Source organism: Falco punctatus (genome assembly GCF_963210335.1).
Source record: "Falco punctatus genome assembly, chromosome: 1".
NCBI lineage: Eukaryota > Metazoa > Chordata > Aves > Falconiformes > Falconidae > Falco > Falco punctatus.
Window position 1 is genome coordinate 34415134 of NC_137580.1, and position 121896 is coordinate 34537029.

The following is a 121896-nucleotide window of genomic DNA, read 5'->3' on the forward strand; positions in this document are numbered from 1 at the left end:
CCTGCCTTATGTATGTCATAAATTACTCTAATTCCAGATATGTTATTATAGCCGTCCTCATTCGTTCGTGTGCATCATCTTTGACTTTTTGCTAATATGACTTTTTTTCCTTTTTTAACTACAGATCATTTTGTGACCTGAGCACTTTTTGTAATAATGGAAAAAAACTGGGATCAGGGCATACATTTTGCAAAAACTGATGCTTGAATTATTAATACAAATCTATTCCCACGTGCAGTGAAATGTAAGTAGAAAATGGAAACTGTCTATAATTTAATTATAGTACGTACAATAATAATCCATTGTCATTAGGACCCTGGTTTTCACTGTGATGTGCAAATAAGGAAATGCCCAGTTCACAACAGTGAGATATAGTGCAGTTTACAGAGCAGAACTGAGCCCTTTTTTGTGTAAAACTGGATTTTAGATTTATTTCTTCTATTTATTTCTGGTGATAGTATGTCACTCTCAACTTTTAATTGCACACAGTGAAAGAAGACACTAACAGGTATCATAACTTAAAGAATCCCTAGCTTACAAAAAAATTCTTTTTAATGCAACTCACAATAGATGGGCATATTCTAGAAAATTAATCAGACACAGTATTCTTATTTCTAAGTCATTCCTGTTTAAATTGTGAGCTCATGCTGCTATTTTGAAATTAAATGCCATAGTCTCAGCTCTCTAATGATAGAAATTTGTTGATTATTACGGATCTTTAAACAGCACTCAGGCACATAGCAAAACAGATTGATAATGCCAACTGGAAGTGTTAAATTCTGCTGCCAGTTTCAGATGCTTTAAAACACTTCAAGAGTAGAGTTCTGGTGACTCCAGATTGAGGACTGTGCTGGGCACTATAGACATATATAACGAAAGCCAGCTTACATCCCAAGTGTAAAAAGATTCCCGTTGACCAGATGAATGTTCAGGTGCCACTGGGCAAAGGTCACTAACACAATGATATGAAGATAGGAAAAATTCAGTCATAGCTGTGCAACTGAAGCAGACACTGGCAGGAAAGATGTCCATAGTCTGTTGAAGGACAAGTGAAAGTCTACTTGTGGCACTTTGTGGAGACAGACATGCAGCCTGGAAAATGCTAGAAATAGCTTTCAAACATATATAGCTTGTACTGAACATGTGGTGCTACTAATGACTAGTTTTTCTGTGCATGTTTTGCATATTAATAAATGAATTAACCAATTAAAAAGGCACATGTTTAAAATCATAATCTACAGGATTTTTTCTAAGGAACTGATTAGACATTTATAAAGGCAAGGCATAAATTTGATTCAAGTTGCTGGACAATTGACACTATGGTGCTGGTGACAATTAAGCAGCAAAACACTCAATGCTTTCCAGCTGCCATACCAACTGAATAAATAAACCCAAGAGATGAACCAGGTCAGTTTTGGGGCTGGGCAAAGCTGAGCAAATCTGGTCCCTATGAGAGTTAGGATTTGAGGTAGACCCTGGGGCAGTGGGTAGTAGCCTCTGGAAGAGCCCATGAGCCCTGTAGCACTTGGCAGGTCAGGGTAACCAGCTGTAGTGGCTTTTTTAATGTCAGCTGTGGACGTATTCAGCTCTTCTTTTCCACCCACCACCAAACACAAGGAATTTCTATAAGAAACATCTTAATGTTCTATATTGCATGGGTTTGGGTTTTGGGGGTTTTACAGTTTTCACACTTTAAATAGAGTGCCCAAACCTACACATTGAAAATGGCTACTAGCTCCCACTGAAATTAAGATACATTACTTTTCAGACCAGCTGAGTTTTCCCATGCAGTTAAGAACCCTATTCAAGACTACCTTAAAAACACACAAAAAACAAACGCCAGATTCAAGACTGCACCCCACTGCTCATATACAATGGAAATCACAATACACTGCTTGCACAGGAGCTTGACTGCTAACAATTTCACAGCCACTGTTGGCACAAGTCACAAATTTTCAGTACAAAAGGGTATTTTAAGGCCTTAACACTCAAAGTGATGCCATGAAATGAGACTTGCAGCTTTCATGTAATTGAAATAATGATTTCAGGCTGTCATAGCTGCAAGCATATTCTTGAATGCATGACTCCGGTGCACCTTGTGGGCTTAGAAACCAAAATATGGACCTGTTACTTACAGATCAGCTCTGCAACTGCAGAATGCTTGGAACTGCCTACCCCAGTGCCAATGGCATATACCTGAATGCCTTTTTTTCTCCCTTACTAGATAAACTGCAGTCTGAATTCTTAATAGTGCCTTGATCCAGCAGTAAAATAAGGAATTGCATACTGGTCAGACTAAATCCACCAAGCCCAGTGTATAGCAGGCACCAGCGCACTCCAATCAAGTCTGCTATGATGAAGGCTTTTGCCCCAAGTAAAGCACAGAAAGGATTCCATGTCTACTCCATCTTTTTTATGTCATCGATTTTCCAAAGTATTTGCCTACAGAATTATACATGTAAGCCATGCTACCACACATTTAAAAAAAAAAAGTTATAATTTTTTCCATTTTCTTTCTTTCTTCCATTACAATTATAAGAGCCATCTTATGCTTCTGCTAATGTGGAAGTTTTGAACTACCTTTAGTAAGAACACAGTTAAACCCTGTAGGCAAAAACTGAGCTCTGTATCATGACAGAATGTCCCTGCTTCTAAGGAAGAAAATATGCACTAGGCAAAAGACAAATTAGCAAGCATTTCACTTCTGGAAAAATACACACTTCAGGATATGGTATCAACAAAAAGCCCATTCTCTTTCATCTAAACATTTGTTTTTACACCTGTCATACAGGACTAAATATAGCCTGCCTCTGTGCTTCACCACCATATGTTGCCAGTTTCTGGGTGCAGCAAAAGTGGTTTTAGATTTAAAAGGTTCTATGAAAATTCCACCTGCTAATGGCACTCATTTTTATGTTCAAAAGGGGTTTACTGCTTTATGTAGATGTTTAATTTCTACTTGTAATTACTTAAGGTATATTCAAAAATCAGATGGCACTTGTCCAAATTTTATATGGTATATTCATCCTGCACACCTGTGAAAGGATCTTGAGAAGAATAAGGTACAGCCAGCTACTCAAAGAAAATGTTAGTTCATGTTAATCAGCACATTATGAAAATACATAAGTGATTGCTTAAACTCATAGCCTCCATATACTCATTCCTTCCAGATTACATCTTCTCAAATAGAGTTAGAATTATGGTCTTGTTATTACACACTTCCACAAGCAAAATGGGGTGTTCTGGAAGCAGGTTAAGGGAAGCATGACTCCCCCATGTCTTGGACAAGACTGTTGCTCATAAGCTGTACATGCATGTAAAGTAGTGACTTTTTCCAGCATAACTGGAAACCGAACTTATTGTAATAAGTTAAGCAGAGCAACCCTCTAATGAGTCCCACGGAGTGGCAGCAACAGAAGAAAGCATCTGTGGAGAATTAAATATGCCAAACCCCAATAACAGAGCACTAACACAATGTTTAAGGGCACCTCATCTCACTCTTCCCTGCAGGAAAAGAATCAGCCCTTTCATGCCCTTTCATACCCTTACCTACCTTACATACCCTACCTACCCATATCATTACTACTCCAGAAATGTTACAAACTCCTGAAAAGGTTGAATTCCTAGTTCAGTCATCCGAATCACTTATATTCATCCTGATTCAGCTCAGCTGTTCCCTGGGTGAAGCATTTTCACTGAAGGTCTCACCTCATCCTGATGTTGCCTAATCACAGCTTTTCAGATCTAGCCTGTATCACTTCTCAGACCAACCTCAGCATCAATTCTATCCTTTTTTCCTAAAACTTTAAGCCAGGTGGGAAAACCTGGGTTTTGGTTTGTTCATAGAAAGAGGATAGAAGAAAAGTTGTCACTACTAAATCCCATAATAAATACTTCATTTTTTGGCTTTCAGTTGTATCTATTAAATCTTTACAATACCCCTAATATTGATGACCTCTTGGAGAATTATCTTTTTGCTACTCTGTAGACCCTGAACCAGGAAAACTTATATGCAGTCCAAGTTCATGCTTATTTTAAAGAACATCCTCACACCCTTCTGGAGCACAGGGTTTTCTCCAAAACTGTGTTCAGAGCAGGGAAGAAGATTTGGAAAACCAGTATAACCATCCGATAGCTTATAATCTATATACTCTATAAACTGACGAGCAACACCTGAAACATATGGGAATTCAAAGTCAAAATGTTGTCCAATATTTCAAAATACTGATTAATCATTTTCTTTAGCAATGTGGAATTCACTAGTGCAGAACAACATCTTGTGGAACCCTAAAAGGTAATAGGTAGAGCAAACAGGAGAAATGCAAAAAGCTTAGAAAACTGAAAGAAAACTCAGGGTGGGGGCAGGACATCAAGTTCAAAAGCTGGTTGAGTGTACTTTATCTTCAGGTGCCCAACTTGAAATATATCAAGTGCATTTGATTTTCAGAAAGCCCAAAACTCACTTTCTCAAGACCAGCTCCTGCAGGACAAGGCAAATTGGGAATTCCTTGTCCATTCAAATTCCTTCAAAAAATACAGGCCGAAGTTGGTTTGAATTTTCTTGGCTCTTTGACTAAGCTGACAAGTTGTCAGTTGCTGTTCTGAAAAGACACATTATAGGATGATTTGAGATTGACTCTTCTTGAAACTCAAATGAGGCTCCAGCAATGAACTGTATAAAATTGTCAGTCCAGAGCTTGTATAACTAGTGTGTAACTATTAACTTGTGTAACTTGTGTAACAGTTACATCATCCTATTTTGCATCCGCTTTTTTTTCTATTCTATGCAGTTAAAGACAGTGACATGAAAAGACCATCAAACGGGTACAGGACACATAATGATAAAAGGTTTTATAGCCACAATTCTGGGAAGAGTATGTTCCTCACAAAGAAGTTACACAACTCATTCTTAGAAGTGCCAATAAAATCTTTATTCCTCTTCTTTTCCACCCTTTCCCATCCACACACATACTAGCATGTATTTTTATGCTATATTTTGAAAAAACTGTATTTTATTACATTTTTAGAGTTTGAACCTGTTTGTTGTTCACCTAGTTTGTTCCCTATTCTGTATCTGGGTGGGCTTTTAACAGCTTTCATATACATACCATACATATATATGTAAATTCCTTCTTTATTCTACTCCTTCATTAAGTATCAGAAAAAACATTTTAAAGTATTTTAAATCAGTTCTGGAAATACTTAGTGCTAGGTCATGCTGTTCTGAACATACTGTCTTGTAAAACAGCATAACTGGAAACTTGTAGATTATTGCGTTGGACTATTGGGACTCCAGTCTCTCCCAAAACTTTTAAAGCATTTGCAATAAACCTCCTAGTAAGAGAGTCATCAGTCATATAATCAGAATATGCATTTTTAGAGATAATGCTTTTAATCCATTTCAGATTTTTGCATTTCACAACAGAGAACACAAGCTGATCTAGTAAGGCAGAACATATAGTCAAAACTACTGCAGATTTTGCCTGGGATTTCTTGGGTCAGAGCAGGCAAGCAGATTTCTAGCTGTCACACAATGTGTCTTCCTCTAAAATAATGTATCATTGTTTCTCTCTTTCACAGAGCACTTCAGATTTACAGGCTAAGTGCTTTTTATTTTCTCCATCCCCCACCATGCCTCACACTCAAAGGGGAAATAAAAGTCACAAAATAAAAGATGGTTTCTTGATCAGAAAAACAACAAAACCAAAACCGTCAGAATAAGTTAAGACATTTCCATGGAGCTTATTACACCAGCAGTACAACAATGAAATCTGAGAAAGGATTAGATGTTTGGGGGTAGAGTTTCTAATATATATATTAATTAAAGATACTCTAAAATATTTAACTGAAAGACCTAAGAAAGAAACTAAAATCATGGTTTAAACAAATGACTGTGTATTAGAAGTTAGGATGGCATTTAATGTATGTGAAAATTTTTTACTGTAGCTGCTTATTGGAGTTTTTGGTGCTGTCTTCTTCAATCTACACTACTGGTCACTAGCTATTGGAACATTTGGGTCTGATCTACTCTGTCAATCCCAGTGCTCTGCTGTTTATTACATTGATAAAGCACTATAGCTTCACAGACTGTAAAGACAAAAAAACAAATCCACAAATCTGAAAAAAAGCTTAAACAGTATTTCTTAGTTACACTATTAGATTAGGTGCAGTACTGGTGAATTCCTCTGAGGTGGCTCATAAATTTGAGACAAAGACTTTGCCTCCTATAAAGTCTGAAAGTTGTAGGTGCCGCCTTCTGTAAATATTAATAATGGCACCAGAGTGAGCGCCACAAGCAAAGGGCACTTACCCACTCAGAGCCTTCCCAGCAAAACCCTCACTACCTCATAGACTCTGCATTGCTTGTTCTCAAAGCAACCTATAAGATTGAAAATATAAAGGATTTTTTTCTATATATTCCACAACAACACATAGATTAAAGACCTCAGTTACTCTTTCATTGTTGCTTGCATTCTGGACATAGCATTGAGATATTTTTCACAGCAGTCAGGAAAGCTTTGGTGTGCTTTTGAGCACTTGCAGTGACTGACCCACCCTAAACTACATCCGTCCCCCAGCCAGTCTTCTCTAACTGCACTCCAAAATGTACTCTTCAACCATAAACTACCTGAAAGCAGGCACATTTAATCTCTTTTACAGATTTTAAAAAAAAAAAAAAAAAGGAACTTTTTGATCATTATAAAAGACACCACCCTAAATTCTGCTAACAACCTGACAGCCCGAGTGGGTGTCCAGCAGAGATGCCTTGTGCCTCGGTTCCCTGGGTAATGGGGACACAGGCTCAGGAATGGAGCACAAACCTGCCAGGAACAACACAGGAGCCATTCCACTTTTTTGCTGCTCTGTCATTTTAAAATACCTCACGAGTGTTCACTGTCTCAAAAGGCAGGCTGGAAAGGGTAGAAATTGCCTTGTGTGCATTCTCCTTTTGAATCCAGGGCAGATCAATGATTGTTTATCTTGAGTGAAGCAAGTGATGGTTTTTCTCCAGATTGTAGCAGACAACACTCCCATCACTGAACCTGGCATGACATAAGTGACACAGAGCTGGGAAGGGGCACGGGACTGGAGCAGGTTAGAATCTGGCTCCCTTGGTCACACAGAGCACAATTACTTAATGACAGCAATTTACCAGGTTTACAGTTTGCAGCCCCAAGGAAATATTGCTTGTGACAGTGGAAACAAATCAAGCCTGAAGTGGTTATTCAGCACAGAAAATCAGAGCTAGTTCTTCAAACACTGAAAATCATGGAATTTAATCCAGTGCTTAATTAATGCTTTGTATACCTATTTCTAAGTAGATTTGCTGGAAAGTTTGGGACACTGGTCCTTTTAAATAAGCCGAAGTTAGGTATTAAATTGTCTTTGCTTCTTCCAGTTATGAACTTGACACTAGATTTTTTTCTAATGATTGTTCACTGTATGCTGTTAGTCTTCCAACTGTGAGAGTTATTTATTTGTGCTGTTTTCCTAAGCAACCCAGCTAATTCCCTACTGAAACATCATGCATAAGAATAGGGCTACTGAAGCTGGCTGAAGTCTTCCAGTTCACAAGGAGAGGACATAAAGGAAGAAAAGGGCTGTTGAAACCTCTCAAGGCTTGATTAATGTTTTCACCTTTCAGTGCTTTTCACATTTCTGTTATTATTATCAGTTGTACCAGGAGTTCATAGACAGAAAAATTATGACGTTTTTATATTTAAAATCACTTGAAGAGAAAAGACAGAAAGGGACTTGGTTTAACAGGTAACGAACTCACAACAGTCTCTTAGGAATAACATCATCAGTGCACAGGAGGCAAAATCCCAGCTAGTTACATATTTTTCCCTGTTGTTTACATACAGCTGCAGTGATGATTTCTTAGAGTTACAGGAAATGAATGAAAGACAAAATATGAAGGAATCAGTAATTAAATTAGGGAGTTGATTTTTGACTAAAAAATTAATTAGCCTAAAAACTAATACACAAAGGTTTTTACAGTCGAATAGCTTTCAGACCAAAAAACACTAGAAATCTATCACTGCTTTCTGACCTACTTTCCATGGTCATGGCTAATTCGATCTTCTTGCTTTTCATATCTCTCTGTCTCTGCCAACAGACAGATGAGCAGTGGAAGAACAGAAGAGGCAGGTTGGGTTAAGAGGCCAGATCAAGGCAAATCCATGGCAAAAAAGAGATTGGAAAATTTTAGAGACCTACTCCCTAAATAAGCAGACAATTTCTCTTATTATGATGAAGTCAAAGGACATTTTATCACAAATATAGTATGCCTCATAAATCACCAAAAAAATGTCCAAGTAAATGATCTCCGCATGGATAATATAATGTCTGAAACAATTATTATACCACTTACAGTATCACATCTAAATTCTACAGAAAGTTAATCAAGGCAATTGAATAAATAGTAGATCTGTTGAGAAATTAAACATCAGAAACCAGGGGAAATGAGTACATCAGATATTTTCTACAAAAAATATTACTTTTGTTTAAGAACTGTGTATTTACTTGGAAAAAGAGCAATTTATAAGTGAAATAACCCAGAAAACATATATTTATCTAAATTCAGCTATTTTACCTGACCTGAGCAACATAAAAGAATGTTTTACAAGCTAATACGATTTTGCTTTTTTTCCCATAAGAAACTTTCCATATGTCCCAGTTTCTATCCTGAGCCCTCCCACATCAATTTTATTCTGATTTCCAAAGTAAATGAGGTTTATGTAACAGCACTGTCAATTGTTATCTGTACTCCATGTCTTCCAATAGTTTTTCATCCCACTGACCACTTCAAAATAGCTTATATGAAGATGCAAATCTCTACAAATGTGTCTGATAATTGACAGCCGTTTGGAGAAAGTAGACCAAAATTCATATCCCTGACATGTAAAGCTAGACAGTGTAACTACAGCACTTTCTTGTTATCCAGACCACATCTATATGAACTAAGCCAACCTCTGCATGAGCTGCTAGATGTCCAGCCAAACATGGAAGTGGTTTAGGAGCTAGGAAGAAAAAAGGGGGAGAGGACAGGAGCATTAGCACATCAGGATGTTCTGTGAGATGAGATAGAGATTTAAGATGCTGATCAGCTGACAGCTAGTCTCTTCTAGTTTTACTGCTCACATGGGTTTTTTTTCCACCTCAAAGTTTTCCATGTAGCCCCTAAAATGAAGCAGTAATTATTTGCATACACCTTAATTAAATATTAAATAAACTAAATATTAATAAACTCTCGGGTACAAGCTACATGAAAGAGATCCAGAATATAAACTTCAGGTGATTAGGAGGGTCCAAAGCGAGGTACCTGACTTTTAATTACACTGCATTGATTCTGAGGATCTGCATCCCCTGACCTTGGCCCAAGTGTAAAACAAAGCACCAACTGCATGGATCCCCATCTACAGTTCCTAAAGGCAGCTATCATGTCTTTACATATTTGCTTCTAATAAACACAAAACACATTGCTTATAGGGTTTAGTTGCCTTTTTGAGATGAACAGTTTATTTCTTATTGAAAATTATATTCGGACTGAAACAGATGTAAAACTGGTAGGAGTGTCAAGTCTGTCAAAGAACACGTAGATGTCTTCCCAGTCCCATGTTGTAATCTGTAATCCTATTTTAAGGAATGTATTGATGTTTTCAGCCTTAAAAGAGCTAACTGGATTTTGTGTATTTCATTTATGACCGCAGGGACCTACAGGACATGTTTCAGCAAACTGCCCCAAGCTCTATCCTCTTACACTAAGATTTCTAGTGGAATTGTGTGCTCCCCATGAAATAATAGCATCTGTTATAATAACTACCATGAAATAGCAGCTTCTGTACTATTGCACTTTATAGTTTTGCAGAAATTAATTTTTACTTGTTTATTCTTGACTGCAGATTTCCCTTTCAGAAAGCTGTCAATACTGGAAATACAAATAATCCCAAAATGTTGTTCTCTCATTTGCTCTGTTCCTTTTACAATCCCTTAGCAAAATAAAAACAAACAAACAAACAGAATCACTCCAAAAACCTACAAAGTTCTTATTTTTCAATAAAGCTGTAGAACAAAAACGACTAATTGCAATGAAAGATTTTGTTTTAACTGGAGAATACCGTGATGATGAATTTTCAGCTGACTCCAGATGACAAAAGAGAAAGTAGACATACAGAGGTTGTTCATCTCCATGGTTAAGGTTGTATGGACTGTTAGGCCTTGACCTAGATTAAACACACTTGGTTTCACAATTTAATAATCATAAATTTGAAAAAAATAGTTTTTCAGAAGATGACAGCACTAGATATACAATTTTTAATTTAATCTATATTTTGAAAATATGGATGCTTTATTCTGCAGTGTTCTGGTCACACAGAGAACAGGAAAAGGGGAAGTTAATTTCACTGCAACTTTCAGTTTCTTTCAATTCAAGAACTGGAGCCATTTTTTGTACTTTATAACACTGCTATATATTTTCTTTTTAATAGATATTTTGGTAGAAAATAAAGTAAAATTAGCTAGAAATAATTTTAGGAATTTATATTAAAAATAATTAACAGGAAGTGAAGATGTTCCTATAAAACCTTTTAGGACTGTTTTAATTATTTTTAAATATTATTTCTTTATACCATAGAAGATTAATAAAGCTAAAAAGATAGTAAAGTACCAATCATTTAGGTATTGAAACATCCTAAGGCATCTAGTAAATGTAATTTAATGTCTGTGGGGTTATGGTTGGGTTTTTTTAGTTGGTGGTTGTTTTTTTTTTTATATTATAGCTACCTGAACTGAGAGGTAAAAGTGTGGGGGATATTGATAAAATATTATTATATCCTAATGGCTATAATTTTATCTATATTGAATAACCCAGCTGGTACCAAAAGGGGTTTAGTTACTGTAAGTACAGTCGTTTATACACATTTGCAGACTACCAGTTCGCAGCTTCAAATATGTTTTTAGAAAAGCAGGTTCAACTACGGAAAAATATGAAACAAATATGAAGGAAAGAAAGTTCACCTTTGAAAAATCAGTCTTTCACAGTGCTTCTTAAACTATGGAGGTTATAATTTCTTAGTTATTCAGAAACAATAATTATATTTTTCTGCTTCCATCCTTTTTTTTTTTAACATTTGAAACCATACTTTTTTAAGAAAAGAAAGAAAAATCTTCCCTCAGGACAACAGGAAGATATTTCTGTTGTGTAGCAAAATCACAAAGTTCAAGCTGAGAAATATATGATAGCTATTTATTTATTTATAATATTTTACCTTCTACCATATACAGACTAAAATTACCCTCAGAGTTCTTTCACCTTTTTAAACAATAAAAGTTGTTCACATATGATATTGCTTCAATGTTCTCCTAAAAATTGTTTAGAACTTCTGTTATAAAAATTATGTGTCGTTTTTAACTGTAAGAATGTAATAAAACATTTAGTAAAAAACTCCATAGTTCTCCACTGAAAGAAATTATGAATCTTCAAAGGTCAGCTATAAATACCTTTTCTAATGCCTTTGTGACTGAAAAGGCTTCATAATAATGAGTATAATCTTTGTCTGTCCAGATTTTCTTTTTCAAGCAAATCACAATTTGGTAATTTCTACCTGTTAAATTGATTTCTTTAACTCTTTTCTTTAGAGGTGCTCTGCAAGATTCATCCTTTCATAGCAAAGAAGGAAAAAATAAACCTGTTTAAAAGATGTAGATGACATCATTGCAAAGTAGACTGAAAGTCTATCTTCAGGGGGGAAAGAAAACACGTCAGAAAGACAGACTTCAGAAGGAGAAAAATCAGTTCTGCTTCAGTATGTGAAGAAAAGTGAAAAGTTTCTGTATTGATACAGAGAAAAGCAGGAAAACCAGATTAACAGGTAGGATTGCTGTTTTCATTGTTTCCTTAGATAGGCCTCACCCATAGTTGTTCCCAACACCAGAACAGATGTAAAATAAGTCCTGAAAGGCAAAAGAAGCTACTGATGCACCTTTCAAAATTACAGTCTTCAGCAGTTTTTACATTAAATTTGTAATAATACAAACAGGTAGTGAAGTTGAAGACATTGTAGAGTTCTCATGCAAGGGCATCTTTACCATTTTAAGAGATCTCATGAAGTATGTCTTTCTCTGCTTATTTAGTGCTGTCCTTAATGCAAGGAGACAAAACAAAACACTGAAATATGGAGCAGAGTAAACCAGTAAGGTCCATGCTAAACACAAGAATTCATTACAGTCAGTGTTTGGAGTTTTTTAATTATCATCTCTTTCTTAATATGGAGTGTAAAAATGTTTTTTATCTCATGGCAATTAGAAGTGAGAGGAATATATCGACCTTTGTGGAACAACAAGACATACTGGGATGGAGCTAGCCAGTAGTCTTACTTGCTATCCCACTCTACCTTGGCTTTCTTCAAAGCAAAAATTCTTTGAGATACACACATATAAATATCTCTAAGCATTATCTATATATCTCAGATAAATATATATATATATATATATGTATCATGTCCTTACTTAACTGTCACCAGAAGACAAACTACTCCTAGACCTTTCTCAATGACTCAAAAAGAATGCTCCTGAAAGTGTTTATAACAAAAAAATAAAGGACCTATACAGGTAAAAGTGACAGAATTAGCAGCCTCAGTTTTATTTGAGCTGACACACTGAAAACAGTTTGTTTAGTCTGTATGAGAAGACATGGAAGAACGCAATTTTTTATGCCTCAGCTACTTGGCCTTTAAACCCCCAGGGTACTGGGGTCTCTTTCAGGGCACTGGGTCGGACTTCAATGAGAGCAGGAATCACCCTTTAGGTAGGTGTGATATATACACTTACCTAACAGCAACCAAATGAAGAAAGACAAGATTTTGATCTCTTCCTTTCACTCTGACTCAAAATGAGACAGAAGAGTAAGGTGGATTTGGGTTTTGGTTTTTTTGTTGTTGTTTTTTTTTTTTTTTCCCAGTAGTAGCAGCATAGGTAATTGGGCCAAAAATCTTGCCTTTGAAGGCTACTAGCAACAAGTGGTGCTTGAAGGCTGTGTGGCGATCCAGATATCAGTTCTCAACAACCTGCCCAAGGAATGAAGTGAATGTAAAGCCAGAAACAGAATAACACCCCTCAAAATAACACACAATGCAAGCATTTTAAGGGCTGAGTGATCACAGACCACCACATGATGCCAGATACAAAAAAGAAACTTAGCTACAAATGGATCATCTCCAACCAGAGCTGAAACTCTGGATATGTAAAAAACAACCAAGCAAGTGCAAAATACTGCTTAAGTTGTTAAGCACAGGCAATGGGGACTATAAAAAGCAGATTAACTGTTACTCTTAAGATGCCTTTGAGGCATTCAGTGCATGCAGCTGTTAGAGAAATCTGAGGATGATTTCATGTCAAGGAACTGTAGAAAGGTAGTAATTTTAAAAGAGTGCTAAATACCGATGTTTCCAGTGCTCAGATCAATGCAGCAATAATTCATTCTGTCTGAATTGTTGCAATCGGGAATGCAACATGATGCTTTATGTCATGATTCCCCAGTGTGTTTAATTCAGTATGAATCCACACTACTGCTGAAGGGGTTGCACCTGCCTCTTTTCCCCTTCCCAATTCCTGTCTCCCTCTTGTGCTAGCACTCAGGAAGACATGTGATGCACCAGAGATCTCATCTCCCTGAAAATTACATGGGGGGGTGGGGGGTTAGTTTCTAACTAGATCAGTGCCAGACCCAGTTCACCTTGCGGCTGCATGAACTTCTGAAGGGAAGGGGCAAGAATAAACAACTAAGGCTGTGCCCTTCAGTAGCAACAATGCTTTATGCCAGTTAAACTTCTTGGATCCCAAGGTAATGGTTGCTACATAAAACCCTGAAATGGAGCAAACAGACTGTTGCATACTGTAGTTTTGCATAGGATCAGTGACAGTGATTCCTCAGACACCTCTCACAGTTTCTTTTTCTGCCTGGAACTTCATATATTTTTCTGTTATTTAAACTATTCAGCTGCAGTAATAATAGTTATTCCAGCCTCATTAACTAATAAGAATAATTGCCTACTGTCATCTTTATTAAATCCTTTCTTTTTCTTTTTCTTTTCTTTTAAATAGTCATGCTTCTTACAGTACTTCTTTCCCTTAAGTTGAATAGGATGAGTTGATTTCCACAGAGTCTGCTAGAAAAAGATGTTGGTTTAATAATTATGGATTAAATCCCTGTACAAATTAAATCAAAAGCATCTCTCTCTTATTGCATTGCCATTTTGATTAACCCATTGTCATTCAAATGCAAGAATTCTGCTAGAAGAACTCCAAGGCTCTACTGCTTTCTGTCTGGGAATCAGCATCCTTACTTGCACTGTAACTTACCCAAGTCAATGCAGATTTTGCAGTGTCTCCGACATACTGTGAAGGGAGTTGTATTTTCCACCCTACAAGCACACAGATCTTCCCTAGCTGCCTTTAGACTAATTTAAGGACACGTGAAGAATTTGGCAGAGACTATTACAATGCAGTGAATGGAACCACTGTAGTTAATAAGGGCTTCACGACCAAGCCTATATTACAGTATCATAATACAAATATATAACTAATTAACTAAACAATGAAGGGGAAACATAAAAACAGTTTCTTATGCCTGGGGAATTATAGAGCCTCAGGCTCCAATGGTAGCTTTAAATAAGTATTTCTTTGCTTTTGTTAAGACAGGTTGCTTTAATTTAATATATATTTTATATTAAAATTAATTATTATGTATATTGGATTCTGTGGTTATAATTTGTATTTTCTGCTTTATATGTCACTCACTCATTAGTTTCCTAAATAACAGAGAACACACTTAGTCAGTTGGCATTTTCCAGTGTTTTAATTGCCTGCTGTGATATAATTATTGTGACATTTTGGGATGTTTTTAACATCCTGAATTAAATATTCTGACATCCCACAGAGCACTTCATGAAAACAGTCAAACTGTATTCAAGTCATTAGGAGTCTACAGTTGTCCTTTAATATCAAAATATTTTTTGACACAAAAAATGTAGATAAAATTAAAGTATTTAACAACTTATATCTTATGTCAGTTTTCATCTTTAAAATTGTAAAATGTTATTACAATATAATGAGTAATGATGCAGATCAAAATACTGCATTAATTTGTACTTTCTTTTTTTTTTTTTTTTTTTTTTTTTTAAGTAGCTACCAAAGAATGCTACCTATAAAATCCTATCTACAAAGCTTAATTTTTGGTGAATTCTCTTGCTAAAATATGCTATGCTTTTTTTAAAAAAAAAAATATATTTTTTTTCTGATTCTTCTTTCATAATGGTTGTGAAATACTGTACATCTTTAAAAATTATTTCACTTGCCACAGAAATAGTTTGTGACACAAAGTAAAATGCTTTGACACCCAGATTAGACTTGATTTCTGCAAACATTAATTGATTAATATATCTAAAAAGAAATAAATGTGAATTAGCTCCTAACAAGGTGCAAGAATACCTAAGACTAAGATAAAATTTCCTGTCTTGGTCTTTTCAGCTCTGTTTTGCAAATGGATTGGAAGTTTCTTGGTATGTGCTGGGAGAGTGTAGAAGAGGTTTTGGGAACCACAGTGCCAATAGTCAGCTCCGTTCAGCCCTCCAGTCCAGCCCCTTCTGCCTCTACCACCACTGCTGCAGAAATGGGTGGATCTTGTAGGGTTAGAAAGAGAAGTCAGGAGGCTGATAGAGGGTGATATTTCACACTGACAATCTCCAGTTAACACCTGGTCCCTAAAAACTCGTATGCTGGCTTGTACACAGCACTACATTAAATTGCACTACAGTCAAACTAGAAAATCAGACACACATAACCTGCCACTTAACTTCCCCATGTCAGAGTCTGGCTTGAAGACACAAATTGTGCCTATTTATTAAATATACTTTTAAAGAGCGAGTGAATGTCTTCATATACATTTAGTGTTTCATTTATACTTAGCACTAATACCCCAAAAGTTCAAACAAAATATTCAATTTGTATTCTCAGTTTTAAGGCCTAAATGATGATATTTTTTTATTCTATCTGCAAATTTAGTTACTCTATAACATTCATTAATTAAATTTCAAAAGATCGCCTGAATTTTCCTGTGATAAAATTTAGAAATAAATGCAAACCTGTAACACTGAAGTAATATTCCACAAATCTTAAACATAGTTATGTATGTTTATACAAAAATATATTGGGCCACTGAGTGACCAAGACACAGTCCATGTAAGATTACTGACAAGATTTTAGTTTGCGTGGAAAGACAGTAGTTGCTAGTTATCAGAATTGAAACTAGAAGCGAGGAAGCAACAGTAAAGAGCCCTATAGTATGTTGGCATCAATCTGACAACAAGAATATAGAAAGTGAAATTCTTTCTATTTCTTAGGCACAATACAGCAAAAATCTTCTAAATCAAATCAATAATTGGATACAAGTGAAGAAGATGACAGTACTAGTGAGTGCAGTGTGTGTAAAATTAATGTCCATCATAACTTCACTGAGAACCTGGAGAGAGAGATAATGGAGTTACAACTAGGGGACAAATTTGCAGCAAGGATGTTACTTTTATGTATACAATTACCTGTCTTTTCTATGAAGTATAGCTTTGCTTATATGAGTACTTATTTACTTTATATCTTTCTGATAGTACACTGATGATTCATATTGACTTGAGCATGCCCTAGCCTACTTACTACAATAAAATGCACTGAAACAATCCCAATTATATGATCAAAATCTTCAATAACCCAGCTGACATTTAATGTTGACACTCCATAGTCATGTCAAACTTCTATGCAAACTTCAATCTTTTTTTTTTGTTGAAAACATGTCTCCACTTGTTAGATTTCTTTAAAATATGGTAAATGAGTTAATTACAATTCCAAACAGCAGATGTGGGTTTTAACAGCCATAGGGTTTGCACTAACAAGATATCTGAGCAAATATCATGTTAACTGAAGTGAAACTCTCTTGCAGAGCAGCAAGAATGCAGAACGAAGAAATAAGAGATTACAAATAACAGTTAAAATTAAGCTCAAATAAACTCTGTCTGCATTAATAGCCAGGAGCAAATCAGCATTAGTCTTATTTTACCCCAGTTCTGAATAATTTTTTAATATGTAAGATAATAATAAATAGTAAAAAAAGAATATTTAATAATAAGATCAGTGCAAGCATCCTCAACCCTACTGACTCTGTTGAAGTCCTACTACTTCATTTTAGCTGCTGTTTGGCCAGGCACCTAAACTAACCATGACAGATGAATCTCCATTCAACAGAGTATTTAAGTACATGCTTCATGCAGCTGAACACAGTGTAGACTTAAGCACCCACTTATAATGAGTATGGTAATACATGGTCCTGAATTTGCTTTCCCTTCTACTTGTAAATATTGCCAAGCATGAAGATGGTGACAGATCACTGAAATTGGGAAAAGATTACCCAGAACAGCTACTTCAACTGGTCATTTTCAGGCACAAAATCTGAGGGGACAGAGTTTTTTAATTTGAAGTATAATTAGCTGACATTGTACTCCATTGTGGTATAGCATTAAAACCCAAAGGGTAAACCAAAGAACTGTTAAGTGCCACAAACGAGCCTTTAAAAAGACTTTTCAAAAGTTTTATGAGGTATTTTTTTGCAGGAATATCTACTAAAAAAAAAATATTTTTGTGTTTCTGTGTTGAAAGATACTAAAAGACCATCTCTTTACTTTGTTAGAAAATAAGCACCCATCCAACAAAAAAACCTGATGCTCTAGTCATTTAATGTATGACTTGCTCTGAGATAGTATGGAACTACTGTCATATACTTACATAGTTCTTTCAAATATATCAAAGTGATACCTGAGGTCAGGAGTAAAATCATGTTCATGTTTCAATGTTGTCAGACAGGGTATTTCACTATTAATAAATTTTAATTGGATCGTTATCTTTGATGAAGGAAAATTATATTGGGACCATCTACATTAGCATTCTAGTTCAATCAAAAGTTAGTGATTTCAAGCATGTCTCCCACTCATCACCACATACTATGCTCCACATTACAGAATTGGTTTAGAGTGCAAAAGCTGTATTATTTTCAGATGAAACAAAGCTAAAAAGTATGTTCTAGAAGCACACTAATAGGGTCCACTCTTGGCTAGACAAGTCGTTCATGGGGTCAGACTACAGCAAGTCCAAAGTAAACCTGCAAAAATATAAATAAATGGGACATAAGACCTGATCACCAGTGCATAACTCTACAGGTTCAACTGGTGAAACCACATGCTGATGTGAACAGCATTTATGCTGTCCAGAAAAGTGCCATGGAAGGTTTGATGTTTAAATGTACAAATTAGTCAAAACCAAGAATTTTAAGAGAAATCATAAGCACTACGGTGACTGAAAACTGTGGCAGGAAGTTTTTCTTTTCTTATTTGGTGGAACATCATGCCCTCCCTTACCAGTGGTTCACCTTCTAACTCATATCAGTTTCCCCAGAATATCCAGTGATAAGTCATCCTTGAGATTTAAGCTTCCAGGTTATTGCTGGCAAATCCTTCTTGTCAATGCATCTTCACCTCTTAAATAGGAAACCCAGCAAGGTGATCCAGACTCGGTTCTTGGCTTCATCTGTAGGAATTTAACCTCTGCCTCTCAAGAAGTATCTATAACCACAAACCTGTGGGTAATTTGGGAAGAAGGCACTCTCTATCCGTTCTATTGACACTGTGACATCATGCAGAAACGAATTTGTGATAAATTGCACAGGAAAGAGCAAGCTCAACTCTAACTTAATGATTAGGACTTTTCTGTTAAAGACAGGAATAGCTGGTGACAGTCTGCAGGTAGTCATAGCTGCCATTACAGAAAGTGAACCCTGGTATTAGTTTTGAAAAAACATTACAATTGCATTTTGTCAGGGGTCTAATCCTGCAGTAAGCATTAGGTATGCTCTGAGAATGTCCCCCGGGTCAAGCTACTTAGAGGATTTGGTAGAGAAACAGTTCTCAGATCACTGCCAGGCTGAGGTAGAACATGGGCAAGCTCCAAACAGCCTCTGATATGCTCAAAAGCTAATGTCTAGGCACATTTACACCTTTAAAGGCAAAGAAACAAAGAAAGTCAAGTGCATCTAGAATGAAACTGCTACTTAGCAAGGTCTTTTTGGATTGTATTTTCGGCTTCATGTTCATAAGTCCTTTATTTTGATTCCTCTGATTTTGAGGTCTATAAACACTTGCGTACAAAAAAAATAGCAGGACCATGGGAAAATAAAAAGAGGCAACTGCTCTGCAGAAACCAGAGCAGACTAACAGAAGGAAGTGTATACTGCAAGCTGCATAATTTAACCAGCTTTACCAAGGCAGCTTGAGCACTGGAAGCAAGTCAGTGAAATCACCCCCAACACTAGGCAGCTGTGGTTAGACTCTTTCCAGCCCCTGAGCAAGCTGCTTTCAAACTAGCTCAAATGTCTGCAGCAGAGCACAGAGCTAACAGGCGTAGCATAAATCCAATCCAGGAAAGAACTTTTGGTATGCGTTTAAGTTCATAATTAGGGAAGTGGGTAAGTGGATGCTTGAAGTTAATCACTTATTTAAGTGCTTTCCTGAATTACAGCCATACAGTGGTATAACTGATAACTATATCGTTATGTAGAATCTATTTTACATTTCTATTTAGAAGCAGAGAAGGAAAGTATTTAGATTAAAGGAAGAGGAATGAACCTGAATAAGTGCTATTAATGCTAGTTTTGCTGGTTTTCTTAATGCTGTCATACTAGTTTGACCTTTATTTAGAAATCTGTTTGATTTTTGTCATTTGAGATTGATATGTTTCTAAGCAAGGGACTATTTCTGGAAGGAAAAACATTTCTTTCTTTCTCCTTTGCTTTTTGTTTTCCCTCATATTATGACAAATTGTACCATTTTTTGCTTCTATTGCTAAATAGATACAGTTGTTAGGTTTGCAGTAATTCCTACCATAACTGTTCAGTGTATATGGCAGACAGCTGTTTCCTGTCCCTCACCCTGGTGAAGCAGCTTTCTGAGTAAATATTTACAAAGAAATAATTAAAATACAGTTTAATTAAAATGTTTTTTTAAAGAATGAGAAATACATAAAGTTGTTATCATTAAATCAAATGAAAAAAACCAAAGCAAATAAAACATGAGCTAGTCAGTATAGTCCTATTGATCATTGTAAACAAGAGAAGATTTATTCATTAAAATTATCATTCAGAACAGTTCACTGAATTCATACAAAAAACATTCCATACCTTTGTGTTTACTAAACATTCTGTAACATACTTCATGAAAAGTAGAAACAATGTTGTTAGCTATTCTGAAAAACTCCCAGGTTTCAATAAACACAGCTTTTTCTTCTCAGACCAGAATCAAACCAGGTGCAGTTATAACATCAGCAAGGGCACCTATTAGTCCAAAGTTTGATGTTCACTCTCTGCAAACATTCATATTGCTAAATACTCACTGCATTTTACTTCAGGGATAGGAAAACCATCCCCGTGCAGTTTATATTTCAGATTTTGTGTTATTCTTTTCCTCCAGAACAAAAAGATACCATATATAGCCTGTCTTGCACATTTTAAACCAAGTTTTACTAAAAAGTCACCTGTGAAAAAGTGACCAAAAAATAGCTACAGGATGACAAAAGAAATAATAATTTTGCCTATATATATTTAAGTGAGGAAACAAGAACACAAATATCTTTAATTTTTTAGCTATATGTTTATCCATGTATTTGCAGTCAGGTAAGCTAGGATGGAATTTTTGGAAAATTGCTACAAGAGCAAGCAATTGTCTACATAAATTGTCCTGTAGGATCAAGGCCTAAACTTATTAAAAAAAGAATCCAAATTCAGCCAGAAGCTTGATGTTAGTTCAGTTTCACCTTTTTTAAAGATAAAATCTTCCAAAGATGCTACAGATTTATAATGCCCAAAAGAAGTTTCCATTGGACAAAGAATAATGAAGTAGAACAAAGTACTCCTGTACCTAGAACAAAGTCAGAAATATTGAGACGTACGTTTAGGAACAAATCCGCCCCTACCTGCTGAGCCCTTAGAGGCTATGACTTTCCTTGCAGTTCATTTTTCTTACCCCAAAGTTTCCCAAACTGAATACACTCTGCATAATCTCCCCAAAAATGCCACCTTCTTTCTACTCCAAGACTTAAATCTTTGAGTGTTCGTGCTACTGTAACTTAACCCTGTTTCACAAATTTTTTTCAGTTGCAAATTCACTGTGCTTTCTTCCTCAGACTCTTTCTCACCCTCCTAAAGATACATGATTTTGTCTCATGATGTAGTACAGAAATCAGTTGTAATAATCCTATTTTTTCACACCTAAACCTCCCAGGTGAACTACCTCCTTCCCTGTGAACTGCACCTGGCTGGAGTGCAACAGCCAAAGCAGTACAGACAGGCAGCTATCCTCTCTGTGACCAGTCATGGGTTTATTAACAAAAAAAACCCATAAAGTACACTGTGTACAAAAAGTTCAATTGACTACCACAATAGGACTGGTTATAACTCTAAGTTCGGGTGATCAGGTTTAGATAGAAATAACCTTTGTATCCTATTTTCTAATCTGAAATACATCTCCTTTAGAAGGGGAAAAAAAAAAAAAAAAAGAGAGATGCTGACTAATAGCCCTTATTTGGGCAGTGGTTAGCATGTGTTTTTCATTATTCAGTGTTTGTACTGGGTGAGCGAATATTTTTTTTCCTTTCCCCTAATTTTTTGGAAGATGGCACATTAAAGGTTTTTGATTCTGTTTTGATGTTGTGTTTTGGGTTGGTTTGTTTGTTTGGGTCTTTTTAAAAGAAAACAAAATTTGCTGAAACTGCCTACAAAGCCCACTGTAGGTGCTGGAGATAGGAGCATTAGTTATGTTAAAGGCAAGTTTGCAGATCTTCAAACAACCTTTCCATAGACTCCAGGATTGTTATTCCTCCTCAGGGAGAGAAACAAGGTGACTACCAGATCACTTAATACTTTGAGGAAAGGTGATTTGTAGGTCAACATTTCTCAAGCAAGCTATATCAAAATGAAATGAGTTCTCACTAAAATGAAACCTCAAGAAGCTTGTGTACCTTGGAGGTTTGTTGCATGTACCAGGACAATTTCCTTACAACCTCTTCCTCTAGCTTCTCTTGCCTGTCACTTATTAAAAGAAGTAGAAATTGTTCTTAATATACAGTAGAAAAAAAACTTGTTATAAATACCCTTTCTTTACATAATTTTGCTGAATTGGTAAGACCAAACTCACCTGTCTCTCCAAGTCTATCGTATTTATAAGAAGCAACGTGAAGGAGGAAAAAAATGTTTAATATGTTTCAATATTCCTTTCTTTTTCCTTTAATTTTCATACTGAGCTTTGCTTATATGACAAGGGATCGCTACTGGGTTTTGTGTGTGTGTATATATATATGGCTTTCTTCCTGAGAGAGAAAAATTTGTTGCAGGTCATCTGGATTCTGCATAGAGTTGAACCGTTTCTTCACCTTTAAGGTTGGTTTGTTTGTTTTTAATATTACAAACTTGCATCTTAAGGAAGCATGTTGTCTCCCAAAGACTTGTTTTAAATGTATTTCCCTGCTCTAAGGCATGTTATTGCTTGACTGAATACTTCTGTAACTAAGAGAAAATGTCTTCCCAGATGACCAAAATGATGAGCATTTTCCCATGTCTAGAACCACCACCATCACTTAAATTTATATCTTTAGACAGACCTACTACATAATCTTTTCTGCTCCAAGTGAGAGCACAGCTGTGCTTCCAAGACTACTTTCTAGCTGTAGGTGGTACAGCCAGTTCCCATGTTGGCTAGAACAGTTGCATCAAACACTGTATGAAGGGTCACTGTGAAGTGTATGACAGAAAATCAAAACAAAATTAGATGTGATGCCTTAAATATCTCAGGTATATCAAAATGTTTTGACAAGTAAGTGATTAAATAAAGAGGGGAAGAAACTACATACCTTTAGAGGAGAAGGTCTTAACAGATATTGAATTAATTTACCTTATAGTATTATTAAGTCCAGAAGCCCAGACTTTCAATGGTGAGTGAAATTTCATGTTTTACACTAAAGCATTTTCAGCCTGTCTTTTGCATTTTGGAGGTTACTTAATGCTCTACTTAATTACCATTCTCCTTTCATTAAGCAACATATAAAATTATTGACTGCTGAAATAATGAGGGAACAATTAATAAATTGTGACATTCTATACATTTATATTTGACTTTGTTTTATTAGAAATATAGCAGAATATTTTTAATTCTCATTTGAAGCTGTGAAGCACCTGACAATGTGGTGGTTAATAGGGAATCCTTGCTGAATAAATTTGTTTAGTGGCCTCAGTAAAGGTTGACAGAAGGCTCCAACACTATTTGGTACTTTAAAAAATGGATTGTTATTTCAAACTTTTCTTTAATGATCTGAAAGTGAACAGAAAATCCCAAAGATGAAAATTTGCATCCGATGCAAAAATTGTTGCATTTATCAAGGATGGTGAGAATGAGTTTACTGCATTGCCCCCAGCTTATTAAATAAAGCGTGGGTCTCAGAATAACCAAGTGGAAGACTAAACACTTATAGGAAAAAAGAAATATAGGCATTTCCTACAAAATAGAGAACCATATTGTAGGCAGTGATGGTCAAAAAAAAAAATATCCAAAGACAATAGCACAGACCAAATCCGTTCCTCTAGAAAGGCTAATGTGATTCAAGCAGTTATATTCTAGCAGGGAAGTAATGAGAAGCCTTTAACTGAAGTAAAATTACTTCCAGTATCTCACTTTTGAGATTTTTTTGTAAAATTCTACTGCCTGTTCTTATTCTTCCTTTTCAAGTACATTGAGAGTCTAGAAAACAGGTCAGCAAGGATCATTTAAAAAATAAAATAAAATTGAACTTTAGAATATAGCTCACTTTGTGACTGCAGTGTAAAAGTACCTCTTTGCTTCCTCCCTCATTTATCAGAGGCTTAATGTTATTATTGAAATATTTCTGAGGTATCATATCAAACCTGATTTTTTCCTCTCATCCACTTTATAAACATGACGTCAAAATATAAATCAATATATTTCATGGTGAATCGTATTTCTTAAAAGAAAATTGTCATTGTTTACTTGTTTACTAACAAATACTGATCATATCCATTGAGTATTTTTGGCCTGAGAGTGATGATGTTCTTATGTCCATGCCTTCATGAACTTTTAACAAAGGCTGGGTTATGAGGGTAGGAGGGGAAAGAGCAGCTCTGCCATTTGGTCACATTTTCCTTCTAAAATAATCTATGAATTTCACTCAGATCATAGGAGACATAAAACACATTATCCTCTGCCCTAGGAAGTTAGAATAGACATCTCTGAGTACTGAGAAGAGCCTGGTAGCTATCATACCACCAAGGGCTTAGAGCAAGGCTTGATTGTGTGCCCATTCTTTTTACAGCTGTCCACTTTGTATGGATTAGCTAAATAGTGACATTGCCTATTTGGTAACTAGCTGTATATGCATGTAGGGTCCTATCATGAGGGCTGATCTTAGTTCAAGCTTCTGCGTCATTTGTTTCTCCACCTTTGTTTTGTTTCATACCTTCCCCTTGGCTTTTTGTCCTCCACTGTGTATATGTGTGTCATCTTATCCTAGACACGGTTCTTGTATTATCTATTAAATCACTTAACAGCAGCATTATTTTATTAGCAGACTCCAAGATTTCACTACTGTGAAACAAATAAAATGCATCCCAAAAAATACACACTGTTCAAATTGGTGATAGAAGTGCTATAAAAATATTTACCACTTAATGTTGAACTCTCGTCATATCAAGACGTCCTTGGGCAACACTGATTTGTCACATCTTGTATAAGACTTTGTTTATGACAATTTTGATCAGAAGTACTCAAATTTAACAAACAATCAGGCCACAGATGGTAGTTAATCTAGTCTTTGACTAAATTAATTGCTTTCATAATTGGGTACACATGGAGCTGTTTAAACATTAAGCACAGTGCTCTTAGGTATCTTTAACAGGAGAAAGTAGGACTGTTTTAACTAAATGGTTCAAGCAGCTGAGTAAAGTGTGTGTCATAGGAAAAAAAAAGAATGCTGTGACTGCATTTAGCTCTGCAGAGACAAGAAACAGCAAGATTAGAATTGGCATGATTGACTAAATTTGAGAAATGTTTTGTAATTGTACAGAGGCAGGAAAGTTGTTACTGTTATCCCCTCACTGTGCACAGAATTAGCTTAAATGTCTGGGAGATAACATGTGCTATCAGTTTCCCCTGCACTTAACCAACTGATTGCCCACATGTGAAAATAAGGGGAGAGGAGTTTTAGTTACTACATGCACAAGCTTTCCCAGTGCTGGAGTGTGCAGACCTTGTTGAAGCTCTGACCTTCTAGTCAGGGACACTTGAGAAGAATGGTGATGACTGGGGTGAAAACATGACAGCTGTGGTAAGGGAAATCTGATAAGCACTAGAATACCAGGGAGTGGGGATTTTGCACTGGTGAATTTGTACATTTACGTAGCACTCTACAGGTGAAGTTGCTTGTACATCATAGCAAGTTGTGCTGACCTTGACTGGTTTCTGCCTTACAGGCCAAGTTCTGTCTTAGTTCATCAGGTAGTTTTGGAGAGATCATTTTTCACATATGTACAAGCTCCTGTCTAGCAACCTACAGATCTATATAGAGCTACACAGGAATTTCCCAGCAGCAAATCAAGCTTGCGTCTTGCAAGCAACACATGGTAAGGCTATACCAAACAGAAAAGCATCTCCACTAAAAGTCCTAATATCCCTGAAAACACAGTGAGAGTTCTGTCACATAGACTCTATTTTTATTCCAGATAGTACGCTTTTCCTAGCCTTTCATTTTCTACATTGGACATGTAAGATGTTTTCAAATATACTTTCACTGATAAGAAATATTGATTCTAGAAATGAAAAGATGCTAGTTCCAATAATCTGTTGCCAATAACCATGCAAAATAGTTGTATAAGGTCAATGTGAAAATGGAGCTGAGATTTATTTTAGAAGCAGTACTCCATGTATAAAAGGAGCACTCACAAGGGACAAAGCCACTGGTGAGGAGCTTAATGAGTTCTTTGCATCTGTGTTGGAGGTGGGAGAAGCTAGGGAGATCCTTATGCTGAACCCTTTATTTCCAGAAAGAGGGAACTTGGCAGAGGAGTTGTCTGAAATCAAAGTGGCTATGCAAGAGCTATGGAACAAGTCGCTAAAATAAACACTAAAAATAAGTCATCAAGACATGAGTATCCACTTGAGTTCTGAAAGAATTCCAGATTGAAACAGCTATTACTAGTGCAAGTATATGACCTTTTATAGCTTTTTTGACTCTGAGGATTGGAGATAACATCACTAGAGATTTGTTACCTTCAAAATGAATAAAATTTTTAAAAAGCTCAACTACAAAATTGATTTGGATTCTTAAAAGCTTATGTGCTTTCTACCATGAGTTTGTAGCTAAATCTATTCTGTTTTCATACTACTGTTGATATAATGATAGAAGATTAGAGCCCACTTTAATCATCAGCAACTGGTGCTGTTGGTTTAAGACATTCCTAGCACCTCCCCTGACTTTACAGTCTGAATGACTAGTTGAATGACACTCGAATTCATTTTATGGCAGTAACAACTGGTTGATAAATACAAGAAAAGCTGATTGTGAGAATGCCTAAAAGCCTAAGAATATGAGAAATAATCCCGATAGGGCAGGCTTGCTACAAGGGTATAAAAAGTACTCAATATGAAACCTTGTCAACCAAATCTGATGAAGTGGTGGTACAACCTTGGCTTGTAAAAATACTTGTGTAAAACTTAAGTCTATGGTGAATTATTTTTTTAATAGTAAAACACTACACTTAAGATAGAGTCCCTACCTTAAAGAACAAAACATTGCCAGCTTTTACACTCGCATTACAAATTCTGTTATTTCTTTAAGCCCATGAACGTAGAATCATTGAAGACAGGAGCCTCTTGGCTTCTCTTCGAAAGAAATTACATACATAACAGTGCAGAAAAGGTTGAAAAGCTATCTTGATTCAACCGTAAGCAGAAAGGCAAGAAAAATTGCACAATGGAAAGTAATACAATAGAGAGACTGGATGGAGAAGGAATATATCTGAATCACTGTGCACAACCATGAAGGAGCAGGATGCCAGCATTGCTCTGACGTAGCTATAGCACTTTTAGATCCACACCAGTTTCTTAGCCATCTTGCTCTGCGCTGTGGGGAGGCATTGCCAGGGAATATAGATATCTTGCTGTGAAAACATCCTCCAAGGCAAATGGTAGGAACTTAAACACTTAAATTTTTAAACAAGAGGAAGAAAGGGAAGAAACAAATGTTTGGGGTTTTAGAGGAAGTGGACTTGCTTAAGGTAGAGAAGGAAATGATTAATTCTGTTTGCGTGTGAACCCATGAATACTTGGAATGAAAAAGGCCTTTCCAGGGATGATCAAATTATGGGAAAGGACAACAGCAATGTTACATTTTTTCTTATGATGATCTGCAGTAGATCTGCTACTAGAAAAAGCCAGCTGCTTTTCTCAGCAGGAATCCAATGAGGAACCATTCAGTCTGTCATATTCAGCCTACTGTGAATTCTTTTTTTTTATTATCTGAGGGGATTACTTCATATAGTCCCAAAAAGAAATACTTAATGTGAATCTGTAATTGTTCTGTTACTTTGTTTGAATTAACCTAATACAAAAGTAGTCTTTAAAAATTATTGTGCAAATGGTCAGGCAATGTAAGAAAATCAGAAAATCAAGTTGAAAAAAACTTGAGAAGTAACGAACAAAAAAATCATGCCATGTGTTTGATTTTAAAATCTAAGTATGAAAAAAGGGACAATATTAAAATACCTTGGTTACATTCAATTAACTGCCTTTTCCAAACAGAAATGTTATTTTGTAGCACTACTGTGATTGATTAAAACCACATGAAAGATAGCCTATTGAGAATGAGCAGAAAACCCCCTGAACATTTCAAGAATGCAGTTATGTGAAGCAATATAAGGCCATAGCAAACTAAACCCCACAACACTGATCTAGCTAGTGAAATAGCTACATTTCAAATATAACTAGGTCCTTATTTTCAAACTCTTTGGGGTCTGAGAAACCATGTCGTGCTGTTTGTTTTGCAAAAAAGGTGGTGAATTTCATCCAGTTTCCTCCTTTCTTTTCTACTTTTTTTTTTCAATTTGAGGTGTTTAGCTTGAAAGTAGAAGAGAGAATTGGTGGGAAAGGAAGGAGAAGGGAATTGACTAGGGGATTCAGAAGAGAGCATAAGCTAAAGCTCAGATGGTTCAGCTAAAAGAAAGGTTATACATAAAATTGATAAGATAAAGCTTATAGATGTAATAATATAAATAGCTGTTTTAAACCAAAGCATGGAGAGCTCTACTTCAAGAGGCAGTAACTCTGCAAGTGATGTTAGAGGAAATAAACTGCTTTACTTAAGTGACCAATGATCCATTCAGTCTCATTTCCTGCCACCTCCTATGATGGATGCTGGTTAGGTTGTTTATAAAATTGCAGCCTATGCTGGCAAACCATAGCTGGAAACAGGTGCGAAGGACTTCCAAACATGAACTTTTGCAGTAAAATCAAAACCCAAAAAACCTGTTGCAGGTATACACCTTCCTTCTCCCAGAATTATGCACACATCCACTGCTGGGGAGATGCTAGAGACTAGGAGGTGGTACCCTACACTCTGCTTCCTGAGCAATGACTGTTGGAGCAGCCAGCTTGTGAATTGGCTGTTGCTTATGTGGTAGTCTCCCTTTCTATTTAGATTGTAATCCTTCTGGGAGAAGGAACCACTTCCTCTGTTTAATGCTCCACATATGCTGTATCTTGACACATACTCTTGTTGGCGCTACTCTCATACAGGGAAACCCACCCAGTGTGACATTCCACACAAAGAAGGGTAGATTTGGGGGAAATAATTCCTTCTTAGCTTGAGCAATAATTAATCTGCTGTCTGCAGAAGAACTCGCAGCCCTTGCATTACTTAGCTTTAGCAAGTTCTTAGCTAGTGTAATTGTAAAAGTCATTCATGAAGACAGTAAACAGTTCTTTGTCTTCTCAATAATAGCATGAATTTAGACTACCAGCGCCTGCTCTGATGGCTGGCTCAGTATTTCATGTCTATCTCTAATATTAAACTGCAATTAGTGATCTATTCTCTCTGGGTTTAATAGCAGTATATTTTCAGCTACAGAGTTGCTCTGGTGATGGCATACTTAAGTTACTTGGCCACTTGGGAAACTTTAGAGAGAGTGAATGACATTACTCAGCTGTGTGGAACATAGGATAACAGTTTAAGTGAAAGGAAAAAAACAGCCATATTTGACAGATAGCACTATGGAGACATCAGTTAGGAGTATATATCAGATTTTACCTTCCCTTTAAATTTAATTTTAATAGTCAAATAATGACATGTTAAAACAGCAGTCTAATCTATAGAAGACTAATTTGTTATTTTTTTGGCATTTCAAGCTGGCTCCTTTCATTTACACACCTTTTTCTGCCAGGCTAGTACTGAAACATAGGATATATCATCCTCATAAGAAAACTTTAAGAATAATAAATGCTTTAAATTAGTACTGAACAAAAGTTGTTATATTTCTAGCTGCAAAGTATTCAAATAGTTTTTTTCTAATGCCATAAAGTCTTTCAAGCAGTTTGCATATAAGCATTTGATTTGATCTTGCAAGCCTGTATTTTTTAAAGCCCTATTTTTAATACCTTACTGTGCACTGAGATATAGGTTTGCATTGAGGAGCAATTCTGTAAACTAACATTTTGGATTCTACTCTGATCAAATGTACTTAGCTCACCATACAAGTTGTGTGGGATTGTGGTTTGGTTTTTTTCCTAGCTCAAGGGGTTTGTCTAAATGTAACACATCCTTCACGCATGTGTGTTCTTACATAGCAGAACATGTGTGTGATGAGACCATGTCCCTTTGGCCACAGTATCACTAGACTCTTAGCCTCTACAGACCAGTGATAAACAAAAATCTGAAATTAACCAATGAAAATTCCACTGTGGATTCTAAAATGGTATAAACTGAGAGCTGTATTCATGTTTTGGTTACCCATGTAAAACAAAGTGCATTTATTTTATAAACATTTACCAAAAGTTTTATTATAATGCTTGCTTGCTACAAACAAAGCTAGTTTGATACATGGAACTGACATCTCTGTTTAACTATACCAGCTGATTTAAGTAGACAGGACATGAAGAATATTGATGTTCTTGAAAGCCTGGGTGCTTTTCGCTAAGTTAATTAGATGGTCTGATAAGAAAACTTCCACTCGGATGCAAACTTTGATTTTACCTATTTAGATCCTCAGAGCTTTAAGGGCACTACTGCTAGAACATAGGATAAGAAGCATTTTCCCATTTTCTACCTTCCGATAGAAGAGAAAAAGATGTTTGTGAAAAATGGTCATCTGCCTGCAGTAATCACGTTTCATTTACTTAGAATTGGGTCAATAACAGGAGCACAAACACAGCGCTGACTTGATTGGCTTAGGACTGCCTTTCTGCTTGAGGAAAGCTTCACTCCATGAATTTCCTCGTACTTTTCTCTAGCTAGAGATTCAAGGAGCCGGTTTTGGCTAAAAAATGTTATTGTAGACTCAGAAATTCACATTGGTTAGCTTTCTATTAACCTGTGCATAGATACAGTTGCACATATATTTTTGAAAGATAGTGGTATTGGCTAACGCTGGTGAGATTCACAAAAGCAGGCCCTGTAGTTAGGGGGCAGCAGTATTTTTCATTGTATATATTGCTGAGATGCACAGCCACTGAACACCAAATATTATACCCGAGATTTTGGATGTAAACAAGTGCCATTTCTTTCTTAATCTGTAAGATATTTGGTATCAAATTATAGCCTCTCCACGCATCACCATTTGTAAACTACTTTGAATTTTATAGGTGCACAGGGAGATAAAAGGCCTAAACCTGAGAGGCCTAGAACTCCTGCAGATCATACCTCCCCTAGAGGACCCAAAAGCCAAGGAGTAGACCCGAAGTTGCCTCACTTTTCTGCCCTGTCAAAAAGATCATTCTTCCACCTGTGTGTGAATTTGAAACTTCTCCAATTGTTCTCATGTGAGTTTGAGCTTTCATTTTCCCTACTAGAACTGGTGACCATGCAAGGCAATGTTTCTGGTCTGAGTTTCGAGGCTCACAGGCCCCCTAACCCAGATGTCAGCAACTAACTGTGAAGGATTTTAGCCTTTTTAAAAAAATAATTCTGGATTTCAAAGATATTTTTTTGTAACTTCACACCGACTGAGGTTGTTATGCAAATCCGAAGTCTAAACTATTTGATTAGGCAAAATCTTTTCACCTGGGCTGTGCTGCTTGCCCCGACAGGCAGGGAAGCAGTAGGTGATGGGGATGGCCTCTCTCTCACAGTGCTCTTGCTGTACTGCACTACAGCGGCTGGTCCAGCTCCTTCTGCTGCAGCTTACCTTCCTCCTCCCCTGGAGGAAAAAGAATAGGTTGTATTATCAAACTTGGAATAGTGGAGGTATCTGCTGGCAGTAGGTGAAATGGTAGGTGGGACAGTAATGCCTCAAACCATACAAATCTAGCTGTAGTGGAAAAAAATATTATCATTCCCTAGCTGTCTGTGCTTACATCTCTTTTGGAGGTTGCCAGCCTACTCAGCCACAGTGCTTTACAGTGTATCAGTTTAAATCTCTGAAATGCATGGTATCCTAGCTGATGAGACTGTGCTGTTTTGCATCTTGCCAGACTCTCTGTGCTGGCTGTCCACTCATCACAGCCCGAATCTAAGGATGGGATTGCACCTGGAAAATCCTGTTCCTTTTGAATAGGTGTACTTTTCCAGCTCCTGAATTCAAACTACACTTTATGCAGGCAACTCAAAAGCAACTTAAATACTTTGTATGAATATGCCTTTAGGACTGACCACAGGGATTCTGCTTTCAAAGCATGAATAAAAGCATCAGTGAACAGAACTGGAGGGTTTGCTTCTCAGAGCTTCTTCTACGGAAGCTATGTGCTAAAGCCCCTAGCACTATTTAAGATTGTCCTCAATGATCAGGGAGGAAAAAATAATATTTTTTTTTCAAAAGGGAAAATGGCCTATATAATTGATCACTTAAAATGACATTTTCCTACACCTGACACTGCAAAAGAAAGTGGTATGTCTTTCTTTTTTTCTGCTGTGGTATATCTTTCAAATATAAATGATTATCTACAAGACTTGTTCATAAAACTATCACACAATTTACCATTTAACTCCTTCTGCTTTAGCAAGACACTGGCAATTTCTGGGTTTACAAATTGCATTCATGTTGAGAGAGGGAGCTCACCACTTCAGGATGTATTCACATCAAGATAGTATCTGCAAAAGTCTTACTACAGGGTTTTGACTGTTCAAGTTAGACTGTTTTAATTACACTTCATCCTTACCCCCAGTTTCCGCAGATCAGTACTTATGTGACAAAGAGCCATGCAAAGCTGTCTATACTGGAGTGAATTTCACCTTTGGGGATTAATTATAAAGAGGTTTTGGTGATGAACAATTTTTCTGTGTTTCAATAAGATAGTTAAATCTCCCCAATGTGTGTTCAAAAAAATTAATTCAAAATGTCAGATTTTGATGGGGTTGTGGTATCAAACTGTAAGCATCTGTGACAATTCTAGTTTCTCTTTACCCTCAAATTAATGTGAAATGAAACATACAGAAAGAAAAGCAGTAATAATTCCTGTAGCTTCAAACAAAATTGCACTGGACTTTGCCTCCATAGCCATTTCTAAGTAACTGACTCTCAGATCCCATAAAAATAAGCTAGGATAGGTAGCTAAAATTAACTAAATCAAAATTATCCCTCACTGCTCCAGCTTCTGCCCCTCCATCAGCCTTGGAGTTTTGATTCAACCCTTGCTCAGAAAAGTGGAGCTGCTTCTATAAAATCAAGTACAAATCCACATAAGAAGTGACCTCTTGGCTGGAAAGTCATTTTCGTAGAGAAGAAAAAACAGTGCAGCTAATGTAAAAATAATAACGTTGACGGTTTGACAAAGCAGGATCCTTGAGTTACCTGGTTCAGTTTTAAGTTTGGAAGAACAGAACAACTCAAAGGGAGGGACTGTTTCAAAACCTAGTCTCTACAGCATGTCTGATATCTAGGCAGTATTTTCAGAAGGCCTAGGAGTTCAAAATCTAGGCAACTATAAAAGCTCAGTTTGAAATTCCTTCTTTCCCTTTCCTCATCCTGCTCCCTGAAATCTACCCACCAACTTTGTTAGCCAGGTTTACTTCTTTTTTCTTTCATGCATGGAGAAGTCTCTCAAACAGGAGGAACTTTCGAACTACAAGAAGTGTGATGGATTAAAAAAGGGCGGGGGCGTGCAGTTTCTTCTCTGCTCTTTATTTAATCATAGACATCTCAAAAGAAAACTTTTCAGGTGTGGGCAACGGTGTCCCTACAAAACTGGTTCATGTCAGATAACCTCAGGGATCCAGTTAAATGAATAGTGTTTAAAACCCCTGTGTGTTGAAATCATTAAGCTCAATTAGCTGTTTACAGAAATGACAAAGTTTATTTTTTTTATGAAATTTCTTTACAAAAAAAGACATGACCTGCCATCTGTTACCAAAGTTTTGTTCATTCCACTGGAAGCAGAACTGACCTTCAGGGCCGTGCTCTGCAAGCAATCCCTGAATATGTCTTTAACTGCAGAAAAAAAGAACACCTTTCAGAAGTTCAGAAGGAAATATCCACCATGGAAGGTTTGCAGGAGAAGCAAATGGGTAACAGATTTTTTTTTAAAGTCCTTTTTATGGCAAAAAAATTGGTTTTTACTGGAGGATATTATTAGTTTGAAAGTGATGCAGTCTATCTGAATAAGGTTGCATTTTCATTTCTGTGGGGTTTGACAGTGCCTTCCCAGAGTTGCCTTGGGTTTTGCCATTTCTCTGATGCAAGACTGATGATTTTTGTTGCTCTTTGGAAGTCCAGTGCAAATAAGAGAGCCAAGGTATTCACAACAGATTTGAGGTGAAGGAGACTGGCAAGCAGCTGCTTGTTATTTTTTGCTGGCTGCCACAATGAAAAGCTAGGGGAAGAAATAGGCTGCCTTTTCATCTGTACTTCCAGTCTCGCCATTCTCCTGAAATGCTCCACTGAATGGTAGTAAGGGCTCCATTCCCAAATAGCCCTGCTTCTGGTTGCACTGACACTCTACACAGATTATGTAGAGGGATGAGTAAGTGGGGAATGGCTTCCCGTTCTTTGTTGACAGTTGAAGCTCCTCTGCAGCTTTGACACAGTCCTGCTGTCGTTAACTCTGCTCATCCTCTAGCACAAGAAAACAAATAAGTGTATAGATAGGGGTGACATGATTCTTTCCAGCATTGCTCCTTCAACCCTTATGGAGGAGGGAGGGGAGAAGCAAGGGTGTCTTTCTTTTCTACGGCCTTATTAAATTCTGTTTCCTATCATGGCCTGCAAATGCGCACAGAAAACGCCATTTCTTGCTGAAGTAAAGCTGCATACAAAGACTGTTCTGAGAAGTGGAGCATGGGGGGGGAGGAGGCACTCAAAGACACACCAGGATCTGAGAAAACAGCAAGATCTTGATTTTTCTGTCTGGGGAATTCAAGACTGCTAATTGCTCTCTTGCAAGGCATGGGTAGCAATTGTCACATTAGGCTGGTGCTGAGGGATGTCTGTCTTCTGCTGGAGTCTAGCGGTACAGCACGAGGGTGACTGCACAGAGCAGTAAAACTGACTGTCCAAGTGGTTGTCAAATGCTCCAAGTAATACAATCTGGCGTTTGTGTGTTAACTTTGTTGCAGTTCTCTTAATCCGACTTCAGTTCTGAAGTCATTCATGGGTTGATAGTAAGCTTTCCCGGACATGCTCCCAGACACTTAACCAAACCGACTTGCTTCCAGTTTCCTCACTAGTCTTTTCCAAAGGGGGGGAGATAACTCTGCGTTCTGTGTGACACCGGTCCCCAGTTTACCTCCCTGTCTGACTCTACGGGATCAACACCCTCACAAAAAGCAGGCTGAAGGCAAAGCCGTTAAAAACATTCTGGTGAACTGAGCAGCGGTTTAGGGAACTTTCAAACTCTCCCTAGGGAGTGAGTGTGGCGAGCTCGTTAGGAAGGCACAGCACTGCACCTTCCCTCGTCTGGCAGCCGCGCCCGTGCAGGTGGTGCGATAAGGGGAGGCGGGGAACGGGCTGCCATCCTGGGCAGCAGCCCGGGGGGTCAGGTGTGGCTGAGCGGGTGTTAGAGCCTGCGGGGAGCCCGCGGGCAAGCCCTGCCACGGCCAGCACCCGGGGCGGACCGTGGGATGGGGGCAAGCCCAGCGCCGGTTCTTTGAAATCCTCTTAACCCCGAGCTGCCTCCGGCCGAGCTGCGGTGCTGGCAGGCGCGGGGCGAGGGCCGCTCTGAGGTGCCAGGGCTCAGAGCCGTCGGAAGGACCGTGCGGGGCGTCTCCCCGGCGGGGAAAGCGCCGGGGGTGGGCACCGTTCCTCCTCCCCCCGCGAACTACAGCTCCCGGCGTGCATTGCTGCCGCCTGCCCTGGCTGGGCCGGAGCGGGTGGCGCGCTGCCCTGCGGGAGTTGTAGGCCGGGGGGGGACACGGATGGGAAACGGGGCGGCGGTGGGGGTGGAGGGGGCGCCCGCTTTCGGCCCGGTTACCGATCCGGCCCGCTCTCCGCCGGGACAGAATGGGGCCCGGGAGGCCCCGCGGCGGGCCGGGGGACGCCGCGGGGAGCGGGGACACGTGTCAATCACCCCGCCAGGCGGCGCGCGCTCCCCGCCCCGGATGCTGAGCTGGGGGGGGGGGGGGAAGATGGGCGCGGGCACGCGCTCGACGAGGCAAGGGGGGGGGGGGGGGGGGGAGGGAGAGGAGCCGGGGGAGCGCGCGCTCGTATGTAAATGAGCGGGCGTGAGGTCAGAGGCAGATGGAAAAGGGAACAGACAGAATGGCCGCCGCGGCTCCTGCTCCTCCTGCCGCCGCCTCCCAGTGCCGGAGCCCCCGCTGCACGGCGGAGCGCAGGGGAGTCCGCCGAGAACTCGACTCCTGGCGGCACCGGCTCATGCACTGTGTGGGTAAGAGAGCGGGGGGTGGGGGGGCGGCGGGGTATCCCGGCCGTCGCGGGGCGACGGCGGGCAGGCAGGCAGCGGGGCTCCTGAGGAGAAGGGGGGGGGCGAGGCGGGGAGCGGGGTCTCCCCGCGGGGGAGCGGGCTCGGCGCCCTGAGCCCGGGTCGCTGGGGTGGGCGGAGGGGCGTAGCGGGAATGGAGGAGCGGCTCCAGCGGCTTTCTCGGACGGCGGAAGCGGAGACGGGGTCTGTGGGAGAGAGCGAAGGTCCTAAGCCGCCTCAAGGCAGCGGCGGGTGGGTGTTACGGCTTCGGCCGGGGCTGCTCGGTCCCTCCCTTCGCCATCGACCGAGACCCCTTCTCGGCTCGGGTCCTTTTGTCTCGGTTTCCCGTCGGCGCGGTGAGTGCCGGTGGCTGCCCCCCTCCTCTCCTCCTCCATCGCCAGTGCCTAGGGGGTGGAGGGGGGGAGGGAGCCCGCCTGTGTGTGCGTGTGTGTGTGCGCCTTTAAGAGGGAGCCGCTCCTGCACTGACGGTTGGGATTTGAAGTTTTCCCACCCCCCTGGAAGTTGTCATGGCGACGGCAGTTCTCCCCTCGCACTCCTTCCCCCCCGCCCCCGGGGCTGCCCCGGTGGCTCTCGTGCCGTGAGGTTCCCCCGGGTCACGTGACTTCCCCGCGTGTCTGGGCGGGGGGCGGGGGAGCGCGATCCCTGGCGGCCGCCCCGGCGGCGTTCCCGCGCGGGGAGAGCCCCGGCGGCGGGGGCCGGGGGAGGCCGGGGCCGCTCCGCTCCGACCGGGAGGGCGCACGCTCCGCCGCGGCCCGCCGGGGTAACGGCTCGCGCCTCTGCCCCGGCTTCCGCTGCCCCTTCCCCGCGGGCAGCCTGCCCGCTGCCAGCGCTGGCGCTCGTTACGTGTGCCGCCGCCGCGGGGCGGGGGTGTGGGGGTTGGGGTGCGGTTTGTGTGCTTTTCTCTTTTTTGTTGGTTCTTTTTCCTTTTTTCTTTTTTCTTTTCTTTTTTTTTTTTTTTTTTTTTTAATGTTTGGCGGGGGAGCGAACGCTTTGATGCCAGGAACTGCTCGTTTGTATCGTTTCAACAGCCGTTTCCCTTCTTAGGGAAATAGGTAAACCCCTTGATCTTCAAGCAGCACGCTAGTGTCAGTGCTGATCCTCCCTGATGGCTGAGCGGTGGAAACACAGGTGTAGCGGGGAGGGTAAGCAGCAGTTCATTCAGTGTTTCTGCCTGTGCTTCAGGCGAGATCAAAGAAAGAAGTAAATATCTAACGAGTAGGTACACATAATTGCAGGCAATTAGTTTTGTCCGAGTTTGTGAGGGTTTTTTACGTATTTTCAGTAACTTGGTAGCTGTTTCATGCGCATGTACTTCTTGTTCTTGCAGTGTTGCCCCAGTAACACTTTTAAACACCTGTAATAACACCTGTCTATATATTATGATACCTGTGTACACTTGCACTGTCTTTGAGTTTTTATACTACTGTTTAGGAAAACAATGTTTATGTCTTTCTGTACACTAATATATTAGACAATGCTTCTTGTGGAAAGAATGCAGTTTAATTAGTATATATAGGGAAAGGTAGGTCATTGACACAGATGCTGTGATAAACTTAAATCTGATGGGCTAATATCTCACAGTATATAAGTGGCTGTTCCTCTGTTTACCTGTTATTTAATGTCATTTCAGTTTTAGATTTAAATTAAAATCCTAAAAGTCTGCTTGACAGTTGGTGACTGAAGGGACTTTCAGCTGGTAATGGTATGCTGCTGGATGTGTTCAGGGAATGCTGTTGCACAGCATGACCAACACTGACAAGGACTGCAAAGAAATGTAATGAATGCTCCATAAAAAAAAAAAAATCGCCATACATTGGGTCTTCTGATGGGCAGACCTATTGTGGTTAGGGAGCTTCTTCAAAGTTGTTTTTTGGGGTTTTTTTGGTTGCTCTTTCACTGAGAATTGCAAAGTGTAAAATGGTAACATAATTTTTGTTCCAAGAAGGAGAAAAGTGAGTGTGAAGCAACACAACGGTGCAATCAGTGTGAAATATAATTATTTAGGATATGATAGATTTTTATGTTCATAATGCAAAATTCAATTAATAGAAAGGAGCCCTGAAATGATTGACAACTGCTAAGGAGGAAGGACATCGGTTATGGTTTAATAGTCAAGAGCTACCTTTGTTAAGAACTGTTACTTGGCATGCCTGTTGAGCAGCCCTTATCTGAGAGAAAATGTAAACAAAGTGGCAAGAAAGTGAGTAGTCAGGATAATGGACGTAGAGTACCCTTAACACCTTTGGTTTGTTTCGTTGGTTTTTTTTTTTCTTTACTCCTTTGAAATTCTGTAGGTGTAAAATGGCCTCCTAGGTTAGCTCAAATCAGCTTCCAAAGTAAAAATGGTTAATTGTGTTTTCTCGGCAAAATGTTTCTAAGGATCTGAAGAGTGTAGCAAACTTAGTGTTAAGTGGAAGGTCTGGAAAGTTGTTTGGTTGATGGCTGAAATGGCAACGTGGTGTGAGAGGAGTGGTGAATTTGATGGATTTGGCATAACTTTTTTTCTTTTTTCGTTCTTCTCAAGAATCACACATTTGTTGCAAAGTGAGGAAAATTATGCGGTAAAGTAGTAGCCTCCCCCAATTCTTGAACTAGCTTACTGCCCTAAAAAAAAAAAGCACCAACAAAAGTCTCAGATCATTCTACCCTTTGCTTTTATTTTTTTTAATTAAAAAAAATGTTGAAAGGTGATATCATTCGTTAAGCATTTTGTTCAGGGAACAAAGCAAGAAAGTACAGACTCCTTGAAAATGTCATATTGTTTTTGCTAAACCCTTTGGATAAGTAACTTTATTTCGATGTCTGGTATCACTTACCATGTTGATACTAAATTTGATGTTTACATTTCTGTAGTATAATCACTTGAGCATTTTGAAATCCTTTATCTGTAAAGCATTCCCCATCCACTTAATTTATGGATATGGTAAACTGAGCCAGAGATAATACCTCCAAGACAGTGATCGTCCAGCCTGGGGCTTGTAGTTGACAGATTGTTCATATCCGCAACATTGAGACAGAAATAATATTCAGTTGCTCACACTATACTGTGTGCTTGAAGTTCATTGATGGTTAGGGACTTATGCTTGAAGGGCTCAATTGCTGAATTGTTTCTCAAAACCTAGTTGCAAACTTGAATACTGCATGGACTTCAGAATTAAAAGCTTGGGTTTTGCCAGCCTGTTACATTAATTTGTGACCTGCAGAATATGATATAAAGTCTTGGGTAAAAATGTTTAAGCATTTTAAAAATTGGAAAAGAAAAACAGCAATAAAATTTCACTGACATTACTGAGAATTCTCTTATTTGGTATCTAAACATATCTGAAGGTACAAAAGACTTCAGATTTGTAAGTGAATGAATATATTCATAGAAATACTAAAGAGGTGTTCAGTACAAAATAGCTGTTCAGGTGGTAGGTAATCTTTGTGTACGTTTTGTTGAGTGCTGACATTCCTAAGATGCCTAGACTTGTGCTTATAGATGTGCCTAACTCCTTGCATGACTTGATCAAGAGTTCAAAACTAAATGCTCTTAGAAGGCACCTGAAGATCTTGATTCTGTTGGTGTTCTTACAGCATAATATGTGCTAACAAGTACTGTTTATAGCACCACTCACTGGTATGTTTTGTCCAAGGTACAGTCTTTGTGCATAACTAACAAACAAAATACCCTAATTCTAAATTCTATGTTTATGGAAAAGTGCCAGAAAGCTCAGACTTGAAGTACTGAACTTAGCCAGCAACTGAGCTCTGTGGTGGTTTAAATTGCAAGAGATGAGTATCAGAAGGGTTAAAAAAGCTTTGTAATGTGAATTGGTTAAATGCATGCCATTGGATTGGGAGGCTTTGCTAGTATGGAGCTCTTATAAAAGTCTAGCTTCATACTGTGGTCAGCCTTAAGAAACAGGATTTATGCCATTTTTCCAAGCAGTCATTGATCCCACTGACCAATTTTGTTTGAACTTTGCAAGTAGAGTGTTAGCACGTATATTGAGTCCCCATAACTTTCATGAAGTAGGCACAAGAGGAGTGACCTAGTAATTGCTGGGTGCAAGAAAAAGCTTCATCAGGTGGTGCTTTTTATAGTGTTGTCACAGTAGCCTACAGTGGAGTTTGGAGCAGTAACTTGCGGCTTTTTAATGGAAAGTGCCAGGTAACTCCAGTCATGGATATTGAATCTTCTTGCTATGGCATTGCATTTTATTGTGAAAATATAAAAACCTCTGAATAACCTTTCATTGTGAAAATGAAAGTTTAAAATATTATTTCAACTATTTAAAATATATTGCTGTTTGGGGGAGGGGAAGGGTAGAAGTTTTACTGTTCCTCTGCTGCAGCTCAACGGCACACATTTGACAGGAAATAGCCTCGGTATTGGTTTCTTATAAAAACTGAAATGTGATCAAAGTGAAAATCCATTTTTGTATGCTTGTGAAATCTAGCATACAAATACTCCTTTACTCATATTTTTTCAGACTTTTGTCCTTCTAAACTGGGATACATTGGTGCATCTAACTGTGTTTTGATGCATCTAGACTTTCAATATTTTTTAAAAAATACTTGAACTTCTGCTCCAGCTTACTATTTTTGAACATGAGGGGTCTCAAGTGCACTTTCCAGGTAGAGGAGCATTCCCCACCTCACTCCCAACCAAAAAATTTGTAGCTACTGCATTTGGTGTGATCCCCAGGCTTGCATTAAGTACTTAGTATCTTTATTCCCACAATAAGCAGAAGCGTTCTCACTTTCATTGTGGCTCTAAGTACTTCGCAGCAGCTTAGTGTCACTTTTTTTGTAATACTACTGGCAGTTTTGGGTGACTTTCTGCAGTTGCTGCAATAGTAGTGGCAGAACTAGTTATTTTGCTATACATCTATAATGTATGTGTGTATCTGCTAGTGATTGTTTTGATGGCTCAATGCTCTATTACCTGTCAAGCCATTAACAGACTGTATGCAAGAATGATTTCAAAATTATACCTGCTTTCAATTCTTTTGCTTCCTTGGCTCTCTGGCTTCTTGAAATGGCAAACAAGCTTGCTGTGACCACAGTGCCATCATCCAGTATGATGGGTAGTAATACTGGTGTAAAGTGTTCCTGTGGATCTGTCGTGCGTTGAGCTATGATGTGAAACTCTTGGAGTGATTCCAGTTGTAAAAGAGAGCAGGGAAGTAATCTCAGCGTTACTGCAAGTGTTGGAAGAACAGAAATTGAATCTAGATCAGAATCATAGCACAGGTTCACAGACCGTTTTTGATGCAGTGGGTGAAGATGGTATCATGTAAAGGAATAGCTCAAACTGGTATCAGAGGCAGGTGTGCAAGTCAACATTAGCACTGAACACTTATTATGGCACTGCAATCTTAAGAATACGTTAAAGTGCCATCTTGCATCATCATGTCTCACAGAACTATTACCAGAGTGGAGAAATCACAATCTTGACTGCATGTTCCTGTTGCTTGTGTACTTGCATCAGCACTCATTGGACCACTGTCTGATCTGCTTTAACTCAGTAGCCAGTCAGCAGTCTGTTGAGAAGAGTTAGGGGTTTGCAAAAAACAACCAACCAACCAACCTACCTCCCCAAAAAAGATGGATGCTGATGCTAGCACAAGGACAGGGGTGGGACAGTGAAACAGAAGCAGGATGGGTAATAGCAGAAATAAGCCATTGGATTGGTTTAGCTGCCTATGGTGCTGTCAGCTGCCAAGAATGGAACATAGCCCTAAACATACCAGCCTGGTTTCCCCTAAATTAAGCAGGTTGACAAAAGAGGAAAAATTGCCAGTATGTGTATAATGTCATTGGAAGTTGCTGTAGTGTATGCATCACATTAACTGTCCTCGGACTGAATTAAGAGAAAACACATGGGGTTTGTTTGGCTTGTGTTGAATTAACTTTGTTTCAAATATATAGTGTTAAATCAGCTTCTTTTCCATATCCTTTCACAATCCATTTCAACTCATTCTCTCAGGAAGAAGTAATTGCTTACTGCTGTCATCATGTGTGTTTGAAGGGACATGTTATGTTTGAGTCTTGAGACAAATTTTTACTTGGGAAAACTGTACAAGAAAAGTTACCTTAATGATACCCAGAGGCTTAGTTTAAAAGGCAAGGGAGGAAGTTCTGCGCATCTAGCAGTAGATGCTGTACAAGTTCACTGATCTCTTGTGAACCTGCAATTGTAAGGATGAATGGAGCAAAATTTTATGAAAGACAAAACTGCCTGCTACACAGACTAATCCATGGACTGCAGGGTGCAAGCAATGCTTTGAGTTCTTTGCTCTCAGAATTGAAATGTGTGGCAGGGCATGCAAATGGATACACACATCTTGATTAATGTTGATAACACCTCTGATTATGGTTTTGGTGCTCCTTATTTCTAGATACCAGTATATGGAAGCAGTTCAATTTTTAAGTGTTCCAGGAACTACTGTAATCCTTGTCAATGTTTTTAGGCATAGCTTGAACTTTCTTACTGTATATTCTTATATGGTAGCTGTTTACTTTTTTATGTGGCTGGTGTTGAGCTGACAAATTTAAACTCTGATAGCCTTCCTATGTTGTAGGCACTAAGATTTTCCTAAGCTGGAGTTTGTGTAAACTAAAACAATGAAGTACAGATAGTGTCACTGCAACTCTGTTTCAATCCTTTCTTTGAATGGGCTTTCAATAACTGTGTGCTAATGCTTGAGGTTGGTAACTTTCGGGTTTTTGTTTTTTTGGTTTTGTTGTTTTTTGGTTTTTTGGTGTGGTTTTTTTTTTGATGCATAACGCAATTTTATTGTTTTTCTTTCCGGACTCACTGTGCCTACCTTCATGATTTACGTCAGCTGGTATGAGCATTCATTTACTAAACAGTTCAACAAACTAGACTGTGTAACTACTCTAGCTTAATGCTAACCTAGAAAACAGGAGGGAAAACATGGTAGGAGGAAGAATAGGAAAGAAAAGGTCAGATCTGGTTTAACTTGGATCAGTTTCCTAATCGGGTTTACTATGTACCTGCTTTTTCTTGTGAGTCAAGTATAAGTAGCTTTGCTGGAGAGAACAAGGCTTCTGATTTTTAGTAGTTGCCTATTTTAGCAACAGTTTTTTGGGGGTTTGAAGTAAGGTGAAAACTAAGTTGGATAAACGTCATCCTGATCAAGATTGTGAGTGGTACTGTGCTCTTGCTCTTCTTAATAACATCTTTCCATTTGTTCTCCCTTTGTAGTGGAACTTGTCTCATGTAACAATGAATGGCCCTTCTGGTTTAAGTTAGTCGGGGTGGGGGGGGGGCTACTGTGATTTTGTTGTTGTTGCTCTGGGTTGGTTTCCTGTTAGTTGAGTCTAGTGAACTGTCTTGCTATAGTAATAAGTACTAGTAGTTGTGTAATAGGAATGTGTCATGCTGATGAATTTATCAGATCAGTGTATGCTGTTGAGGAGCTGTATTCCTCAGCTACTGGCAAGTAGCCAAGGCTTGTACTACCTATAGCTAAAGTGAGAAAAATTAGTATCTCTTCCCCTTATCCGCCCTCACCTTTTTTACTTTTCAGCTGTATTATATGGGTGTTTTGAATAGATAGTTACAATGGATCCCTTATTCCTGAATGTGACACAAGTATTAGGGCTTCAAACAAGGCTGTTTATTCTAACCTTTAATGTTCGGTGTCTTTATGTAAAATGTAGAGGTCAGCCAGAGCTTTATAGACTTCGCTAACCTAAAATTCTTCATCCCAGTTAGGACCGCTGTCTTTTATGTTATTCTTGAACCTTGCTTTCTTCCGTGTGCTTGGAGGGAACTTTCATAAGATAGGTTGGAACAGAACTGAATTTGTGTGATTCACATGTCTAGTATTAAACTTCTGAAAAAAGGATGGCATTATAAATTTAGCTACCATACATAAAACAACTTTACACCCTCAAACAAGGTGGGTTTGGTTTTTTTAATGTGGTTAGTTGGTTTGGTTTTTTCTACTGCTAATCTACCACTTCATCCTTCCATCCAGTAAAGGCATAAAGAAGCCAGGAAGAGGTGAGGAGAGAGCAGGGAAGGGAAGATGGATGGTAATGGCTCATCTGTTTGAGTTTATAAGGTTGTAGAAGGCATATTACAAAGAGCAGGCAACTCTGAATCTGCAGAAATGCGTTGGGGGGTAGAGGCTGAATTTCTTTCTATGGGCTGTGGTCAGCAGCACATGACTGCAGATCAAAGACCCACGTGTAAGGTTGTCATCTTTTTCTTTCCATTTCTGGCACAGACCAGCTTCCTGTGCAGTCTTGAGCAGCTGGATTAACCCCTTCTTACATAAAGTTTTCTTCTTTGCAAAATTCTTCTGGGGTCTCTGCTTTTTTTTAAATAAAGTTACTGCTTTTAATTGTTTGGTTCTCAACATCCATCCAGGCTTGCATCTCTGTAGCAGCATGTGTTGTATAGTAGCAGTGAGAGCTGAGTAAGTATCACTAGATGTGAATTTTTCTTTTATAGTCTGTTGGTAAACAAAAGCTTACTGAATTTGTGACTGCTTTAACTATGATCCTCAGCTTTCAGTTTCTGTATAACTTGCTAGGGTCCTGCTTTCCAATTACGAGACATCCTAGCTTTTGTGGCACCTGGGGATTGATTACTCGCATTTGAAGAGCTGTTCATTGGAAAAAAAATGTTGTTTTGCAACATGTTTTATTCTAAAATGCTACCAACTGCTTTCAAAAATGCTTAATTTTCACATTATAAATATTTATTTTCCTCATTCCACAGTTCCCAGCTTCTTCAAATCATCTTAATTAAAGGCTAGTTAAAAATATTACATATGAATAGTAGTTTTCACAGTCAAAATTCCACTGCTTTATAAACTAACTTTAGTGCATTTCTAGTCTGCTGAGCCACTAATAGGTCAGGGGGCAGTGTAATTAATCAGGGTTGAATATGTGGCTGCTTTTTATAACTACTGTCAAAAAGCTTTGCACATGTTATTTACAAGTTTTATTTTCTGTTCTAAAAGCACTACACTGTTTCATAATGCCAGGTTAAACTACTACTTGTGCAAAACTGCTGGACATATTTTGATTAACAGTTAACTAATATTGCTGCCGTATATGATGTAGATTATAGAAGACTGCTTTAAAAGACTCCAGCTTGTGATTGCAGCTGTCGGCTTGGCTCACAGAACAGAGAGCATGCCACAGCAAGGCCCAGTTAAATGTGAAGATTTGACTTTACCTAAGTGGAGCTATTAAGCACCCTAATCTTAATATGGGGGAGGATTGTCTAATGGCTCCTGCTTTGTGACCTGTAGTTCAGATGTAGGTCATTCTGGTGTTAGCCATCTGATGAGAGGGAAGAAAAATAGGATCTATTGCTGCCTTAGACTGCTCTGTATAAGGGCTGTAGTGCTAACTGTGCCAACTCTTGTCTCCAAAAGTTTGCTGTGCTACCAGCTAAATAATGCGGTGACTGTGGACTTATGTGTGGTTCTGGTTCATACTCCTTAAATTTTCTTATTCTTCCTGGACCACCCTATCTCTCCATCCTTCAACTTTCATAAGCAGTTGTTTCCTGTCTTTGATTTCTCCTTGAAACCACCTGTTTGCCTTTGCTTCCAAACATTTTATCATCAGTGACATTAAAGCAATCTTGACAACTTTGTGTCTCCACAAATAGTTTTCTCTCAGCTTTTGACTTTTGTATGTTTCTATATGGAGCATCTTCACCACAAACATGCTCACTAAGGCAAATTATACTTTCCATCTTTTGGTCAGAAAATTGTCATGATGTCTTTCTCCAAGTGTAATTTCATCTGTTTCTTTCTATATGAACTGCTGCTAGGTATCCTATCTCATGGTGCTTGAGGAAGAGGGGTGTACGCTTCTTCCTACCACCTTATTCAGGAAATGTCAGTCTCTGGCAGTCTTGCCAGGTCCAGAAGTCTGCTACCTTGTTATCGGTTTTTCACATGCTAATCGGTAGCTGTTTCAAAGGATTTAATTGTTTGGTTTTGGAAATGGATCCCAAACTGATTCTGACTAGAAGTTAGGACACTTCCAGCCTTAATTTATCCCCAGTTTTTATGCATTGTAGCAATGCTGTCATTTAGGGGTTTTCCCTTCTATTTTTCTCATTTCCCCTTCCATATATTCAGATGATACTGCTTATTTAGCATAGTAAAACCTGAGTGTTAATGGATAATGAGCAATAATCACTCAAAAGTTGCTGTAGTGGATTTGAATTTTAAACTACTAGTTCACAGACAAGTGAAAAAAATGTAGCTACAAATGTACAAGCTAGTGCAGACTGCTAATAGCATATATTGTCCAAAGTTTACTGTCTGCACTGTGGTACAGTCCCAATTGCGGAATAGAGGCTATAATAAGCACTTTGTTCTTGTGATTTGTTTGAGTATTTCCCTTTCCTCCTGTTTCAGTTTGAATGGGTTCTAGAGTAAACAGTATTTCAGACAAAGTATGGTCTAGACCATGTTAAATGGGGGTCATAATAATCTGTCTTTGCATCATAAGATAAGAACAGCTCTACTAGATCACAGCAAGTCTGATTAGTCTAGGATCTACTGTCTGCAGCCAGTGGGGGGCTGCTAGGGAAAAATTATAATGATATTTATGAAATCTTCTAGCCTTCATTGACACTTGTCTTGATCCTTGGGAGAAATAACATTTTCTTGTTTTTTTATAACTAATCTACTAGATTATTCTGCCATAAGTTATTGTTGATTCTGCATAGATGTGTTAATTCAAAGCAACATAAAACTTCAGTGTATCTCAGGTGTCCCCTGGTTATATTATGTGACTTCTGTTTGTCCCAAAACAAGAAGCACCATATGAAGCCATTACTTTAAAAAAGCAGTGGATGGCAGAGATGTTTCCTATTTATGTGGGTTTGAGATTTTTTCCAATTTTTTTTATGAAGACCTGATTTATCTTCCCTTGGCCATCTCTTCCATCTCCCAAACTGAAGAGTTCTTACATGTTCCTTGTAGAGAAGCTGTTTATTAAATTTGATCATTCTTCCCTCCTTTCTTCTTTCATCTTAGTTCTGCTCTCTTCTTGAGGTGGCAAAACTAGAACTGCATGTATTCACACTGATGTGATCTTGAATTTGTGGTGACAAACCAGGAAGCAATGCAGGAGATCTTCCTTTAAGACGTCAAAGCATTTGACATGCCCTTTACAGAGCTCAGCCTTCCACAGAACTGTGTATTTGAACCCCAAGCTAAAACTTGAGTGATGTCAGTTCAAAGCCCGTTACTGTCTATGTAATATGAAGATCTGCTTTCTCCACTATTTAGCTTAATATGTACTTGGTAATATTCCTCAATTTTGCCACCTTGATACCTCAATATTTTGAAGTTCCACTGATGCTCTTAATTTTCTTTGCTGCTAATACTAGACTGTACTGGGCAGTGGATTGTCACTTCATTAGATCATCTCTTTGGGTGGAAGAACAAAGGCAACCCAGGGACACTCTTGATTGTGACCTGCTGTGAAAACTAACAGTTTACTTACATGTTTTACCCATTACTTATCTACGCAAGGACTTCACCTCTGTTATTTGGGAAGTTTTTAAAGCTTTTGGAGATGGATGTCAGATTATGCTATTTCAAAATCTTGATTTACTCTTAGTGTCATGTCTGTATACCTACTGACATCATCAAATAACTCAGTAGTGTTTGAAGTACAACTTCCCTTTATAGAAGTTTTGTTGGCTCTTTAGTAATACATTATAATTCTTTAGGCATCTGGTAATTCTGTTCTTTGCATTTTATTTGCCCAGTTATGAGCTTTCTGACTTGCTGGTTTATGAGATGGACTCAAGTTGTGCCAGGGGAGGTTTAGACTGGATATTAGGAAAAACTCCACTAGAAGGGTTATCAAGCACTGGAACAAGCTGCCGGGGAAGTGGTTGAGTCACTATCCCTGGAGGTATTTGAAAGACATGTAGATGTGGCATTTAGAGACACCATTTAGTTGGTAGACTTGGCAGTGCTGGGTTTACAGTTGGAAAAGACCCTTAGAGATCATTTGAGTCCAACCTAAATTATTCTATCATGCTATGTATGCCTTTAGCATATAACCTAAGCAAGCATACGCCATTGCCGATTGGGTGTTTTGATGATTGGCATTAAGTTTTGCCCCTTTCCTGTGCTCCGGTCTTGAGGTAATTAGGTCAATGACTTCTTCATAATCAGTTGTATGAATCTCAAGTTCCTCTCAGTTTTTCTTGTTACCTTGATTTTTTTTTTTTTTTTTGTCCCTGTCAACAAGAGACTGTTATTACAAGATGTTTTATTTTCTCCTTACACTGATCATATTATGACTGGGTGTCCTGTAGGCCTTCTGAGGAGTAGGAGAGGCTGCTCCTTCCCTGGCATCAACTGAACTAGCTTGGCAGAGAGAAGGTCCTAGAGAATGTATAGAATATAGCGGACCATCATGGCAACAAGCTGGGAGCTTGTAGCTTAAGCTGGAAGGTGAGTTAAACGGGAGAGGAAAAAAGGAATGGAGAGAAAGAAGGGTTAGCTGCTCAGCCTGAGGAGTTGAAAATGAAGACCTCTGTAGATCGGACTGTACAGAACTCACAGGTAGTATTTAACTGACTAAAAACAAGCTTGGAAGTGCTATAGTACAATGACTGTTGGAGAAATTTGGTTTATAAACTCACTTCTACCATCTTAGCTATTTATTTTGCAATTCTGCCACTGTTGTGTGTTCTACTCTGTTGTGGTACCTGGCTTTTAAGCTCAGAATCCTGATGATGATATTTAGAGTTTTGCCATAAAGAGGTTCAGGAGGCTTTGTTTCAAAGCTGTCCTAATTGAGGTCTTGCCACACCTTTTTTTGTTGATGCCTAAATCTGAGGAATTGTTCAATTAATGGCTTATAGTTGTCCTGTGATTTTACTTCATATAATCAGATGTGAAATGAGGTGTCGTGTGTATCTTTGGGGCTTATATTGTAGTCTGTGCTGAAGCAATCAGTCAGAACTTCAGGTATACTTGTGTGCTGCTTTGGATTGTTGGTAAAATGTATTTAGCAAGGTAAAACTTAGCCCTAAGGAAATAGTCTTAACAACTGTTCTGCAGGCTGGACCATCTTCTTCAGCATCACTTGTCTTCCTCCTTTTTTGTCAGTTCTATGCTTGTTTTATGTGCATTGTGCAAATTCCCCTCAGACTTGACAGAGTTTTGTCTTGAGATGCCAATTCATATGTGTCTTGACTCTAACAGACGTATATTCCATAGGCACTTGATACCAGTCTGCTATAGCCGTGTCCAAAACCATGCACTCCTCATCCATGCTATCCGGTCCTCTCAGCTGTCTGATATGGAGCTGAGAAATTATTTTGGGCCTTTCCATTTTTTTCCTTAGGTGCCTTTCCCATCTGCACCCTTGTCTAAGTCTCCTGACTCCTGAACAAGTGTGTTGTGCCCCAAGGAAATGGGATTTAATAAGAAATGCTCCATTTATAACTTGTGGTGTTGGGAGTTCTTCTCTTGAAATGCTGGAAGTGTCCAGAGAGCTCTTGAGTTCAGTGCTGATGTGAAATACTGCACTTCAGCAGTGACCCTAGATCAACTTTTGTGTGCAGTCCTCAGAAACAATGGCAGATTGAGTTCTGAATACTTCTGCATTTAGTACCTCACTGCTTGCATAGAGCAGGGTGTTTTCTTAAAACTAGGGCTTCTCAACAAAACATGGGGGTTTCACTGGAGGTAAACTATTTGGTAAATCCAAAAAATATCAGGAGTTTTTGAGGAAGCATTTGTCTGTAAATCAGTCATGTCTGAATTATTGTTGTCATCTCTGGCAAGCACTATTTGTTCCACAAACCTTTATGGAGTGGACTGAAAATTTGAGGGATCATGGATTTCTTACCTAACCAGTCAATGCTTCGTGCAGTGACACTGCAGGAGAAAAAGCTGTGAGAAACCCATGGTAGTGTGTCCTGAGTAAAATTGCTTCAGTATGATTATTTTGGTTATTGAAATCTATGGTCTTACTTGATGAATATGCCTCTTAAATGGTGACTTTAAGAATGATTGTCCAGTTGTTCAGGAAGGGTTTTTTTGCTGGCCCAACTTTGTAAGGCCTTTACTTCAGGCTGTCATATACAGTAGCATTTTGAGGGCTGGTACTTGGTTTAGTCAGTCATTTCTGGCTCTTTCATACTGTCTGAGGAGATCTTGGCATCTTTTCAGAATCTTCTGAGGAACCAAATAACTTCGAGGAAATTGGTATTAAAGAGAATGTTTTAAAGGCAGTAGAGCGACTGCTTGTTTTCTCCAGGTCTCATCCTAGGTAGGAACAACAGGTTACACACCCTCTGCTTACCTTGTCTGCCTCATTCAACCACCAGCATCACAAACTCGGAAGAACCAGAATAGCCTCTTCTACTGTTGTCTGCAAGAGTAGCTGCTTGGCAGTCATTTGGATGGTGTATTTGAAGAGCTGTTAACTGTCCTTTGTTCTGTGTGGTGCTGTACTTCTCCACCTGCCCTTTAACAACCAAGTAACCTGACTATGTGGCATACAGAACAGTTATGAACTGGATACTAAACAGCTTCATCAGTTGTATGTCTGTAATGGTACTCTGGCATTTTCTCCTCCTTCATTCTCAACCTTACAGATAAAGGCTGTTTTGCTCTGTGTGGCATACGAGTAACCTTGACCTATGAGACTGATTAAGAAGTTTGGTACCAGATAAGTAACTTCATATGAAGTTTTCCAGAGTGCTGGAACAGTTTTATCTGGTTCCTGCAGGAGTTTCCCTCTTACTGGAAATACAGACTGTAATCACCCTTTTCTTTTAAGAAATCCTATTCCTGTATTCTTGACCTTGCAGTTCAGTTGGGTTCCCTAAGTGGTTGCTGTTGTCTTTCTGAATTCTTTCTTTAAGCTGATCTGTAGGGTACTTTTCCTTCTTAAAGTACTGAAGTTTCCTGTTTTGTCTTGCTTTGAGACTTGTGGGAAGCAATAGGATATGGCTGTCTTGTGTCAAAGAAACTCACTAGATTGTCAATGGAAAAGTGAAATCTGGTAAAGATTTTACCTTAATTGTAAAATTCATGGTCCAACTACATCCTGCGCCCCCCACCCCCCAAAAAACCCCAAAACAAAACCAAAAAAACAACCAAACAAAAAAAGCCACACCCCCCCTCAAAAAAAAACAAAACAAAACAAACAAACAAAAAAAAAAAAACCCAAAAAAAAAAAACCACAAAAAACACCCAGACCCCTGGTAGCTGTTTGGCTTAAAACTCCAGATTCAAATGCTTTTTTTTTTGGTTGGTTTTTTTTGGGTTGTTTTTTTTTTTTTTAGCTGCTTAAACTAAGTACAGAATTTGCACTGAGTTTTTGTTAAGAAACAAAATAGGGACATGATTTTTTTCCTTTTTTGCACAGTATGAAATGAAGAGATACCTCTTATTATTTTTAAAGCAGACTACAAATTTAGAACTGAGAATCAATGTCTGTCTGGAAATAATGGATGTTTGCTTCTGCTAAGGAAGAGCCAGTGCTGGAATACGGAAGGAACAGCATGTTTCGAAGACAGGATAGCCTACTGTTTAAACCCATCCGCCTTCTGTAAGAGCAGTTGTCTGTTCTCTACGTGACTAAAGTATTCAGAGTCTGGCCTCTAGGTACTTGAAATACGTGTCTGTTTTTCCCTTATGGTGTTCCACCCCCTGCTCCCCAAGTCACATTGACAGTTGTTAGTAATGTGTTTATAGAATAATAAATTTTGTAACTAATCTGTAATTAACTTCTGATTATGTTCTATAAAACATTACTATACATATTATTAATGTATTTATCTCCCAATAAATTCTCAGAACTGACGTGGTTTCATTTGAATACTATATGAATTCTGTTCTACAGTAGATGAGAATCAAAGTCTCATACTGTGAATCTTACCATTTTGTTCTTTGTTTTGGGCCGGTTAGTGGTTAGGAGGAAGTTTAATCAAAAGTTTGTACAGATGTCTGTTAATTGCTTTAAAAAACAAACAAAAAACCCCACCCAAACACACCTGCTTAATCTTTGAATTGTGTCAAATGCTAAAAGCAAAACCAGGAGACTCTTTTTCCTGTTCTATTCTTATATCTGACATCTTTTATCTGATGAGTGCTTAATGTGAAGCTAAAATTTGTAAAGTTTCCGTTTCCGTATTTCTGCTTTTTCAATCTCCAGTGGGAAACAAGGGAATCCAGCCTTCTTGATCAAATGTTAAACAATTAGCAACTCATGTGTATTCTTTTCAGTGTATTATGTAAATTCAATAAAAGTGTGCTTAGAAAATGTAGATTACAGGTTGGTTGACCATGACACATAAGCTGAGATACATTACTTACCTACTTTGAGCAATGTCATCTTTTCTTTTATGCACTGAGCTTGTTTACTGATTTGAAATGACAGTTAAGCTAAATTTAGAGTTCTTACAATATAACTGGATTATCTGAGACACTTGCAATTTTAACCCTGAATTCTAGAAAATCTTTTAGGGAAAGGAGACATGGTTAATAAGTTTTATTTCAAGTGAAGTTTTTACATAGATAAATGTCCAATTCTTGTTGACTTAGTTGACATGTTGCCAGCTCTACATTTTATCTAATTTGTCAAGCCAGGTCTTGGCTGGATACAAAAATGATGACTGTTTGAGGGGGGGTTTGTTGGTTTATTTATTTATAATTTTTTTTAAAACCCAGGTATTCATAAAAACAATCTGTAAGTTAAAGGAGAAAATACATGGCACAGGTATTATAAAATGCAGAACAGTAAGCATGACAAACTTTAATGAACTGTTAGTTTAAAGGTATGTTGCACTCATTTATTGGTAAAATTATGGTATGTCTAGGATTATTATAAAATATTTTTAATCAGCCGGTTTCAGTATGTGTTAATATGTTTGGAAATAAATTCTTCAAAGAATGCAGCACTGAAATTTGTAGGGTTGATAGTTCACTTACCTTGTTACAATTTGGCATCTAGATACAAGGTGCCTTTGATTCCATAGCTTCAGCAGATAAGCAATGTGTCAATTGATTTCAGGGACCACCATTTTAGTGCAGTCTAGTTGCAGATTTCAATCATTCAAACTTTTCTTTAAGTAATAGAGACCAACAAATAGTTTCTGAATAGGAAGGAGTTGGATCTACTGGGAGATAAGAATGACTTCTCATGTTCATAATTTCAAGACAGTTTGCAGTTTGTGGGGAGTAGACAGGTTTGTTGAATGATGCAGATATGATAATTGAAAAGAAACCTCCTGAAAATTCCCATGGAAGTCTGAATCTCAAGTTCCACTTACTTATTAAACTCACTGTTAGGCATCGGTTGCATGGAACGCTTCTGAAGGTTTGGAACTTCGTTAGTTTGCAGTAGACCCATGGTGTTATACAGAAACCTAAGCTTCAGTTTTTGAAAAGTCCATCAGGGTAAGAATTATTTAAGTATTTTTTTCGGCTCATTGAACTGGCGTTTTCTGATAACTGTGTTTTTCTCTTAACAGCTTTCAGCTAGCTCTACCTTAGCAGAAAGCTTCACATTCTTGGATTTTGATAATCCAGGAACTGTGCCAGACCTATTTGTTCATTAGTTGGCTGCTAGACTTTCTCCCAGATGCTGGTAAGATGTATGGTGCTGCCTAATGGTAAAGCAATGTTGTGACCTATTCATCGTTACAGATTTGCTGCAGACTTCACTTTTTATGATGATTTAGTGATCGTCTGACTAGACCTTCATGTAGAAAAGATGCCTTTGTCTGGCAAACCTAAACATTTTAAGTGAAATAGCCAAACTTTTCAGTCCTCACGCATATTAAAGTTATGCTTAAGAAACAAACACATGCTTCAGGCACATGGTCTTTTGAAAGTGACAGTTCCCAAGTTTTAGTTTTGGGCATTAGTCTTCTTCTGTTGTCAAACAGTTAAATTGATACCAAATGAGGAAGTCATGAGCATTTTTCCAAGCTGGATGTGATCTTCTTTTACCATGACTTACTCCCTCTGATTCTTCTTCTCTAAGGACACAAACTATGAACTGGCCCAAACTATCACCAGCACTGTTCTAAGTAACAGTTCACATCTAAATAACTTTTTGATGTAGCGTCTTGAAAAAAGAAAGGCAGTAGGATAAGCTTCAGTGTTTGAAGAATACTGATACTCACACCAATTCCATCTCTAAATGTCCCTGTGTGACATCTGTGTGTACATCACTCTTCAAAGAAAGAAGACTTTCTAGAGAGAACAGAAACTAAGTTCTAGTTACTGTTGCTTAAAAGCATCTTTCCCCCTATACACAGAGCAGCACTGTCACTTCTGAAGTGGTTTCCTTACACCTTTTAAATTATAAATAGCACAACTTTCTCAGTGTCTTGATACTACATTAGAAATTAATTCTAATTTTAATTTTGACAGTGTTTGTTTACAGTAAGAGGTGTCATGTGGGCTCTTCTGTTTACAAGTCTGTAAGGACACTTACTTACTGGTGTAGAACATTACTTTGTAGTGTGGAGATGCTTCATTTTTTATTGAACCTTATTTTTCTTACTGTGATTTATAAGTACTTGAAAAATGGACCTGAACTCAGAATTGATGCTAATCTCAGTCTTAACCCACAAACCTTTTTCTCTTCCCCACCCCCCACCCCCCCCACCCCCCGTGTTGGCCACTCTTTTCTTCAAAAGTTTTGAGCAACTGGATGGGGGAGGCAGGACGTTTCCTCTTTTTGTTTTGCCTCTGAGGTGTGGGCAATGTCAGTCTTCCTAGCACTGGAATATCACTCCTGTTTTTGTATTCTGCTTGATGCTTAAAACTGCTTAATATTATAGCTAGTCCTTTTGATCTATATATTTTTTGAAACTATTTCATCACTGTCTGCATTCCCTCAAGCACAGGGTAGAGAGTTGAAAACAAGGATTTTTATCTGAAGTGAAAAGTAACCAGTTAGAACTGAAGCTGTTCTGTAGTCTCATTTCATTTTTGGTCACCCTGTCTCTTCTTTGTGGCAGAAGCAGTGTCTTCAACTACATTAATTCTTGCAGTCAAGATTTGCAGAGGACAAATATCTTTTTAAGTTATGGTTTGGAATTTGTATTGGAGTCTAAATAGAGGATTTCCTCCCTTTGACATTGGAATCTCTGGTATGTTGGTTCCTGTTTGCTCAGGGATCTGAATCAATACGGTAAAGAAAATGAGTGTATTAAGTAAAATGTTTAGAACTTTGTATTACAAGAATACTGGGGTTTTTTAGTGTTACAAGCAAAAAGTGGATTCAAGCTAGACAACATATTCAACAGAAACCCCCTCCCTACCCCCACTCCCCTATGTAAAATCCAGCCTAAATTACGTCGAAGAATTCTGCAAGAAAAATGAGCAGTTTTTTACCTGAGAATCTGGCCAGCATTGTATCAAGTAATGTGTTTTACTGAATACATATTCTGTAGTGACATCAAAACCAGGAAAATACAACACTTGAATAAATTTTTTTTAATCTTTGTTTCTGTTGGCATGATGCCCTATATCTTGAGTATTCTGCCCAGCAAGTTAGTGGGTTTTTTTCTTACCGCTTGTATAAATGGCAAAAAGGTGATTGTTTGAGTGTTTGATTGTTGTTTGGGTTTGGGTTTGTGGGTTGGGTTTGTTTTAAACTTAGTGCTTCAGTGGTTTCATAACCTGGTTAATCCTTTCCCAATTGTTATAGCAGATTAAAAACAAAACAACAGAAAAACAATGAAATCCCTGCTACTTTGAGAATTATGTCAATATAGAAAGAAGACTAAGATTATGAATCCATCTATTGCTGTCAGTATGTGGGTCAGGGGACAGAGAGGACAGCTGCTGACCTGTGGAAGAAATGGCGAGGCAAAAGAAACAGATGGAGATGTTAACATCTAATTTAAGTTACTCTGTTAAATGCTCTACCCTTATAAAAATGAAAAAAACTGTTGTCTTTAAAGAATATCTCCTTTACTAAGCTGTAAGGGAGTTGCTGCTTGTATCCTTAATGGTAGGATAAAGCTAACTAGGTGTAATGAAGAAAAAGATTGAGATAACTATGTAATACTTCTCAAAATTTTAAATTAGTGCTATGTAAAACTGCTAAAATGTTTTCTAAATTGAGTGGTCTGATGCATCAAAGGAACTTGGTGGTGTCTGAGTAATAAACAGAGATATTCTTAAGGGGTTTGAGTTTCTGATGCAATTAATTTTTTTCCTGTCATTTGGAAGCTGGAGACCACTTGTTTATTTGGAGACCAAAAACCCACAAAACTTACAAGCAGATAACCATCTTTTTCAGCAGAACCAGTGACCTTCTGCAGTGTCAAATATGGTGGAATGCAGCATGCAAGCAGCACCTGTAAAATGGGGGTATATACTTCAGAAGGCTGTAAGTTTATGTGATTAGAAACTAAAAGATGACTGAACATGAGCGCAAAGTCCCTTTCTTATGAAAGGGATAACTTGTAAAAAAAGGCAGATGACTTCTTTGCCTTTACTGATTTCTCGTCTTGCACCTGTATTTTAAAATAAATATTGAAACACTGTTGAGAGTGAGTTTGAATAGAAGCAGTTTTCCTTTCAGAGAAACTGAGAGACTTGGTGCTCTGTCTGCCTGGGTTACTTGTTTACAAAAATTAATAAAAGCAGTTCTAATGCTTGACAGAACTAATGAAGCTGAATTTTGTCTGTGGTATGATTGTTTAAATCCAAGATAGCTGACTTAGTAATGCAAACCACAAAACTTCCTTCAGATACACTTCTGTACTGAGCCAAATTAAATAATGCAGTTGTGAAACTATGTAGAATGGGGAGAAGTAGAAGTAAATTTGTCATTTATATAAAACGTTTCTTCAAATTACACTTATTTTTCAAAGGGATCACTTTTTAGTTGAGTGAAAGGGGTCAAAGTTGTAAGGGGGGGAAATGTCTTTTAAGTCATTGCTCTGGTAAGGAAGAACCAAGCTTTTTGGTGTCTTAACGCTTATATATTTTCACATATGAAGGGAAATTCTTACTTCTCATGTTAACTTCAGTTATGTCAGTGAATTATAGCTCCAGACTTGTGTTGTACCTCGCCATGAAGTTACTACCACTTAAATAAAAGTATATGGGGCAAGGGAGGTTAGCAGTTAAGGAGGTCAGCCTGTTGGTTAGGGCAGTAAACTGGGGTGTGCAGGAGTTGTTTTTTGGTCCTTACTTGCCCATAGTTTCTTTCCAATGTGGTCTTAGTTTCTGAGGCTCCTCATACAACCAACTTACGTAATAGTCCCCATTGATTAAGAAATACCACCTCAAAATGTGAATATATGAAAACTAGATGACAGTGTTCCTGTGGTCAAAGGAAAATGCAGAAGCAGCAACTGAAATTTTCATTGTAATAGAGTCTCTTTAACAACTAGATAAAGTAACACTAACTACTATTATAGAACACTAAAAAATAAAAAAGGAAGTTTCACTTTAATGCTGTGTCTGGCAGTGCTGTGCCCAATCTCATTAAATGTAATCCTATTCTTTGGATTTTCCTAATTACATTTTAAAGACCATTTGTTAAATTTTACAATCCTCTAAGAATTGAAATCAGTAATTCTGAACCTACTTTCACATTAGTTTTGATTTAAAAAGCGGCATTAATGGGCTAAACTCCACACTGCTTAGAACATGCAGGTTTTTTCTACTGTAACTTTTCATTCCATTTACTCTGCTTAGAATATTGAATAAACTCCAAAATGAGGAGACATAAATCTTCCTTGCTGATGCATGTTACTTAAGAGCCTTCTTTTAAATAGGAGGAGGGGCAAGGCCTGATTTTACTTAAGCTAAATAACAAGTGATTTGGACTTCAGTAAACCAACCTGAACTACCGTAATTCAGATGTGATTCTTGGTATAGTAAGCCACAAAGTGGAGGGAAGATTCCGACCTATGATTCTGCTGTGGTGCCTCCAGAGGCTTGTATGGCTTTAAGCTAAAAGTCTCGTTTCATTGTAGTAAAAATATACACGCTTGTCTTGTCCTTCAAAGTGGTGTGTAGCAGTCTTACCCTATGCTTAACTGAGGGTATGCTGGAGAAGAAGGGAAAAAGCAGAACTTAATTTGCATGCACCTGGTATTTTCCAAATTCCTTAAGACATACTTATGAGGGAATATGAAGCCTTCTAATGGGTAACCTTTCAGCATTAAGATGAAAAATAGAGCAGTAAATATGAATCGGATGAGTGGTATTGTTAAGCATCTCCCTCTTCAATTTAAATTTTGTCTGTCTATATAAGTAACATTCATCTACCATTTCTGGTATGCATCCAGAGATATGAATAAAACACTCTTTATGGCTTGGAAAAACATCAAACCAAAAAGTGAATTTATTAAAGTTTGCACTGAAAGCTTTTTATCAGTTCCTCTGCTCATACTTCCCTACAGTGGAAAAAGCTGCAGCAGACCTGTGGAGGGGGAGCAAGTACAAGTGAAGGGTTTTTCTAGGTGGATTATTGTGAGGTCATTGGTGTGATAACAATTTGAATTATAGGGTTTTCCTTCACCAACAAAAAAAAACCCCACACACAAAACAAAAACCCAAAAAACAAACTCAGTGGCTGCAGCATGACAGCTAGTTACATGGATCCCCAGTTACCCTGTTACAAGTGACTAGACAAGTATCTGTATATGCCCCTGCATCAATTGTATTTATACTTTTCCTAAGTTTTATAAGGCCCCTCACTGAGATTTAGTAGTATTGTGTTCTAGCACTGAGTAGAGCAAAGAAAAAGTTGGGGTTTGTTGTTTTTTTTTTTACTAAAAAGGATCAAATTTTAGTGAAATGTCTCAAATGCAGTGACTTTTAACAACTAAAAAAGCCTTGTAGCTAAAGCTGTAGAATCAGATTACTTCTGAAACAGAAACATGTAAATAGAAGTGGAAAAAAGACTACTTGTGAAGGAATGAAGAGTCAAAGGTGGATGGAAATATGTCTGCTTTTATGGAACTGTTTTTCAAAAGAAGATACAAATACTGGAGTTAGTATGGTCATAAACAGGACTAGGGGAATAAAGTAATTAGTATGATGTAGCATACACCAAACCTATCAAAAACATTCTAATATAGCCTGTACATATACTACTGTTCTTTTTCCCAACTGTACTGTAATTACCTCTATTATCCTCAGACCTGCCAAGTGGTGCATTTGAAAGCACTACTCAAATGTCAGCTTGCATTTATTGCATCATATTTATTCTTCTTTGGTTTTCTCCTAACACATGGTCTGAGTCATTTGAACAGACTTATTGAAAGCATATATGCAGTCTCCGTTGTGATCACCTAGAATATGTGGGGAGGGAAGGATGAGGAGAGGTGCAGTTTGAGCAGGTCTTGAATTGGGATCGCTGTGAGGCTGAAATAACTTTTGTCTCAGACATTATGGACATACAACTTTTCAAAAAACAATAGCTAATGTATAGCTAAACCTGTTTGACTTCAATTTGTATTGTAAAATTGTTCAATTACTATGTTTGCTCAAAGTTAACCTAGGCCAACCTTCTATTAAAAGTTCTAGGTCTGCACCTTGTGATTTTTCTTTAGGCTTGGTGCAACGTGGAATATTTCCACACTGACAGGTGCAGCTTAGCTATTTACAAGTTTCTGGATGGAAGAGGCTCTCATCACACATACCCATGCTACAACTATTTTTCATCTACTTTATAGCAGTATGTAGTCATGCAGTGAGGAAGAATCCTCCTGTCTTTCCTGAATACTTCTGTAAGCCTGTATAAGGTGCACAATCTGGGAAGCTTCCATGGAATGTATCCATTTAATCTTTATTCTGCTTTATTCGTAACAAATAATTTTACAGCCTGTACTGTTCATATGTGGCAACATACACTTCCTAATGTACATAGGCTTTTAAGATGTGACAGACACTAAATAGTTTACAGTGATAAAACATTATGGAAAACAAATCATTAAGTTCTATGAACACTTGAACAGTAGTTTCTCCTGAAGAAGACTTTATTTAAAAGTTGTGAAGGCAGTCTGAAGAATTACTTTTGTTTTAATAGTCCTGTTTTAATACTCTCTTAAATCTGAGTGAACTTCTGTAGACAGATAACATGCTGGAGATAATTCACAGAATAACAGTTTGTGGCAATTACTCTTACCTGTATTGTGGTTTGTTTTTTTTTTTACTTTATAAAGAGTCAGTAGGATAACCCACGAAAAACCTTGCTATAGGCCTTTGGCCTATTTAAGACTTCTCTGGTCTAGACAAGACAGCCAGAGGTAGGACTGCTGCACTCCTTTACACCCCACCTCCTGGGTGAGGGGTGTAAGTCAGAGACCGCTAAGCAAAGGGCCATCATTCAGCTACACGGGTTCCTCTGTTCCCTTGGGATCTTAAATTCCATCTAGTGGCTGCTGTGACCACGACCACTGTTAACTGTCAGGTCGCTGATCAGTTCTTCCTTGGTAAGTAGCAGGTCTAGCGGAGTGCCACCTCTATCGAGCTTGTCCACCACCTCAGTCAGGTTTGTCCTGCAAGCACTATAGAAATCTCCTGGGTTGCTTGTGTGACACCATGTTGAATTCTCAGCAGATGTCAGGGTGAATGGTATTTTTCATGAGAGCTAAGGCCTGTGATTGTGCTGCACTTTTTCTTGTTGGAAGGCTTTGTCTACTTACTTTTGTTTGGACAGTCTCTAACAGCTGTTCATCATGATGTTCCCCTGGATCCTGACCCATGGATTTTCATCTGTCCTGTAGCCTGTTCCACGCTCCATTTGTTCAAGTTTTTGCATAAAGTGTAAATGCTGTCCTTGTCTTTCTAGTTTCTCCTTTCTTAAAAGCCAGTATCCATCCACTGCAGTTCTCCAGTTGTGTGAACTGTCTTGCCATACCACGTACTCAACAGTAAAATTATTATGCTCTGCAGTTTGATTCCTGTGATGAATACATTCATACACAGTTACTTCAGATGTGTCCCTGCTTATGCCACTTTTTCAGGGGGACTGCAAGATCCTCACTGTTGAGTTGTCTTGTGCATTTACCCTCTCTGCCATTCTCTTGCTTTCTAGGCTTCAGTCTCAACTTCCTGGCAAAGCTAGTTTGAAGCCCTCCTTATGAGACAAGCCTGTTGGCAATAATGATCTACATTATCAAGTGGGTCTTATCTCTCTCAAGCACTCTTAGTTTCTCAGAGGATCTTAATGCCTTTAAGAGTTGAAGTTCTGCCTGCAGCCATGTTGTTAGATGTTGATCCACAGGATGTGTTTGCTCCTGTTGGAGCCTTTCCCCTGGATCAGCACTTGGGCTCAGGTGTCATTCACTGTTTTCCCTGGACACCTGTAGTTAGCTTTGATCAGCTGAAGATGTCCTTCGGCACTATCATGGTGGCCATGTACATAAGACTAATATTGCAGTGGTCAGATGAGTTGTAAGAGTTTCTCTGCAGCACTTGGACCACAGCCAAGCAGCAGAGCTTTTAAGACAGCCAGTCTGGCTGTTGTGCAGAAACCTTCATCCCACTGGGAATTTGCAATTACTGCCACCCATTGCTTCCTTTTAGTGACGTTAGCTGCGACCCATGAAGCGGGCTTAGCTTCCGGCAGTGCTTGTTCCTTCTCACCTCTTTCCTGGGCTGCATGCTTTTTCAGCACCTGAATAGCTACCAGTGGAAAAACAGAGCCCCTTCCTATTGCTGCAGGTCACAACTTCCAGCTTCACGGGTCCTGGGAGTCCTCATCCTAGCCCTGAGTGAGGAAAGCAATAGATTTGGTAGAGGATGGTCATGGGGTGGGGGGAGAGTTAATGTAGGGAAAAGAACTGTTCACAACTTTGTTCAGGAAAGCAAACTGTGGAAACTTTTAATTACATTAAGAGACTAACATAAATGTCTCCTTATGAAGACTGTTGGAGAAACCTGACTTGGATCACAAAGGGTGTCAGTAATGAAGAAATCTTTTTTACATAAAGATACAAGAAGTAAAACAAGTAACATAAATTTAATAGAGGTAAAGGGATTTTGACAGATTGGGGCATTGCAAATTAATAAACCCAACAATGTTTCTTTTCAGTTTGTAGCTAGAAAGAGTCAGGGCTCAAGAAACAGTAGTTTTGAAGGGTAGTTTGGAATCAAGGAGGCAATTGGCCGCCAAGAGATACAAAAAATTCTGTAAATTTATTTAGAGTGATTTTTTTTTTTTATTATTTATTATTATTGGTACATCACAAGAGGTATAAGCCAAAGTGTATTTCTTACTGGCATCTGTAGGCTCTTCAGGCTCTGAAGAGTTCCAAAACTACTACTACCATTTACTTATGCATACTGTCTCGTGAGGTAAAACAAAGGTTTATTGAAATGCCCGTGTTCAGATGGTTACATTTAATGAAACAATGCCAGCATATATTCATCAGTAGTTTTACTAGAAAGATTTATCATCCTGTTTAGGCTAATTTAAAATTGTATTGATCCCGCTAAAAAGCGGTGGCAGAACTTTGTAGAGAACTGCACAGCGTGGAAGTAGTATGCATCTTTTCTGGGAAAACTTTAGAATACAGATAGAAAAATATTTTCTCTACATCATTAGGTTGTACAACTAATCCTACTTATAAAAGAAAGGACTCATTATCCAAAGGTGAGGAAGTAAAAATGGGGAAGTTCTGAGGACTTGTAAGAGAAACATCACTTTGGATGGGTTGGATGGAACAATGTTTGGTGAACGAGCAGAGGATTGGGTTGGTGTATCCTTTGCTCAGGGAAAAAATCCACAGTGTGCTAACCACCATCTTTTCCATACATCTCGTATTAGCCTGTTTGGAAATTGCAGGGCTGTTTTTTGTGTGCTCATGTTTTTGCATAGGCAGGAGCAGACAGTATAAGTACAAAAGTCAAGGCAGAAACAAGTAACACCCTCCAGACCTGGGGCAGGGGGAAGAAGGTAGGCACCCAAAAAACAAGGAGGTTTGGGGTGCTGACTGGAATGGTAAATTATACCGTTCCTTATACTTCATTATACTAGGGTACATACAATCTAAACCAAAAGTAAATTTAATTTTTTGAAAGTACTATGTTGTGTTGCCTTAGAGAGTGTCACAGCTGATGAGCAAATTTTATGATTCTGAATGATGTTGTTTGAGGTTGGTTAGTTGATATTGGTATCTTTTATGTGATACAAAATAGTCTTGCAAAGTACCACAAAATAGCTTTAATATAGGCAGGTCTCAAGTATGAAGAATAAGAACCTTCAAATGCTGCTTGGAGTTATCCTCTTAGTTGAAAATAAGCTTATTATTTGTAAGGAGAAAAGAAGGGGCACTTGGAAGCTGTTTCTATATTGAACAAAACTACTGTTATGTTGATATAAATTCTCACCATATTTCATCAGTTGCTATACATCTCTTCTGGGTTTTTTTGTTGATGTTTTTGCTCTTCTTCTTTAATCACTTGGTTAGCTCTGTGTCTCTTCTCCCTTATTACACTATGTGATTTTTGCCAAATACCTGAACAGACTAGCTGGTAAATCTGGAAAATAATTGGATTTCTCTAATCCTCAAATTTAAAATGTTTTTGTACAGATATGGAGGATATCAGAAGCAAAATGAGCTTTATTTTTGTATTTGTATAAATATTAGACTATTCAAATTATGTAATTTCAGATGATCATAAATGAGAAGTTTCCAATTTTGAAGTTCCCCCCCCCCCCCCTTTTTTTTTTCCTCTCTTCCCCCTAACCCCTGTTTTATTTCTCAATGCAAAAGAGAGACTAGTTCACTTGTGTAGAGCTGTGAGGCTAATCCTCCCACCTTTAAGATTCTGTGGTAGTTATTTTAAGTCTAATGAGGTTGTTGGGGCATGGCTTAATAGGCTGATTGTGTGCAGATGGCAGTTGCCTTATCTTATATTTATCTTCTAATTCTGTTGAATAGTGCTGTAGTGGAAGGAGTAAATATTTGTGTGATAAATGTAACAGTCCTTGGAATTGCTCTCAGAATTTGAGATTACTTGTTGCCAGTGTTCTCGAATCTCATTTCTTTTAAGAAACTTTTGATTTACTGTTTTAAATGTTTCTTTTGTCTCCAGGTTTTGAAAGTATTTTAGAAGGGCTTTATGGACCAAGGCTACGAAGAGACCTCAGTTTATTTGAAGGTAAATGAGCCAGCTTTTAGTGCAATTACCTTAATTTATTACCTTTTCTTTTAGTTAAAGGTAGTTTAAAGTGTATATTCTAAAAAGGAAATATTCAACTGTTTTTCTTTCTAATCTTTATTTCGTTATGTTCTTGTCAATACTGAGCATAGGCAAAACGCTAAGTAAAATGATACCTAGGTTTTGCTCCTATGCAGGGAAATTTTGGATTAGCTAAGTTTCCTGTGAAGCTCTCATGAGAAAGATTAAGTATTCCAGAAAAGTAAATCTCCTACTTTGTTTTTTGGACAGCTTTTAGAAAGGGAGGACAAGCTGCTCAGCTTCCTATTGGCATTAATTGGGAAAAGGAAGGTAATGAACACTAGTTTGGTCATCTTGTAGTGGTCGAGAAATTTTAAGCTTTTAATATATTTTTTTACATCTTTATGTATAAATTAAGCTTTATTTTTATTTTTTCTGTATCTATAAAAAGTATCTCTATATTTGAGTGTGTGTTTGTACATATAAAAATGTATATTTTTCCTTACCCTTATAAGACGTAGCCTTATTCCAGATGGTTTGGGGTTTGCTGGAAAGCTGTCAATAACACTTGAATCCTTGGTTAAGTATGAAATGATTTGTCCATCTTTAACAGAAGCAGAGAAGCAAGATCCAGCACAAAATTGCTTTGAAGTGTTGAAAGAAGTCTTGTGCCTAATTCATTTTCACGGCTTTAAAAAAAATGTTGTTTCTGTTACCGAACCTTCAAAATGTTCCATTCCGTTTCATTTCTTTACATTATCTGACAGTGTAATTTGTAAAGCTTGTAACTTACATACTGCTAGTACATGAGGCAGAGTGACATATACTGTTAGGTTTGCTTAAATAGGTTTGAAATGATTGTGTTAACTAGGTTATGGTTTTGGTCTCTTCATGTTTTGCAAGTTCTGTGGCCTGTATCATATGCATAAGACCATATTTTCAAGGGGAGGGGGGAGAACTCCAAATAGTACTTTACCAATGTTTTAAGAATGCTTTTTGTGGCTTACAAAGCTAAGCATGCCACTAGTCAGACTTAAAAACATTTAAGAAACATGTAAATTTGGGTTAAAGCTTATTTTCATGTGTAGTACTCCCATCTGCTGTGATAAGTAAGCATATTACTACTCGGGAAAAGAAACAGGGCATTGTTATAATAGTGTACAGTATCTGTGTTTTTTTTCTGGTTGTAATTCCAATGGTTGCTGTGTATTGGGCTTTATGTTGATTAGTGAACAAAGCTTTATTATTCTTTTGCATCAAAAGGTTTACCTATTGAAAGAAAATTCAGGACTTTTTGGTGTTTTTTTTTTCTTTTGTGTAAGAAGGCAGAAGATACTGTGCTAATGACCAGAATATAAGAGTTACAGTTAAAGGAGCCTGCTAGTACACAATAAGGTTTTATATTGCTTCTCTAGAGGTTCTGCATGTATATATTTGAGTGGTCTTACAAGAAAAGTTTTGGCTTATTTGCCTTAAACTGTTGAAGATTTCTTGTAACCTTTTTAAGACCTGCTATTTCCATTGCTTGTAGAGGACCTTTGCTATTTGATGTCCCAGTGACTTTGTCCTGCAAATTAAATTCATGTTTACCTGTAAAGTTTTAAAAACCTGATTTTTTTCCAATTTGTAAGAATATCTGTAAGTAGTGTGGCTGAATTTTTAAACAGTTAAATCCTGTTTCCATGTTTGACACATCTGTAAAATTGATTTTACTTCTGGAACAACTGCAGAAGAGATGATCTGTTAGGTTGGGATGCCCACCTTACCTTACTATTTTTCGTTCATTTTTATAGAAATAGTATCTGTAATTTCAGTAATGCCATTTGAAATATCTGTGTTTTCTAGAATTACAGTAGAGGTAGCCCTTATAGTGTAGGATGCAAGGCTATTTCTAATACAAGGTCTGATCAGCATTATGAAGATTAATTCAGAACTCTTGAGTAAAATTTGTTATAAATATTTCCACTGTCATGATTTGAGTGCCACTTTTCACTTTACAGATATTGAAACTAAGACACAAAGTAAATAACTTCCCTTAGTTAAACTATACAGTTGGTAGAATCAAAACCAGAACTCAAGTTTTTAGACTCTTAGCAACATGTTAAAATCACAGCATCTTTTAAGGTGTCAGTTTTTCTTGTCATAACCACAGAACCAGTACTGTTAACATGCAGCATTATGCCTCGTTAGCAAGAGTGTATGTTTCCTTGAACAAACCTCAAGAAATTATACAGCTTTCTTATCCAGAACTGTGTGAGAATTGGCTGAAACATATGCCACTTAACCACAGTAGTGTTTTTTCTCTTACATTGTTGGGTTTATCTATTGCTTGTAACATAGGAAAAAACCTAATAATGTTTATAAAATGTAACATGAGTGTATTAACTGATGTTTCCTCCTTAGTTCTGTCTTGAAAAAATATTTGATCTCTAGTTAAAATACTGTATTGTATTATCTCAAAGTTACTTGAGAGAATAATAATTTTTAATAAAAAATGGTAAAAGGTATTCTTTTTATTCTAAAACCTTCAGTTTTACTAGGTTATTTTACTATTCAAAGAAAATATCTTGTAAACCTCAGAAATTATTTCACTGAGAAGCCAAACTAATTAAACTGGAATAGCCACTCATAATAAGTTACCTGAAGATGGCAAAATGGTTTTCATTTTCTTGAAATTTTTATGATGTATATGTAGGATTAGCTTGGGCTTGCTTAAATGGTTCTCTTCATCTCTGTTATTCAGCACCAGTTTTTTTCCTGACAGCTTTGATAGTGGAGCTTCTGGTTGCGAAGGTGTCAGGTTCTGTATCTTGGCATCTGACCTTAGTCATGCTCAGAATGAGCTCAAGGTTTCTGGTGTCATCGGATCCTTAGGGCTTCCTAATCCTTTGCTTTACCCATTTTCAGCTAAGTAGATTCACATGTAAATTGTTATTCTTTACTTAGGGATATTTAGCTAAACTGTTAAAAATATTTTCCTCTAATCATCTGGTGTGTGTGTTTCCTTTTTTGGGATTATATGCTGGGGTTCTGTTCTCTTATATACAAAGTAAAAACAGTGCCTTGTGGGAGAAAAGCGGGTCTCTTTACCATTCTTTCTGTGCCAGGAAAAAACCTCTTTATACAGGATGAAAGGTTTGTTTGAGGGTATGTTTTATTTTTCCTTAGGTTGTTCTGGAATATTTATTCATATATAAAGTAATAGAGTGAAAAATTTTTAGAAACCTGAATCTCTGTTTTTGTTCAAGTTTCTATGAAATGAAAAGATGAAAGAATGCAATAAACACCTCAGATATTGTGATGTACTTATTAGGAAGCAGTAGTGCCATATGAAAAGGAAGGGAATGATTTGTTCAGAATTGTCACAAATAGCCTGGAAGTTTATTGGGATGTTAATAATGCAGAAAATACTGGAAAGAAAATGTGAAATAATGGTCTAGTAAATCTAAATATGAAATAGCTTAAAAAATTCAGCCATTAAAGAGGTAAACATGAAATCTGTTCAGTACTACAGATGTCCGTATGTATTTGCTTAATTTGGCATGACTGGGGAAACAAAGATTAGAATGGCTTAAACGTAAAAAGGCAGTAGTTCTTGTCAAAGTTCACCATCTTATTCTTAAAAAATGGAAATAGGTTAACAGCTTTGTACTAAAATACTTTGGTTTCAAGTAGTAATCTGTACTGTGTGTAATATTAAAATGTTCTTTGCACAGTCTTAGCAACTCTTTCTCAAGGGCCAGCTAGTGTTGAATGTTGTCAGCCCATCTTTCATCAGCTGACACTAAGCAAGATAAAGTGGCGAGGAGAAATGATCATGATCCGAACTTGAATGCAGCTAAGAGAAAGTTTGTGCTGCTTAAAGTGTCCTCTGTGCCTCTGATCTTTCTGAGAACATGATTATCTATATGTAGTTAAAAACGAATACTGGTCTCGGTATGTTTCCTGTGGTGGTGACCCGAGACTGGCATTTGATATATCTGGTATATACCTGCTGTTTGATGGCACTTTTGCTTAGCTCATTGGCATACTTAATGTGCTATGTTGTACATGGTTCATACTACTTTGAATAAATTTAGTGTTAAGTTGAGCTGATCTTTCTCAACGTTTACTTTTTTTCGTGACACACAAGGATTGCTCTCTAATTAGACTTTTAACAGTGGAACTCCAGGATTCCGAGGCAGAAGAGTTTATCTGAAAATATAAAACCTGTGTTGGAGTTACATGCAGAATCCCAACACTCATAAGTAGGTTTATTGTAGTTGCAAAGAAAACTGAAAATATGAACGTATAATCATTTAGGCTGGAAAAGACCTTTGAGATTTAGTCCAGCTGTTAACCTAGAACTGCCAAGTCCATCAATAAACCATGTTCCTAAGCACTGCACCTACATGGTTTTTAAACACTGCTAGGGATGGTCATTCCACCACCTCCCTGGGCAGCCTCTTCCAATGCTTGACCACCCTTTCAGTGAAGACCTACTTCCTAATGTCCAATCTCAGCTTTCCCTGGCACAACTTGAGGCCGTTTCCTCTGGTCCTGTCATTAGTTATCTGGGAGAAGAGACTGATCCCCACCTGTCCACAGCCTGCTTTCAGGGACTTGTAGAGAGTGATAAGCTCTGAGTCTCCTCTTCTCCAGGCTAAACAAACTCAGTTCCCTCAGCTGGTCCCCATAAGACTTTTGCTCCAGACCCCTCAGCAGCCTCTTTGCCCATCTCTGGACACGCTCCAGCACCTTAATGTCTTTCTTGAAGTGAGGGGCCCACAACTGAACACAGGATTTGATGTGAGGCCTGACCAGGGCTGAGTACAGGGGGATGATCGCTGCCCTTGTCCTGCTGGCCACACTGTTTCTGATACAAGCCAGGATGCTCCTGGCCTTTTTGGCCTCCCGGGCACACTGCTGGCTCATATTCAGCCAGCTGTCAGCCAGCAGAAAGAGTAGTGTGTTTTTTTTCATCTATGGACATCTGAAAGGAATGGTTTTAACAGGCTGGGACAGCTAGATTAATTCAGAAAAATAACTGATTATCCTCTGTAACTGTCCAGTTAAGAAAAATCTTGTATCTGTTTTTGATAATCAGCTGTCAACCTGTCAAAACTGCTGGTTTGCATCCCTGGAAGCATATAATACATTGCTAATACAGAATTCTGCTTTGAATTAGTATTTTAGAGCTCAGCAAACTACATTTAAATAATAACAGAGTTACTTGGCTTATATTTGCACTCAACTTAAGAACCTAATTTTTTCAGATTCATTTTATTTTGGATGGTGCCTTTGTGATAGTATATTTTTAAGAAAGAAAAAGCTCAGTGGTTTGGGGTGGAAGGAAGGTGTGGGAAACAACCCTGAAAACATCGAGGTTGGGGAAGGAAGAGGGGAGAGGAGGTGCTCCAGGCACAGAGCAGAGCTTCACCTGCAGCCCATGGAGGATCACATTGGAACAGAAATCCACACTACAGCCCATGGAGGACCCCACACTGGAGCAGGTGAAGATGCCCTGAAGAAAGCTACAGCCCAGGGAGAGCAGGCTCCTGGCAGGAGTCACAGCCCATGGAGAGGAGCCCCTGCAGGAGCAGGTTTTCTGGCAGGAACTGTGGACCTGTGGAACAGTCTTTCCCTGAAGGACTGTGCCCTGTGGAAAAGACACACATGATCAGTTTGTGAAGAGCTGCAGCTGTGGGAAGTACCCACGCTGGAGCAGTTCATGAACGCTTGTCACCCATGGGAAAGGCCCCACTTTAGAGCAGGGGAAAAATGTGAGGAGGAAGGAGCAGCAGAGAGGAACTGTTGTGAACTTGAGAGCCCCTTATCCTTGTTCTCTTCCTGCTGTTTGGGGTGGGAGAGGAGGTAGAAGAGTCAGGAATGAAGGGTGAGGTTGAAGCCTGGCAAGAAGAGGTGGTAAGGTGATTTTAGTTCTGCCTTTCCCAATATGCAAATCTATTTTTGTTGGTAATAAATAACTTCCCTCAAGTTGAGCCTGGCTCACCTGTGACAGTAACTGGTAAGTGATCTCCCTGTCTTTATCTTGACCCACAAGTTTTCCCATCTTATTTCCCCAGCCCGCTCTGTCGATGGGGGTGCAAGAGTGTGACTGGGTAGTGGTAGCAGCCAGCTGAGGTCAACCTACCGCAGTGTGTTATTGAAAGCAGATAATCTCAAGAACCTGCCTACCAGAACTATGGTTGTGACTTAATGGCACGGGGAAAAGGAGGAACCATAATTGGTAATTCATAAGGGGTGGGGGGGAAGTTGTCTAGGTTGTTGGCACATGAACAGGATAGAGAGGACCTTGGTGTTGTAGGTAACAGGTTCATATTCACCTGCCAAAATGCTGCAGCGATGATTGACTCATGATGATCATGACATGATGACAGAACCAGGATACTGTAGGAAAAGTACTGTCTACAGTTTAAGTAAGTCTGGTGCAAATGTAAAAGAAAGGCATCATCTTGACATCTTGGTCACCTGTGTTCAAGAAACAGGTGTTCAGGTGAGAATGGTACAGAAAAGATGGGGTTGAATGTCATTAGAGAAAACCAGGTGGGCTAGATAAGCTTAGTGAAGTGTAAAGGCAGGGTAACAATATTCTCTGTAAACAGTTAGTGTTCATGGGGATAAGAACAATGTTGCCACAAAAGCAAACTGGAATAATTTGCCCTGAGTAAATCCAAATGAGAAATTAGAAGGTTAATTTTAACTATTAGCACAGTTGGTTTGAAAAAGCTTTAAAGCAGTTGGTGATCTGGGAAGAGGAGGAGTATGTGGTTGAAACCTCTTTAACTCTTGAAATGGAATTTAGTAACTTGTTTCAAGGAAATAGATGGTGTGTCTCCATTCAGTAGAAGACCGGACTAGATATGGGTGATCAGTTCAAGTCCTATATTCCCTTAAGACCAAAGTACATCATCTTCTGGTAAAATATAAAGTTACTTTAAAGTTTTCTAAATAAGTGCTACAAGTGAATATAGGGGTTTGGTTTACCTATAGTCATGGTATCAAATAAATTAAAATATTTTGAAGTACAACACGTGTAGCTTAGATGGTGAGAAGTCCGTATCTTAACTCCTAGCTTAGTTTACTACAAAATTGAAAGCAATGATGACTGAATTCAGAACTTTATCTACAATATTCAGATGTCTCCAGTAACTGTGATAGGTAATCAATTTAAATGTACGAGTTTACCTTTCCTTTTAAGAAAAGTGCCTTCTGCTGTTTGCAAGCTGAGCCATGTGAGCCGGATAAGACTTGGAAATTTTGGGAGAATTGAATACTGCTGACTACATTGTACTAATAAATGCGTATTAGATTATGATGAAATTTATTTAAGAGAACTATAGGATGTGTATTTTGTTCTCAAAATCTATTTGTACTTGTTTAAAACATCTAGCGCTCTCTCTTTTTTTAAGACTGTGAGCCAGAAGAGCTGACTGACTGGTCTATGGATGAGAAATGTTCCTTTTGTAACTTACACAAAGAAACAGTCAGTGTAAGTATGAACATGATATCAAGCATGACTCCCCAACACCCAGTCTTTGGTATGAAAGTAAGAATCAGAGAACTGGATTTTGCAGATAGGTTAATACTGCATTTTGACTTAAGGAGCCAAATGACTTTGGCTATGAGAGGGAGTGAGGTGGTTTGGCTTTATAGTAGATATCTTTAGTGGTTCTTCTTGACTCAATAGCTCAGTAATTGTATCTTGTACTACTAGTAGACTAACTTCTGATGTAGATGTTATAATCTTTGTATGTCTTCTAGGATCGTGCATCAGTTATCGGTTCTTCACAGTCAACGCCTACAGAGGAACTGTCATCTCAGGGCCAGTCCAACACTGATAAGATTGAATGCCAAGCAGAAAACTATCTAAATGCACTCTTTCGAAAGAAAGGTAATAAAAGCGTGTCTTTTATATTAAGAGATATAACACAAATCTAGAAGAATCAAATGATTTAGTGGAGATTTTGATTCTTAAGTAGTTTTCTGTTTGCCTACTGAATGCTGTTTTCCTTCTGTTGTTCTTTTGGTTTCCTTAATCTTTTTCTTCACTTACTTGAATCACCAAATGAAGCACTATTCTTCCTACTTGCTGTTAGTCCTATTATATTGTGTGTTATTCTCTTGAATCCCTGTTCATTATATTTTATTGGGTTGTTTACCATGAGCTGCTACTTTGTCTTCATGCCAACATCAGGTGCCATTTTCTGGAATTTTAAATGTTTTCTGTTCCTAAACTTTCACTTCTGAGTTTCAGCAGGAAGACCATTTTAGGTGAGAGAATGTGTCTTACAGATTACAAAATGGAATTTGGGATCTTGCACAAAAGCTGTTACTTCAAATACATTCAAGTCAGAAGCTGAAAATTCTTGTCAAAATATAGTATTTAGTAGCTCATTAATTCTTTTACTATCCTTGTTCTTTGGCACTCAGCAAGTTATAGCAGTACATGAGTGACTGCCAAGTCAGCTTGGTTCATGCAAGTTACTTAACTAGTCACTATCAACAGCAGCAAAAATCCTCATTTTCTTCCTTAAATTTCTGTGCAATAATGTGAATGCACCTCTCCACAGTAACTACAACTTTCACAGATTTTTCTTGGATTTGGTAGGTGTACTTGGGTATTGAAATAGCTGAGTATGATTAGGGTGACAGCCCTCTCTTGCTCTAACAAAGAATTAGTGTCAGGCACATTCTTTTCCTTCACATAGATGGATGAAGAAAACAAAATTTTCTCCCCTTTACCTGCTGTAGCAGTAAGAGATTACTATGTCCTTGAACCTGGAGTGGGTGGAAACTTTTTCTGTATGGGACATCTGTCTGTTCAGCCTATGTTTTGCTTTGGACTTCAAAGAACTTTAAATGGAGTTCAACAGCATTTGGAGTCCATCTTCATTCCCTGGCTTTCATTAAAACCAACTATTTTCCATTTGAAATAATATGTCCACTGAAGCTGCACCTCATTATTTCTGAAATTCTTATATTTTTATCTTAGGCCTAGTTGAATGATATCTCCCTGGGCAGGTATTTTAATTCCTTCAAATTTCTACTTTCTCAGATCTTTTCTTGGTCTTGATGTACAATGTTTTTCAACATGCACTTGCTTTATGCTTCTGCTGGAGATGCTGTTTTTTGATACTCCTTGAGAGGAACTTTTATCGTGGGAGAAGTGAAACTTGGCATGACCTCAACTTACCAGAGTGAGTGACTTCTGTGAAGTTTTTCACAATGAGCTCTTGGCTTTTAGCATCTTCCTTAGGTTTTTTGAGCTGCCAGATCAGTAATGCTGGGTTAAAAAGGTTTTGTCTATTTAAAAACAAAAATAAAGCCTTTACTGATTGTTACTGTGATTCTCTAAAGGACTTGTGTATTCTTGGGTAAGAAGAGGTACTTTGCTGGAGAGTTTTCTAAGAATACTGCTTCAGTTCAGGTTCCAGCAGTCTCTTAAGTTGTTCAAATTATGGGAAGTTGAAAGGAAAAAAAACTTTGTATCTGCAAAGGGCACGTGAAACCAGTTTGTGAGGTGTTTAAGTAATTATCTTGGCTTTGTAGGAAGAAGATGAAGAGTTTTACCAGGAAAATTCCAAATCTGCTTTCTGAATTTTTGAAGGTTTTGAGATCAGTTATCAACTTAGGAAAAAAGGAATTAAAAAAATCAAGTAATTGTTTAGCTAAGGAACAGTTACTATACCTGGTAGTAAAACAGATGCCCTTTCATTGTCAAAAAAAAAAAAAAAAAAGTAGTAGTGGAATTTGTGGTTGACTGTCTTTAAAATGGAAGTAGCACTTGTTTTGCTTGTTTTGATTGCAAACTCCTCCTCAAGGCTATATATTATCTCTTAATATTATACCTAGCACAGTTTAATTTAGGGTCTCTGTGAACAACTTCTAAAACTAGTGAGCAAATTTGAGAGTTGTGTTTATTGTTCTCATTATCCTTCTATTTTAGATTGTTATTAATTATTAGTAAATAATTAAAAAATAGTATATGGCTGGATTTTTTAATTTGAAGATTTTTTTGTTGTTGGGGGCTTTTTATGTGTGTGGTGTGGTTGTTTGTGTATGTGTGTGAGGTGTTTTTTACATTGGGAAACTACCTCAGATCTCAAAATATGCAACCAGGTTATATCATTGTCTACAACATACAGCACTCAGGCATTCATAGATGAGGATCTGTCTGCAGAATATCAGATGAAGATGATTCCTCTTTTCTTTTACAAGGATGATAGAATTACAACCAAGCTGGGTAAACGCGAGAGGCTATAAGTAATAAAATCTTTATATTAGGAACTTGTCTTCACTATGTCTGTAGGAAAGGCCTATCCTCGGCAGACACCTCGGTAAAGTAATTTTTGTCATCAAACACTGATAGTTTCCATTAAACAATATATCTGAAACTCAGATGCTTTCTTCCTAAGTGTGACATCTCTTTAGCCATTTGGTGTTGTAAGCAGAGTAGACTGTGATACTTTTCCACTTAAATAACATTAAAAAACATCAATTTTCTTTTGTCAAAGAAGCAGTTAAGAAGAAAAACTGTAATGTGCTTTAGAAAATACATATTAGTCTTCTTTTGTTTGTTTGTTACTATGAGTATTATAGAATGTGGCATGTGGCAGGACCATAGCTATTTAAGAGCTCAATCAGACATTTCAATCGTGGATTATTAATTTTCTGTGTTGCCATGATCCTCATTGTGCGTTCTTGGAAGCTTTTTTTCCATGCATATTGTGACCTCTTTAAACAAACAAACAAACAAAAAAGGTCATTTAAATATATTCAGGGCTCTGAATCAGGTTCTATCTTCAGGACATGACCAACCAGATAAAGACAGAGACCTGAAAAGCTTTTGTAGAAATTAAGGAATGGAGCCACAAAAAGGGAGAAAATGGTCAAGATTACTTGAATCTTCCAGATTCTCTGGGCAGCTCGGTCAAGTATCTTTAGTGCTGTGTTTTCCATACCAAAATAATTTCCCTGGAAGTTTTTTGAAGTTATTCCTAGTTTCTAGATATCTGTCCTGTGTTCTGAAATATTTCCATTCCTAACTAGGGCTTTTTACACCACACTGTATACCTGCATTTAACTCTCTGAGTTCTTCTGTTCTTTGCTTGATTATAGCTCAGATACATAAATGTCACGAGCTGGTTATGCTTCTTGCATGGTGTATATAGAAGTTGGCAAACCTGTGAAAATGTAATTTTGCACACATAATGTCAGACTACAAACAAGTGTTACTTTCTGAGGTGTAGTTTTGAGATGTACACACTACTTGATCCAATACACCTGCAGTTTCCTTTTTATTAATAATTTTAAGAAATCTAATTTGTTCTTTCAAAGTCTGAAAGGTTTTCTGTAAAAACTGAGAACTCTGTCACAGCTTGTGCTTCAAAACTTATGTGAAATCCCCGCTGTCAGTCTTCCTCAAGGCAATCAGGAAAGAATGTTTAGCGGCATTTCAGCTGCTCTCTTAAGCAAGTAAAACATACTTGTTGTGTTGACTGCCCACCAGTGTTACTGTCTTCACTGTCTTCCGGATTTTTTGGTCATTTACAACTACATTTAAGAAAATCCTTAGAGATATGACTATATGTAGAGTATCGAAAATTACCATCCAAGCAGAGGAAGGAAAAACGTTGAATGTGTTTATAAGAACACAAGACTAGAGTGAACTTGGCCCTTATTCTTTTGGTTGATCAGTTAAGTTAAACTAATCGTGTTACATGGCTCAGAATAAATTACCATATTCTGTTTTTAACTTGCTGGTGATCTGATGGTGAGTTGGACAAATTTATGGGTAGAGCTAAGAATATTGCTGGGACAGTTTGGATGTTGAGGTTGGGTCATTCTAGAAAATGTGGGCTTTTTTTTGAAAAGGGGAGATCTGGAGTGAAAACAGGAAACACAGTGATAAGTAACTAGGTGTTCTTAATTCTACTACACGCACGACAGGATTATATTGTACAAAGGGGTTGTGGTTTCCTGCTGATTTCCACTGCCTTTTGATGTTGTATCAGAAGAGAAATTAAGTCACTATTTTGACTTTTTAGTGAAAAAATACTGGTTTTTCAAGAAATAGAGCACTACTGTGAACACTATTTTGGGAACTTTTAACTCTTGGTTCATTGTCCTGCTTGTGCACATGTGAACTATCAGTTAAATCAGTCATTATTTTGTGCATTGCAGTCTAATGAACACACATAGTGTTAATGTACAGAATACTTAAGAACAAGAATTTTAATAGTTACAAGGTGGTGCAATACATAAATTAAGGACTTAATCCTAAATGTGAGCTTTGAATTACAATAAATCATTGCAATTAGTCATAATTACACATAATCTTTACTACTGTCTTGACAATGTTGACAATTAGAAGCAGAAAATATCAGTTTACATCACACAAATGTATCATTTAGCTTTTTCTTATCCTAATATCAGTAGATCTGATCTGAGAGAAACTAGAGGAATATCAGAGCTGCCTTTTACTCCAAATCCTTAAGAGACTCTTCTGCTGGGTTTGAAGTAGTATGTAGATACATACATGATCCATGGAGTAAATACATCCGCCTTGTGTTTTAAATTAACTACATGAAAAACAGAAGTTTAGACAGATGTAGGCATGTAGATTTTAAACTTTGTAAGTGGCTATAATAATGACTTCTGGAATCTTAGAATAAAACATAAAATGTCATAGAATAAAGACTTTTTAGGTCATACAAAGTATATCTGGTGCCATCTGCTGATAATAATTAAGAAATATTTCCTAGTGATACTAAGCTCAGAGACCTAACTTCTCTTACCCCAAAATACATTAAGTTGCATTTAAAAATTTTAGACAACTAATTACAAATTTCCCATGTTTAGTGAGACTTTACCACTGTGAACTTAAAATTACAGGTATCTACATGTTTTCGTTGTACCATTATAATAAAAATATGGACTTACAGCCATTGAATGTAAGTAATTAGACTTTATGTAATGCACTTCAAGTGCGTGTACCCGATTGTGATCACTCGGGAGTCTTGTATTGATAAAACATTATGTCAAAGTTGCATTTAGCCTTAAAAAGTCTGCTTTCTTTCACAAATGTACAGTGTGTGAAACCAAAAACAAGTATATGAAACCATACAACTTTTTCTTCATACCTTTGATTATCTAACATCTCTCTTGCTTCTGTTCTATGTCATTTGGAGAGCAGTGGGAAATTATTTCGAACTTAAATACTCTAAATAACTTCTATTATGAGGAAGAAGTAATGTATGCACAGCTTCATTCTCTATTAGGAAGCAAAGCAGTATTAATAGGAATGGATCAAGAGTGGCTTTCTAGTACCTCTGAGGAGGTTACTGAGAAGACAGGGTCAAACTCTTTACAGTGGTGCATAGCAGGACAATGGAATATTACAGACAAATTGAAACGAGAGGCTCTTTTTTACGTAAGGAAAAATGAGGACAGGCAAGCAGTGGAACAGGCTACCCAGAGAGGCTGTACAGTCTCCATCCATGGAAGTATTCAAGACCTAACTGGATAAACTCCAGAGCAACCTGATTTGATCTCAGTCTTCCCTGCTTTGAGCAGGCTGTTTTACTAGAGACATCCCAAGGTCCTTCCAACATGAACTACAATTCTGTGACTTGCACAACAGAACAGTCAATGTGATACTGACGCGATTTGCATTTATGGCAGTTAAGCTTAGACTAACTGTGGTCTAGCCCCATAGCTTGAGTATGCATTAGCAGGAAGAACACCTCAGATGCACCCCTGGAGCACATCTTCTAGATTATATGCTCTGAAATGCTCCCCACTGCCCCAAGTAATACTTTTCTAGAGTAAATTAACTTTAAACCTGTAAACTGCCAGTAGCTGTAGCAGTTGAATAGACAAGAATTTTTCCTGTATTTATTCTTCTATAGGGAGTATTTGGAAATTATTAGAAAAGAAATAAAACTAATACTAAAGAAAATGTACGAGCAAAAAAATAAATCCTTTGGTTTTCCACGTAGGTCAAAAGATGATTTTGCTTCTAGCGGAAAAGAAGGCTTCTCCTGCAAGTGTCTGAATGCAAATAGTCTTGAATATTAACAGTGTGAATTGTCTAAAATGGAATAAAAAAGCAATAGAAACCTGGCAGTTCTATAATAATTGATGCTGGGGGTGGTGATTAATAAGCAGGAATTTATTCCAGGCTGTTCTGTTGTGTTTTTCAGCTAATGGTAGGCGTCCCCTGTGTTTTATGATCTTTTGCTTTTTAAAGGCACAGACCATGCCAGGTTGTAAAATAACTAATCTTTCCCATTTGCACTCATGATCACCTTTTCTCCAAAAATCTTCAAAGAAGTTTTTCTTGGGTACATGCAAAAAACTAATTTGTCTATATAAGCAGGGTCCTTCTAGACCAGTTATTTGGTAGGCTATTTAGTGTTGGTGATGTTCTGTCTATTTCATTTTGTATGAAATGGTTGTCAGATTTCTGTTTGCTTGTGTTTGGGTATGTTTTTTGGTGTTTGTTTGGTTTTTTGGTGTTTTGGGTTTTTTAAGCTAAACTATTGATCAGTAGCTTTCATTGTCTAGAGCTAAGATTCCCCTGTCATGCAGACACTTTAGTTCCTATATAATTCAGTTTTTCAATTCCATCTCTTAACTTTCCTCATTTTTGTTATTTTTTTGTATGTAGATGAGCATTTTTACGCATGTTGCCCTACTGCTTCAATATCTTCTGCTGAATTTTTTTTCTTTCCTTTTAAGTATGTTTCTAGGATAATAAAATTCCAGTTGAACATTTATTGGACTCTTTATTTAGGAATTGGAAAATGCCAATAAACAAATACCTGTGCCTGGGTGCTACATGATAGGGAGAGATCTTTTTCTTTGTAGGTATCCCCCATCATTTAGAATTTCACCTCATACCTCTTCTAGAAATTCTTATCAATTTTAGAAATTTTGTTAGAGATCTTGTTGAGAGATTGTCAGAAGATAGTGCTTCAACCATACGCAGACTTGTTTTGTCATGCCTTGGATAAGGTTTGTTGAAGCCAAGATGTATAGCATATACTCAGTCTTTGAAAATGCTGGAGCTTTACCTTACCTCATAAAGCATTATAAGTATTATAAAGTACCAACCAGAAGGTAATAACAAGAAGCATCTAGTCAGATTCCCTCTCATATGCTTTACACAGCAGATCGCATATGTGCATGTTTGTAATTCTTGCAATACTCTGAAAATGAATTCTCAAAATGGATATGTTTTGAATAAACCTGAAACAAACAAACAAAATCTGTGCATTCATCCTAAACTGGAGCAGCATTCTTTGATCTGTTTCAGTGGCCACTCTCTTCCTAGTAGATGGTTAAAGCTTCATTGGCATAAAATGATTGAATAATATGCTGTGTGATCCTCCAAGCTACCTATAAGGAAATTTACACTTTGCATGCAAACCTACCTGATCCACTCCTTTCAGTTTCTCCACTTCTATGAAAACAAAACTCAATTTATTATTTGTCTTACCTGTTTCAGACTAAGTATCCTAGTAACTGCCACCATATCCTTTAGCGTTTCTTTCAGGCAATCAAGGCTGACCTATAAGCTAATTCTTCATATCACATTCACACTCAGTTTAAATCCCTGTCCTTTCTTGATGAAAACTGTTTCACTTATTACCTATGAACTCAAGGATGGGCAGTGGTTAAAACATTAAAAAGGGTATTTTTATTTGTGTGTGCAGAGTTGAAGAAGGAAGAGTGGGATAGTAAAATGAGTACCAGTATTGCCACTTGAAGGAAGAACATAGATCCTTGAATATAGGCAGTTGTGCTTCTCTTGTGAAATCAAGTAATGCATTGACGAGTAATGCAGCTTACTTTGAGTGTCTTAATTGCATTGTTATTTATGTGAAGTTACACATATGTATTTTGTTGATCTTTCTGGTACTTCCTATTAGGATTCTTTTCAGTGATTCACAAGTGTAGTTTCATCTATGCTTGTTAATAAGAAGTTTTAATTATTTTAATGTTGTCTGTCAGCTAGAAAAAAAGTCATAGGTGTCTCATGTTTGATTCTTTTATTGGATCGAAAATGAAATACTTCTTTCCATGGGACTGTTACATACACAGACAAAAAATAAGGTACATAAATTTAGAATAGGAACTGAAGCTTTTTTGCCAAACGTTTTCCTTGGTAACACTTTGAAAATGTCCTGGAAACGTCCTGAAAATCCTGTAAGATTTTACAATAAAAAATTTACAATTTTATTGTAAAATTCAGTTGCTTGTCCTGTACAAATTGTAGTAAAACATTCCAGGTAGCGTCATATTGGTTTTAACGTTATAATCCTGCATCTATGATGGCGATTGTAATCTAATACATAGATGAAACAAATTTTTCTTTTTTTTTTAACATGAGCTCCTCAGAAGTCCAACTGTTCTATGTTATGAAAATGATTAATCTATAGAACTGCACTTCATTAATTATTTTTGTTATGGTTCTTTGAAAGTAACTTATTTATGTATTAATTCATAGCTTTAACTTCCACTGTTTTTATTCAAAACTATTTCAAAACTGAAAATGAAGAGTCAGCAAATGAGAGTTCAACTTAAAAACAATAAATACAGATGCTGACTCGCATACCTGTAGTATTTATCTATCCACATAATTTTACTTGCCTGCTGTGACAGAGGAATAAGGTAAAAGTTACTGATGTGTGCTAAACATGTCCTTCTAAGTGACCTCCAGTAGGAATGCTCGTAAGAGAAACTTAGTAGATATCTGAATTAATGTTTGTTACATGTGTACTTATACACACACTTATTGTGCTTATAAGAAGTATTTATATAAGGAAAAATAATTGGGGTTTTTAATACATCTATTGCCTGTGTTGTTTTTTTTATTCCCAGATCTTCCTCAGAACTGTGATCCTAACATTCCCCTAGTTGCTCAGGAATTAATGAAAAAAATGATCCGTCAGTTTGCAATTGAGTACATTTCAAAAAGTAGCAAAATTCAAGAGAACAGAAATGGTTCATCATTTGAGCCAAGTCTGATATGTAAAAGTATCCAAATGAACCAAACTGAAAACTCCCTTCAGGAAGAACAGGATAGCCCTCTAGACCTCACTGTGAATCGAACTCAAGAACAGAATACTCAGCAAGGTAAATTTCTATATCTGATTATCTGTATTTTGCTGTTATTTATTACCATGTTATGTCTTATTGCCTTAAAAACATAAGTATGTGTCTGTATCAAGTATCTGTATGTTTTGTCTTCCCAAATTAGTAATTAATCGGAGGGGGGGGATATTATTCTGTGTTATTAAAATAAGGTTGAAGGAAAATTGGTGTTGCATCCACTTAACAGTTAGAAAACCCATACATTTTCCTTTAAACACCAAGAAAATGGTTAGAGAACTGTTAAAACAAAACAAAAGCACCAACACATTCTTTCTAGAAACATTTTTCATATTGGGTTAGCAGATAAATGTTATTACTCCTGAGTGCCTGTATTAGATAATTTGGAACTTTTCAGCTTTAGAATACTGAATCTAAGTCAGCTCACCTGTGGCTGTCACAGGTAACAGTACTTTAAATTTTTGTTGAAAAAATGGCTGTTAAGAAGCCTTCTGAGGAAAGAGAAAGATAATGGAATTTCAGAGAGCAAAGATCATTCTGTCTGTGTCTGCCCTTGGACAATTTGATTCTTTAAATACAGGCTGGTTAGAATGATAGAAAGATTAATTTGGGAGGAAACTTCCATACTTCGTGGAAATTTAGTAATTTAAATTCATTAAATATAAATTAAATTTAAAGAATATAAATTAATCATTACAGTTCAGTGCAACTTTCTTAATTGAGGGTAAAGCTAGAAAAAGAAAAATAAATTCTGTCTCATTATCATTTACAAAAAAGGAAATAATTTCTTTGCTTCAAGGAATTGCTATCCAGAACTGATAACAGTATAATCACAAGAGTGGTTTGGACTTTGAACTTTATTTGGATTAGCAGCAATTTTCAGGTAGGGTTGTTACTGTCACGTGCAACTGACAGTGGCAAAAGCAGCATTTGTCTCTTACAGATACAAGGGTCCATTTTAATCCAAAAATACTGCAGAGCAAAGGGAAAAGTTTACCTGTATATCACATACCATACTAAAAAAGTTAAAAGTTTTTTAAAAGATAATAATGTATTGGTCAGAATGAAAGCAGATTTCATGTGTTTGTGCTTAATGATGTGGTCTTTAATTAGATGATGTATCCTTTGAGGGTGGGAACTCTGACATAATTTACCTTGCTAAATACACCTGTTCTAGATCAAATTTTCAGCATCCTTTCTCTTTGACAGCAGAAGTATTAAGAAATTGTGGAATTCCCACTTTTATTCTGTGTGATCAGCAGAAACCAGTTCATGCCTGCATTTAGCAAATACCTTGTACAGATTAAATCCTGAGTTGTGTTTCCACATTTCTCTGCTCTGAATGGATTACAAATTTTAGAGATTTATAGTTGGCCAGGGTGAAGCATGTTTCTTTTGCAAGAGCAATAAAAAGTACTCTCCTGATATCAGCAATATAGCCTGTTGCTTACTTCAGCAAGTGGTTATAAAGAACAATTAGTTTAAAATGTCCGTGCAGGAGCCAAGTCCCCAAAGACAAGTTTTGGGCCTTGCTGAGCCCAGTGAATTAAAGGGAAGGCAGAGGGTGAGCAAGGCAGGGATGGGAAGAAAATTCTGCTGCCACCCTGAGGTATTTGAAAATCCATTAATCTTTTGTCCAAGAAAAACTTAGAGAGATTGAGGTATTAAACCCTCTTTTTATATCGTTTGAATTCTTCTTACAGTGAAGCTTAAACAGCAAGTTTAGAATTGCATGTCTTCAGCAAAACATCTGAGGCTGAACTCATTCAGCATACATAGTTTACTATGTAAAACTTGTATGCTCTGTAAGATACTGTAGATTCTCAGAACATACGTGGCCATGTTTGCTGGAGCGCTTTGCAGATGTTAGATCCTAGTCTCGCTGTAAAGTTTAGAGCTACTGAAATGAGAGGAAGTATGGAAATGAAACTATAGGTGGAGAAAGGTTTTCAGCCATCGTCTGTTGCCTACTAGGGAAGCAGTGTTGCGCTTCCTATTTCCCATGAACATTGGGTTCGAGCTCTCTTAGCTTTCCACTGTGGTAGTAGCAACACAAGCAAATAGGATCAACATGGAAAAAGTCAGCCTGCTTGTATTCGTTGTGTGCAATGATTCATGAAAAGTTCTTTCAACTAGCTGTTGTCAGGGTCTATGTATCATTATTCTACCTGCCCCTCACTTCTGTCCTTTTCCTAAGAAAGCTTGGATATATTGGAGTGCTACATACCTATAGTAGGGAATTGTGAAACTTTCTAATTGCATTATTTAAAAAATACATTAGTCTGTGTCTAACATAGCATACTGCAGTCTGGAGACTCATAAAGGCTATATCATGGTTCCCTTCTAAGAAGTATCTTTTAATTGACATGCAGCTCTTTATTTGCTGTTTGCAATTCCTGTTACAATTTCCAAATGAACTATAGTAGAGTAGGAAGTTCAAATTTGTATGTTACTCTGATAGATCCTCAAAATCAATCTTTTTAATTCAAATCCTGTGAAGCAGATCATGATGTAAATATAAATATTTCAGATAAATTTTCTGTTTAGGCAGGTATTTTGTGTTTACAGTAGTTGTCTTTAAAATGAATGATCTAAATAGCCAAACAGTCTTTGTTCATTTGCTAGGGCGATGATTCTTGGGCTTAAGTTCAGAGGAAGGAGTCAGATTTATTTTCCAGGTCACTAGAAGTATTTTTTGCCACTGAGCAGATCCAAGCTAAGTGCTAGCTCAATATTGAAGAAAGATTCTCTCGCTGAAGATGTCTGGATAATCTTCATATAAGAAAGCTTCTTACTTCGCTGCAGTATCTGTAGGCCGTATCTGGAGTACGCCCAAAATACTCAGGGCTGGCCTTTCCAGACCTGATACACCTGTGTATTGGGTTTACATGGCAAATTTTGGTAGCTGGCATCTTTGAGGAGAGGTCAGGGGCTGGCTGCCTTAGACACAGCCAGCTCTGCAACAGGCCAAAGTGGAGCACATCAGTGAGGTTTGCAGTGCCTCTATTTAAGGAAGAGCAAAAATGCTGGACACTCACAGGAGGAGCGAGAAACGGCAGGATGAACAACAAAGTCAGAGGAGAAGGAAGAGGTGCCTCGCGCACCATAGCAGTCATTTCCCTGCAGCACAAGGGAGAAGGCCACAGTGGAGCAGGTGTTCCCCTGCAGCTCATGGAAGAAAACACTCTGTAGCAGGTAGTCATATCGCAGCCCATGGAAGACCCCACATCGGAGCAGCTGGATATTTCCTGAAGGAACTGCAGCCTCTGAAGAACCCACGATGGAGCAGGGGAAAAGTCTAAGGAAGAAGGTGCTGTAGAAAAGAGTTGTAATGACTGTAACAGTCATTCCCAATTCTACTTGTGCCACCTGGGGGTGAACGGGAGAGGTCAAGGAACTGGGAGTGAAGTTGAGCATGGGAAAAAGTAGGATGAGGAAGTGCTTTAATTTTTGTCGTCTTCTTATTATCCAAATCTATTTTCATTTGCAATAGATTCATTTTCCCCAAGTCTGTTTCACCTGTGATGGTAATTGGTAAGTGATCTCCCTGTATTTATCTTTCCCTGTTCCCCAGGGCTCAGTACTGGGGCTAGTCATGTTTAGTATCTTTATCAATGATCTGGATGAGGGGATCAAGGGCACCCTCAGTAAGATGACACCAAGTTGTGGGTGGGAGTGTTGATCTGCTTGAGGGCAGGCTGGCTCTGCAGAGGGATCTGGACAGGCTGGACTGATGGGCAGAGGCCAATCGTATGAGGTTGAACAAAGAGGAGCTGGGTCCTGCACTTGGGTCACAACGACCCCATGCAATGCTATAGGCTTGGGGGAGAGTGGGTGGAAAGCTGCCTGGCTAAAAAGGACCTGGCAGTGCTGGTTGATGGCCAGCTGGACATGAGCCAGCAGTCTGCCCAGGTGGCCAAAAAGGCCAAGAGCATCCTGGCTTGTATCAGATACAGTGTGGCCACCAGGACAGGGTAAGTGGTTGTCTCCCCCTGTTACTCAGCACTGGTGAGGCCGCATCTTGAATATGTGTTCAGGTTTGGGCCCCTCACTACAAGAGGGACATAGAGGTGCTGGAAGGCCCAGAGAAGGGCCGTGAAGCTGGTAGAGGGTCTGGAGCAAAAGTCTTATGAGGAGCAGCTGAGGGAACTGGAGTTGTTCAGCCTGGAGAAGAGGAGACTCGGGGGACCTTATTGCTCTCTACAGCTGCCTGAAAGGGGGTTGTGAACAGGTGGGGGTCGGTCTCTTCTCCCAGATGACTAGTGAGGAAATGGCCCCAGGTTGCCAGGGGCGGTTTAGTTTGGATATTAGGAACAATTTCTTCATTGAAAGGGTGGTCAAGCATTGGAAGAGGCTGCCTAAAAAAGTGGTGGAATCGGCATCCTTAGAAGAGTTCAAAAATGGCGTAGGTGTGTAGTGCTTAGGGACATGGTTTAGTGATGGATTTGGCAGTCCTGGGTTAATGGTGGGACTTGATGGTCTCAGAGGTCTTTTCCAACCAAAATGATTCTATCATTGCATTTTGATGACCTTTTTAATCTTATTTGTCCCTGCCTTCCTGTTGAGGGGAAGTGAGAGAGGGGCTGGGTAGGTGCCTAGCTACTGGCCAAGGTTAACCCATTGCACTTCTGGTACCGAATCATTCAGTGCTGTATTTGAGCACTGGCATTTAGGGATATCCAGTTGACACCTGACTGATAGCAAAGTCCCAGATTGTGCTCTACTTTCTTCTACATGTGGAAGTGTGGTAACTTGGCAGGGCACTTTAATTCCTGTGCATCTTGGTGGTAACTAAACAGGCAGTTACTTTGCCGTCAGTCAATTAGAAGCAACTGTCTCCAGAAGTACTTGTATCTTTTGTGCTCTTTTTTTTTTTTTTTTTTTTGTAATCCATGTAACTCTTAAGACTCTCCAGGCCTTGAAAAGAATACTCTGTATAGTGAAAGACAATTTGTTTTGCATGCACTGCACCTAAAAAAAATAGGGTGTTATTGTGTGTTTTTGCAATATTACTTGTCCTCCAAACTAAGCCAATGAAGAAGCAGCATCGTTGCAGAATAAAACACTGAGTGAGGAACAGTCTTGCAGTATCCTGCAGCGACTTTCTATTTTCTTGTGCACTCATGATGCTGAGCTCTGAGGAGGAGTGTTCCCAGCAGCATTTAACTTTGATGCAGCTGTTTCTTTCCCTTGCTAGGTGTGGGAGAGTTGATAGTTCTCATGATGCAAAGCAAAATGACTTACAAAAGGCAGAAGTATAAGATACAAATAAATAATCTGTTCATCTAGCTGCACAAGCTTATTCTTGTTGCTGTATCTACTGGGAACATACTGGGAATGATAGTGTGTGAACATAGCAGAAAAACGCAAGAGAATTTGCATAATTTCCTTGTTTCGTTGATCCATCATAGACTGGAAGACATCAAAAGGTTGCTGGCAATGTGTGATGCATGAACTTTTTACCACTATCCTGTAGCTTTGTTGTTGTTGGATTATTCATATTTTTCCTACTTCTTCAATAATAGCCAAGTCAAAAATTCTGTTTTAAGTAATTTAAAATAGCATTTTATTATCCAGTTTAACAATACGCGTGTAACTTCACCGAAATTTATAGCAAAATAAGGGCTTTTCAATAACAGATGAGAAATTGGAAACAATTCTTAATTTCTGAAAAGTGGTTTCATGTCTCTTGAAAATCCATACTGCAGTTAGTATAGCAACTGGGATCACAGCATGTGTGGCCTCTTGATAGCTATGTTCAGGGCTATAGAAAGAATTCCAAACATTACTGAAAATAACTTTTTATTTTCTTAATACACTGGTTTTGCCATATGTATTGGGGAAAATATTGTGTGTGCATTTTGAAGGTACACATGCCATGTTCCCAAAGATAAATTGTATGAGCTGTAAATATATTCAAGAAACAGTTTGTTTAATACTTCTGCATGAAAAGGTCACCCTAAAAAAGTACATTTTTGAGGGGAGTAGGTGTTTGTTTCTTCCTTGGCTGCCATGGTGGCAAATTGCCAAGCTCCTTGTCAGACACTCGCTTGCTTGCTTCCCTCTCAGTGGCACAGGGGAGAAAACGGGAAGAACAGGAAGGAGAGCTCATGGGTTAAGGAAATAGTTGTTGCTTACTGCTTGCCATTATGAGCACAACAGACTCCGCTTGGGGAAAATTAACTGCAATTATTGCCTATTAAGTATTTAATTATTAATTCAGGTAGTGGAAACAAAAAAACCCCTCATTACAACACCACCTTTCCTCCTCCCTTTCCCAGGCTCAGCTTCACTCCAGATTCCCTTGTGACCCCTGTGGTGCAAGGGGAATGGATGTGGGGTGTCCACAGTCTGTATCCAATGGTTTCTCTCTGCCATTGGGCTTCCTTCTGCTGTTTTCTCATTCTTTCTGATCCCCTTTTCTCTCTCCATCTAGCACTTTTTACCCTTTCTTAAGTATGTTTTCCTAGAGGTTCTGCCCAAATAGCTGCTGGGCTCAGGTGTGCGCTGCGGTGGGTCTGCTGCAACCAGCTAGAGCCATCTTTGTCGGCACAGGGCACTCCTGGCCTCTCCTCGCAGATGCTGCCAAGACCTTGCCATGGACACCCAATATATAGCCATAAACTTTTCATCTGGCGGTTTTTCATTTTACAAAATAGCATGTCAGGTCAGCAAAAGGGGGCTAGTCAAAGCAGTAGGTAAGAACTGATAAAAGGCTTTGGCATTCTTACTGCTAGTTTTGTGAAAACATTGTTTCCACATACAGCAGCACAGAAAACAGCCAGTGAAAGGCAAGGCATCAGAAAAGGTATTGAAGATGAGATAATGTCATTTTGTTGCTGTGACAAACCTTGTTGAAGTTTACCACAGTATGATGATTAAGATAAAGGAGGAGTTGTTATTTACAAAATCTCACAATATTACAACTAGGCAGGGCTTGCTGAAACTGCTTGAAAGGGAAAAACAGGTAAACATATGGAACTGCTGTGGTAGGTGGCTGTGGAGGCAGACAATGTCATTGGGTTCAAAAAAGGCTTTGGACAACTTCTCAGCTAACAGAACCAAGGACAGAAACTAAAGCTAAAGTAGGCAGGGTTGTATCTCCTAATCCAATATAGCAGCTACTTGGAGAGCAGAAGGGGAATGAGCTGCAGATAGTGGCCAGGCTGATGTGCTCTCCCACACTGAGTGCAGTTTTTCCCATGCCTGGAGACTGAAGACTGAGTAGAGTAGGTTATGTGACCTAGTAAGGCAGTTCATAATAGCTAGCAAGAAGTTTCCTGAAACCCAGAAAAAAACAGAGAAGTTTGCTAGAATCAGTACAGAAATACCAGTTGTAGGAACTCAAGGATGACCCATACAGTTTCTGTTGCTTGTTCTTCGCCCGCCCCACCCCCCGCCGTTTCTCTAACATCACTGGTTTGGAGGAGTTTCAAGTGATTGTAGTCCCAATTATTTTGAAGATGACCTTTGTTCACAGTTACAGCTTGGTATTGCTGCACCAGATGATCTGGTGCTGAGAAGTAAAGGCCAGAGGTTGGGCCATTTCTTTGAAGTTCAATATTATTTAATATGCACGGAATTAACTTCATTAGAAGACTGAGCAGCAGACCTGAAAAACTTCCAATATTTTTTTTTCTATAAAACCACCTTACAGGGTGGTTTTCGTGTTCCTGATCTTATTCAGTTCTTGTCCAGAATTCTTGACTAAATAGCTGTTTTGAGTGATTTGATAGAAATGATAGGAAGTTCTGACTCAGCTTAAAAAAACCCTATTCCTACCTTGCAAATAACAGGTTTTCAAGGTTCATTGTCCACCTGTCGGATGCCTCTTTGTAAACTTTTTGGACTTGTTCCTACTGAACCAAAGTAAACATCTCTGCTGTCTATATATACATACATTGATTTCATTAGGTAGCATTTCTTTGTCAAAGCTTTATAGCAAATGCTCTCATTTTCCTACCAGTTGTGGGTGCTTCTTTGTTACAATGCTACTACAAAGCAGGAAGACCTATCAAAACCAGGAGCCACAGTGTATTTTTAATTAATCTTTTTGACTTATCGGCCCTTTGTGTATCTGCATTGGGGGTTTTGTGTTGTTTGGTTTGTTGTTTGTTTTGAAGTTTTTTTGGGGGGTGATTTTTTTTTTTTGTTGTTGTTGTTGGTTGGGGTCTTTTTTGAGTGAAATCATTGAATAAAAGTGTGGGGTGTGGTGACTTTATCTGGTATTTTGTATGTATTATCACTTTTTTGGCATCTTTCACACTTTTTACTAAGGATCATCTTCCCATTAAGCATTGTTTTCAGGGAGTTGTCTTATACTTAATGAATAAGTTTTCTGTGTTGGAGGAACCAACTGTCTTGACCCTGAAATGACTTTGTAGTTCTGCTTATCCCTTGGAGACCCAAAATGTATCTAATTTTTGTTTCAGGAGCCTGCATTTTCGGTACTCTGTTCTTAGTCATTTTTCAACTCACTGATGGCCTTGTGTTGTCAAAACCAATTCTGAAAGACTGGAAATGAAAATTATTTTGGAATCTTGCAAAAGTATTTGGGTTTTGTTTGTTGGGATGTGTTTTCCTAAAAATGTAGTTAACTTCAATTTTTTTGTAGATTGAATAGATAGAGATGATTAGCTCTTCATAACTTGCTAAGTTGTGAACTTTTAAGTAGGTTTTTCTCCAGTGACTTTGTCCAGTTATCTCTTCTAAACTTTTTTTATCTTAGTGCCTATGAATGTGAACTGAAGATGGAGAAACTGTTGTGAAACATACACGCATGAACACTTAAGACAGGGAGATGTACTTTGTATGACTGACAGAACACAGCAAACGAAACCTGTCTGTTGCACAGGACTCAGGGATGTTGTGAGCTTAGGTATTCAGGATACTTTACAGCTGGGTAGGCTAAATAGTCCCTGGAGAATATTTCTGTAGTGTTTTTAATTGACTTTTCCTTCTGGAATATCACGGCATCACAAAGGTTGATTAATGTTAACTAGTCCTTCCTTTAACTTTCTTAGGGTTAAGGAAGACTTTGAAAGGAACATACTTAGGAGGAAAGTAACATCTTTGACAAGTGCCATATTTATAAATATTTTTTACCCTTATGCTGACTTTCAAATGCTACTTTTTGTCTCTTTACCCTTCTTCAAATAATACAAAATAGTTGAGGAAAACCAATCAAAATTTCTCAAAAACAGTCCAAACCAAAGAGCTTGATTTGATTGTCACACAAAACTATTTCTTTGTAGTATTGGTATAAAGGAGAGTTTCCCTAACAATTTTTCTTACTTGTTATTCAAGTATTGGCATTTGGACTATTCAACCAATGCTTCATGTCTGCATCTGAGGTTGTGGGGAAGTATATAGAGTTGACTGATGTTTTAGAAATAATACACATTAACATGAAGATGACAGTAATGTAAAAAGGGCTAGCATAAGATTGCTTGTAGAGTTGACTGTTGAGCTACATGTTGAAACTCAAAATCAGATTCACAGAGCTCAGGCACACAAAACAGCACAAGTTTGAAACAGAGAACCAAGGAAGAAAGGTATGAAATTAAATGTATTTAGGGGATTTATCTGTAATTTAAATGTCATTTAAAAAAAACAACAAACAAACAAAGACTTAAACCAGGAGGAATATTTCAGGTGCTAACTAGTTTCTTTAATTTTTAACATTCTTAAATACTGATTTTAAAAAATACTGTTTTCTATTTCAATACCTCATAGACTTCAGCAGCCAACTAAATCTTGAATTTAACATTTGCCAATGACTTAACAGGGGGGACTCCCACCTAGTCTAGGTCTTTTCATTTCTCTAGTTTCTTTATTACATAGATGTGGGGGCAGCAGGGTAATAAGTGTAAACAAACTGTTACAACCTTTTATGACATGTCTCATATATTTAAAATGCTATATTGGGATTGAGCTTTCATCCCAGTAACAGGGCTATTACTTTCTCATCCAGTAGCCTGGTCTGGTCTCATAGCTGACCCTGCTCTGAGGAAGGGGTTCATCTAGAGACCTCTTGAAATCCCTATTAGCCTGAAATATCCTGTAAGCCTATGATTTAGTTATGTCAGTTTTCACTGTAAGACTTGTTTGTTTACAGTATGTAAATGTGAATATATGAATGATAATAATATTATCAAGTGTATTGCCTTGGTTGCCTTGAAAGTAAACAACGCTATATATATACGTGCATATGTCATTTTTAGGAAAGCGGTCACGTGTTTCTGTTTAAGGCAGATTCTTCTTTTAGATTTTATTCTTTCTGAGTGGATTTTTTTTCTTAGTTTTAAAAAGTTTTATTACAAATCAAATATATAAACCAATTTGCTGACATCTGACATTGTTAAAGGAATAAGATGTCAGAAATTTTACAGGATAAAGTAACTCCTTAAAAATTGTGCCATAGGTACAAACACTTGCTAATACAGTTTCTGAGATCATCCTTAAACAACTGCTATCACCACTACTCGTTCTTTGCAGGGGATGGAGTGCTAGATCTCTCTACAAAGAAAAGCGCAAGGTTGGAAGAACCAAAATATGATCCATTGTGTTCTGAAAACTCAGTGTCTGGGTAAGCAACATTTAGGACTCTCTTCAGCTTATGTAAAAGACAATCCAGGTTTCTCTTCTCTGAAGTCAGGGTTTATGTTCATAACATATTTGTATATACTGACACACACATGTGGTTCCTATTTTGCTTTCAAAAGAATTTTTGTCATTCATAGGTGTGTGTCTACGTATATATCATATGTTTCATTTGTCTTTTTCCTTTTTTTCTGTTTAAAGAAAAGTTATCAGAACAATCACCAAACTTTAGTTCATGTTACTAAAAATGAACTGAAAATTGATTACATAACACATTAAAAGTAATAGCACAGTAGAAGAAAATGTAAAGATATTCTTTCAGAGTTTATTTAGGAAACGTCAATTTTGGACAAAAATGACCATGTTAATATTTTAGACTTAAAATATTTTTCAGCTAACATGAACAAATTAAATTACTATTATCTATACTATTCCTTAATAAGAGAGAGAGGGAGCAAGCGTGTGAGAGAGAGCTCTTATCATCATACTTCTACTTACATCATGGTTCTGACTATGGTGTGTGGTGGCAAATGGTTAAATTTCTTTATTCAGCAACAAAAACATTATTGCATCTGCTGAAAGCTACCACAAATCTAGTGAAACACATTGTTTTGTTGGATTTTGTTATTATCTTGGCATCCTCCCATCCACTAGCCATAGCAGGACCCTTTTTGTCACCTGTACGTCTTACCAGATAACTTATTACAAATAGGACTACAAAGCAGTATTTGAATGATGTAAAAATGCATTTTATTAATTTGCTGATATGAAGAAGTTTTAAAATTAATATGACTTTGTAATTAGAGAGCTGTAAATAGTGGCTAGAAGTTTTTAAAACTGTGTTTTATTTTGCCAAAATGGACTTGATTGTTAGCTTCAGCACTTTATCTTACTGTTGTAGAAAGCCTAGTTTTGTGTAAGTCTGGGATGTTTGTGTGTAGTTATGTACTTATTGCTGCAAATTTTCTATGAGGGGGTTGACTCTTTTATTACTTGTTTAGCGGTAACGTCACGTTTCTACTAACAAAAACTCCTTCAGGATTTGGGTATTTAATGGAACGTTAATTGTATAATTAAAACTATAACAGTGTTGCTCTGCAAGTATGCGAACAAGGGAACATAGCAAGCACATGAGAATATTGCCAATACTGAGCTAGGATATAAAGTTCTTGGAAGGGCTGCTGTAGAAGCCAGCGTATGATTTTTGACACACTGTCCTACCAGAACTGTAACATTTTGCTAGGATAATCATTTAACTACCACAGCTCAAAGGCTTAAAAGTATCAGAAGCAGTGATGTTACCGAAGCAAGGAGTATAATAAAGGAGTGGACCCTTCCCTTCCATAGCTGTGTGAGAGTCTCTCATACATCAGTTTACCATCGTTTCATTCCATCCATCCAGGAGACTACACAGACACAGAGAGGACTATGTGGAAAGAAGTGCTGAGTTTGCAGATGGTTTGCTCTCAAAAGCTTTGAAAGACATTCAGTCTGGAGCACTGGACATAAATAAAGCAGGCATACTTTATGGCATACCTCAAAAAACTTTACTTCTCCACTTAGAAGCCTTACCAGCAGGAAAGCCTGCACCTTTTAAAAACAAAACTCGAGATTTCAATGATAGTTATTCATTTAAAGACAGTAAAGAAACTTGTGCAGTCCTACAAAAAGTAGCCTTGTGGGCAAGAGCTCAAGCAGAGCGCACAGAAAAAAGTAAACTCAGTCTACTTGAAACCTCAGAATTAAAATTCCCAACAGCTTCCAGTTACCTCCACCAGTTAACTCTACAGAGAATGGTCACTCAGTTTAAAGAAAAAAGTGAAAATCTACAGTATGAAACTTCAAGTCCTACTGTACAATTAAAAATTCCTCAGCTAAGAATAAGTTCTGTGTCCAAACCACAGTCTGATACTGCTGGTCTTCTGGATGTTATGTACCACGTTTCTAAAACCTCCTCAGTCTTAGAAGGATCAGCTCTTCAAAAATTGAAAAATATACTTCCTAAACAGAACAAAATTGAATGTTCTGGACCTGTAACTCACTCAAGTGTTGACTCCTACTTTCTGCATGGGGACCTCTCTCCTTTGTGTCTTAATGCTAAGAATGGGACAGTAGATGGAACCTCAGAAAACACAGAAGATAGTTTGGATCGTAAAGATAATAAGCAACCAAGAAAAAAACGTGGCCGCTATCGGCAGTATGATCATGAAATAATGGAAGAAGCAATTGCAATGGTAATGAGTGGGAAAATGAGTGTTTCCAAAGCACAAGGAATTTATGGGGTACCTCACAGCACTTTAGAATATAAAGTAAAAGAAAGATCTGGAACATTGAAGACTCCGCCGAAGAAGAAACTCCGATTACCAGATACTGGCTTATTTAATATGACAGATTCAGGGACTGGCAGCTGCAAAAATAGTAGCAAGCCTGTGTAGAATAATTCTTAGCAAATTGTTTTGTGTGTGTGTATATGTATGTCTGTATACACACACTATGTGAGAAATACATATGCTCACTCTGACAGAAGACGTGAAATTATACAGTTCAAAAACCACATACATGCCTTTTGAAAAATAGTTTTATTCAGGGTTTTCACTGTGGACAGAATTATAGAGTTGCTCACTTAATTCTGATAGTGTGTATTTAATATAATCCTTGTATAAATAGGTGAAAAGATTCAGGTTTTATTTAGTAGTCAATAGCATAAAGATGTTTTGGGAAAACAAGTATTTGTCATGTGAAGCATAATTTTTAATTGGTGAAGAACCACCCTACCCATTCAATAATCCATCTTATGGAAATACACAACCAAGGGTTAGCAGACTTTTATACTTCACAGAATACTTGCAATAAATTGTAAGTAACTCAGATTACACAAATCAAGGGTTTTTTTTTAAAGAGCTAGTTCCTTACAAGGAAGTGGATTTGTGAAGTATTAGTAGGGTATAGTACATTCTGTGAAAGAAAAAAAGTTCGTTACTTAAATATCCAATACAAGTAAGAAAAACATTTCATTACTAAAAATGTGTGTTTAGCAGGCATAAACTGCATTTTTTTATCATTTTAAGAAAATTTTGTTGTTTGTTTAGAAAGAAATTGGTGTTTACAAAAGTGTACACTTATGAAATCTGAGAAATTACTGTAGTTATAGAATTATTAAATATGAAGATGAAATACTAAGAACATAAAATAATTTAAACTTTAACATAATTTTCCTTTTTAGTTTGACAAATAAGGTAACTTGTAAGGTTTAAAAAGAAAGTTGGAATGCAACTTAGAGCATGTTCATAATGTGCACAGAATGAGCTTGAGAATGATTTGGGTTTGTTTGGTTTTTTTTTGTTTAAACGTGATGGTTAGTTGATGTTATGACTACTTAAAATTTATTTAAGGATTGTGTCACACTCCTATTGAAAAACCTCACTGTAACTGTAATGTATTTGCTGCTGTGACATTTCAAAACATTTTCAGTTTATCAAAATGAATACCAAGTTACATCATCATTTTGCTAATAACCAAATTTGCAGTTCAGGGTCTTGATAGAAATACAAATATTAAATGGTGAAGCTGTTTTGAACTTTCAAGAATATAAATTCTTTATAAATTTGGTAGCTAGAAGTTAGGCAGTTCACTTTAAATATGTGACTTTTAATAGAATTTAAGGGAGACCAATTACCTTCTTATTGCAGTTTTTACATGAATTTCAAAGTATTCACATTGGACTTTATATCATACTTAATTTTTTGTGTAATATCACAAAGTATATGTCTACATATGAAGAATGGGGGCTTGCTTCATACAGTCAATACTGAACATCAATGCCCTTTTCCTCTCCAAATGTTATTTTTTCTGTATACATCTAATTTGGCATAGAAAAAGACTTTTCTCCAACTTTTTATACATTTGGTGCATATGCATGATTTTTTATCCCCACTTAAATTTGCAGGTGTATAGGTTAATGATATAAATGAAACAGGACATTAGACGCATATGGGCCACATCAGGTAATTTGATTTATAGATAAACTTGCCATTAAATTCAGTGGAGAGCATACTGCAATATTGATGGCAAAATCTAGCCCATATTTATTAATGCTACTAAAAAATAACTCCCATTTTAAAACAGGATAATCCTTTGAAACTGCACAACCAATGTCTCAGTTCTTTGGTCTCTCAGATCTATACTGAATCTTCTTCAGTGGTGAAGGTTTACTTGCATATTACAGAATGAATCCTTTTTTGAAGCAGAAGTGTACCTGATAACAAGGAGGTCACAAAACAGCAGATGTCAGGGTCATCTTTTTGTTTTAAAAGAATTAAGCCATATTTTGTGAGGGACAGAAGGATTAATTTGTGAATATATCCCCACTGAAAAATGAAGCTGAAAAAAACTTAAATGTTTCAAGATTTGTCTTTATACAGTTTTACTTGCAAAAATTTTGGGCTTCAATATATTGCCTAATATTTGTACCGTACTGATGTTTTCTACTTCTCAGACAATGTTATAAATATCAGTCAGAAGTTTATATTGAAGGCAAGTTACAGTCTTTTTATGTCATTTAAAAGATGACCTGACCAAAAAATTAACAGGATTCATAAAATCAGGGATCATTTTACTATTGACTTAACAGTACTCAGTAGTTTTGTATGTAATATTATAATTAATTTTCAACATTTTAGTACTTGTATTTATTTTTTGGTCAGAAATAGTATATTAAAATATTTTTTGATAGTTTATAGATTATACTCAACCTGTAAGTGTTTAAAGGAACAGAATTATTTGTTTCTAATTATTAGGCTAACCTTTGATTACACGACTAAGGAAAGGCAGGGAAATGTGTAGATTCTCCTTCCCCAACCCCTATGTATTCCATTAAATGTCATTTAAATTACACATTTTGAACTGTTTTGTATATTCAGTTACCAGTCACTACTTAGTAATTGACAATTTCTAAAAATTCCTGTTTCAGCAGAATTTTAAATGAAGGCGAAAGCAAGCCCTACATGCTTTCTACTTATTTGAATGTTTCTCAAGTATTTTATATTAAAAAACAGTGCCTCTGTTTTTAGAACTACTGCTCAGTAAAGCTGTTTAAACCATTTCTGGTAGCTAATGACAATTTTATATTAAATTGTATATTAACTTTAGTGAGACTGATTTTTTTAGTTGTTTACAGTACAAATACTTGTATTTGTTTTTTAATTGCAGTATTTCCATTGTCGCAGTAATTTAGTAAAACTCTGTGGCTGCCTTGATTTTTGACAGATTTTTGTTAACAACTGATTTTTAGGCAATTAGTTATATTTATGCATAAATCAATTGCACTATAATTCATGAATTATTTATTACAATATTTTCTAATGAATTCCATGTATTTGTCTTGTGTTGTAAATGTACTGTAATTCTGTTTCTTCTTTGTGTTGTTATATTCCTAAATCTGATTGTATGAATTTAATTGTTTAGTTAACGTGTTTCTACGTTGTAATTTGTAGTAAAGCACTTCAATGCTTTTGCACATAAATTTACAACACTGATGTGTGATTGATTTTGCTCATTCAGTAAAAAAAAAAAGAAAGAAACAAAAACCTGTACACTGACTCATTTGACTTACTCCTGAGGCACAAGTTTATTAGCAGTGGCATAAGATAAAGAACTGTACGAATTAAGCACATAATGACTAATGTACTATGAGAATTTTATATATCAGAAATAGTAGCTTTAAGGAAGGAAGATTTTGTAGAAATTATACATAAATGAGAAGATATTCAGAAAACTGATTTTATAATAATTACATCCTTTAGTTTGCAGCTAAAAATTATCTGTTATATGTTACAGATAATATATAGCTTTTTTGAAGGATTTATTTAGTGAAGTCAGAAAACAAACATTTCTCTGAGACAAATTTATATTTCTAGAATAGTTCTCTACTGTTTGTATGAGTACCTGAGAGTATGTTCTGTTTCCAGTTTTGTTCCTGTTCCCAGCCTGCAAAGAAGTTGCTAGATTGATCCATCTTACCTGTTTCTGGATGACAGAGGATAGAACACTAGGGAAGGACATCTTTTGGGAGTCCTCTGATAGAGCTCTTTCCTGATAGTTTTTTTGATTTGTGGAGGAGGCAAAGGTTTACTTTTTTACATATAAAATAACATGCTGAAAGGCTAGTACGTAACCCCATCACATCTCTGCCTTTGTGCCAGTTTTGGACACAGGTCAATGCCCACTCCATGCTATTAACTACCCCTGCCCTCTAGCAGGGAAATAGTGTCACTCCGTGCGTAACGTTTTTGTCTTCAGAGATACTGTGCACAAAAGGTACTAGGGGAGCAGTGCATATTGATCCTCACACCTCTCAACCCCTCCATTTCTTACCCACTCTTTTATAGCCATCTTTTTCTCTTGTGATTTGTAGGTAGCGTAAGATTTCTGAGAAGGAAGTGTGCAGTTGTGAGGGTAATAGCTCTTCTTCTGTGAAATTACTGTTTAAGCCTTTTATCTTGAGGATAGTCTAAACTACTGTATGACAACACAAATTCAAAGGGCTATAGGAAGAAATTATGGGAAACCGAAATATAATTCCATAATTATATGAAAAGTTACTAAAAATTAGTTTGTTTAAAAATATAGACATCTCTATAGAGAGACAGTTTGAAAAAAAATGTGTTGCTCTAACGTTTTAAGTTGGTTGCCATTTAGGAACAGAGCTTACTACGCAAACAAGTAAGGGACTAATGTGTTTTCACAGACTTGGAAGAACATTTGGAGCGTGGTACCACTACAGTAGAATAGATGAAGTTAAGTTGTCTGTGGTCTTTAGAAACTAACACACGTGAAAGGAAAGCAGTTGATAGATGTTATGCAAGGGTAGATAACCAGGAAAGAAATCATATTGGAAGAATGTCCAGTATGTCTATGATAACCAGGATATTACTTTATGTAACAGGCTGATCTCCACATAGCAAATTCAAAGCAGTTTTGAGGCCTTTGGAAGTTTTGGTTACTGACTGAGAAGGTTTTAGGGCTCTGGAAGTTTCTCCCAACAATAAGCATAATATAAATTGTAGTTACGAATACAGGTCCTCTACAATTAGAGCTCTGCAGTGAAACTCCATTAGACATACCTTGCAAGTCTAGACAGACAGAAAGATAACTGTCCAGAGATTCAGTCTAAAGACTGTACTACAGCCTTCGTTTTAGCAAATGAGTACTTAACAGATTTACTGCGACTTACGAAATAGTACTGAAGACCTAGTGCCGTGTTCATCTTTTTCTATCTGGCCTTTCAGAACATTACTTAATTAAAGTAATAGTGCTGGGGAGGGCAATTAATTTTTATCCCTAATTGTATTACTGGAATAAGCTTTGATTTCACAAGTGTAGTGATAATGTTTCAACACCTCATGACTCCTGAGTTTGTTGGACTGAGTCACTCAGACTCTCCTCAGTGAAGTGGAGGAGAGTTTAACTGTTCGAAAACAGTTAAATCCTGATAATGATGTGCCCTTGAATAATGCTGGTTTTACTTTAGATTGCAAGTGGAAAGGTTTTTTTTTTCTTTTTAAGACTTCAATTATTTCGGTTTAAAAATAATTGCAATTTCAGCTAGTACCATCACAATTATCTTAAGCTTTTATGAGTTAGTTATCATCTAGATGCTTGATTTTGAATATATTCTGTTTCATATGAATATTGCAGGAGAAGGAAGAAACATAAGGAATGACTAAGTGTAATTGGCTGTCTTTAAGCTCTAAACATTAAAATCTGTGTGGGTCAACAAAAGTACAAATTTGCATGTGTAACTTCCAGTTAGAAACCTGAAGTTAAAAGTTATTATTGATGCTAAAAACATCAGGTATGAGCTAATTAATGAATAGGTAACTTTATGTAAATACAGCACATTAAATTTAAAATATGTTTGTTCCTTGATAATACAGTTGTAAACCTAATCAAAATGAATTTTTGCAAAGTGCAGGCTTAAATGCAAAAAATGGGAGATAATAGTAGGGCAAAAAGTTAGTGTCATGTTCAGAGTTTGGTGATATGTTTAAACAATACATACTTTTCTAAAACAGAATTCCTCTAACCTTTTCTGTCCATGCAATTGGTTTCAGTAAAACATTTGAATTAGCTGTTAACTATCTGTTGATAGTTGCTATCCAGCAAAAGGATTTTGTATTTAATTGAAGAAATATCTGTATTAATTTCTACCATGGAAAACTTTCAGCTTTTCAATATAAATGATTGATTAGGTAAGTAGTGACATTAGTTTTAATAATTTATAAGAAATTAATTAAATAGTTAAGGTAGTGTAAGTGATCTTATTTTGAGTTAATATTTTTGAGAACGTCTCAGAAGTCTTATTTAGATATAGGCCTACCCTGTATTCGAGATTTAAAGGATATTAATCTTTATCACAGAAGTTGTTTATTCCAGTGGTGATTATCTCTGTTTCTGTTTAAAGAAGGAATCCGTGTGTGTGTGTGCATGCACGCGTGTATGTGTGTCTAATATATCGCAATGAAGAGCCTGTGATGCACCACTGTCATTTATTTAAAAACTAGAAGAAAACTCTTATCTGCAAAGAACAGTGACAGTAGCAAGTGGCTATTTTTTCAATATTCCATTAGCCTATTAAGTGTTCTTTAAAAATATTTAAACAAAAATGTCTTTAGAAGGATCTTTTGAGTATCCTGAAGAGCATTCAATACACTTTAATGTATGAACAGCTTAGGATGGGATTCAGGAGAGATGGATCCATTCTTGTCTCTGCCACAACCTTTGAATTGTGACCTTAGGCAAGTAATTTACCCTCTCTGTGCCTCAGTTTGTGAAATGGGAGTAATACGAAGCTCCTTAGGTTCTTGGTGAGGTTTTTCTTTAATGACTAAGGTAGTCTGATATATCAGAAAGTTAACATTCTTTAATTTCGTATCTAAATTACGTTTAGATATGAGAAGCTATGTTTCAAACTATTCTTTTTGTCTCTTAATTTCTTCCTGATTATTTTACTTATAACAGGACTATCGCTGCTATAAAATGCACATCATTGCTAGTGACACTTGCAAGTATGATTGAATAGTGCAAATAGAACAGAACTGTTTTGCAAACTTCAGGGGTTTAGGCTTGAGTTTAACCATTATAACAAGTATTAGATATGGTGTTTACTGTAATTTATATTTTGTTTTGATTTGTTTTCATTTTCAGTTCAAGCTCAACAGCTGATGCAAATTCAGAGGAAACAGCTAATTTGGAAAAAGGAAAATCAACACTAAACAAAGTTTTGGAGTCTTTTTGTTCATATCACTGGCAACAGACCTTGGCTATGTTAAAATTTTTAATACAAGATGAAAATGTTCCTATAGTTTGCAGTTGCAAGCAAACACATTTGGTCCACTCTGAAACTCCCAATTCCCTTACTGAAGAGGATGTTCACATTTCATTTTGCAATTGCAATGGACATATGCTAACAAAAAGGTGCTGTTTACAAAATCAACAACCAAACACTTGTTTACCACCTCTGTCTGTCTGTATTAAAGATTTCCATTCTTTGTCATGCCAAGCTGTAGCAATGGGATGTATTAAGACAATGATGAACAAAGCATGTAGTTCTCATAAGTATTGTGCTGAACAAATGCAAAATTGTAACAGGCATTCTGTGAAAGCAGCAGCATGTACATACTCAACTAAGGACTGTGATCTCTTGAACAGCATTAAAAATTCAAATAGATCCCGCAGCCCATCACCGCCTCCGCTATCGCCTGTACAGAGTAAAGAATTTGAATCTTTGGAAGGATCTGTTATAGATTTTCCAACTTTAGACAATGACAAACTTGAAATATCCATCAACCAGCCTCCATCCCTCTTGCCAGCGGAAGGAAATGCAGGAGAATTTGAATATGAAGGTAGAACATGCAGAGGAAAAGAGACCAAATATTCAGATGGAATGTTGCTAGCAACAGACCAAGAAAGCAACAATTACTATGTAACTTCTGAGAAGGCTGAGAAAGGTGAACATTCTTACATTTTTCAAGATTTAATGGATCGTATTAATGAAAAGTTAAAATCAATAGACACTACAGATATAGCAACAAATCTTCTAAAACTTTCTAGCAGTGACAGGGCACCAGAAAATGATGTCAAATTAGGAGACTTCATAACATCTCTCTTGCATAATGCTAAGGCAAGTGATTACAGCTTTATGGAATTACTTCGCCAACATGATAAACAAATGGAAAATAAAATTATCCAAACAAGATTTCGCAAGCGTCAGGAAACTTTATGTGCAACGTATAATTCTCCTGATTCACCATTCATTCGGCGACAATCTTTGCAAATCAAGAGGGAGCTTGCAAGCCTTGATGAAACTCTTGTAAGAAAAAAATCAATTTCTGAGAGAAATGCAAAGAAATCTACAAAAAAATTGGACAAAATATATCCAAATAAAAGACACAGTTTTACGGTCGTAGAAGATGACACTTTGCAACATTTTGAAAGTAATCCATATGTGAATTGCCAAACCAAACCAATGTGCTTTCCAGTTCACCAAACAGAGTCTTTCGAACTACCTCTTACTAATTTTCAAACCAGCTCCAGCTTTTTAGTTCTTTCAGAAAACAGTGCTGTTGCAGCCAGCCAGGTAAAACTTGCAAACACACAAGGAGATTATGCAACCTTAAAAGAGACTGATGAGATTCCTTTAATGGACGAAAGTAATGGAAACTTGGGAAGAACTAAACGTAACATTGTGCCCCCTGGATGGTACTCTGTGTATGTAACGAACAATATTGTGTTTAGGAAGTCATCCAGTGCAAAAAAGTCTTTAGAAAGTTTGGAAAAAATGAAAATAAATAAAGATGTTCCTGCTGAAAGATGCAGTGACATAAGCAAAATTGTGAGAGACACAAATCTGCAAGTTGTTGTAGAGCGTTTAGAAGATACAATGAACTTTGCTAGAAAGACTAATAGCTCATTGTTGGATAGTTACAAAATCAGCCAAAAATTAAAAGAGAATGTTTATGAACAGTTTATGAACGCAGCTGCTAGAAGAGTCTTACCTTTCAATCTGAGTGAAATGGGATGCACAGGACAAAGCTTCCTTCCACGTTCACCTGTACTAAGCAGCAGTAAAATCAAAGCTCTGTGTGTGACAACAAAGAAACAAGAAATGGTTATAGATCAAGAAATTAGTGATAGCCTTTTGAAATCTCTGACCTTTGATTCATCCAGTTCAGCTTCCAATAATGGGGACTCGCATACAACTTCTGAAGCTGTGGAGATCTCATCTCCCTTAAACTACTCTAGTCCTATTAAGCTTATGTTTGTCTCGGAGGTTAATAGTAGTGAAGGAGTCAAATATACTTTGACATCTGCAGCTGCATCTTCTAAAGGAAGCACAGATATTTGTTTGTTTCAGGGGCATGCAAACACATTGTTAGACAAAAAGGCCACAGGAGCTCTTTCTCATGCAATCTGTGTCAAGGATTGTGATTACAGTGAAAATGATACCAAGGAGGAGTCAAGCTGTGTTTATGCAGAAGCAATTACAAGTTCTTGTCCAGTTGGTCAAGCTAATTTAAATGATGCGAAACAGAATGACAAAGTTGCGGAGAAATCAAGCAGCAGTGAATCAGTTTTAAAAAGAAAACCTGGTAGACCAAAGAAAATAGGTCCTCAAGTTGTTAAGCAGGTTAAGAGACCTATTGGACGGCCTCCAAAACCAAAAATAGACGTGACTGAAAGCACAGAACCTAGACCTGAACTTAGCAGTGATAGTCGAGGTACCAAATCTGCTGCAGCAGTAATGGAAGAAGTTAATAGCAACAAAAACATTACTGTGACAGTTGTTTTTGGAAGGTCAAGAAGGACAAAGAGACATGTTTCTGAAGGTAATCTAAATGTAATCAGCATTCTGCCCACACAACGCCTTGATTCTAGTTTTGCCAATGACCACAGTAAAGCAAAGCATAGTGCAGAAACTGAAAATGCTTTGACTGAAATAGTAAGAGCCTTACAGAATTCTTCTACTGAAAACAAGGTCTGTGGTTATGACTATGTCAGACCTATCAAGAGTAACCTAGCGTCACCACATCCTTGCAGCAATATTATACAGCCAATTAAGAAACCATTAACCACCATTCGAAAACCCGGTAGGCCAGCAAAAGTAAAAATCTCTGGCATATCAGTAACTGTTAATAGGGTTTCACCTCAGGAAAGAAAAGTGAGTATTAGCAACTGTTTGCCTCCTTTGCAACAGCAGAATGTGTTGGAAAAAAACGTACCACAGGAGAGAAAAAATCAACTGTGCAATAATATAGGTCAAGTAAAGAGCATGCGGAAAGATTCTAGAGAGGATGGATCAAACAATGTTATCACAACAGTGTCAAGAAAACGTGAAATTCCATTGAGACATTCTGCTAGAGACAGAAAACCCTCGCTGCATTTTTTACATTCATTAGCATCTTCTAGTGCATTTACTTGTAGAAGTGCCTTACTACATAAATCTTACAAACTCCATTTGAAAAAAGCTAAAGATCGAAAGGAAAAACACAGGCAATCAAGTCAGAGCACAGCATCCAAAGATACCTCAGAACTGAGAAATTCAGGAAATACAAAAAAGGGTCTTAAGGATGGTGAATTTGGGCCCATTAATGAAGTATCATTGGATCCCATTTTTTCATCTAATCCCTCTCTCAGGTGGTGGCCTATTTCCACTTCAAGTGACACTTTGTTGGAAGAACTAAATAATAGATTTGAACAGATAACTAATACCTGGTTGCGAGTGGGGGGAAATGAGTTTGATAAATGTGTATGTGAAAAAAGGGATCCCACTGAACAAGACTGTAGTACTGAAATGTCAAATCCTTTAGACTCCTGCCTTGTAGAACTTGAAACATCACCTATAAGAATGCTTTTTCAGAAAAAGTGTAATATGAATGAACTCTGCACCTGGTTTATGCAAACTACAGAAACACAGTCTCTCTCTCTAGTGAGGAAGGCGAATGCCCGCAATCCTTTAGAAGTAGTTAGTACTAGAGAGATAAAGATGGAAACTAAACAACCTGATCTTAGTACTTGCCCTTTCAGAAAGCACTTTAAAAAGTTTGCACTATCCTCTCCTTCTAAACCAGCAGGGAAATTACAAATATTACATAACATGGTGAGGTCTCCAGTCTTGAGCATGAAAAGTAATTTCACGTTAGCCAGATTAAAAAGAAATGAATTTAAGAAGTTACAGCATGATAGGTGGGGACAAACAAAAAAGCTCTATAGTCAGCCTCCTGGAGGCTGGAAATCAAAAAAGAAAAATTTACAGTTCTTTTGCCAAAGCCAGTTGTTTAAAAGTACAAGTGGGGAAACCAATGATGAAATGCCCAAGCTCCAGGAAAAAAATACAGTAGAAATCCAGCCCACTCAGACTTTGGTTGAGTCTCAGAGTAGCCTCTTGCCAACTGAAAATGAAGCCAGAGATGCATTTGTTCAACAGATGATGGGATCTTCTGACTTTAACCCACATCCTGGTTTAACAAATATACTTAAGTCACATGCAGAGACAAATGGAACAATTTGCTGCCAACAAAATGTTAGAAAAGAACAAAGCCAAGATAAACTGTTTGAAAATACTTGGAAAACCAAAACCTTTAAAGATTGTAGGATATTTCTGAGAAAAATCAACCATATTGAGCAGCACAATTCATTTAAGTTAAATAATGTCATTTATTCTGCTGAAGCTGTTGAAAATAAAAGCACTCAGACCTATATGGAAGAAAAAAGACATCCTCTTTTAAGGTCCCATTCTACTAAGCAAAATGCATTAAAGAAACAAGAAAATGAAATGGAAACATCTAAAGGATCTAATTCTTCTAAAGTGACTGAAAGGCTGGATAACCAGTTTCACAGCAGAAAATTAAGTAGTGTAAACCATGATGATAATCCTGCTGGTAGTTCTGAAGTTCTTATCAGAATAAACAAAAGAAAAACTCCACAATGGGAGACCACTGATACAAATATAAGAAAAAAGCATAAGAGACAGTCATGCAGTAGTGGACAAATGGCAACTTATTACCCAAAGTACCAAGTAGGTAAGTTCCTGTTCCCCCCTTCATCCTAAAATTCCAGTCTTTGGAATCTCCAAGAATTGGAGAAGGCAAACAACTAAGCACTTTGAATACTTTTTTTTTTATTGCATGATACTCATTTTAATTTCAGGGAAGTCATGAAATTAAACATTGTATAGCATCAGAATAATGCAGAAAGTGCAATTTTAACTTGTATATAGTACTTTACACAAATCTTTCAGCTAAAATAGGTGTGTTACATTCTATTATGGTGATAAGACACCAAGATTAAAAAAAAAAAAAAAAGAGCTAACTAATGTAATTCAGATGGACAGACAACAGATTGAGTTATGGCATGTCTGAAGTCAGTCACAACTGATTACTGATTTCAAAAGGAACAAAATATTCTGCTCTGTAGCTTCTTATATTGTGAGGAAGGGTAAATTATAAAATGAAATAGAAATTCAGTGTATTAACATATAGTTGTTTAAAAGAAATCGTCATTGATTCTGATATAAATCTGTAATAGTTTTATAATTATAGAGTAAAAAATAGTACTAGATACTTCTGAGAAGTATTCAGAGATCGTTTTAACATCCATTCAACGCCAAATGAAATCTGCTGACTTTAAAGGGTTTGCACATTAAATCCTTAACAGAACAATTAGAAATGCATAATTATTCTAGACAAATACAATATACAGTTACTGTGTTAAATGCATTGGCTTGGAATCTTTTTAGGCTGGTGTGAAATCCATTTTTAAAGCTAGATATTTATAATGCATCATAGTACAGCTGTGATCTCAGAAAGGCTATTCTGTTATTTACAAAGAAGGTTCACTTACAAAATTATTTCTTCTGTTCGGTGAAGAGATCTCCTTAAACAGAAGTCTTAACTCATTTCCGCAAAATAAATAAGGTGTAAAATACCAAGTGAAAAAAAATAAAATTCTGCAATAGGAATTCATTATTGCAGAAGTATTCATTTGTAGAAAAGATACTGTATTAGCTAGTTCAATTATGTTGTCCAAAAAATAAAAAAAAAATTCAGAATATCAGACCAAATCTTATGTCCCCCTTTGTATTGTACATTGTAGAAAACTATCCCTGATAATAAATTGAAAAGTTAATTTAAGTTGTAATATAAATAACGTTATGGCTTTTGTATACTTTATTTCTTTTGTGCTTTATGTAATATATGAAGCTCTTCATATTTAGTTCATTCAATGTAACTCTGCTTTTCTGAAGTACAACATTTTTTATCTTTAGTCTATTATTTTGTATTTTATTTCACTGATTTGGGGCCAAACTCAACATAAAAAACTTGGTTTTAAGAAGTTAAAACCTTGACACAAGATTGCTATAAAAAAGCTAGAACTAGAAAAGGAAAGGGTAACACCTATCTGTTCCTTTTTTGCAAATGAAGACAGAGCTCTCTCATACTTTTATTTCATATTTTTGACTGTAGTTGAGAAAATTTTGGATTCAAACTATATTAATCTTTAAACATTTTCTTGCTATGGCAATGTAAGACCTATTACTGTGATATGGTCTCATGTTAGTTTTAATTGGGACTCAATTTTATTTACCTGATAACTTTCTTCGTTTAGTTTTGTATCTTTAGGAAATCTGATAACTGTTTTGATATTTTACATTGTTTCATTTACAATTTTTGTTATTTTCCCTTTTACTCATAGTTTCTCATATCAATCGTTGTCTTTAGAAAAGATATGATAGAAAGTTCATTGATAAAGGAAATGTTAAAAAACAAAGAATTACGATTCTGGATTTTTCTCCACACTTGAAACCCTGAATCTTTTTTCAGGGTTCTCTTGTGGTATCGGGATTGTCTGGTATAGAAATGGATGTCTTGTTTTGGCATGTTGATTCAACATTGTGTACTGTCTGCACTAGCCAAGGAAATCATATAAACATTTTTAGTCTAGAGTATACCTACAGGCTAAAAAGAAGGTACATGATTTCTAGCTGTGCATGCAGGTGTTTTCAAACATAATTGCTGCATCTGGAAGTTCAGTGCACATGAAAACATCATTATTCATTCGTATGTTCTTTGGACTCTATCTTTGTTGGTGTGATATCATAAATTATATCATTGTTCCATTGTCATGCTTGAAATGTTCTTACATACACATTTATGGTCAACATTTGAAGTTTTTCTTCCAAGTTTTACTGATCTTGGTGTCTGACCGAATATTCTTGAAAGAGGGAGGTGGTGTGATGCTGGTTTATTGCAAAGCACTGTGGCAGGTAGGCAGAATATTAGTATCAAATTTTTATGTATACTCAGTTTTTGTTAAAATGTGCAAGTGGGAATAAAGCATTGAGTTCTTGCAGCTCAAGGTAGTATCAAGCAACTGGAACTAGCCATTTACTCATGGTAGTAATAGAAGAGAATTCATCACTTTTTCATATTGCCTGTTTTTTTCAAGATAAGGTGGATGGTAGACATATTGGTCCATATGCTGTTTGTTACTACTTGACTTTTGAACTGTTGCTTCATCAATGCATTTGATGTATGATGGGCAGTTTCTTTTTACTGTAAATCTATGTTCTGACCACTTTTATTTCTTTAGCTCCACTGAAACATTATTACTCGCTGTGGTGGCAAGCAAAATTACGTAAGCATGTTTTTGGGAAAGCATTTATCTTTTCTTTCCATAAGAGTGATTCAGTGTGTTTCCTTATAAGACCAAAGATCCCACTTGCATGACTTGGCCAAAAGGCCTCAAGAGAGCCAAGCTAAAATAAGAGAAACTGTTATCCAACAATAAAATGGGACACTGTAAAAGACTCCATATTAGGAACTTACAATGTACTGAATATTTTTAAAACCTACTTGAGAGGGTGTGGATTTATCACATGCAAAGGAGGCTGCTGTGGACCTACTACAGTAGCAAGCAGTACTACATCCTGTGATGATATGACATACCTGTTTATTCACCCTTTGTATCAAGGTGGGAGCTCACGTAGAAAAGCTTTTAAAAATCAATTCCAATCACTTCAAGCTAGGATACTTTCTTCATCTAAAATGAACCTCTTCATTTTCTCCCTTATTATTTGGCTTTTCTTCAAGTAGTCTGGAGTTTTAGAAGAAAATCTATTGTATTTGTTGGCAGAGAATATAAATATTCAATTTTAATTTTTCTTTTCATTCCTCTTAGAAAGACTTTCCTTCCTTTGATTCCTCTTTCACTTAATCAAAAGATAGTTGTAGTCTGTCCTTTGACGACAACACCTTCAGATTTTCAAGCCAAATACAATGCCGCATTTATTCACTCTTTATCGTTTTGCTAGCGGTATCCTTTTGTTTTGCTGTAATGTCACAGTTGTGCCTTAAAGATATTTAAACAGGATTTGAGACTAATAGAAATGTTTTGTTATTTTGGAGTATTTCAGGAGGAAGTCTAAACGTTTGTTTGCAGGGCTTTACGAAGTGGTGCTAAATTTATTCATTTATCTGAAATTCTGTTTCAAATGTAGGTAAACATTGAGTAGCTCTTAGAAATTATATTTCATTTCTTATGTTCCTTCTTCCTTATATTCATTTGGTAACGGGATATTAATTTAATACAAATAAGACATTTGCCATATTTTAAGAACAGCTTTTTTTTTTTTTTACCATAAGGCTTTTTTAATCTGGTGTTTCCTATGGTCAACATCAAAAAGAAAGACTCTCTGCCCTTTAAAACGGCCTTGAATCTTGAGTGTTCCCTAGCAGGCTGTTTCTCAAAGCTGTTCACAGCCTTCAGGTTCTAATTAAGCCAGATATTTTTACAACACTCCGCAACTAATTAGATGGATGTATCTGAATGGAAATTGTTTTATATGGGACACCCAAGATTTTAAGAGCAGCATTTGGCATTCACGTGCACTCACCACGACATCACCGCTTGATGGTATTTGTGTACAGCGGTATACCGCTGTGGTGGTATTCGTGGTGGTGTCATGCTTGTGGCTTCAATGCAATAGAAACCCTGGTGGTATTCTCATGCCTAATCTAGCAAAGAAAATTGACGGAGTCATCATTAACATAGTTTACTTCCCAGTTATTTAAAAGATATTATTAGATATTTTTTATTAGAAAATGTTAGGAAATGTTTGGAAAATGTTTTATTATTAGAAAATGTTTGGAAACCCAATTTTCGTTTTTTAAAAATACAAGTATATGGAAATGTATGATTTATAGACCTGTACCTATATATGTATTTGTATAGGGATATGCGCTACCTGTGAACTGAGAACATTTCTAATGTACCAATTTAAGTACCTATATGTGAAATACTGCAAATAGAACCTAGACTGAGGTCCCAATTTAGAAGTTAATTAGCATTTTTAAATTACTTTGTTGTTTGCAAGGATTTTTTTTAATAGTGCCTTATAAAAAGCTAGACAATAAAATAGAAATTTCACTGCTAGTCAAATGAAGTATTGAAATTATTGTAACTGAGCAGTAATTAAAATATACTCCACACATTTTTGTCAGGTTCCTAGTCAGGTTATGACTCAAAATAATATTTTGATAAGTTGCAGTATACGTTGATAAAATAATGCTGATCTTGAGACACATCTCTTTCTGTCTTCTCCTTTCAATGCATAAGGTATCATCTTGAGTTACTTCAGTTTTCGTATCTCCTTCATCTGCTATTTCTTTTTCCTCCTTATTGGATTGCCGGCTTTCAGCTGACTGACTTGTTTTCTCATCTAAATGCTCACTTATTTTTTTTCCTCAATGTATAATTTTTGTCAACATTATTTTTTATCTTACTCGCTTTAATAAGTCAGACTAGCTATGTTTTCCCTGCAGATTTCTGCATTATTTTTTTTTTTCTCCCTTATAGAAGCATAGAAAGTGTGCATACTTTTTCAGGGAGGCTGATGAGGGCAAAAAGGGTGTCTAACTGCTTCTCATAACGGCTTAGCTCCCATAATGAAAATTACACTGTTGTCATTGACTATCTCTTCCCATGTGAGCTACCCCACTGCTTTTTATATGTCATGATACATGTAATTTTACAGCAATATAGCATTGATTTGTGCTTCATATGTGATCTGCTGTAGCCACCTATGCCTTTGTTAAAGAACTGCCTAACCCGCATTAGTACTTTGTCATGGTCCCTGCTGAACTGTTGTTTATTTCATGCCATCGCTTTTGTTATTTTATTCACACCCATGTCTGAACCGCTTCTCAGACCATTACACTGTAGTGGTTCCACACGCATCTGCATCCTCTCTTCACACTTTGCTCTCCTTTAGTACCAAACTTTAATCGATTCTCAGATCATGCATCAGCTTTCTTTTTTCCCAATCTCTCTGCTTATGAGTGCCAAAGCATACTCTGCAGAGCGCTGCAGGACGAGCACAGCCCAGTTGCGTTCCCTTTGCTGCTTACTGCATATTTGTCATTGCGTACTTATGCCAGTCCATAGTATCTCTTATACCTGATAAGAGATTTATTAATACCATATGAGCAAGGTCTCAGTCAGCCTTTGTCATAGATTTCTTCACCACCACCACCCAGGTATGGAACTTCTTTTCTAAATAGGCATGCTTACTTTTTAATCCACTTTTTCTTATTGAAGACCAGGGTTTGTTTGTTTTGTTTTTTTCCCCTACAGTGTAAAGATCTTTATCTTTTCCAAAATCAGGATGTATAAACAGACTTTTGTCTTCCTGGCTCCATGCTTTTGGACCAACAGCTCTGGCCACTTTATAATTCTGGAAAAGTTACTGTTTCTGTGCCCATTCGCATGGCAAATTGCATGTTCTGCTCTTGTGGAACAGGTCATGGAATTTATATTTCTCTTTCCTTTTTTTTATAACCGAAGGAAGGAGATGTTTTTCTGATGCTGATTTCTCTCATGTTCTAGACATCAGTAAGGCTGCTCAGATTATTCTTCAATTTTCTTTGGAGTAGTAATAATAGCATCTCTTGCTCTACTAAGAGAAGTAAATCTTTAGAGAAACGTCTTGCTTTGTGCAGACCTAAGCTTTTTTTTCCTCTATTCTTTTGTTTGGTCTTGTCAATTTGACAGATGTTATTGTCTGATTTTTTTGTTCAGCAGCAGAAATTCACCTGACTTATGTCTGCATTCAGCTAATTAATTCAGAAATTAAATTCAGAAGGAGTTTCACAAACTTCTTTCAGTGGATATGCCAACTTACCTACTCTCCATCCTCTACTTACTGCTGCATGTTCCTTTCTGTCTTCACTTCTAGGCATACGGGAAAGGAATCTGGGCTTCTGTCTTTTATCATGTTTATCTCTAAGTGGGGCAGGTATCTTAACTTGGCTGTAGCACTTTCTTCAGTGATAATTGACTTTAGACCTGCTTTTCTTTCTGCATGCCTGCCAGTGGAAATGGCCTTGATTTAACATTAGCTTAGGAATTAAAATCCTTTCAAAAGCATAAGCCTATATATTTTTATTTGGTTTTGAATGTTTTCTCTTAGTTGTCAAGACATTAGTGAGTAACGTGACTACGCTGATGTTTTTCAAAGCAGGTCTTATGTAGGTATTGTTATTCTTTGTTTTCATTTTGCAGCTCAGGGTAGAATATTTCCAAATTGTGGTCCTGCTAGGAATGAGAATAATAAGACTTTCACGTTTCACATTAAAATACATGCATACATAAAAATTAAGCTTATTAAGGGGGGTCAGTCTTTTCAGATGGATCTTGTTACAGGTTCCTGTTACTGAAGGTGCAGATTGCACAAATACACAGAGATTATACTTGATATTTTACTGATACAGGCTTGCCCTCAAAATTGTCTATTTCAAACTATTGAAATCTTGATTATTTGCTTCAAATAAGGGATTATTTTTCTGTACGTGAAATGGAAGCCTAGTTGAAAAATTCCTATCTAGAAGCTGTAAGAATGCCACGTGATATTTTTCTTAATTTAAAAAAAAAAACAAACCAAAATTTATTCTCACTTGGTGGTGCTGGTGCTCTTTTATCTATGTTACGTTTTCCATTTGGAAGGGAGGCTAAATTTTTTGGGGGAAAAGTACTTAAAGTTAGGTTTCAGTGTTTTTATTGGGGTACTTAGTCTAAATTTCAAAACATTCAGTAGCAATAATTTCAGAAATTTATTTACAATACAAGTAAAGATTTAAAAGCTATACTGAAGGTATCCATTCTTAAAATTGTGGTGGTTGTTGATACCTGTCTTTCTAGTTTGAAGTTCTTGAGATGTGTGTTTGAAGAAATTCTTCTCAATATCAGATTTGTTGCTGAGACATTCATATTTATCAGTTTACTACTCACAGCTGTTTTTAAATTATATTTAAGTAGTAGAAATCTCAGAAAAGGAAGTGACTTATTTGCAAATTATTGTTTGACCTTCCGTAACTCAGAAGTCTGGTGGGTTATAAACCACCCAGGGACTCTCATCATATTTATTAGATGATCTCCCTCCATAACATAATTGCATTTCTAATGTCAAAAAACTATTATGAATTAAAGATACAAGATTAATCCAGCTCAATGACAACATTTACGTAGCTGCATTTATCACTGTGTTGAGATGGTGGCATTCTGTTTCCTCTGAGAACAGCCCAAACCAGCATACATAGTTCTGAACCTCCAAGCCTTAGTCTTACTGTACTTTGTTCAAAACCATTTTTAATTATGATTAAGTAGAATACAAATAGCAAAACCTTTTTTCTGTTATAGTATGTTTCTAGGGTAAATACAACAGTAGTCATCTGCACAACAGGTGTTTAGGGTTTTTTTTTATTTATTTGCATGCTACTAAATTCTAGTAATGCTTAGAAATTAGGCAGTTTTCTTTGATGGAACTGATGATCAGAGGCAGACTTGTTTCATGAAGGTGCCTAGTTGCTAAGAATTAATTTTGTTCATCATCAAATTAATGATGCTTCCTTACAACTGTTAGATTCTTAGCTGTTTTTTGTTTCCAAGATCTTGAAGACAGTATTCTATGAACAATATGAGATCATAAGAGCATTTTTTTCTTTAACAGGTTTAATACTATCAGCACTAGAAAAAGATGCCCCAAAATTTTTATCACTTCTTCATGCCCATTTCAGTGACAGCTTACATTTATATTTTGTTTCCTTGTGCTTTAAGAACCCTGTGTTCTGTGAACTGCTAAATAATCTGTATTACTACAAAACATAAGGACTCTTGTCCAAAAGATCACACTTTCTAAATAACTTTATCAGGCTGCTTTAAATAATTATAACATTAAAGGGGGCAGGAATGTTGTTTATATTTAAGCTTGTCAACATACACTCAAATCCGTCCTGTATTTTGGGGAGAATGTTCATCAGCACTGAGCTCTGTACTTCCATGGCTGCGCAAGTCTGATGAACTTCTTTCTTCCCACCCACCCACCCCCACCCCTCCAATACTTGTTTCAGTTCTCAATTTCTGCAGTGAAGTTGCAATTTAAACCTTTTATGTTGCCTGTGATCTATTATGTTTGAGGGAATGAGAATATTTGCTGTAGCTGACTGGTTTGGGGGAGAAAGTCACGTTATTTCTATGACTGCACTCTGAAACTGTTGTCATCTATTCCACTTGACAAACTTTCACCTGAAAATGCATAAAATATGCTGTTTGGTTTTGCTGTTCTGCTGTGTTCTTTGAAGATGAATTAGTGATGTAAAAGGTGCAACAAACATCCACTGCTATATAATTTTGCCTCAGTGCAAGTTAAAGTTTCAACAGTGTGTGGATATTTCAATATATAGCTTCAGGAAATAGCTACCACTAAGTAAGCCTCTTTCACTGATGTGCCACAAGTTCTCAGCAAATTCTTACTAGCCTCTTTTAGTTATCTTTCTCATATATTTTGTATGCATTTCATTCCTATTTCCTTTCTTCTTCCCACTTTTTTTTTTCCCCCTCAAACCAAGAAAACATTTCTGAGGTAGTATGAAGAGCAAAAGAAACTTTTCTACCATAATGTCAGGTGGGACTGTGACTGGTTCTGATGCCTCAGCCTGTCTTTTTGTCTCAATTCAGTTCACCTTCTGTCTTGATTCTGTCTTGTGTACTGATTTATTTGTCTTAGTAGTCCAGATTTTTCAGACTCTCTGGATATTGCTTATCTCCCCAGCTCCATCTATTTCCAGAGCATTTCTTTCTCTCTCTCTCTGATTCCCAAATAGGATTCCATCCACTCAGCTGAAAACTATTATTTCTTATTACAATGAGAATCCTTTTGAGAAATAGTAACGAGACATTTAAAAATTTATTTGTAGATTTCTTTGTTGTTGCTTTTTAGCATTGTGGAAAGATGAGTTTAAATTTTAGAGACAGCAAATCTGACTGTGTGTGCTCAGTTTACTTGAATTTCAATGTATGTTGCATTATCAAATCAATCTCTATTGGAAAGCATGCTGAGGCTACTATAGTCATTGCAGATTTTAACCTAATACATTCCACTGTTTCCTTTTCTGGGAAATGTTTGAATAGTCTGTATAGATAAAATTGTTTTATGCTGCTAAAGTTTTACTATTTCTACTCAGTGTTTTTGAAACCTTTCTGTAAAAGCCTCAAATCAGTGCAGTGTATCACAAATGATCTTACACTTTCCAAGCTATCAATCTGCACGTCATTGATGGAGGTGTGTAACAAGTGCAATTTGCAGAATTTTTGTTGTCAGACAGGAGGGTTAAAACCAGTCTGACATAGCTCTTAGCTAGGTGGGGACATTTTTATCTGTAAGTGTTGCAAAAGATTTAGAGAAATACAACCCTATAGTGGTACTTTCGTAGTCATTTTCCAGCATACAAACACACAACATTTGATGGTAATCTTTTTGATAGGAAGTGCAGAGGAGTCACCCAACAGATAAAAAACACTTATCCCTATCCCTACTTTTTGTGCATGGCCTTGACTTGTCGCAGACACAGATTAACTCAGCAAATGTATGGACTTAAGCTAGCCAGATGTTTTTTTTAACTTTGTCATTTTCATAGAACAGGTGTCAAATTCCTGTTTTTCCTGAAGAACGCAGATCCAAACTGCACAGAAAATAAGCAGCTCAAAGAATATTATTTTTCTTTTCATGCTTGTCAGCCTGTCAACTTATACAGTATTGTTTTCACATCCTCCTATTAAAAATCAGTATTTCTGTTATCATAACAATGACTTGGGTAAAACTAGAGAAAGAAACGCAATATTTCACAAAGAAATACTTGTATTCAAGCAATTTTAACTGGAAGTGTAGAAAAGGGCAGGGTTTTCTTTAGCTTTTGGGGAGCAAGGAAAGGCCCCTTGTTGGTTTGCTTTAGTAGAGGGTTGAATTCAAAGACCATTCTATTTTAATTCCTTTTGCTTTAATGATGGGAGGAAATTTTTGTGGAAAGAGATGATCCTTTTAGGTCCTAGCAGGCCTGGAGACTTAACCACACGTAGGGTTGTCTGCTTAGCCAGGGGAGACTAGATACAGGACTTCAGAGTCCATCAATATTATTCTGATTTGGCTACTGTGATTTGTTAAAGTAACAGGCAATTGCCTCTTTTTCCCTCACTGTCGAGAAGTAGTAAATTCAGGGATGATTGAGGAATGGCGATTAGGGAACTGGGAGTTGCAACATATGAAAAAAAAAAATTATCCTGGAGTCCTCACTGACAGTTTTCTAGACCCATTGGTTTTGTGTGCAACAGCATCCAAAGAAAGCCAAGAGCACATGAGGGCATCCTTAGCCTGCACTGACAAAACAGCGTGTCCTGTCACTGTACACGGCCTTGGTGTGTCCACCACAGTGTCACACCACATCGTTCTCAGTGCGGTACCTGGTGCCTCCTGCCTCTCCACTAGGTCACATATGCTCACTCACAGTCAAAAATCTTTGTAAGACTGAAGATGCTCGTTATACAGAGCAGTTACACAGCACATGCTAAAGGACTGCAGAAACATACAACTTAGCTCCCTGAGGTGTATTTTTTTATATTTCTATTGTTTCAGATCAAAAAGGTATACTCTTATTTCTAGATATTTTTTTTCACTTTTACTTTCTAAGACAGTTATTGGAATCAGTTATTGTACACTCTGAAATATGAAATCTTTTAAATTAACCTTTAAATATGTTACCAGCACTCCAAGAGTAGTTAGAGGACAAGGGCTGGTAGAGGGTAGTATATTTACAGTTGAAGAAAAGCATCTGAATTTTCAAGAAATATCACTAAAAGAACTTTTAAAAATATAAATTATTTTCTTCTTTTTCACTGGGCTTCTAGCACTGTTGGCCTGTCTTCAAATTCCTAGTGAAAGCAAAACTATTGAATATGCCATGGCTGGAATTTATGTTCCATGTTACAGAAGCACTTGTAGCCCACTTCCACAAATCACACGGGCAGAAACTGATTAACTGAGTCAATCCCAAGTGAATAAAACCAAAACAGATTATAATTGCTGGAAAAGTAAACAGATGGCCTCAGAGTTGGAAAATCTAACCTTTCTAAGAGACCATTATATAAGATTAGTGAATGCCTATTGTCTAGGAAGATAAAGGGACCTCCATTTTCTTCCTGGTGGAAGAACTGATAGTGGAGAACTCCAGGAGGATATTGAGCAGAGGTATTATACAGCCTAATTCCAAGCTCTACTCAAACGGACTTCATGGCTGCTGGTAGCATCAGGCTGTAACCTGCAGTTCTTCCTGACAGGAGGGCTGCTGTATGAAGCATCTCTTTCTTTTGCTAGGAGTGCTTAATGCAGTGTGCCTCTTGTAAGCAAAGCAGAATAAAATTTAGAGTAGAATCTATTGATAGATTTGGCTGGAGAAATTAAAACTTTCTATTTAATTTTATGCTTTAATTACATTCTGTGTTTAAAAAATACTATTTAAATACACCATTTTTGTACCTTGTTATATCAACAGCAAAAAAATAAATCACACAAGAATGAAAAGATGAAAAACTAGGTTCTTCTTGGTTAATGAATATATTAATGCAGATCTCTAACCATATTATTTTCTACTTAATTTTTATCAATGTAAAATTTCCTAAAATACTTGAGCTTTTTATGTGGATGTTACCTGTACTGGGGAACTGAAAGAAGACATTAACACTTTCCTATTTCTGTTTTTACGCATTCTCTTAAAATGTGAAAGTCTCTAGTGTCCTAGGGTTCTTCTGTAAGAGGTGAATTACTGCATGGCAATTATCAGCAGGTACCTCAGTGCTAGGTTGAAACCTGTACAAAAATAAACAGTAAAGAGTCCCTCAGCTGACTACTCAGAAAGTGCTGTTTGGTTGTATTACAGCACTCTGCGTTTTCATTTGCAGTCCAAGCAAACAGGGGGAATTATGGTCACGATTACACCAAACCCTAGCTGTGTTACTGCTAGCAGTGGTGTTTGGAAAATGCGCCATACCGACTTAGTACAATCAATAGTTTACACACAGAAGTAACATGCCAAATCATTTGAGAAGCCTGAACCGTTAGCTTTCTCTGTCTGGCACTTGCTCAGCATTAATTCTGTATCTGCTGCTTTAAAGACAGTAGAAATGCTGTTCTTCAAAGCACGCTGCGGGTATATAATACTTCAGTTTGCCATTTCTTGATTCCCAAGGCATTGATCCTTTCAGAAAACAACAGCCACCACCAAAACAGAAACAAAACACCCAACAACAAACCCCAAAACAAAATAACATTCAAGCCCTATCTCTTAATTTAGCTGTTGATTATTTCTGTTAAATTTAAGTTTTGCTACCTGGCCACACCTGGAAAGCACAGAACCAGTGGGGATAAGGAAGGCTGCAACACTTCAGCCCCAGCACCATCTCATGTCTGCACTTACTAATCCGATGGTCATAAGAAAAGACTTTGATTTTCCTCACAGCAAGTGAGGGCAAAGATTCAAGTCTGAAGAGGCTGTAAATTCAAGAAAGTAACCTTGTTGACTACAGTCTTCTCTGTCACCTGTGCTCACACTCTGTTTCCTATGTGAAGGAAAAGACCAGAGCAACAAGAGTGTGTGCAAACCAGAAAAGAATGAAGGAAAAGGGTACAAGGCAAAAACAAGACAAAAGACAGAGGCAGGGGAATAAAAGGCACAAGGAAATGCAGGGCATGGGAGCAATAGCCCAGTTAGGGAGGGCTGGGAACGAGGGTTAATAAATCAGTAACGCCTGTTTCCCTACCATGTCAGAAAGGTGTATAGCCTAGAAAGCTTGCATAAAAATGTAAAAGAATGAAAACTGTATTTCATACGATCTGTGAAAAATAACAGTGACTTGTCACTTCAGCTGTTACACAAGCTGTCTTTCCCTCTTGCCATGACATAGGAAAAAGTCCAACCAAAGTCAGTCACCAGTATTTGAGTAACACAAGCTACTATGTTTTAGGTTATCGTCTTATGATTACCGAATGTCCTCAGCTAGATTGTTCACCCATGCAAACACTGTACTTCAGCAGATTCAATCGTTGATAATTTACACTCAAGGCCTGTGATGAACCTGGTTTCCTGAAATGCAGCAAGTAAGAGCCATTAAGAAAGTCTTGCTGCTTAAACACTTCCTTGATAGGAGAAACTGTGCACAGGCAGTTTATAGTATGATCATTACCTCCTACCCTTAGTTAAACTACCTAGAACTTAGAACTTTAGTATCACAGTAATTAGAAATATCTAAAATATCTCCACCTCTGCATCATTCTTGCACTTCTTGAATTCTTTGAAAAAGATGGTGAGAAACAATGAATTGCACATAGGACGCATCACTGCAAGAGGTAGGGCAGAAAAAAAAGGGGAAAAAAATAGCAGGGGTGGAGAGGTTCAAAATTAGGGTTGCCAAACTGTACCTTCTTGTCTTCTGAATGTGCACAATTACACTGCTTTAAATATTAAGGAAGAATTTATGATGAGGGTGGTGAAAAGCTGGAATAGGCTGCCCAGAGAGGTGGTGGATGCCCTATCCTTGGAAACATTCAGGGTCAGGCTGAACAGGGCTCTGAGCAACCTGCTCTAGTGGAAGGTGTCCGTGCCCATGGCAGGGGGTTGGACTCGATGACCTTTAAAGGCCCCTTCCCACCCAACCCATTCTATGAGTCTGTTCTGTGGTTCTGTATGGCAACGATGAGAGTTATGACTGAATCTACACTTACGGCCTCTGCTTTGTGATCCCTACAAAAAGCTAAGTTTTTTTATCTTCTTGTAGGACTTATTTTCCTAGATCTGAAACAAAATAAAAACCTTTTATGACTGTACTAAATTAATGTCAGAAAAAAACCCAAACAAATTCTCGCCCAGTTCCTGCTCTGTGGTTTTACAGTAGTCAGCTGGATGCTATTTAAGAAGGGCCAGCCTGCAGAACACCCTTATTCCTCTGCAGAGGAATAGCACGAGCTGGAGACTGACCTAGGACAGTCTCCAAACATTAGCAGGACCTCAGTTACCGCAATGCAAACAAGCCTGATGTACTTTCACAACACGGAGAACGCAGCACGGTCAGGTTCTCATCTCAGTGTTTCTGGAACATAACGCAGTAAACCAATAAAAAAAAACACCCAGCAGAACACGCTCTGCCACCACCTCATCTTGACTCTTATCAGTTTGCTTGTTTGCAGGGGAAGAGGAAAGCATACTAAACTTTTTCTCATTTTTTTCCCTCTCCCACCCCCACTTCTTTCCTCACAGCACGCTACAAGTGAAAGTCTCGGAGCCACAGAATTCAATAGACATGAACACAGAAAATGAACATTTGAAGTCCATAAAGATGTGCCTTAATCAGCCCACTGAGTGGAATCTGAGTCTTTCAGCAGCATCTCTCGCCAGCTGTAAAGTTTTTAACCAAAATCTCAAAACTGATGAGAACAAATAGATTGCAGCTGTTCTTGCACTATTATTTTGTACATTGTTCCTGATTTTTTTTTCTGCTGAATAATAAGCATTTATTACATTGATCTTGAAATGATCTTGTGTGATTTGGCTTTATATTACTACTAGCATTATTCATTTTGATGTACTTCTTTTTTTAAATATACAGTTTCACATCTGACCATCATGAAATTCTTGCAGTACAAATTTATTATCAAAATCAGATGTTCCCCTTTAATAGTATTGTGATTTTTCTATGTTCTCTAATTATTTCCCCAATTTTATTTTTGTGCACGAAAGTTAATATATTATGTAATTTGTGGCATAGGTTACCATGTAAAGATTTATGGTAATAATAATTCAAAGAAATCTGTAACAGGTGGAGACAGACTACCTTGAAGCAAAGCAGTAAAAAGGTAAATTATCCGAGATCTCCTTTGCAAACGGATTGAAATGCATCACACCACCAGTTTGTTTCTGCAGTATGCTTTCATCTTCATTTATCTTGAGAACTTCTATGTGACAGTGTTTAATGACCATAACGTCTAAAAGGAATGCCGAGCCTGCAGGAGAATCTCTGGAAAGATTGTCATTCAACAAATCTGTATCTGCACTTTTTGAGGTTTCTGCTAAATGGTCTTTCTTCCCCTTTTGTTTTTATGAATTTATGCCTGCCACCAATTAAAATGGATGTAAATGCTCCTCCTATTTCTTTTTTTTTTCCTGTGTACTTTGGAAATTCAATGTAAACACCAAAATTTTAAAGTTTAGTCAAAGTAGTAAATGGTTGTAGCTGACTACATTGTAGACATTCCATGTGTAGATAGCTTTAGCAAGGTTCATGTAATTCATTCATCAAAACTTTATTATTAACAGAGCTATAACAAAAGTGTTAGAATAAAACCATATGATATGATTTCTCTT

At 37.3% G+C, this 121896-nt stretch overlaps 1 protein-coding gene across 11 annotated transcripts; it reads left to right on the plus strand.

The window, feature by feature from the left end:
• The first annotated feature begins 35939 nt into the window (after positions 1 to 35939).
• Positions 35940 to 121680, plus strand: LCORL (ligand dependent nuclear receptor corepressor like). Of its 11 annotated transcripts, XM_080371789.1 has the most exons (9): positions 35943 to 36176; positions 64292 to 64357; positions 64649 to 64708; positions 71791 to 71870; positions 72143 to 72272; positions 81269 to 81523; positions 91997 to 92087; positions 101306 to 106179; positions 120793 to 120949. In XM_080371789.1, the coding sequence occupies exons 1-9, from the start codon at positions 36029 to 36031 to the stop codon at positions 120804 to 120806; spliced, it is 5718 nt and encodes a 1905-aa protein (XP_080227915.1). In that variant the 5' UTR covers positions 35943 to 36028; the 3' UTR covers positions 120807 to 120949. The 11 variants fall into 11 exon arrangements, with proteins under 11 accessions (XP_080227912.1, XP_080227915.1, XP_080227916.1 ...); XM_080371786.1 differs by lacking the exon at positions 120793 to 120949 and having other exon boundaries at positions 35940 to 36176; positions 101306 to 115055; XM_080371795.1 differs by lacking the exons at positions 101306 to 106179; positions 120793 to 120949 and adding an exon at positions 93504 to 97690 and having other exon boundaries at positions 35960 to 36176.
• Positions 121681 to 121896: the final 216 nt, after the last annotated feature.

What these genes read in the sequence shown, in the direction of transcription:
- LCORL (XM_080371786.1), top strand. Translation starts at nt 36,029, where the DNA reads ATGGAAAAGGGAACAGACAGAATGGCCGCCGCGGCTCCTGCTCCTCCT. An exon ending in CCGGCTCATGCACTGTGTGG is followed by an intron (nt 36,177 to 64,291) that starts GTAAGAGAGCGG and finishes TTTTGTCTCCAG; the next exon opens with GTTTTGAAAGTATTTTAGAA. An exon ending in TGCACTCTTTCGAAAGAAAG is followed by an intron (nt 72,273 to 81,268) that starts GTAATAAAAGCG and finishes TTTTATTCCCAG; the next exon opens with ATCTTCCTCAGAACTGTGAT.